We start from the raw sequence: 144,179 nt of genomic DNA, 5'->3' as shown, positions 1-144,179 counted from the left end.
TGTACTCTCGTTTGAAGGCGCAGAGTCATTCATCACCTGTGCCCACCCACCCCGCTACCCTTCTGCTCGTGTTGGATTTCCAATGTAATCACTGCTTTACAGTTTGGCGGACACTTGCCCCTGATATGCAGCCTCGCGACCCTCAAGGTCTCCTCCCCTTCGCTCTATGCGAACCTCACGTCCGACTGTAAGCCCATCGGCACCATGACCAGGTGGTCATTTCGCTAGACATGATCTTTTTCAAGTCAGAGGTCCAGCGACCGTTGAGTGAAGGGATCATCGAGGCCAGCAACAGCCCCTGGAGAGCGCAAGTGGTTGTTGTGTGGACCAGGGTAAAGAATTGCATGGTTGCGGTATACTGCCAGATAATTAACTGGTTCACACAACTGGATGCGTATCCCCTCCCCCGCTACATGGATATGGTCAACCAGATTGCGCAGTAAAGTATGTTCTCAACAGTCGATGTGAAGTCGGCATACCACCAGCTAACCTATCCGCTCGGAAGAGCGCCTCGATAGTGCCTTTGAAGCAGCCGGCTTCAAACTTCCACTTCCTCAGAGGCCCTTCGGCGTCTCAAACGGGGTCTCGGTCTTTCAGAGGACAGTGGACCGAATGGCGGACCAGTATGGTATGCGGGCTACATACCCGTACTTTTACAATGTGACCATATGCGTCCATGCAGGACCATGACACCAACCTTCAGAGTTTCCTCCAGGCCGCCCAATCCATCAACCCGACATACAACAAAGAAAAGTGTGTCTTCCCCACGACCCGACTGACCATCCTCGGCTACATCTTGGAGAGCGGAGTCCTCGGGCCCGATCCCGACCCTGTGTGTTCCTTCATAGAGATTCTCCCTCCCCACAGCCTCTAAGTCATAAAAAGATTCCTGCGGCTGGCACTCATCTGTACTACCGGCGAAGGCTAGGCAAGCTGGTGATTGATAAAACCTAGTGTTGACTCCCTCTCTCGGTGTATTGACGGTACATCAGATAGTCATATAGCATTGCAAATATCCAATTACCACTCTCCCTGTGTTCCCTCATAGCACCCCATGTCACATTCTGTCCTCCCAATGTTCACGCCTTTACAAAATATCGCCTATTTTCTGACACCTCAATCCTCCTTAAAGTCAACAAACGGCACCCTCCTCCGAGTGAACCCATCAATCCCCCCCCCCCCCTCCTTGTCCAAGACAAACTTGACCTTCTGCATCCTTAGGAATACTGCCAGGTCGCTCACCCATACCCTCGCTTGCATTATCTCCGAGTCCCTGAAATTGAGCAGGAACTGTCACCGGACTATCGGGGATGCAAACGCCAAACAACGACTTCTTGGTACTTGGACAGACGGGTCTGCCGATAACACAAATGTTTCAAACTCTGAACTCGAGGTGCATTCACCCCCAGCACCTCGGACCATATTCGCGCAAACATCCGACAGAGCCACTTCAGCTTCGGACATGCCATAAAGATTTGGATGTTATTTGCGCCCCCCACCCCCCGACCGGCCCCGTATTCTCCCCGCATCTTACATCTAACCGCTCAAAAATCCAACACATTCATGTTACCGCCATAGTTGCGCCATGAAATTCTTGAAACAGGAAGAAGCTTAACCTCGCACACAACGAGGGCGAATTAATCCTGCGCAAGGCCTTAGCCCACGCCAATGCTTCCAACTTCCCTCCCAGTTCCTCCGTGAATTCTTAGCGGAGTTAAATCAGTTCGTCAGACCGAATGAAATTTTAACATAACGTCTTTCAAAAGTCATGCATGTGGGAGAGCTAAATTCGGCCGCTGGAACTGCAGGTTCGTCCACGTAGCTCTGCACCGAACAAAGCCCCACGCAATTCTTTGTACCGTTTCGACTCGATACAGAGTGATTGAAAATGATTCAAAATTATATGAGTGATTCAAATTGGACAATGCAATCGATCCTCGGTAGTGGCAATGTAATAGGATTACAGTCGTTCACGATTAGATGACACGGATGTACTATTTTACATACATTGGTCCCTATCGTTCCAGTGGCACATTTTGCCCCCGTGTTTTGTAATAAAAAAGGACCGTTTCTGAACAAACAGTCCGTGCTGGGGTGGTAACTGCTCCATGTCCAAGATATTTGCATGTAGCTAGCAGTACAATGTCTCTCCGAGAAGTGGAATATATGTTATCTGTAGTATACTGGCTTGTACTATGCTAATTTTATTAGATTCCTGGAGACTGGGTTTAATTTTTTCTTGGCAGGGCTTCCTTTGCTACACTAAGTGTACCCCTGAGGCTCCATTTTCCATTGAGCACCCCTGCGTGACGGCTGCTGGTCACACCCAAGATCAGAACAACCAGAATTCATTTGATTTTTCATAACATTCTTAACACTAAGCATTTCTATCTTGTGGTTACCACCGCCATTCCTTGTGGATGCTCTCTTGGTTTATGTTAACTACACGGTACAAGTTCTTACGGGTGGGCGTCCTTCCAGATCACGGCAAGTGTCCGAAACGATCTTGCTGTACTTATCAGCTACTAATTTTGCCCTTTCTCGGGTATGGAGGGGTGCCATTGTAGTGAGTATAGGGGTTTAGCTTTATCCCTTTTTCGTTCCTTTTTTAAAATACATTTATAATGCCCAATTGTTTTTTTCTTAGTAAGGGCGTCGCCAATCCACCCACACAGTCACGGGGAGAATGTGAAAACTGCACACGGACAGTGATCTGGAGCCAGGATCAAAACTGGGACCGTGAGGCAGCAGTGCTAACTACTGCTTCACAGTGCTGATCATCTTTTTCATTTCTGACAGCACATGATAGTTGGCCATGCCAGTACTACACCCATGCCAATGCTCATCCCCATTCGAAACTCCTTTCACTCATTGATCATTCGGTTCCTTGCTCACCCTGGAAAAGTAATGCCCCACCAATGGTGTACTCCGCAGGGTACTACCCAAATGACGGTCTGTATTACGTGGTTTGCCTGGATCCCTTCTTTGCTCGTTTTTTCCTTCGAGCACCTGACATATTTCTGAGTGAGTTATGTTGCCCTGCACATGTTCAGTCCGATTATATAGCCTGGTGTATTGTCGATGTGCAATGAATTATCCGACCAGTCCAGAAATAGGTAACCTGATGTCCTTCCTGTGAGGTGAAACTCTCCAATAGTTAAAGAGTCCGTAATTTGCATACATAAGCTGTGGCTGCGACGACAAACAGGCCCCCTTAGATTATCTCCGTCTCTGGTGTGATAAAACACCACTGAGCCGGGCCTATGTGTATTGCTTTGAAAGCTTCCTTTAATAGCAGAATATTTTATGTAATGGGCTGACTCCGAGGAGCAGTCCGCAGTGCTCATGTATGTTAGGCCTCCTTAGTGGGCTATGTACTCCCCTGTATCAAGTCCTTAAACCCCGCCCACTTGCACTGCTCCCAGTGATTCAAACCTGTAACCATACTTGAAGGTTCCCTTTTAGATCCTGTGGAACTGCTATAATAAATGTTATCCTTCCGTCTACTGGCCCACCACCGGTTCGGGTGACCACAAGATTGTGCCAGTCCCTGTTTATATTTAGGAGTTTATTTTACACAGGAAGGTGAATTAGTGCCAGCAGGATAGTTCCGCAACTCAACTCTGATCTCCAGTGTCACAGGGTCTTTCTTTTTCTTGTGCCAAGGTGGCGTTAATTCTGCCTCCAGATATTTCGTCGAAGGCCGCAGGAGCCCTTGAACTTCTAGGTTAATGGCAGTCAGTGCATAATCACTCCCATAAGTCCCATATTGTAGCCATTTTCCATGTTCCGTGGCTACCCACGTAACTATGTACTTCGACAAATGTACTCATTTCACTACTGAGTTTGGAATGCCAAACCACCTTCCAATATCCCCGAGACTGCTTATTTTAACGTCGTCTGTGAACCTTGGATTCAGGAGTGATCGTATGGCTGCAATAGTCTACGGTCACCTGCAGCCTGGTTTTTGCCCAACGTAAGGCACTGGGATGGTTGTGACATTTAGATTGTAGAACGTCGAATAAACTTGTGAGGTTTTGTGGAATTTATGAAGACACCATGGTGACATAATGTATTGGGGTCTTTGGTTTCCCAATCATTACTAATCCGCCTGGGGGTGCGCAACCGACTGAGGGCACCAGGTAGGCTTTTCATATTGTTATGTGCTAGCGTTTACAGAACCTCAAAGTGTGTCATTGTGTTCATCTGATCAACAACTTTTTATAGAATGTGGTTATGGTCAGCACACGGGCCTACTTTACAGGTGAGTGTAACAGGGAGTTAAAGTACTTTTAAATCAAAACAATGTGTATTTATGAAACCAATTAACACTTTCTAAACCCATAGTTAACATCTTTACAACTACCAACATCAATCATCCCCACAGATACAAATCAAGATGATTTCATTTTTCACCTTGTCACTTTCCTTCAAGGTATATTGAGACTAAATATACGTTTCTTTAAACAAGACAAAACACGCAAACATTTATAGCAACATGATCGATTTTAGTTCTGCTTCCTCTATGTGGAACTCTCTCCATTGACAGTCCCTTTGAACGAGAATGTCTCTGCACGATCCATCAATTTCTCTCCGTCTCGGCATTTCTGATTAAAGTCAGATACTTCAGTTCAATCTGATCAGAGTCCCTTGTAATTCTCCAACACAGGAACTTTGCGTAAAACAGGTTTCATGCAGTCCAATGACTATTGCCAGTCCGCTGTTCACTTAAAGTTTCTACGATTCTTTAGCAAGTCCGTCAGTGGAGCAACCGAACTGCTCAAAGTTGGCACAAATTTCATGTTGAATCTACACATGCCGAGATATTCGTGTCGAGGGCATTGGAAACTCCCCAATAACTTTTGTTTTCACATCCCGTGGGACCATTCGACCATGTCCGTTTGTATGGCCAAGGAAAGTAAGTGACGTGGGTTTTTCTAAATTCGGTGTTTGCTAGAATTACCACCAACCCGCCTCCTGAAGTTGATTGTTTAACTCCTTCAGATGTTTTAAACGTTCTTACCAAGTCTGGCTGAAAATTAGTAGATCATCGATCTGTTCCAAACAATTGGGTAATCCTGCAACGACTTTGTTTGTGAACTGTTGAAATGTAGCTGGGGCGTTTTTTCATGCCAAATGACATAACATTGAATTGGTGTATATCATCTTGAGTCAGAAAAACAGAAATCTCGTTCGCCCTTTCGGATAAAGGTAACCTTGACGCAAATCCAGTTTTGAAATAACAGCTGATTGTTCCACCTTCTCAATGCAATCCTCCAAACGTGCAATAGGATAAGAGTCCGTTCTAACCGTTCTATAGGTCACACACAACCGTTGGGCAACGTTAGGTTTAGGTGTCATCACTGTGAGTGAGCTCCATTGGCTGCAACCCACTTCAATTATTGCATTTTTAAGTATACATCCAATCTCTTTATTAACCTGTGCTAATATTAAAGGGTTAAGCTGTCATGGGTGTTGTTTAATAATTGGAACAGCATTTTCCACATTTACATCATGTGTAGCAATGTTATTACTTCCGAATTTATCATAACAAAATTGCCCAAGTGATATAAATAACTCGTTCAGGTCAGTCCGTTTTTCCTCTGGAAGGTAAAACAACATTTTATCCCATTTTAAGAATACCCTCGTTTACCATTTAAATTTGAGGTATGTCAAATTCAAAGTCATCTGGATTTATTTCGCCAGTTTGAGTTAGAATCATTAACATCTCCTCCAATTGCTCTCCTTCCTTTTCGAAGTACCTTTTAAGCATACTCACATGATACATTCGTTGAGTTTTCCTTCGATCTGACCCTTTCCCCACATAATTCACCTCCCTTCATTTCCGTTCGATCTGATGAGGTCCGCAGAACCTTGTTTGTAAAGTTTCACTTGTCACTTTTAACAATACTAAAACTTATTTGCCACTGGCAAAACTTCGAACCTTGGATTTCTTGTCAGCTACCCGTTTCAGCACGTGTATATGCAATTTTTAAATGCTGGCTAGCCAATTCACCTGCGATATTTAATTGTTCCCCAAAATTTGACACGTAATCCAATTATGTACGTTCCGCTCTTTCAATCACAAATGTTTCCTAACTCAATTTAAGTGGTCCTCATGAAAATTAAAATCGCTTATTGTCACGAGTAGGCTGCAAATGAAGTTACTGTGAAAAGTCGCTAGTCGCCACATTCCGGCGCCTGTTCGGGGAGGCTGTTACAGGAATAAAACCGTGCTGCTGGCCTGCTTGGTCTGCTTTCAAAGCCAGCGATTTAGCCTAGCGTACTAAATTTATACCTCAGACCTCATGCCTCATGAACAAAGATTACTTCAAAAGGACTGAATTTGGTTGCATCATTAGCTGCATCCTTAATTGCAAACATTACGAATGGACTTCTTTTATCCCAATCTTCTCGATAATCTTAATAAAAAGACCTCGACATTGTCTTTACTGTTTGATAGCACCATTCTAACCATCCCTGCGATTGTGGATTGCACGCAGTTGATGTAAATTATTTTATTCCGAAGCCATCCATAACTTCTTTGAAGAATCTTGAGGTTAAATTTAAACCTTGAACCAAATGTATTTCGGTGGGTAGTCCATATCTATTAATGCATTTAAATATCTCCTCCACAATTGTTTTAGCTGTAATATTTCGTACTGGAATGGACTCTGGAAACCAAATAAATACGTCCATTATAGTAAAATATATTGAGTCCCACTTTTTGGCTGAGGAAGTGGTCCAGCGGTTCAGCGCAATGAATTAAGACACTTTTGAAAGGTTCTGCAAATGCTGTAATGGGTATTAAGGCGCTGGTTTTATCACTGCTTGAGGCTTCACTATTGCTTAAATTGTGTGACATGATCGGCAAAGTTTAACTACATCTTTATCCAGGCTAATAAAACTGTTTTGTGAGATTGGCATGAGCTTTCCTTACTCCTAAATGACCTACACTGACACCTCATGTGCTACTCGCAATACCTTTTTTCTATACCATTCCGGCAATACCACTTGATGAACTTCTGCCCACTTTCTATCCGCCTGCATATGTAAAGGTCTCCAATTTCTCATCAAGTCATCGTTTTTCCGGTAATAACGTTCTGCCATAAACTCGGATTCCTCTTCCTTGTATGCTTTCCGATGCATCTGTTTTGTTTCTTTATCTTTCTGTTGCAACTCCCCTTATTTTCCTGAACTAAAAATATTGGCCTCATCCTTCACCTGTCCTAGTTCTTTTCTCATCATTTGATCAAATGTCGTTTCCGATAATTGAACTTCAACTTTATCTTCACGCTCTGATTTCTCCAGTGGTCTTTGCCCGTGAGTTTGCGACATTGTTACTGCACAATCCGAAAAATCCCAAAATACTTATCTGATTTTATACTGGCTTATCAACCACAACAGGCATCACTCCCACCTGCGGTCCAGCTGTATGATTATCCAAGATAATCTGTATTCCTGGACAAGATAGCTTCTCTATTACTCATACTATCACTCTTCACTGGACTTTCCGACCTTACCTTCTATAGTGGAGCGCTACTCTTCTCACCCTGAAATCCACATATTACCACGTTTGCTGGCAATATTCTTCGCAGAGGACGTACTTCCTAATCTCTTACCATTAAATGTTGACCACCTCCCGTATCTCTTAAAAGTGTGACTCGTTCACCTGTTCCTTCTGGAACACGTGAGCAAACTTTACCCACACAACTAAATTATTTAAAGAGATATGGCACCTTCTCATCAATCACCTATTGATGAGGCTGTAGAAGCGTTTACACCTCCATTGCTTCACTTGGCCTTCCCTTGACCACTTTAACATCCCCACTGGCTTAACTTCTTTTACGACATCAGTCTTCCCAGTAGCTTGCTTCAACCACCAGCATTGTGCCTTTACATTGCCTAGTTTAGTACAGTGAAAACTTTGGAAACTTTTCAAGTTTCTACCACCCTCTTGAATATCCTTTTTTATCAGCGGTACACTCTCCTTGTTACCTCCCATCAGATCTCCTTTACCTCTGCCACTTAAGTATTTATCTTTTCTCCAGTTTTTATCCATCAGAGGCTGAAACTGATATCGGAAAGCAAGCTTTGATTGATGAACTAGTTCATATTCATCTGCCATTTCTGCTGCTAAACTCCCATGTTGAAACTGCTGCTCTTCCACATGAGTTCTCACTACATCAGAAATCGAATTTTAACTCCTCCAAAAGTACAATTTCTCTGAGAGCTTCTTGCGTTTGCTCCGTTTTCAATTCCCTTTTCCACGTATCAAAATAATTCTGTTTGATACTTTCAAACTCCATGTATGTTTGACCAAGTTATTTTCTTAAATTTCTAAATCTTTGCCTGTCGGCTTCAGACACTAGTTCATCTGCATCGACGATTAATTTTTTGTCACCTCCTCATGCGTCCCAGATATCTCCTCTGGTAGTGATGCAAAATAGTCCTACCTACAAGCTTTGTTTGAATCAGTAATACACACATGTCCTGCGGCCATTTAATTTGTTTGGCCACCTTCTCAATTTAAATTAAAAAAGGCTTCTACTGACAATCCTGATTCTTTTGCTGCCAGACTTTGCTCAATAAAATTTAAGAAGGATTTGCAGGTATCAATTATTGTTTATTTTAACCAGCTAGCTGGGGTGACTCACTCTGTTGGGAGAGCAGGACACAACCAGTCCCCTGAATCTTCAACAGCCAGAGTGAACAAAGGTGCAAAACATTTCTGTACAGATACATTCAAGTTGCATCAAATTTCACACACATACGACCAAACAAGGCCATGATGTGGATATGCCGGCGTTGGACTGGATTGAGCACAGTAAGAAGTCTTACAACACCACGTTAAAGTCGAACAGGTTTGCTTCAAACACGAGCTTTCGGAGCACTGCTCCTTCCTCAGGTGAGGAAGGAGCAGTGCTCCGAAAGCTCGTTATTGAAACAACATTTTTGGAGTTACACCTGGTGTTGTAAGACTTCATACCAAATAAGGCAACAGTAATAAATATAGAATTCCCATTGGCTATCCCTATACACTTCTTCACCTGGCCATATCTCCTGATTGGCTCATTTCACATTCCTCAGCCCTGGGCTCATTTCACATTCTTCAAGCCTTTGTGGGGCCCCTTGCACTCAGCATTCTCGTCCTAGCAATTACCCATCACCCTATTGAAGCCATGCTTTGCCCAGTTCTTTTGTTCCGGCTCCTATACCCGGGTATCCTCGACATTACCCTAACTAATTATCCAATTTTGTATCACATTCGTTTGTCCAATTCCTCACTACCTCCTGCCCTTCAACCCTTGGCAATACTTGGACATATTTAAATAAATCTCCACCAAGCCTTCGATTATGGCGCTCTTTCTCTTCATCCTCATCACTATCCTCTTTACATGCGCCAATTATAACCGACTTTCGTGTTTCATGACAATTTTCTGAAGTTCACACTCTCGTTTTCCCTTTCCTCCCTTTCTCTTTCTTATTCACTGATCTGCACCTCGCTCCCTATGATTTTCTTCTGCCAGGGTCATTCTTTCTTTTCTACTTTCTGCCCTCTCTTTTTCTTTTAGCTCTCTATCTCTTTCTCTCTCTTTTTCTCTTTCCTCGCTATCGTATTCAAGCTCCTTCAATTCTTTTTCATGTTCAAGATACTTAATTTGCAACTGAACCTTTGCATTTTCAATGAGCCTGACTGAATCTCAGGCATTTTTAAATGCTCAGCTACCGCGGTAAGTCCCTATTCTTTTCGCACGCTGTCTGGAAACGTTAAGTGCAATGTTTTTCCCAAATCTGAAAGCCTTGTTTTAGTCTCTGTTCATAAGGTACTGCATGTGACATCACCCTGTCCAAATATTTGCCAGCCTCTGAAAGGATCCGTTGTGCACAATACACTCCCTACTTAAACTGAAATACCAAACTGAAAATCAACTACAATTATGTTCATTCCTCCGTCCCTTTAAGTTCACTAAGACACCCAGTAGATAGACTTTCATCCCTCTCGAGCCTCCAATTGTTATAAGCCAGGGTTTTGAGAACCCCAAGGTGTTCACCTGGCGAAAAGTTTTAATAGATTGTGGTTATGGGGAGTAGACGGACCATGTTACCGAACAACCGTATTTAGGGTCTTGTGAGAGAAAACTTGGAGGAAGCCCACACAGACAGCGGGAGAACGTACAGATTCCGCATAGACAGTGACCCAAGCCGGGAATCGAACCTGGGTCCCTGGCGTTGTCAATTTTGTTTAGTTATATAGTTTCACTTGAGTATAATGCCTCCACCTCGCCGAGTCAGTGCACAGGTATTTGCTGCAACGATGTACCCATCGGGGCTGCAACCCTGCTCGCACGGGAACTATTTTAACAATTACCTTGTCCCCACTTTGGGGTTCTGAGTTTTGGTGCACATTTTCATTTTCCCAATCTTCAATTCTGCACTAACACTTCCCCTTTTGTTCTCAGCAGCTGTTCGGTTAAGTGTCTGAAAAAAACGAATACTCTTTCCATTGTGTTGCAAACGTCTGCTCCTCCGGTTACTCTATCCACTGGGAGAGCTGTGGCACACCCGGTCATTAATTCGAAGGGTTTCATTCCCGTCCCTCCTGCCCTGCTCGCTCGTATTTCCATGAAGCTGGCTGGTGAATCCTTCGCCCACACCTGTCCGCTTTCCACTAAGGTTTTGGCCAGTTTGTTTTTGAGATACCGGTTTTGTTCTTTCTATCAACCCTGAGCTTTGCAGGTGGGATGGGATGTGAAATTTGTTTGATTGCCGTGAGGGCACGAGCCTTATTTAAAAAATAAATTCAAAGTACCTCATTCATTTCTTCCAATTGCGGGGCAATGTATCATGTGCATTCCACATTGCGTGCACAGCTTTGGGTTGTGGGACAATGTGCAAACTCCACACGGACACTAACCCAGAACCGGGATCAAACTTGGGACCTCCTGCCTTGAGGCAGCAGTGCTAACCACTGTACCACCTTGCTGCCCCCAAAAGGGCACAATCCTGCGTCATTATCGTCACTAAAAATGAGTGCCTGACACTTAATGTAGCTGTAATTGGACACGCCACCGCTGAATAACTTCCTCTGCTCATATACTAGCGGCCGTACCGAATGAGCAATCCCTGCTGGGGAATGCCTCGAACAACCTTGGGCGTCGGTCTGTCATTCCCAGGCCGTACCGTTTTCTCTGAGACTGGGAGAGCGGACCGGTACTATCTGTAACTGTTCCCAAGGCCCCTGCGGTCCGGGTTGATAGACCAGTCTTATCTTGGGAGATTTATCTGGCTTACACTGGGAATAACCTACACACTGCTGGCAATGTCTGGCTACCTCTCTCGCCATGCCGTTTCCCCACCAGCACCTGCTCATCTGCTGTATCATTTTATCTCGTGCAGTATGTGCTACCCAATGATGAACGTTCAATAAGGTCTGCCTTATAAATCGGAGTGTCACTATACACTCATGCTTCCTGCAAACATTGTTCCCATGTTTCATGGAACCGTCTTTCTCCCATTCATTAGCTTCATCCGCTGCTGTGCAGCTGTACTTACTCTGAAATTTCTGGATCCTCCTCATATTCATCGATAGGTATTGCTTCCTCTCTTATTAAACTCAGGATTCGTGCGGTGAGAGGTTTGCCACACTGTATTCGTAACAATTGTTACGTAACTGTTGATCTGGAGTCTGCACCTTTATGTAGGCACTTATTTTGATTTCCGTAACTTCAGCGGGGCCTTTGGCTGCCTCTACTAATTCCGGGACATAATTCACATGCTGTACATGCCCTCCTGAGTAGCTGATGTAAGCCCGCCGAGCCCAAGCTATCAGTTAGCCACGCAATACCCCGAATGCGTACCGGCTGTTGCTAGAAATGTTCGTCCTCTTTCCCATGCTGAGCGCAATACTGCGGTGAGATCTATTAATTCGCCCACTTAAGCGGACTGTATCCCTGGGACATGGCTTCCTCTTAGCACTGCACTGGTTCTGTCCAACACCACGCATTATATCCGTGGGACCGCTCATGGTATTTCGCAGACCAATCAAACCATAATTCTACTGTATCCTTTCCTTGCAACTGTTCTTCTGCTGTCCTGCCACTCTCGCTCTCATCAACTTCCTCTAATCAGCTGTGTTTGTACCGTCTTTAAATATTATGGCTGTCGGGTTAAATGTGGAGTCTTTCACTATCTGTCTTAATTCATAGGCCGGAAGTATCATTCTTTCCCACTTGGCCCGGGCGTGTGTGAAACTGCCAGCAGCTTTCCTGCGTATAATAACTGCACTATGGAATGTGGGAGAGGAGGATAATGTGTTCAAAACGTACGATGTGCTCGGGTACCTCTCTAACTCTGAATCCTGTGCACACCGGCGTAATTCTTCCACGACGAGACTCCATTTTGTGGAATAATATACTATTGGCCGCATCTTAGCCCAGAGTTTCTGACGAACTGCTGCTGTATAATGTCCCCTCCCATGGCCGCAGTAAAAAGGGAACGACTTGGAGAAAATGGCATTCACATTGCTGGGGCTGACGTGAGGGTCTGTTTTATTTGCTCAAATGTGATGTCTTGCTCCGACCCCAATTCGACACGTTCCCGGAACAGTGTACCGCCCCCTAGATAGATCTTGCAATGACACAGCGAGCTCGGAGTAATTTCCACAACGTTCCTTAGCCTTAAGGTCTGCTTATTGAATGGTCGCCAGTGTCCGGATCAGGGCGATTATGTGGTCCCGTTCCGCCGGAGGCTTTTGGTTCTTATATCAATTATTGCCCCTTAATTGTTTCAGAATTTCAAACCCTAAAATGGTTCCCTCAGCAGTTTAAAAGACGCATATTTCAATCTGAATCACAAAATCCTTAACTCAAATTTCCCCCACGAACTCTATCTCCTACTCCCCGTTTCTGGGTTTTGTGTGGGTCAGAGGGAAATCCATCTTGGTTATCGATATTCAGGTTCCAGTCTCTGCTAACATTGTGCACCGCCGGATCTCTAACAAAGCGTCAATAAATTTACTGGAAACCATCTCTGACGGCATGATCGGGCTGAACATTTTTCGCAAGTTGCTCGGCCGAGGCCTATACCACCGCTGCGGCGTCCACCGCATAACCCCCCCCCCCCCCCCCCCCCCCCGCACAATTATTCTTTACTGCTCAGGGTCCCGGAACCTCCTTACCGTCTTCTTTAGCCCAGCAATCACTTTACTCATGCCCTAACCTAGGGCAATTTCGGCATCTCTGGCGACCCGTCATCTATTCACTCACGCCCCTGCATTCTCAGCAAGTGTTCTGTTCTGCCGCAATGTAACTCTACCTATCTTCTGCCAATCACTCCACTTTTAGATCCCTTTCCGTTGTTTGTCTCTGCGTTCATCTCCCAAGATGTGAAGATGCCGGAGTTGGACGTGGTGGAGCATAGTAAGAAATATGACAACAGGAGGTTGAAGTTTAACTGCTTTGTTTCAAATCTCTAGCTTTCGGAACAGTGCTGCTTCCTCAGTGGACCTGGAAAGGAGCAGTGCTCCGAATACTCATGATTTGAAACAAACCTGTTGGACTTCATCACCCAGGTCAGGACCTGATTACAATTATTGCCCACAGGTAGTCCCAGGTCCACTATTCCTGCTTGGTGTGGGCCCATCTCATTGGTTTACTTTTTAGGAAACCAGCCCCAGGTATATTGCTCACCGTATTTGTCGACTATAGTCGCTCGCTTCTCATGATTTCACTGAGGTTTAACTGTTGTTTGAAAAGGAGAGCCTACCACGTGCACGTATTGATTTGAAATGTTGCACACAGTTGTTGCCGTAGGAGCCACTCTGAGAAAAAACGATTTTGCTGCAATTCCTTTAGAACGCACATGCAGCTTCTAACCCTTTATGTAACCCACTCATTTAATGAATTTCCTCCACCCGAAATTTTAACCGCAAAGAACAGAGAGGATTCTTCAAAGGTCTTGCTGGGAATGTTGAACTTGTCCAGCGTTGAGGCAACTAATTATGTCGCATTATATGGGCCTGCACAATTCTCCTCTTGCGAAACACAAACAAGGAAATAATATTGAAAAAGTTACTTGGCTGGTTTGGAAATATTGTTGCACCTGAATCTGGCAAAGCTGCATTTTTCCGTAGTTACGAAGTTCAGCTTGAAATGTATATTTGCTCCTCAGTGAGATTGTTAAGATGTTTTAGAGGAACATAGGGCTTAGGACTCTGGTTCAGGCATACGGAGCGATCATATTGATAACCAGAAGTTGCTTCTGAAACCGGAAGATTAATACGCACCTCTATCTTTAATCCATAATAGTGTAAATGCCCAGCAATTTGTATAACTCATGATCAGAAACATGCATACCGATCTAGACAAAGCAACAATACGATATCACACATTACTCGCAATGTTGTATTGCATTGGGAATATTCTGGCCAATACTCCTCTTTCATTTTCCGTGCCCTCGTTTACTGCAGCGCCAGTGAGAAACAGATTGTTTCCAAAGATTGGATTGCATAATTTCCATACTCAGCAAAAATTCACGAGGCATTCACGCAATGCACAATCAGTTACAATACAAATTACTCAGAATCTATTTCGAAATGCGCAGGGTACAGTTTTCGAAACGGAATTTATCTCAGCCAGTGGTAATGGAACATTTCAATCCGAAGGGGTTGATATAACTGCATGCCTGCCAGATGGTTTCGTGCAAGCATTAACAATGTGTCGCAAAAGTTTAACTAAGCTGAAGTGCAGTGGTTTTTGTCAAGGCCCGTGTGCATTGGATTGCGAGAGCTTAGTGACGTTATTTTGATATTTAATCGTATGCGTGGGTGGGTTGTTCGGTCTAATTGCTGGTTCACTTCACGGTTTTTTCTTTATTTAAACGGATCTGAGGATGTATATCCGGTTTGTTTAGATCGATTGAAATATAATATGTGCTCTTATTTTAATTATTGTTTCTTTTCTTGCACGCTAAATCATATGTGCGTTTCTTCCTTCTTTTTCATTCTTTTACAATTCATTTCCAACATGTTTTGTTTCAGAAAATAAGTTCGCAGCTTGGTCAAATGGTAAATAAAACGTAATTCCATTTTCATTTCCGTGTTTATATGCATACATTTGGCCAGCGACTTCTCCATGACCCATCAAAGTTCAAGTTTTAATCGCTTTCCAAGAGGCAACTAACTCACCTTTGGTAGAATCAAGCCAATGTTCGCAAGATATAGTGTGGTTTCCCAGATGTTCACCTGATGATTTCTATTGAGGCATTTCAACAAGCGCATTTGCGACACTTCTGTGAAGTGCAAAACATTGCAAATTGTTTTTCCCGCTAACGTACGATGGATATTAGTCAAGTCTATCCCCGGGTCCGGGGATTTATTTTAGGGTATTATTGACTGCAAATGCAGCGCTGCCTGAATTACCTCGTCAAAACTGCAGGATGAATCAAGTGTGCAACTGTATGTACCATCGGCGTGGTGCCGCCCAGAAGGAAAAGCTGGCAAGTTAAAATATTTTAAAGCTGTTTGATTAATAATTAAGTGAATAACCCCCTTCCGGCGAACTGCGAGGCGTCTATTATGCTGGCAGTTTGATTTACTCTGAGTGCATATTCGCAACTTTCCAAATAGCTTCTCAGTTCTTTCCAACTCGAAGTAATACAAATTATTTTAAAACATATGATGCTAATCGAATCCAGCGTAAAGTAAAATAAAACATTTAAATTCAAATTGTTGTATCGATTGAATTTCAGAACTTAAAATATGTCAAATTAACCTGAAAATTATGGTTAGAGGTAAGTCAAAATAAGAAGGCGATTATCCGATGGCCTTGAATACATTTTGTAATTTTGTTGAGATCGTTCTGGTTTGTTGTACGTGCAGTTGCAGTGCGCACCATTTTGTGTAATGGAAATGTAAGGAAATCTTAAAGACTTCAATACAGCAAAGCAAAATTCTGGCGATGTTGAAAACTTCAAAATAATTGTCATAAACTTTCAAAAGATCAGCCGTGAAATAGAGTGAGCATATTAAACTTTCCTCAGAACAGCAAACTCTTGTCTATATAATATTTTCAAAGTAAATGAAAGTGTTATAGTAGCTGCATGCAATGTTCAGTATACTGACGTCAGAAAGCAACAAAGATTTATTCAGTAAGACAACATTAGAAATGTAAGATAAAAGGCGCATCTAATTGGAGAGTTGACAGATACAATATGGCCCGGGATGAGAAGAGATCTGTGAAAGAGCGAGTAGCTGACGTACACAAAAAATGAATTTAAGAGGTGGAAATATACAACAGAACCACTCAAATAACGAACCACATCTGGCAATTTACATACCCATCTAACATTTTTATCATTAATGCTGCAAAAAAGCGTCAATAATATACCCGTGCAATAGGTATTTCCCAGTGGCAGTCATTCTGAAAATCAATGTAAACCAAAAGAAAGTAATAGTTTAGCGTCAGAATGCTGCATAATTTCAGAGTAAATTAAGCTTATTTCTGTCCTGGACACAATTAAATTGCTTTGGAAGCATAAATAAAACTAATTGGTTTTCCTGTTTGTTCTGTAGATCAACCAGAGTCATAGAGAATCGGAAATCCAGATTTTCAAATTAACTGGAATTGGCTAAAAGGAACATGAAAAGGAATAAAGAAGAACATCACTATTCAGTGTATAGACAGGGAGATCAGAATTATAACTGACGTAACGGGCAATGCTGCCTGCTGAATTGTCAGTGGAATTTTCGGGAATTTGCATGTTTTATGCAGATTAACGAAGAAGGCAATTGGTCAGGTTCTGAGGAATTTGGGGTTGTAATGTGACAACTTTCATATTCCGCTATTTTATCGGACAGAGAAGGTTGCATCATTTGGGTACTGTCAAGTTTGTAAATGGAAGAGGACCAATGCCAATTAGATGTTTGGTTATGTTATCAGAAGTAAGAATGTAGATTGACCACTTAAATTATAATAAAAGATTGCAACGTAAGTTTGAACTGAATCTGTAGTTATCTTCGATGACGTTGTGCACTGGCAACGCACAATTAAACCACTGAGGGAAATGTCGGGAAATCAAATGCAGATCCCGCCAGCTTAAAAATAAAGCGACAATGAGTAATAGCAAAAGCAGGTAATTGAGCTTATTACTCATGTTCCGTTATGAATTCATTTTAGAAGCAGACTTATTATACACACAGCAGCACTATGCATACAGCATTGGTGCGGACAATTAGCACAACGCAAATATAAACAGCTTAAAATGGCAAATAAATATTAAAAGAAAAGTATAATGAACAGTGGTGTAAGGAGCAAAGTTATATTTAGTGGACATTCATGATAACATTGAGGAATAAGTTGCAGCTGCCCTGAAGAAGGAAACAACAGAGAAAACACAAAGAATACAAATATATTAACATGGGAAGAGGAGCAGTTAATTTAGCCCGCCAGGCCTGCTACCCCAGTTGTGATGATGAAGGTTAACTGGAAACGTCAATGCATTGTACACACGCAATCCCCTTTACAGTTTGTGTTCTTGTCTATCAATATCTGGTTTAAACATAGGGCCAAGAGTACGTCGGGCAGCCGTCTGAACAGTACGATTTTCACGAGCAAAGCTGATGCAGGAGAATCAGAAGATCCATTTTATCAGGACAATGACGTTTATGTTTTTATTTATTTTTATTTTGCATGATGTGGGATTCACTGGCTAGGCCAGCATTTTTCTCCATCCCTAAATGCTGATAAGTAGCTGCTGGTGAGCTGGCTTCTTCAACCCGACTGAAGTCCACTTGGTGTCGGTGCAACAACTGTGTATCTAACAATGGAGTTCAAGGAATTTGAACATACGACAGTGTAATAATACGTTACAGTTCCATGTCAGAATGGTGAGAGACTTGGACCGTGTTGTCCAGCTGATGATTTTCGCATGCAAATTCTGCCCTTTACTGTCAAGATGGTAGTGTTCGCGTTTTATGAAGGTACTACCGACCGTGATTTGTTGAGTTCCTACATTGTGTGTTGCAGATGATTCACACTGTTGCTGCTAAGTCCGGGTGATGGAAGGATAAGTGTTTGTGGAAGGGTTAAAGCAGGTTGCCTTGTTCACAACAGAGTTGAGCGTCTTGAGTGTTGTTGGAGCTGCACTCATCCAGGAAAATGGAGAGCATTTATCACACTCCTGAAGTGTGCATTGTAGGTGTCGCGCAGACTTTGGCGAGTCAGAAGTTGAATTGAACACCGCAGGATTCCTCACATCTGAACTGCTCGCGCAGTGACTGTATTTCTATGAGCAATACAATTAGCTACTTGTCAAATATGACACCCAAGATGCTGTGAATAAGAAATTCAATTATGGTAATTACATTGAATTTCAAGGCACGATGATTTTGTTCTCTGTTTTGGAGATACCCACGCCCCGCACAGTGTAGTGAATGGCACTTGCAAGTTACCATCCCAAACCTAAATATCGTTCTGGTTTCGTTGCATTTGCTTGCTCGTAGACTGCTTGAGCGACGATAGACAGAATTGTTTTTTTAACATATTTGATTCTATACCACAATGTACCTCACATTTTCCGTGTGAATCTTATCATCTTATGCAAAGTAATATGATGGGTTTCAAGTGCTGGAGGTTTTCTAATTTTCCTTTTGAAAAACAATGGGAAATGTTTCCCTCTTGTGTGGGAAGCAAAGAAAATAAGGACAGTGGTCAAAAGCCCACTGGCTGCTGAGACGTTAACCCTTGTCGAGAGGGTGGATATGGCCTTTTTTATATCTCAGATATTGATAGAAAGTGTGGGTTTTGGGATGCATCAGTATAAACGATGAGTTTCAAGTGCCTCAGGTCACAGATACCCGTGAATCTCAAAACAAACTCCTGCATGTTTAGTTTGACCAACGCTGTATTTGCTCTTATATCTTCCACTTTTGGATCATTCATTTTTGCACTAACTCTAAGCTATAAAAACTTACGTTCGGCCTAGTGTTTCTACGTAACCAACTGAGTTGCCCAATTAAGCTTCGCAGTTTCTCTTTCTCCATCTGTGTAACCATTGCTTTTTGTGTAACCCGGCCACGATTACTTACAATTGGGATGACGCTTTGCAATAATATTTGTAAAGTAATGTTGCCACTAACTTAGACTACACTATTTCCATTCCAATATATTAACGAGCAGCGGAAGCTTGACTTCCATCGTTGAATTCTTTCCTCAACGCAGAGATTATGATAGCTTCGAAATCACCATTCCCACTTCACAAAAATATTACCGACACGCATCATAAAGATGCAATAAAGATTTACAGTGCCAGCAAAACACTTCTTTCAACTGAAAATGCCTAACTATAACAATATTTTTTTTTTATAAATGTTTTTATTCAGTTTTCAAACTATAACAATATTGACCTTACCGAAAACTACCAGACTCTTGACGCATCATTAAATACATATACACATTTGTTCAACTTCCAGAGTCCCCCTTCTGTGTTAGCTGTCTCTTCAGAAGGACGGGTAATGTCTCTCTGGAGTTGATGCCCCTTGAAAAAGGAAGCTTTTATATCTATAGATTTGCATTCCTATGCCTTTGTGGCTAATAGAGCAAAGAAGGTATTTAAAATAACCTTTCATGCCGTAGGTGAATCTACCCTTAAATCCAGACTTCTAATTATCTTCAAATCCCCTTGCCACAAGCTTGGCATTTGCCTTATAAGTTCCATACGAAATAATCTTTTCCGTGCATATCCATCTGAGGGAGAGTGCTCTTTATCCACTATCCAGTACCTCCCTACTGGGAGGGCAGCACGGTAGCCTTGTGGATAGCACAATCGCTTCACAGCTCCAGGGTCCCAGGTTCGATTCCGGCTTGGGTCACTGTCTGTGCGGAGTCTGCACATCCTCCTCGTGTGTGCGTGGGTTTCATCCGGGTGCTCCGGTTTCCTCCCACAGTCCAAAGATGTGCAGTTTAGGTGGATTGGCCATGATAAATTGCCCTTAGTGTTGGGCGGGGTTACTGGGTTACGAGGTGGAGGTGTTAACCTTGGGTAGGGTGCTCTTTCCAGGAGCCGGCACAGACTCGATGGGCCGAATGGCCTCCTTCTGCACTGTAACTTCTATGATCTATACCTCAAATTCACTCCAACCGCGCAGTTCTTGCTGTTTGACATCTTTGATAACTTTCTCATCTAATTCATTGGAAGCCACCAAAATCTCACGTGCGTGTGGCCTTCTACTCCTGTTAGTATTTGTAGTCTTACAATGTCTTGATGAACTCCCTTGGATCTATTTCTGTACTGCTACTGCTTGATCTTTCTCTTCCATTGCGGGATGATCTTTCAATAGTTCTCGAACTTTTCCTGCGGACCTGTTCACTATCTGATGTACTATTTGAATTGACACTGCGTTTCTATGCCCATTATTTTTGAACTTCATGTTCTCAATCCATCGTCTTGCTTCCCTCTCCTGAATGCTGTACATTCAACTATTTTTTATACTTTCCTGTGGCAGTCCTTGCTCTACTAACAACAGGTGCATCCCTCCATTGACTAGACACTTCAGGAAAGTATGTCCCGTTGGTACAAACTTTATGCAGTTGTCCGTTCGTAAAAAATGCCTGTTCTAATTCATCAGAAGTTTTGTGATCCTCTACAGAAACCCTGTCTACATCAGTCAACTGATCCTTATTTTTCTGTAACACGTGCGTGCCAGATGACTCTGGTCCTTCGCCATATCTGTCTGCTCTGTCCCAATTTGAAAATTGAGTACTTAACATAAATGAGATAACTAATTGCAATGTCTCTAAACCCATTATTTAACAAACACGACAACATTTAAGTATATGAACAAATGACAGAACATGATATATTGTGAAATGCTAAGAGAGAAATGAGAATACAGGATGATAGATTACAATTCACCGAAGCAGGAACAAGGGATTAACATGAGCAAATAACAAAGAAAAGTATAGCACAAGAACAAACCCTGCGACCCTCCAAGCCTGCGCCGACAATGCTACCCGGCTAAACTTAAATCGTCTACACTTCTGAGTTCCGAATCCCTCTATCCCATCCTATTTATGCATTTGTCAGCAGGTCCCTCAAACGTCTCTATAGTCCCTGCTTCCACCACGTCCTCTGACAGCGAGTTCAATGCACCCATTACCCTATGTGTAAAAAAACTGTCTCGTAAATCTCCTCTAACCCTTACCCCTCGCACCATAAACACCCCCCCCCCAAGAAATTAACCCTTCTCCCTGGAAAAAGTCTCTGACCCTCATAATTTTGTGGCCCAGGTCGCCCATCAACCTCCATCATTCCAGTGAGAACAAACCAACTTTATTCAATATCTCCTCATAGTTTATTCCCTCCACATCACGATACACGCTGGTTAAGGTCTTCTCCACCGTCACTAAAACCTGCACCTGGTGTGGCGTCCAGAATTGAACACAATACGCCAAGTGTGGCCTATATGTTCTATACTAGTGCAACATGACATACCACTTTTTATACTCAATGCCCCGGCCAATGAAGGCAAACATGCCTTCTTGATTACCTTCTCCACCTGCATTGGCCCTTTCTGTGACCTATGGACCTGTACACCTATATATCTCTGACTGTCAAAACTTTTAATGATTCAACCATTCACTGTATATTTCCCACCTGAATTAGAGGTTCCAAACTGCATTACCTCACATTTGTCCGGATTAAACACTATCTGCCACCTATCCGCCAAAGTCTGCAAGTTACATAAATCCTGTTGTGTCCTCTGACGGTCCTCATCGCTATCCACAATTCCGCCAACCTTTGTGTCGTCCGAAAAAGTACTAATCAGACCAGTTTCATTTTTCTTAACATAAATTTAGAACACCCAATTATATTTTTCCAATTGAGGGGCAATTTAGCGTGGACTATCCTCCTGATCTTGACATCTTTGGTTTGTGGAGGTGAAACCCAAGCACACGTGGGGAGAATGCGCAATTTCCACACGGACAGTGATGCAGGACCGGGATTCGAACGCGGGTCCTCAAAGCCGGAATCCCAAATCTAAACACTGTGCCACGCACCCCCTTCCGAATCGTTTATATGTACTACAGACAGCAAAGGTCCCAGGACTGAAAACTGCAGGGCACCGCAAGTCACAGCCCTCCAGTCAGAAATGCACTCTTCAATTGCTACTCTGCCTTTTATGACCCAGCCAGGTCTGTATCCATCTTGCTAGCTCACCTCTGATTCCGTGTGACTTCACCTTTTCTACCAGTCTGCAATGAGCGATTAAGAAGGGGACAAGTCAATATGAAGGTAAGCTAGCGGGACCACTGACTATAAGAAATAAAGGTTTATATAAATGAATGCAGATCACACAACAGTCAGAAACAAGGGAAATCATAACGAGAAGCAACGAAATGGATGAGGATCTAAAAGCGTCCGTCACATCTGACTTCAGGTATGAAGACACAAATAATGTACCAGAGGTTCTGACAATCAAAGGTTAATATTGATGCCAGAGTAGTAAGGCAAGTGGCTCTATAAATAGTCCATCTATTGGTGATCTTCTGGACCAGGGAATAGCTCCAACATATGTAAGCATAGGTAATATTACTCTGCTTTTCAAAAATGGAGGAAGAGAGGAAAGAGGGCTTTCTCGAGCAGTGAAACTGACGTTAGTAGCAGCGAGGTTTCTAGCGTCAATTACTAATTGTTTAACAGCACAGCATTTGAAAAATATTGGTATAAACAGACAATGGCAGAATAAACGTACGAAAAGGAATTGCTTGACAAACTTAACATAATTATTTGCAGATTTAACTAGTAGAGTCGAATAAAACGAACCGCAGAAGTGGTTTATTGAACTTTCCGAACCCTGTCGATGGGATCTCACAGAGCAGATTCATAGCTAAATCGCATAGAATTGTGGGTAGTTTCCTGAAATGCACATAGTTGATGAGCAAACAGGGAACAAGGAGCCGGGGACAATGGATATTTTTCTGAATTGCACGTAGTGCCTAGTGGGATATCACAATGAGCTGTGCGGGGAACGGAAATATTCACATTATACATTGTTGACTTGGAAGAAGGAATTGAATGCAGTATATCCAAATTTCACGAGGACACAAGGTTGTGTTGAATGGATATTTGTGAGGAGCATGCAGAGATTCTTCGACGGGATTTGAACAGGTAGAGTGAATGTACAATTTGACAATAAACCGTGGATAAATGTGAGGCGAACTACTGCAGCTGCAAAAATTGGAGGCAGTATTATAATTTAAATGAGTATAAATGAATAGAGGCAGCAGGGTAGCATGGTGGTTAGCATAAATGCTTCACAGCTCCAGGGTCCCAGGTTCGATTCCCGGCTGGGTCACTGTCTGTGTGGAGTCTGCACGTCCTCCCCCTGTGTGCGTGGGTTTCCTCCGGGTGCTCCGGTTTCCTCCCACAGTCCAAAGGTGTGCGGGTTAGGTGGATTGGCCATGCTAAATTTCCCGTAGTGTCCTAATAAAAGTAAGGTTAAGGGGGGGTTGTTGGGTTACGGGTATAGGGTGGATACGTGGGTTTGAGTAGGGTGATCATGGCTAGGCACAACATTGAGGGCCGAAGGGCCTGTTCTGTGCTGTACTGTTCTATGTTCTATTCAGCTAGATCGTGGTATTAGCCTGAAAGTAACTGTCCATGTAGAGCATGCAGTAACGAAAGCGAATTATATGCTGTGCTTCACAGCGGCATGATTTGACTGGATTTTTATCAGAATTGTGCACGGTAGTGGTTTGGCCGCACCTGCAGTATTGTGTGCAGTTTGTCTATCCTTTTCTGAGGAAAGGAATTATTATTTTTCTATTGAGGGACTCTGGCGAATGGTTCCGACGCTGTTTTTTCGGACTGCGGGACTCCCCGATAAGGAGAGTCAAAGACCGTCACGATTACATTCATTGGAGTATTAAAGTGTGACAGGGTATCACACTGAAAATTGTATAATTTTAAATAGATACGACAGGGTAGATTCAGATAAAATGATCCTGATGGTGTGGCAGTTCAGAACTAAATATGGTAGTTTGTGGATAATGTGTGCACCTTTTAGGACAGAGGTGAGGACTATCTCTTCTGCCAGCGAGTGCCGCATATGTGGCATTCACTAACCGAAAAAATAGTTGAGTACAAAATGTTGTATAATTTTTATAATGCGTCAGATATGCTCTCAGATGCTAAAGGGATAAAAGTGCAAGTAGGTAGGCAGGATAGTAGTACCTAAAGACTTGGGGCAGAATATTATCATGATTATCAGAACATCTGGCACATCATTGTGTCTTCCTACGTGAAGATAGAAGTGATGTACGCATCTCGACGGAACTGTTGATCGGCCATTGGTAATAAATGGCGGAGAAGGCTCTCCGGGCAGAAGTGCCACCTTCCTACTATCTACGTTCCATGTTTTGTTGTTTGTGTGACACAGGCAGCTCGCAAAATCGGCGTGTAAGTATCAGAGCAAAATTAGTTCAGGAAAGTAGTATTTCAGTTAGCACAACGAAAAGAGCCGACTTAAAACAATATGTTTTTGCAAAATAGAGGAACTTATTGTTTCAACTGTGTAGTATACGTGACAGGATAAAGGTTAACTTTGAATAAGGCTGGTGATGTTTGATTCTTAAATAGAAGAGTTACTGACGATGCCAGTTACTTCTCTTCCTGGCTAATCACTCCTCGCCCCAATCTACCTTTAATGAAATGAAAAATAGTTTATTGTCACAAGTAGGCTTCAAATGAGGAACAGTGAAAAGCCCCTAGTCGCCCACTTTCCGGCGCCTGTTGTGGATTGAACCGTGCTGCTGGCCTGCTTGGTCTGCTTTCAAATTAGCGGTTCAGGCCCTGTGCTAACAGACCCAGACCTCATTTTAGACTTCTCACTGAATGTCTTTGCATCGTTCAATAAATGCATCGCTTTTAATTCACAGAAAGAAATGTCATTCATGGTATAACATGATAGAACCTTGCATTTGGACAGTGAAACCGAAGACACAGAGATGACCGGCAGAATTCCCAGGTCCCCAACAGCATATTGCTCAGGGAATGTTCTCTGGACATGGGAGGTGCTGCCGGCGAAAATAGAAATTTTGAACGACTGTAGAATGCCGGCTTCCGCTGTTGCTTTTGAAGCATGCATATATGTGGAGGAACAAACCGGACGTTGAGAGTTTGATCGGAGCCCCTGGCATTATTGGTAATATTTTTTTTTTTCAGATTTCATCAATTTCAGAACAGTGCGGGATGATAACATCGCGCTGTAACAACTATGGTGCTGTTGGCAATTCAGTGTGACGTTTTAAAGGTCAGAAGGTATGGATCAACGTCTGGACTATTCCGGTGGAATGTCACTGACAGGTAAATGCTTTTGCTGGGATTGTGTCGTCGTGTTTCAGCCATGTCGCAATAAATATGTACACGCATGTTCCCTACGGACCTGCTAAACGAAATTGAAGGCCGGGTGGGTCATGGCTGCCACCAGATCTACTTGAAAAGGGGAATAGTACATTGCCATACAAGTAGATGCCAGCACTTACAATGCGATCAAACCCGTGGACCTGGTAATATAAGATGTAACCCTGCTAGTTTGCCCATTTTTGTCGCGATATTGGTGGAAGTCAGTTCTTCGACACATGAAAATAATTTTAAGCCAATAGCCAGAAATGGCGGACCCGACAAATCTTGGTATGCGAAGGAAAAGTCGAGAAATAATTGGCGTTAAAACTGGGAGGTGTGTGGAATACGGAAGCAACTTGCCTCGTGCTTCATGCCAATATCACATTTAAGCATCGATTTTCTGTCGCTACAAACCCACAAATAACATGGATGCAGCAGGTTTAATCTACAAAACAGCTACAAAATCTACAATACTCACGTAAATTAGCTTGAATTTGCACTCTTGCAGATATTTCAGCAACACATTTTTTGAGTGAAAAGACACGACTTGCAGCAGTGAGCACATTTGAAGTTTATGAACACTTCAGAAAGCGTACTGTGGTTTTCATCGTATGACTGAAAACACTTGCTGTGAGAAGGAAGAGAAATTGAATCCAGTCGCCTTGTTGTGTGAAATGCAGATATATGGTTTTATGGATGATAGACCCTATATTTGATGGACGACATTGACTCGCGAAATATATAGATAGATGGCATTGGAAAGTTCAGAAAACAAATCGAATGAAAGTAAGACATGGATGCCATTCTCCAGCAGCACACACGCCGTCCACAGCCAATTCGATTCGCCCCCACGCCAGTCCACAGCCAATTCGATTCGCCCCACGTATTCTCAAGAAAAGGCTCAAGACACTTTGCACGCCAAAGGCTATGCGTCGTGACAATTGTACTGATTATTTGGCTACAGGACGTGCCAGAGGAAATCCCAGAGGTCACCCAGAGAGCAGGCGGAATGCTGGGATTCTGTGGCTAGTGCCACAGCAACAAGGCTTCTGATGGACCCCCCCCCCCCCCGACTTCCCAGGATGAGTCAATCTCCAGTAACTCTCAATAACGTTGACACCATACAGGGCAAAGCAGCCCACTTTATATTTCATAGAATTGACAGTAGAGAAGGAGTCCGTTCGGACCATCGAGTCTGTACCGGCTCCTGGAAAGAGCATCCTACCCAAGATTAACACCTCCACCCTATCCCCATAACCCATTAACCCCACTTAACACTAAGGGAAATTTGGGCACTGAGGGCAATTTAGCATGGCCAATCCACCTAAACTGCACATCTTTGGACTGTGGGGGAAACCGGAGCACCCGGAGGAAACCCACGCACACAAGGGGAGGTTGTGCTGACTCCACACAGACAGTGACCCAAGCCGGAATCGAACCTGGGACCCTGGAGCTGTGAAGCGATTGTGCTATCCACAATGCTACCGTGCTACCACTGGATCATACTATCAGCAGTGTCTAACATCCATAAGATGCATCGCAGGAACATCCAATGCAGCATTGGCAGCACCTTACGCAATCTTGACCGCTACAGTGGATGGATAAGGGGTCAGCACATGGGAACGGCGGTACCTGGAATGTCCATTCAAGTCCTTCACCATCCTGACATGAACGTATTTCGTCATTCCTTCACTATTGCAGGTTCAAAATCCCGGAACTCCGCTCCAGTTGCTCAGTGTGTACCTACGCAACATCGTCTGCAGCATTGCAAGAAGCCACTGACAATCACTTTTTCTTGAATGATTAGGAACTGGCATCAAATGTTGACCTCGGCAGCAATATCGAGATCCCAAAAAGTGATTTCAATAAAAACGACTGAATGCATAATAAATAATAGATAGCTCAACCAATCAAATCATTATCTTCTGTTCTTTATTCGGAGATAAATCACTTTTTTGAAGTTTGTGTCCCTCTGCCACAGAAGGACGGATACAGCAAAGCTGGAAATTGTTTATGCCGCAACATATGTTTTGATGTTACCTCATGGATGCACCCTGAGAAGGATAAAGAGCGAAATACTGCAGCGTTAGTGTTCCGCCGTTGTTCTGTAGAAGTGATTTTGAGGAAGCAATTGCATCGTCATTGTGAAGAACATTTTAAAAATAGTAAAGTTTAATATCGGAAAACAACGTGCAACTTGTCTGGGGGTACCTGAGCGGGTCAGCCTATATTCATAGAGAAAAGCAAATAACGTGAAATGACAGCGCACCGCTGGATATTTAAAAACCAATTGATTAATAAAAGACATGAGGCCATGGGGGTACCGCTGCACGGACAAATGGAGAAACAATTTGACGAAAGTGCCGCCGCAATGTGTACGTGTGTTTTTCTATGTTGGATGTTGATTGTGAGAACTGGCTGACGAACACATGGATTTCGGAGTAGATTAAGAAGAAAAAGGTGACCCTGGTCGTATGTACCTAAGATTCATGTGTATAAGGATAACCGCTATCAGAGTTCATCCGGACTCAAAACGGCGAATCGGCAGACACTGGAAATGCCAGGGAATCGCACAGATACATTGTCTGAGAAGCAATCGCTTAATCGCCTCGACATTCCAAGCATTACGAAACGTCTAACGTTTCATTCTCTGTTTATTAGTTTTGGATCAAGAATTTCTGTTTGCGTCAATTATTGCCAACGGAAACAGAATACAAATGCACACATTCACAAACCAGCACCAACCTCAAAACACACACACACAGACAAATGCAAGCAAACACATCGCAGATATCAAACAGATTTTCTGGGATTCCGATGTTATTATCCATTGCAGGCGGATCTCTCAAAGGTAGATTACATTTCCCCTGGAACTTCCTGCGCAAAGTCCGACTGTCTATCTTTTATTGTACTGTGTTCATGTAATTGTTTGACTTCATCATCCTGTTTCCGTCATTCCGTGTTTCAATGATCGGACTGTGCTAATTATTTTGTTCTGAAGTCATGATTTAATTTGTGTTTTGCAGATCAAACGGAATGCAAACGGAAATTGGACGATACAAGTAAGCAAACATGTCAGACGAGCAAATGCGTCACCCACATTTTTCAATTGAACAATCCGGTTAGAATATGAACAATTATTTGATTGGCTTAGGTTCTTATGATTTTCAGGGCATATTTCAGGCGGACAGGATTCGTGACTTCAGGCGAGTGGTGCTGCTCTTTGATCGAACAGGAACCAAATTAGGTTTACTTTCAAATGCTGCAGGTAAATTGATATAATGTGCATGGCTTTAGATTATTATAATACTCAATGTGCATTTTTATTATATGATTCCAATTAAAACTGGAGAGAATTGAGTTTGAACATGTCACTGTTCATATCTGCAATGGATAGGACATGGCACCTTGAGATTTTCGACAGAAAAAACCTTACTGAGGTTCAATTAAGCACATATGAGGCCGTCATGTTGAATGAGATGATCACATTTGTTATCAGACCTATCATTCGTCCAGCTAGTTTATTGCGAATGACCGTTAAATTTGTATAAGAGTTAAACTTTGGAATGGTATGAGATTACGTCTACTCGTGCAATTCTCTAGATCTTCGTGATTCAACACGATGTATTAACTGGACGTTTAAGAGACTGGTTTGCAATGACACATTGAAAACAGTAACTATTGCTGCAAACTTGTAGAACATAGAGAAATAAAGCACAGAACAGGCCCTTCGGCCCACGATGTCGTGCCGAACTTCTGTCCTAGTTTAATCATAGTGTCCAAAATGCTATGTTAATCTAAGGGCAATTTATCATGGTCAATCCACCCAACCTGCACGTTTTTGGATGTGTACCCACTCTGTATGGCTTTAGGTGCAATTTATATTGTTGCGTTTTATGTTCGTATCTTAGAGTATTGTGTATTAGATATACATTTAAAAAAATATTAAGCCAAATTACTGCATTAGTCATTGTTCTAACGGTACAATAATTCATGCCACACACCAACGTCGAAAGATAAAGGTCCGGCTTCAAAATCAATCATTGATCAGTATTTTAATTCAATGAGGAGCCAGCACTGATTGACCAAGCTATAGACGATTAATTTAAGGCACGATTTAAAAGATTAAGATAGCATGATTTCTCTGCACAAATAATAGGCAAGGAAGGTACCATGAAACCTCCTTTGATCTCAACAGGAGGTGAAAAAACAAACATTAATTGACACGGTAGATGGCCAGTCAGAGGAGTATTCAGAATAATATTAATATATTAACATTTCTGATCATGTATTCCTTAAGTCAGTAGAGAATTTGCCTTGTCTCATTCAAGAAAATCAGTTCACAACAACAGCATTGAAAACGCCGTGGGTTATGGCTATAAATAGTTAACAAACAGCAGATGGCAGTGAGCAAGATGCGCAGTAAACTTACATGTGACGTTTGCAGAAGCTTCTGTCCACAGGGAAGCAGAAGAGACCAAGGCTTTTGGGATACATCTGAAGCCTCGTGTTCCCATGCGTCCACTGCTGAACGGACAGAAACAGCCATCTTACACTCGGAAATTTGCTGTCTTGCGCTGTTCGGTATTAATTAATATCTGAAGTAAAGTTTCCTGAGTTATGTCACCGTCCTTCCTTGTTGAGTTGTTTTACTGAAAGTCTCAAATGAACGAAATGCAAGGTATGTTCAAATAGTGCAATAATTTATGATGCGAAATAAAGTGCGTGCTTTATGAAACTGAATTCAGCCGTAAGATGCACGCTAATGACAGTCAACGTGCAATTTCGCAGATAATGCTGAATGATCGTAAGAATAATCTTTCTTGTCACAAGTAGGCTTACATTAACACTGCAATGAAGTTACTGTGAAAAGCCCCCCAGTCGCCACATTCCACCGCCTGTTCTTGCATACAGAGGGAGAATTCAGAAGGTCCAAATCACCGAACAACAGGGCTTTCATACATGTGCACGTCCATAAAATCCATAACGTCACAACCTGTGATATGCTTTAGTACAATAACATGACGGCAAGAATTCCCATTGCACACTCCCTGATAATTGCCGACATTCTTGCTGGTTTACACACTTGCCCTATATGTTCTTCAATTCAAGGCTATTTATTGAAAGCTTTTCATAGAGCTTGGCCGATGCTACATGCCAATATTATCCAGTAATCTATATCCTAGAAGACCGTCGTTTAACCATCGACGATCAATTAATTATGTTTGTATATGCCCTCCAGTACAGGTTAAGCTCACCTTTACAGTGCAGACACCATGGTTATTTCACTCGTATGGTAATTTGTTGCAACCAACTGAAGGCTACGTTCGTTTTCCTTATTGACCAGATGATTCATCAATATCTCTGTTATTTCAAATACATAGCAATTCAACTAGCCGAAAAAGAGAAAGGTAAATGCGAACATATATGTTACAGTGATGGAGTGTAGTTGCTTGATCGTTCCTCCGTTTGCCTTTTGAAATAATCGAGAGGGATGTATTACAATGGTACGAGGAAACAACTAATATACCTGAGGAAATTCGAGAAATCGAGATTTTTTCTTGCAATAATGAACGAACAGCCAGTTTGGTCAATCCGTGCTCAACCACAACCACCACTCCTCCTCTCCATCCCCTTATTACTACTAAAAATAATAATGATCATGACCGTTATTATTATCACAAGGAGACATCCATTAACACTGCAATGAAGATATTGTGAAAATCTCCTAGTCGCCACCTTCCGCCGCCGATTCAGGGACACAGAGGGAGTATTCGGAATTTCTAATTCACCTAACAAGCATGTATTCCGGGTCTTGTGGCAGGAAACAGGAGCACCTGCAGGAAAAGCACGCAGACACGGGGAGAGCATGCAGACGCCACAGGGACAGTGCGCCAAGCGGGAATCGAACTTGGGAACATTTGCCTTGCAACAGGACAGAAAGAGCAACTTTTTTTCCTGACTTAGACGGAGATCAACATATATCAGACCAACATCGGCAACTGACAATAAAGGACCAGAGTAAATTAAGTTAACAAAGTAAACAACCAAGTGAGTATTTCTGAGCTAAAACAAAGAACTAGAAAGGGTGATAGTCTAGTCAACAGTCTATAATTTTAAAACTTAATCTTAGTGATGAGATGAACCTCACATATGTGCACTGCTTTGCGTGCGGGAGCGGGTGACAAAGATGATGTTTGAATGTGTCCCTCACAGAGATGAAAACAATGCATATATTTGGCCGGTTGCTGGCGCATTGTACGATTCTGAGAATTATGTGCAAGTTACTTTGAACGATTTATGCCAGGGCCCCTTATTCAATTTTACCAATTAATTTTGTTTTTCTATTTCTAACGACTTTACTACACAAGGTCACGTATTTTATTATTGTGTTACGTGCTACCATTTTATCCGCATACATTGTTGAATTGTGGAAGTGGAGGATTACATTTCGAAAATAACAATGATACAATCACAATTATGTCACAACTTATCTACGTCGGGATGTTTACGATAATAGTTTCTCTTTACAACTTTAAAAATGATAAATCAGGCCATTTAAGTCGAGTTGTGATGGACCAAATTAGTGCGAACGTAATTATCTCTCTCACTCTTGCAATCTCCCTCGCTCCCTCACGGCATCCCTATATTTCCGTGTATCTGTTTCTCAAAACGAAATAGTTTTCCGGACATCGATACAAAAGTATTCATTCTTTCAGTTCGAAGAGGGCTGTGATCACTGTTTGAGCAGTCATACAATGATCCATACATTCGAATGCATCCACTACTATACAACATATCCCCCCACCCGCCGCCAGAAGTTATTCCTGAATGATAACAGCCTAATTCCTTCCTTTCGTTGTGCAATGTCATTTTCCTTTGGAAATTACCAAATTGAACGTATTATTGATCTCCATCGAAAAGAAAATGAATATAACAGTGAGCTCATCGCAGCACAGTGAAAAGTATCAATGGTCCGGACAGCGACTCATTGAATATTCACATTATTTTGGTTTTCAGCAACTATACATCTGACATCTCATGCCTGAACACTCATACTTCAGAAAAATAAATATGGTCCATAACAGTTAATGGAAACGGGATGATGGAAGCACGGTAAAAATAATACATTCGTCTGGTAAACTTCAAACTCATTATTCCATGGAGACGACTCAACGACCAAGTTGACATCTTATGGAAATGTGAATGCAAGAAGAGAATCTGAAAGTAAGCGTGTCAAAGGAAAGCATTGCTGTCAGAAAAAACAGTCTGTTCATTCATGCCCTTTATTTGAAGCAATATATATTTTTGTATGGTCAGGCCTGTATCTGACACCAGTACCGTAGAAATGTGCTGGTCTCGCAATCACCCTCCTATTTTAACGGTGAAAGATTCGGGCCTTGCCAAACGTGCAGGCAATCCATCGCAAAATATTTCTGAATCGCCTTTAAATGTCCAACTTGAGGGCAGCACGGTGGTGCCGTGGCAGCACTGCAGTCTCACGGCGCCGAAGTCCCAGGTTCAATCCCGTCTCTGGGTCACTGTCCGTGTGGAGGTTGCACATTTTTCCCGTGTCTACGTGGATTTCGCCCCCAAAATGTAAACTGTTGGTGGACTGAACATGCTAAATTACTGCTTAATTGGTAAAAATGAAATTGGTAATCTAAATTAATAAAAAATGAAAACAATAAGTGTCCAAACTTCCATGAATTTTGAGATATATTGGAAAAGCAAACTCCGTCAAAATGTGCATCTACCATGTGTGAAGGAACCTTGAGTGACACAGTCTCGTAGAGGCATTTAAAATTTTAATGGCGCTTTGATGTGTGCTCAGGGGCAATTATTGTGTTGACATGAATTTATCCGATTGTTGAAAGTGTTTGAAATTTGAATTAAATAACCAGTGTGGGGCTTGTTCGTTCGTGATTTCGCTCAACATGATCAGCAGTTTCTGTTCCTTGCTACAAGAGATAAAATATAATCCGGTTGTTCTGATGTATCGGGAAGCAGTCCAATGCACGGAATATGCAAGCCATTGAGAAAAAAAGTATCGCTCACACCTACCAAGAATTATAATAACTACTGGCACAGGAAAATAAAAATGGCGCATAGCAGACATCTATGATATCATTTTAGCTAATCGATTTAAATATTCACTTTTAGAGGTTGTTCACATGCAACAAAGATTGGAAATATTACGTAAGTCGAAGCTACCTTCGAATACACTGTTTGAAAACTAGGTTAAAACATTCAATGTTGCCAATTTCGGGAATTAGCTGTGGTAGATTCATGCCGAAGCGATTTTCAGTCTGCAATATTTACAGCCTCTCAAATTGTTTCCCATTGGGGTTTTAACTGAATCAGATGCATTTCATGCTCGTTCATGCTGTACCTGATTATGTCCATGGGTTATTTTAGGACGAAGCAGATTCTCTTCTATTTTCCTATCTTTATAATTATATTGACTTCGAGATGAACAGTGAACCAACGGATGAATCATTGTATATGTGTCCCCTATTTTAAAAATAACACATTTTAGATCTGCTGCTATCAATTAGAGTTGATTTAAGGCAGAAGCAAACAGGCCGAAATTGTTGCTTCATTTTCTGTGATCAACTCCCCCAAAACAAATAATCTGCTTCCGCACCATTTCACGAATTAACATAATAATTTTAATTCATAGAATGCGAAAGAAACATTCCCCTCGCGAAGTAAATCTGTAGCTTGAAATTAATAACGTATGATTAGCAAATGGTAAAGTACTGGAACAGGAGTGTTTATTTACGTCATCTGCAATTGTCAGTTATAATATAATTGTTATGTCAGCATATCTGAACGCCCCTCCATCCCCTCCAGACTGACACACACCAGACGGTTTCTTGCTTGTATGCTTTAAATCCATGGCGAAAAACTTCGTTTGGCCATGTAGTTCGTGCAATTTGCTGCAACTTGAACGACTCCAGAGCAAAATGCAGATTGATATATGCACAGGTGTACATAGGCTTCTGGAGTAATTGAATAAACTGTTTATTTTATGCTATATATCCTGAGGCCCAGTACAGCAAAACAACAAACAACCTTTGAAGTTCACTAAGGAGTCCTCTGCTCCGTTAATCTCGCAATAATCCGCATGGAACTGCGTTTTGTCAATTGCGTATTCAACACTATTTTGGGGGTCTTCATCTGCAACGATTACAATTTCTGATTTGTCATCCGTAAATTATCTCAATTTTTTGGTCTCAAAGTCAATTTTAAACACAAAAATGTTACCTCATCTATGTATATTTATTAATAGCGTGGGATGTCAATGCAAGGTGGAATGTTTTAACGCTCTTGAAACTTCGACGATATCATTGAGCTATTGCGTTGTAAGCGCCATTCTGCAATATACAACGGAAAATTTCCTTAAATTACCCACACATGACAACTGGAAGGCGGTACAACATTTTTCGAGCACAAGTATTCATTTGGAGTCACTACTCTCATGATGGAAAAATAGTTTCGAAATTAACAACATCACAGTGATCGTGAAATAATAATCTTTTTCTGTGAAGGTTATTTCAAAGCTCAGCCGCGTAAATGTTATATTCTCTGAAATTACATTAACGCTAGTTTCCACATTTAGGATGTCAGCCGAAATGTCAATGATGCATTTGTACAGGTTTTAGGCAAGACTGAAACTTCGACAAAACGGCACTCAGTTCGTACTGTTTGTGTGACATTTTCGAATTCCACATTAATTACCGTAATACAGTTCCGGACATACGGTTGTCCCTCTATAAATACTGTTTTCTTTTCGTACTTCAGTTACCGCAAAAATGGCCCATCAATGTTTTGTTTTTTTGCTTCTACTGTGTGTGTTTGTATTTCCAGCATTATTTCTATTCTCAAGTCCTGAAATTGATTAGAAAGAGAGGGAGAGAGATTATTTGTAATGTTTTGCTTTTAATTAAATGCTACGAACCTGCAAATTAATGAAATACCTTCCCTGTATCAGAGAGACAACTAAAAGATCTGACCGCAAGTAAGTAATTACATATACTGTAACATTCCATACTTTCACGCGCAAATTATATTTGCACATTTTTAATTTCTGTAGACAGACCTTTTCATAACCAACGATGTAAATAATGACCACCTGTTTCCCATCTTCTTCCAGCGCTGAAAGCAAAATGTGGAGACAAAGGTGATTGTGCTCTTCGGAAGGGAGAAAGTAAATGACCTGCTGCCTTGCAGATTTGTAACTTTAATTCGCTCAGCCATAATTAGTTGGTTTCTAGCATACAGTGTCATGGATACATTCCGTCGTCTTATGTTCGATTCCTTCAAATGTTTGCTGGTATTCACAATGGAATAATTCATAGGGATCATTACTTTCTGTCTTTGCTTTTCTTGCATCAGATCCACGCGCTTCATATTCGGTAATATGAGCCCAGTCAATGGAGAAATGTGTTCCCTCTTAACATTGAGAAATCATCCAAAGTGATCTGCTGCATAACAATCGTGCAAGCTGAGAGAGATTTCGAACAGACTGAGCCACGCGAAACTCGGAATTCAACAGAGGCTGCGGGACTTCAAAACAATCAAAACTGTATTCACGAACAATGCATAACCACATGAAAGGACATATCACCCGCTGTCGCATGAACAACAAGTCAGATGGTCAACTCTCTTTACATTAAGTGTGCATGAGGATATTATAGGAGCAACATCAAGCATACATCAAATATATTGTCAATCTAGTGAGTCGACAACACAGGTGTAACTGCGTGCCAAACAACAAGACCAGTAAGTAACAGAGGCAGGAAATTCACGATCAGCAGATAAAAGCTCTGATTTCCAGTGCAGCCATATCTTTTCGATAATTGAGATGGATACCTACACAACTTACTTTTAGAGAATTTTCAACAAATGTACTAACCGTCAATGGTAGCGGAGACCACCACATCTGTTCAAAATGTCCGCATGAAGCATTCGCAATAACCTTCGGCGAAAAGTACCCAGTGGGTGATTCATCTTGACCTTCTTCGTGTGTTTCAGTACTGGAGATGTGACCGTTAATCAAAATTAATTCACTTCCCTTCATAGTAAACGACGGTTGAATACACTCGAGGCTGCCTGCTTGTGGCACTCAAAATATTCCGACAAACGCACTGAGCACCTGTGCTCAATAGCTGTCTGCGCCTCTGGGAAATTAGTTTCAATACAACGACAATACTGCCTGGTACCAGACAATGTGGAAAAAAACGCTTTTGCACTGTACACAGATATCAGGGGAAAAAACAGGACAGGAATAACCTAAGACCGGACTCTCGAAACTCTGCAAAGTGACGCAAGCTACCATCAACAGAGTTGTCAAGGCACTCTTGTACGCCGCTGAACGTCTCACTTCCACTCAGTTGGGGTTCAACCATATATAAATCATCTCCTGACCTTATCGAAATCTGGGATTTAAAATGAGCAAAACAGATCAAGTCCACGACTGTGGGGAGAATAATTGCGCTTCATATCAAGGCAACATTCGAACCAGTGTGCCGTCAAGGAACACGAGAAAATTGTATTCAAGGTGAGTCAAGGGGAAGACAATCCGATGATCGGAGTCATTCTAGGACTGGCAAGATGGTTTGTGATGCGTGGAAGTCAATAATCTCAAATGGCCTTTGGTCTCGGCACAATTACCTTGAATTACATCATCAATGCCATGCCTTCCATCATGAATTCCGAAGTCGCGATATTCGCTAATGATATCACGATGTCCAGAAAAAAATCAGTGACACCCTCATAAACTGCCGCAATCGATACACAAATGTAGCAATAACCGGACAATATACAGACTGGCTCCGACAGGTGGCAAACAATATTCGAGCTACCCAACTTCCAGGCAATGCCCATCTGCAATGATCGATATATAACCGTCGGCGTTTGATATTTGATAGTTTTCAATCCCGCCCCACTATTTAAATCGTAGGACGACTGTTGACGAGAAACGGGGCTGCAGTTTGCGAGTGAATATGAGGACAGAAGAGTAGGACACAGACGAGGAACCCTGGGGCGAGTAACTCGCATTGTTGCGTTTACACTATCTACAAGTCACTAGTTAGGGACGAGGTGCAATTCTCGCCAATTGGCTGGATGAATGTAGCACCAACAACACTCAATGCATAATTTAAGCCTTTTCAAGAAGCAACTAATCCCTCCACCACTGGCGAAGTATGGCATCAATGTGTCCCATAAACAGCATGCACAGCTGAAATGAACCATTTTGTCTCAGGCAGAAACCTACCAAGCCAGGACCGCCAGTACTACCTACCAAAAGCAACATACACGCGGAACACAAGCAGCTGGAGTTTTAGCATTCAAATAACTCAACATCATTACCATGGAAAATAACGCCATGTTTTCACTGTTGCTGGTTTGAAAAGTTGGAATACCCGCCGAGAACAGCATTATACGTGCAGCTACAACACTAGAACTTCACTGTCGATGAATACAAGACATTCCCAGCTGCTGAAGGACAACTAATAATGGGAAATAACTCCTGACAGTGCCGAAGAGTCCTTCAACCCATTCATGAATTGAAGAAACATGAGCCTTTGCTCCTCTCATCATGACGCGTTTCCATCTCAATGGTCGATAACAGACAGGGTGAACATTGGAATTACAATTTAATGCCGTTTGAGAAAGAGTCGAAAATATTTTAGACTACTTAACGGCCAACACTTTTCGTTGTGTGATGTGCAGTTTCCTGCAGTTGAGCAGTAACAAAAAATAACATCCCAGCAGATAGGTGGTGCATGCAAAAATGCTGTCCATCTTATCATGAAATATTCAGAAAGAACCATTGCTTTGCCAACAGAATTCCGAGCCAGCGGAGGCAAGCGTTAGAAATACTGAGGTGAAAGACACATTTTGCAAAGCACAGGTACTGACTGATATTCTACTCTCTGGTGGGACACTTTTCTCCCGCGGGTCAGCATTAATGAGTTACGTCACGTGACATCCAGCCACCGTATCACGGCACATCACCACAACAGCACGACAATCACAACCCTACCTTATCGACATGTAAGTTCACCTGGTTTTCAAAAGAATTGAGCGACGAAATGGCACGTGGCCGGTTTTTGGAGCTCAGAGCAACATACTGTATTTGAATTATACAGCCCCTGCAGCAACCCATGTTAATTGTTTCTACACATCGTGAAAGTAAAGGAGCCGCATAACATTCCTAAAATATGCACAGCTTTGCATTTAAGACCTGTGTGTGTCGGCACCTCGGACATAATTAATTATCCTCCCCTGAAGTCAGCTGACTCACGGAAGTACCATGGAGGGTGCGCGCGGCTAGGAGGGGTCCTAGCCTGGGGGGGGGCGGTTATCGGGTTGCTGCTAGAATGGCAAGGAAGGAGCTGGTGTGGGCCGGGGGCGTAGAGGAGAGGCGTTATCGCCATGGGGAACGGGTAGGACGGGGCGCGCTGGCCTGGGGCGAGCAGTTGATAAGCTATGGCTAGCCCGCGGGGGAGGGGGGGCGGGTTGCCCTCTGATCCAGCTGATTACCTGGAACGTGAGGGGGCCGACTGGGCCGGTTAAGAGTACTAGGGTATTTTCTCATCTGAAGGGGCTGAAGGCGGACGTGGCTATGCTCCAGGAGACCCACGTGAAGGTGGCGGACCAGGTTCGTCTGAGGAAGGGGTGGGTGGGGCAGGTTTTTCACTCAGGATTGGACGCGAAGAACCGGGGGGTGGCGATTTTGGTGGGGAAGAGGGTGGCGTTCGAGGCAGCTGAGGTGGTGTCGGACAAGGAGGGCCGATATATCATGGTCAAGGGTAGGCTGCAGGGAGAGAAGGTGGTGCTGGTTAATGTATATGCCCCGAGTTGGGATGATGCTGGCTTCATGAGGCGCTTGTTGGGCCGCATTCCGGATCTGGAGGCAGGGGGCCTGATCATGGGGGGAGACTTTAACACAGTGCTGGATCCCCCACTGGACCGGTCCAGTTCAAGGACGGGTAGGAGACCAGCGGCGGCCAAAGTGCTGAGGGGGTTTATGGACCAGATGGGAGGGGTGGATCCCTGGAGGTTTGGGAGGCCGAGAGCGTGGGATTATTCCTTTTTCTCTCATGTCCATAGGGTTTAATCCCGAATAGATTTTTTCATCCTGTGCAGGGGATTGATCCTGAATGTGCAAGATGCCGAGTATTCGGCCATAGCAATTTGAGACCATGCTCCGCACTGTGTTGACCTGGAGATGGGGGAGGCGCGGGACCAGCACCCGCTCTGGCGCCTGGATGTGGGGATGCTGGTTGATGAGGAGGTGTGTAGGCGGGTCCGGGGAAGTATTGAGGGGTATCTTGATACCAACGACACGGGTAAGGTCCGGGTGGGGATGGTCTAGGAGGCTCTGAAAGCAGTGATCTGGGGGAGCTGATCTCCATCCGGGCCCATAGGGAAAGGAGGGAGAGGAAGGAGAGGGAGAGAATGGTGGGGGAGCTCCTGGATGTGGACAGGAGATCCGTGGAGGCACCGTAGGAGGGGTTGCTGGGGGAACGGCGTAATTTGCAGGCCAAATTTGACTTGTTGACAACCAGAAAGGCGGAGACACAGTGGAGGAGTACGCAGGGTGCTGTATATTAGTATGGGGAGAAGGCGAGCAGGTTGTTGGCACATCAGCTCCACAGGCGGGATGCGGCTAGGGAAATTGGTGGAGTGACGGATAAGGGTGGGAATGTAGTGCAGAAGGGGACAGAAGTAAACAGGGTCTTTAGGGACTTTTACGAGGAACTGTACCAGTCGGAACCTCCGATGGGAAGAGGGGGGATGGAGAGCGTCATGAACAGGCTATGTTTCCCAAAGGTTCAAGAGGAGCTGGTACAGGGGCTGGGGGCGCCGATAGAGTTGGAGGAGCTAGTCAGGGGATTGGACAAATGCAGTCAGGTAAGGTGCCTGGACCGGATGGGTTCCCGGTGGAATTTTCTAAAAAGTATGCGGATCTGGTCGGCCCCCTGTTGGTGCGAGCCTTCAATGAGGCATGGGAGGGGGGGGGGCTTCGCCCCCGACGATGCAGCGGGCACTGATCTCTCTGATCCTGAAGCAGGATAAGGACCCCTTGCACTGTGGATCATACAGACCTATCTCGCTCTTCAATGTTGACGCTAAGTTCCTGGCGAAGATCCTGTCCACCAGGAGAGAGGACTGTGTGCCAGGGATGATACACGAGGATCAGACAGGATTTGTCAAGGGACGGCAGCTCAACACGAATGCGCGGATATTGCTAAATGTTATTAGGATGCCGGCAGTGGGGGGGGGGGGGAGGCAGAGATAGTGGAGGCACAGGATGCAGAGAAAGCATTTGGTAGAGTTGAGTGGGGGTACCTGTGGGAGGTGCTGGAGCGGTTCGTATTCGGGGAGGGATTCATCAAATGGGTGAGGCTGCTCTATGCGGCTCTGATGGCGAGTGTAGTTACCAATGGAAGGAGATCGGAGTACTTTAGGCTCTACCCTGCGACATGGCAGGGGTGCCCCCTGTCCCCCTTGCTCTTTGCATTGGCGATTGAACCTTTGGCTATGGCGTTGAGGGAGTCAGGTAGATGGAGGGGTCTGGTGCGGGGTGGGGAGGAACATCGGGTATCGCTGTATGCGGACGACCTGCCGTTGTATGTGGCGGACCCAGAAGTGGTAATTCCGGGGGTGATGGAGCTGTTAGCGGCATTTGGGGGCTTCTCGGGCTATACGTTAAATAAAGGCAAGAGCGAGGTATTTGTAGTGCACACGGGTGATCAGGAGGAGGGAATTGGGAGGCTCCCCTTTAAGAGGGCAGTGAAGAGTTTCAGATACCTAGGGGTGCAGGTGGCCAGGATTTGGGGGACTCTCCATAAGCTTAAATTTACGAGGCTGGTGGAGCAGATGGAGGAGGAATTTAAAAGGTGGGACATGGTGCCGCTATCATAAGAACATAAGAACATAAAACTAGGAGCAGGAGTAGGCCATCTGGCCCCTCGAGCCTGCTCCGCCATTCAATTAGATCATGGCTGATCTTTTGTGGACTCAGCTCCACTTTCCGGCCCGAACACCATAACCCTTAATCCCTTTATTCTTCAAAAAACTATCTATCTTTACCTTAAAAACATGTAATGAAGGAGCTTCAACTGCTTCACTGGGCAAGGAATTCCATAGATTCACCACCCTTTGCGTGAAGAAGTTCCTCCTAAACTCAGTCCTAAATCTACTTCCCCTTATTTTGAGGCTATGCCCCCTAGTTCTGCTGTCACCCGCCAGTGGAAACAACCTGCCCGCATCTATCCTATCTATTCCCTTCATAATTTTAAATGTTTCTATAAGATCCCCCCTCATCCTTCTAAATTCCAACGAGTACAGTCCTAGTCTACTCAACCTCTCCTCATAATCCAACCCCTTCAGCTCTGGAATTAACCTAGTGAATCTCCTCTGCACACCCTCCAGTGCCAGTACGTCCTTTCTCAAGTAAGGAGACCAAAACTGAACACAATACTCCAGGTGTGGCCGCACTAACACCTTATACAGTTGCAACATAACCTCCCTAGTCTTAAACTCCATCCCTCTAGCAATGAAGGACAAAATTCCATTTGCCTTCTTAATCACCTGTTGCACTTGTAAACCAACCTTCTGTGACTCATGCACTAGCACACCCAAGTCTCTCTGAACAGCGGCATGCTTTAATATTTTATCGTTTAAATAATAATCCCGTTTGCTTTTATTCCTACCAAAATGGATAACCTCACATTTGTCAACATTGTATTCCATCTGCCAGACCCGAGCCCATTCACTTAACCTATCCAAATCCCTCTGCAGACTTCCAGTATCCTCTGCATTTTTCGCTTTACCACTCATCTTAGTGTCATCTGCAAACTTGGACACATTGCCCTTGGTCCCCAACTCCAAATCATCAATGTAAATTGTGAACAATTGTGGGCCCAACACGGATCCCTGAGGGACACCACTAGCTACTGATTGCCAACCAGAGAAACACCCATTTATCCCAACTCTTTGCTTTCTATTAATTAACCAATCCTCTATCCATGCTACTACTTTACCCTTAATGCCATGCATCTTTATCTTATGCAGAAACCTTTTGTGTGGCACCTTGTCAAAGGCTTTCTGGAAATCCAGATATACCACATCCATCGGCTCCCCGTTATCTACTGCACTGGTAATGTCCTCAAAAAATTCCACTAAATTAGTTAGGCAGGACCTGCCTTTAACGAACCCATGCTGCGTCTGCCCAATGGGACAATTTCTATCCAGATGCCTCGCAATTTCTTCCTTGATGATAGATTCCAGCATCTTCCCTATTACCGAAGTTAAACTCACTGGCCTATAATTTCCTGCTTTCTGCCTACCTCCTTTTTTAAACAGTGGCGTCACGTTTGCTAATTTCCAATCCACCGGGACCACCCCAGAGTCTAGTGAATTTCGGTAAATTATCACTAGTGCATCTGCAATTTCCCTAGCCATCTCTTTAGCACTCTGGGATGCATTCCATCAGGGCCAGGAGACTTGTCTACCTTTAGCCCCATTAGCTTGCCCATCACTCCCTCCTTGGTGATAACAATCCTCTCAAGGTCCTCACCTGTCATAGCCTCATTTCTATCAGTCGCTGGCATGTTATTTGTGTCTTCCACTGTGAAGACCGACCCAAAAAAACCTGTTCAGTTCCTCAGCCATTTCCTCATTTCCCATTATTAAAACTCCCTTCTCATCCTCTAAAGGACCAATATGTACCTTAGCCACTCTTTTTTGTCTTATATATTTGTAAAAACTTTTACTGTCTGTTTTTATATTCTGAGCAAGTTTACTCTCATACTCTATCTTACTCTTCTTTATAGCTTTTTTAGTAGCTTTCTGTTGCCCCCTAAAGATTTCCCAGTCCTCTAATCTCCCAGCAATCTTTGCCACTTTATATGCTTTTTCCTTCAATTTGATACTCTCCCTTATTTCCTTAGATATCCACGGTCGATTTTCCCTCTTTCTTCCGTCCTTCCTTTTTCTTGGTATAAACCATCGTTGGCGGGTAGAGTGCAGTCCGTCAAAATGACGGTTCTCCCGAGGTTCTTGTTCCTCTTTCAGTGTTTGCCCATCTTTATCCCTAGGTCCTTTTTTAGAAGGTTGACTAGCAGCATCATGAGTTTTGTTTGGGCGCATGGGACCCCGTGGGTGAAGAGGGTCTTCTTGGAGCCGGGTAGAGATGGGGGGGGGGGGGGGTGGGCTGGCGTTGCCCAATCTCTCCTGGCATTATTGGGCGGCCAATGTGTCGATTGTGCGCAAGTGGGAGATGGATGGGGAGGGGGCAGCATGGAAACGGATGGAGAGGGCGTCCTGTGGAGATACAACCCTGGGGGCCCTGGTAACGGCGCCGTGGCCACTCCCTCCCACGAGGTATACCACGAGTCCGTTGGTGGTGGCTACCCTAAAGATTTCGAGGCAGTGGAGGCGACACAGAGGAGAAGTGGGGGGCTCGATGAAGGCTCCGCTAAGGGGGAACCATCGGTTCGTCCCGGGGAACATTGATGGGGGATTTCAGGGTTGGCACAGAGCGGCCATCAGACAGCTGAGGGATCTATTTATTGATGGGAGGTTTGCGAGCCTGGGGGAGTTGGAGGAGAAATTCGGCTCTCCCTGGGGAACATGTTCAGGTATCTGCAGGTAAAGGCGTTTTCTAGATGGCAGGTGGAGGGATTCCCTTCGCTTCCCGCGAGGGGGGTGAGTGACATGGTGCTTTTGGGGGTCTGGGTCGGAGAGGGGAAGATATCTGATATCTACAACGTTATGCATGAGGTGGAGGATGCGTCAGTGGAGGAGCTAAAAGCTAAGTGGGTGGGGGCACTGGGGGAACAGATCGAAGACGGGACATGGGCTGATGCCCTGGAGAGGGTTAATTCTTCCTCCTCATGTGCACGGCTTAGCCTCATCCAATTCAAGGTGCTGAACCGGGCCCACATGTCCTCGTCTAGGATGAGTATGTTCTTTGGGAGCGAAGACAGGTGTGTCAGGTGTTCGGGTAGTCCAGCGAACCATGCCCACATGTTCTGGGCATACCCGGCACTGAGTGAGTTCTGGAAGGGGGTGGCGTGGACGGTGTCGAGGGTGGTGGGATCCAGGGTCAAGCCAGGATAGGGGACTCGCGATGTTTGGGGTTGGGGTGGAGCCGGGAGTGCAGGATGCGAAAGAGACTGGTGTGCTGGCCTTTGCGTCCCTAGTAGCCCGGCGAAGGATCTTGCTACAATGGAGGGATGCGAGGCCCCCAAGCGTGGAGACCTGGATCAACGACATGGCCGGTTTTATCAAGCTAGAGAGGGTCAAATTCGCCCTGAGAGGATCGGTACAAGGGTTCTTTAGGCAGTGGCAACCTTCCCTCGACTTTCTGGCTCAACGATAGGGTACTGGGACAGCAGCAGCAGCAACCCGGGGGGGGAGGGGTGCCTCGCGGGAAGAAAAAGGGGGGGGACGATGACTATGTTTGTTTATTTAATTTTAATTTATTTTTAAGTTCTTTTGTTGTTCATTGGGGTTGGGAGGGGTGGGGGGGGGATGGGATACATGCGTTGATACGGTCTGGGGGGTGTTACAGTTATTATGGGTTATTTTGTTGCATTTTATTGTTTGTTGTTATATTTTCTGTAAAAAATTCCAATAAAAATTATTTCAAAAAAAAAATTATCCTCCCGTGGGAGCCAACATAAATTGCTGGTGAACTTTCGTTTTGGGCCGCTGCAGCCCTTGATCATTGTTTTTTCAGCAGAATTGTTAGAGAGCGAATTCCTGAATTTTGACCCAAGATATAAAGACGTATCATCCCGGCGAATGGATTTCCATTATCGCCTCCAGGCAATTTCTGCCAGACAAAATAACGGTCAGCTGGTTTTTAAGTTGCGGACACGTCAGCAGATGAATGTCCAGTGCAATCACTGCTACAGGTAAAGATGATGGTTGAAACAGAAAATATCTTTCAATCCAAAATAATGACTTGAAGACATCGCGGGTATGCGTAATTATTCAATTTATTGGCCATTATAGGGCGATTAGAATGGCGTGAAGCTGTGTTTGTAAATCACGTATTCCACGACAACATACGAAGCTAAAGGCTCATCCGACATTCGAATTGAAAATTTGTGTCCCTGACACAGGAAACAGCCATTAAATGTATTGCTGCATAATTGCCTTTGAAGATGACACACTGAAAATTAGCAAAAAATATTATCACTATAGTGAGCATCGTTGATGTTGCTGAATTATTTTCGGAATGTAAATCTGAAGTTTGTCTAATTTGAGACGCAATCGACACCGTAAGACACTTGAGTCCTTCAGAAAGGTAGCAATTACAAAACAATGCCGTCTGAGTTGGCTGAAATGCATCGTCCTCTGATGTGTTGTGACTGAACGTCAATCTGTTAATGCTTGCTAATGTACTTTTGTTCTGAAGGGAAACACTGTAGAACAGTGGTTAGCAGAATTGCTTCACAGCCACAAGTTCAATATCCGCTTGGGCCATGGTCTGTGCGGAGTCTGCAAGTTAATATCCTGCGATCATGTGTTTCCTCTAGGAGCTCCGGTTTCTTTCCACAGTCCAATAATGTGCAGGTTAGGTGAATTGGCCATGCTATATTGCAGTTAGTGTCCAAACATTTGACGTGGGGTTACTGGGATAGGGTGCGATAATGCCGGGTGTTCTTTCTGGGAGCTGATGCAGATTCAATTACAGGATGGCCCTTTTCTGCACTGAAAATACTACGGTTTTATTGTTGCAATCATTGCATAGAATATAGAACATTTAGTGCAGAAGGAGGTTATTCGGCCCATCGAGTCTGCACAGACCACTTAAGCCCTCACTACCACCCTCTCCCCGTAACTCAATAACCCCTCATAAATGTTTTGGTCACTAAGGGAAATCTATCATGGCCAAATCACCTGACCTGCACGTCTTTGGACTATGGGAGAAAACCGGAGCACCCAGAGGAAACCCACGCATACAAGAGGAGGACGTGCAGACTCCACACTGACAGTGACCCGGGGGAATCGAACCTGGGACCATGGCGCTGTGAAGCAACCTTACTATCCACCTGTGGTGCCATGCTGCCCTTACATGGATAATGACACAGATGTGTTGCGGCTGGTTGTGATAAAAAAAACAGTGAGCTGCAATATAAAGGCAATACTCTCTGTAAAACACCTTGATCACAACATACAAATCACCTTTTGAATCCTGTATGTTTACCAAACGAACTGCCAAGGCAAACTGTCCCATAGATTTCGTATTGTTAATTTTATAGCATGGCGCACTGTTTTCCTTGTGTTAACAAACATATTATGTATTCTGTAGGACCATTAATGATGTATCTGAGACAGAAAGATGGTATGTGATGAAAATTCAGCCTTGCATTAATAAAATTTTGAACGGAGGTGCAAATAATAAGTCATATATTGGGGACAGTGGAGTAAAATCCGGCTGAGTGCAAAATGTTAAGTAAAGCAAATACATTTTCCAAGAGAGCAGTCTGTGAAAAGAGGGCCTCCGATACTAATATTAGAACATGCCTTTATGTCGTACCTATATTGTACCGGTTCACAACGTCTGTTAGGGTAAAGGCGAAGTTGTACACGCATGCTGCAGTAAGATGGACGTCACCAACATGTGGGTATTTAAAATATTTAGGAAAGAAAACATGGAAACAGGCCGAAAAAAAATACTTTACTATTTAATGCAATAAAATCATTCCAGTGGCAGCACATTGGCACAGTGGTTAGCACTGCTCCCTCCCTCTGGTCACTGTCCGTGTAGAGTTTCCACGTCCTCCACATGTTTGCTTGCCTCCACCATCCCACGATGTGCATGGTCGGTGGATTGGCCACGCTAAATTGGCCCTTAATTGCAAAAAATCAATTGGGCACTCTAATTGCTTTTATTTATTAATTCATTCCAAATATCACTCAGGTATGACGAATAAATTGCAACGTAAGAATTACGGAAAATCATTCAAAATGATGTTGAAGCTGAATGCAAGATTGGCACGCCCTCAATACGATGTGTACCGTGTTAGTGAATTATTATTACAATACCATTCCTTAATAGTTTAATCTAGCCCATAATTAGAAATTAGTTCAGTCAGAAGCAGATTAGGAACCAAGACATTGGCCAGCCAATGGGACGGAGAGCAACGCAAATTGAATAGCAAGGCTAAGCTAATTGCAGCGTGACGCTTTTGAAACTGAGAAATGCCCTTTCAGCATTCTGTGCACCTAAGGAGCAAGAGCACGGAGTCAGGCCGTAAATCTCGGAATGTCTGCTAAAAAAACCTGGAGAGCCGGATTCCTGCCACTGGTTTAATGCTGCAGTGAAGCAAAGTGAGCCGAAATCGGCGCAGTAGGAGAAAAGTGGCCGAAAAGCTTGCGCGCGAGCAGTAACTCTTTTCTGCATTTCGAACCTACTTAACAACAAAATGTTGCAGGCAGAATACGGAGCAATAGTTGAAGCTTCTCTTCAAGGATACATTGCGGGATACAGGGTCGCAGGATTGGCCTCGATAAATTGTGCCTTAATTGGAAAAAATAAATTTGGTGCTCCCTATTTATAAACAGAAAATGGTGCGAACAGCTACCTCGTCCTATCATTTGTGATGCAGTTAATGGATTATATTTAACAACAGATTGCATTTTAAGCAGTGTTTGAATGGCAATTTATAAACGTGTCTGTGTAGGAAATGTATTATTAATTCACTTTATATCATGGCTTTGAAAATCATGGCTTTTGAATTTTGAATTATAAAGGGAACAATTCTTCGAGCATAACAAGATTGGCAGACAAGTTGCATAATTGGAAATATATAAAATTCCCCGTTATTTATATGATAGGAAATCTGACAACACCAGGTTAAAGTCCAACTTTTGTGTTTCAAACACTATCTTTCGGGAAGGAGCAGTTCTCTGTTGGCAATCAGTAGCTAGTGGTGTCCCTCAGGGATCCGTGTTGGGCCCACAATTGTTCACAATTTACATTGATGATTTGGAGTTGGGGACCAAGGGCAATGTGTCCAAGTTTGCAGATGACACTAAGATGAGTGGTAAAGCGAAAAGTGCAGAGGATACTGGAAGTCTGCAGAGGGATTTGGATAGGTTAAGTGAATGGGCTCGGGTCTGGCAGATGGAATACAATGTTGACAAATGTGAGGTTATCCATTTTGGTAGGAATAACAGCAAACGGGATTATTATTTAAACGATAAAATATTAAAGCATGCCGCTGTTCAGAGAGACTTGGGTGTGCTAGTGCATGAGTCACAGAAGGTTGGTTTACAAGTGCAACAGGTGATTAAGAAGGCAAATGGAATTTTGTCCTTCATTGCTAGAGGGATGGAGTTTAAGACTAGGGAGGTTATGTTGCAACTGTATAAGGTGTTAGTGCGGCCACACCTGGAGTATTGTGTTCAGTTTTGGTCTCTTTACTTGAGAAAGGACGTACAGGCACTGGAGGGTGTGCAGAGGAGATTCACTAGGTTAATCCCAGAGCTGAAGGGGTTGGATTATGAGGAGAGGTTGAGTAGACTGGGAGAGGTTGAGTAGACTGGGACTGTACTCGTTGGAATTTAGAAGGATGAGGGGGGATCTTATAGAAACATTTAAAATTATGAAGGGAATAGATAGGATAGATGCGGGCAGGTTGTTTCCACTGGCGGGTGACAGCAGAACTAGGGGGCATAGCCTCAAAATAAGGGGAAGTAGATTTAGGACTGAGTTTAGGAGGAACTTCTTCACGCAAAGGGTGGTGAATCTATGGAATTCCTTGCCCAGTGAAGCAGTTGAGGCTCCTTCATTACATGTTTTTAAGGTAAAGATAGATAGTTTTTTGAAGAATAAAGGGATTAAGGGTTATGGTGTTCGGGCCGGAAAGTGGAGCTGAGTCCACAAAAGATCAGCCATGATCTAATTGAATGGCGGAGCAGGCTCGAGGGGCCAGATGGCCTACTCCTGCTCCTAGTTCTTATGTTCTTATGTTCTTACTCCGAAAACTAGTGTTTGAAACCAACACGCTGGACTTTAACATGGTGTTGTCGGACTTTTTACTGTGCTCACTCCAGTCCGACGGCGGCATCTCCACATCATGTACATGGACTGGGATTCGCAAGGGCTCTGAGAAATTTAGCAAACTCATTGAAAGGGCAATTATTTTCATTTTGTTGAGGGAGTTACGCTACAGTGTTAGTGTTGCAGCATTTTTCCGAAAGTAGACCAGGAAAAACAGACGGTAATCAGAGTCACGGAGAAACGGTCTATTTAATGAAGTAATCAATCGGTTAAAATAAGACAATTGAGGCGGTGCAGGTACATTTTCCCTGTTGGACATAACTGCAAGAGGTACTCAGGGGATTATCTCGATGCCGCTATTTCCACCTGTTTACCAACAACCGTTATTCCATCATTCGGTCAGAAGTTGTGATGTTCGCAGGAGGCGTGACATTGTTTCCACCATTCGTGTCTTCTCACCAGGGGCTGGTTGAGCTCACTGAGCTAAATCGCTGGCTTTTATAGCAGACCAAGCAGGCCAGCAGCACGGTTCGTTTCCCGTACCAGCCTCCCCGGGCAGGCGCCGGAATGGTGCGAATAGGGGCTTTTCACAGTAAATTAATTGAAGCCTACTTGTGACAATAAAGCAATTTTCATTTTATTTTTTCATTTCAGTCCACATCCAAATTCTAATAAAACCTAAACAATTTAAAAGTTGGCTTGAACGTGGGAAGTGATATTCGCACATCAGTGTCAGGCATTGGCCATCGCCAATAAGAGATGATCAAAAAAACAATCCCAACATTTAATGGCATGTGCTTCACTGGATCCACGACTATCAACATCACATGGGTTGCCATTGACCAGAAAGTTCTTAACAACAAAAAATGTGGCATCAAGAGCATATCAGAGGATTGAAATCCTGTAGCGTTTGACTTAACACCCGACCCGCGAAACACTGCCGAGAATCCACAACACCGAATCACGTTGCGTCGGTCTTCATTCCACAAACAATTACCCTTCCAATTACTAACGTTCAGTGGCATCAGTACTCTTTGCAAGACGAATGGTAGTGTCTCCAAAAGAAGCTTTTAACCAAACGACACTAACATCCAGAAAATCCAATGCAACAGACACATTTAATGTGTCTAATTAAAGGGAAATTCAGCATGGCCAATCCAGTTTTCGGCTGTGGGGGTCAGACCCATGCAAACTCCACACGGACAGAGAGATGGCGCGAGGATAGATCCCGAGTCTGAAAGCAATACTAATCACTGCGCCATCGTGCTGCCTCGCCAGTCACCTGACTGAGTGCAAAGTGATTCGCCGTTCCTTGACGTTAAAATCGTTTAAATCCCTCCCCAACAGCCATGTGGTTGTGTCGAAACATCAGCAACTTCAGATCTTAAAAAGAACAAAATGCCACGCGCTTAGGACGGGAAAAAAGCCGTAGCCAATAAACACTGGCAGAGCCAGCAACGGTCGAATTCAAAATCACGTGCAATACAGATATGGTGATTGCGAGGGGTCAGCCATATTTGCACATGGAATTTATTGACAGCAGTTCCAAGACACTAGCTGAGTGTTACAACACGTCAACGCTCACACGAGTAAAGATAGAGCGACAAACGTGATGTTTGGTCCTTCGTCAACGTTATGGAAACAAACAGATTATAAAAATATGAAGGAAAACCATAGAGACTAAGCAATCCGTTACAAGACAAACACGAATTGAAATGAAGTTTAGAATTTAAATGTTATGAGCGGACTGGAATTATTTGAGTCTGCATAATGAATGCAGAATTATCCGAGTTCAGAGGCTGCCGTTTCCAACGAATATCGTTTTCAGTTTACTATTTAAGAGCAGAATTCTCGTATAGGAGACTGTCACATCATTATAAGCAGAGATCAGCAATAATTTAAATAAACTCATTTCAACTCGTGACATTTAACTAGTGCCTGCATTTCGGTTCAGATTTGCGAGCATACATGCCAGCTGCATGATTCCCTTTTGTGAAAGAGCTTTCATGATTTACATTTATGCTCTGATTCCGTGTGACAAAATAAACCAGTGAGGTGAATTCGCTGAGAAGTACTGTCAATGTAACCAACAAAAAACGGTTTCAGGCATTCACAGTCAGGAGGTACATTTAAGTCCCATCTCTGAAAATAACTGGAGTTCGGAAAATTCAAAGAGTCTCCAGAGGTCTCTGGCGTAAACAACGTAGTCAAGGCGAAAATATAGCATTTCGCTTTTTAAATAGATGTTGTTTTTGGGAGTAATACCAATTGCGAAGCAGGAATAATTGCTAATAACAGTTTAAAATGCGTGTCGATTACAATTATGTTTAGCGCGAGAACGATTTTCATAAGCTTAAGAAAACATTTTTAGCCTTCTTTCGAACATATAATGTATTGGTTTCATTCGAAATATTTTAGTCCATGCCTGGTTCAACTTGTACAATCCATTTTCAGGGGTCGATTATATGCCTCTTTAATGTACGCATGTTTGGATGTGAACTTGATACAGTGGCGTATGAGCAGGACGTTCTAGCTTAGTTGCGCGCATCAGTGGCATGCATCACATCCCAGATATGGATGAAATTGTGCTAATCATTTGGAGTGCCTCTTATCCTTTATTTTGTATTTGGTAAAAGGCGATAAAAGTCAGAACGAAACCATAATGTCGAAATGAATGAATAGAACATGCACCGCAACCAACGGACATACTTACATTACATTCTAGACCTGGACAGAATGCACCGAAAATTGAAACAACAAGGTAATAGCGATTTTAATCGACACGTCGAATTGACATGCACGATTTCTGCTTTTTCAAACGAACAATGATTGTCAGAAAGTTACAATACTATATCCATATCTCCTGGAGAAAACGGAATAGAGGCGAGTAGACGTAAAAGCAACTATCGTGATCAGTCTTTACGGTGCCGATGTTAAGAGGATATTTCCTCGACTGCGAGAAAACAACATCGTGACCCCCTCACGATTTAAAAATCAGGAATCTGCAATTCATGACATAAATCGCACAACTTGTCTCTCGTAGGCATTTTGGAGCGTTGGGTCTCTCCCCGTCAACGGTTATTGAAAAAATAACATTGAGACATTGCTAGGTGCATAAGGAATGAGGAGAATATATATCAGTTTTGATAGTTTTCAATTGTGAAGCAAACTCAAGAGAGCGTGCGGCCTAGTCCTTCAAGCATTTGGTGCGATCCCGTTCATGAACTGTGCAAGGCTTGCAGCAGATATGTGGGGCATCTTTTGTGCAGAGGCCGAGGATGCACATGCCAGATTGTATACGGGGAGAATGCTGAGAAAATGTAAATACATGGCTGTTTCAGTAAAGAATGGATGGCGGTACGTTTAAATCAATGAACATTCAGCAACCTGGCTTGAAACAGTTGATAAATTCTGCCAATATGGCATGCACAGATATATTATAGCACCGGATGAGCCGATCGGGATGGCAGTAAAAAATTGAAGAATGGATTCCAAAAGGAAGTGTGTCCCAAAAACCTCAGAGCGAAGAAGAAACCGAACCACTTTTTAATAAGTTTGGTTCTTTTTCAAATTGCAGGCCAACTGACTCTCGGCAGAATGACACTATTTTGCATTGTATGGTTTTTTTTTTCCTTTTCCATATTATTATAATTATTCGAATTGCTCACTGCGAAGTAGAATAAAAACATATAATGCACATTGTATTGTTGGCTCGGATAAGACAATGGCCGGCCTCCTTTCCTGAAAACTCAAGTGGCGCCGTAGTGACTTCTCTCGTACATTTATTAAAGCCGTTGTAGCCATTTGCATCTCCAAAGTGGTTGATTCTTAAACAAAAAACACAGCTAAACATGCTACGTTGAACTTAATTACTTATTATAAATACTAAGGCATTCGAGCACGCTCAAGCGTTGACTGCAGAAAAGGTTGGTTTTATACTCCCAATTATACACTGCTCCTTCTCCTCCTCTAAGGGCCTCCTGCGACCGGTCCACACCGGGGCAGGGTTGTTTTACATTCCAACTGTCCGAGAAAAGTGCGGAGGTCCCACTCCCCCTGATGAGCGTAAATCGTATTCATTTGACGCCACAAGGACTCTGATGCTACAGATCGCCTTCTCCTGTCAGATTATAACGCCCCTCGCACTCCAACCCCGAAATGTCATACATTTGAGAAAACACTTCACCCTTAGACAACAACTAATTATACAGCGGCTGCCATTTTAGTCTGAGAGGGTAGCAGAACACCTGGGACCATCGCATCCTGATCGAATGTCTGGGCGGTTCATTAGCCTTTTTGTCCTAGGTAACCACCAGACGTGCCTAGATTTACATTGGCAAAAAACTTGATCGCCGACACCTGCTTGGAACGGCCGAACGTCCGCATTGCCCCAGTCTACTCATGCTGGTCACAATCCTTTCTCCTATGCACATCAATATGAGGCTCAATTGCGTGTACAAGTGATGACCCATCAATCACTCCATAGGCGTCGCTGGGTGGTACAATGCTGCGTGGACCTATTGTTGAACAGAATAACGAATGTCAGTGCTTGAATCCTGTGTGGCTGTCCCCCTCTCGAACAGGTACACCGTTTTTGATACTGTTGCGAGGATAGCCTATCAGGGTTAACAACTGCAGCTAGAAAAGTGGCACCACTAAGGGCTCTGTCGTGCAGCAGGTGAGGGCAAAGTGCAGGAGACCGGTAATTATGTGACCCTACAGTGAGGGGCACACACACGCGCTACTGTGGACGTGAAATATACTCCAAAATTATATGTTGCCTCCCTGAAACCAGGGTCAATATTGTCCCAGAACAAATATGGATTTCCTGAAGAGGGAAGATGAACAGTCAGACGTCGCACTCGTCATAGACAAGAAATGTGGCGACGTCCTGCAGAAGGAATTCAAGGTGTTACGTGATGACCTTAATAGCAGAACCTCCCGGGTTGTAATTTCAGGATTACTCCCTGTTCCTCGTGCCAGTGAGGCTAGAAATAGGAGTACAGTGCAGCTAAACACGTGGATAAACTGGTGTTGTAGGAAGTAAGGTTTCAGATTTCAAGAGCATTGCGACCACGTCCTGGATATGCGGGACCTCTACAAGAAGAAGGGGTTGCTTCTAAACAGGAGGAGATCAAATAGCCATGCTGGAAGGTTGTCTAGATTCACTTGGGAGGATTTAAACTATTGAGGCTTGGGGTTGGGAAGCAGAACGTGAGGCTAGAAGTTGCCATAACTGATGGGAAAATAGAGAACAAACATATGAGAACAACATCACAATCAGGCAGGTCAACAAAGGTGACAAGTATGATGAGGGAGGAGGCCAATGCAGGACTGTGGGTGATGTAGCTCAATGTGCGCAGTATATGGAACAAGGTAAATGGGATTGTTATGCACATTGAAATTGGCCGGAACGATGCAGTAGGCATCACAGAGAAATGGATGCAAGGGGATAAGGGCTGTGATCTAAATAAACAAGCATATATGTCCTATCGAAACGACAGGCAGATAGGCGAAAGGGGAGGGCTTTCGGTGATCTTAAGGAATGAAGTTAAATCGGTCGCAAGGAACGGTAAATGATCAGAACGCATAGAATCGCTGTGAATAGAGTTGAAGAATCGCAAATGTAAAAAGGTACTGACGGGGTTATATGCAGGCCCCTTGGCAGTAGTCAGCATGTGGGCAGAAAATTAATCAGGGGATAGAAAATGCATGTAAAAAAGACAATATTACATTAATAAAAGGGAACATCAATATCCCAGTGCACTGAGAAAATCAGGTTGATAGTGTAAGCCAAGAAAAGTGTTACGTGCAAGGGTTTCGAAACTACAACGTTTATTATGACGTTCATCTGACCAATAGCCTCTGTGTTAAATTTGGCGAGGATTTGCACAAAAGCCGACTATAGGTGTGATTCATGAGACATTCTAGGCTCTTTAATCAAAACAAGGTTTATTGTAGAATATAGTTAACATGTAGAAAACACAGCTCGATTTTTTAATCACAAATTGCAAACATAAAAGCAACATCACAGTTCCAGTAATCTATGTATATAACACTTAATGATTCCTCTTTAACTCTTCCAGTTGATAACAATGCCCAAAGAACCAATACCCTTTCAATAGTGTGGCCGACAACTGTATTCTCACTTGAATGAAACTGATGGTATCACTGAAATTCTGAGACAGTACCAACCAGAAGATTCAAAACTCCTTCCGGAATGCACCTGTATCTTTAAAGTTACCGAGGCAGTTTTCCACAGGCAATGTGCCTTTGCACTGAAACAGCTTTTAAAATGAAAACAACAAAAAAAACAGGTAAGCACGTACTTTTCCATCTGCAGTCCAAAGCAAAAAACAGAAACTCAAACCCAAAAAAATCTTCTCAACTGAGAGCGCAGACGCTCCACCCACAAATTACATCACTGAAGCCGTGCAACAAATCGCATGGCAACAGACCAAACCTTTCTGAAACGGACGCTCACGTGACACCTCCCTCAAGAAAAAATAATAAACCATCAACTTCAAAGATTATTTCATTTTTCAACTTTACTCTTGTCCATTCCTAACATTTGATAATAATCACACATAGAACATAGAGTATACAGTGCCGAAAGAGACGATTTGACCCATCGAGTCTGCACTGACCAACTTAAGCCCGCACTTCCATCCTTTCCTCTTTCGCAAATAACCCCTCCTAACCTTTTTTGGACGCGAAGGAAAATTTATCATGGCCAATCCACCTAACCTTCATATTTTTGGACAGTGAAAAGAAACCGGAGCACCCTGGGGAATCCCACGCAGACAAGGGGAAAATATGCATATTCTGGACAGAGAGTGATCCAGCAGGGAACCGAACCTACGACATGTATTCGCCTACGGGAATGTGAAGCCACAATGCTGACCACTATCCTCCTGTGTTGCACAACATTTTTAAAAATTAATTTTAAAAATTAAAGCAGTCAAAACATTACAATAACATTGTCCATTTTAGTTATTTGTCTTCCATCATCGAACCTGCTTCTCTTCTTCACATTCGTGACAAAGCATCGGTTATCACGTGTTCACGTCCTGCCACATGTAGTTTTACGTTAAATGGCAATCATAGTAAACTGCATCGAAACATTTTGGAACTTTTATTCATCAATTTCTCAAAAATCGAAAATGCATTATGATCAGTATGTATAATTGATTCAGATCAATTGCTGGTAACATCAAAGTTAAAATGTTATAAAGCCAGCACCGATCTCAAACTCTCATTTTTAGTTACCGAATATTGTCGCAGATGATCATGTATGTTTTTGGAAAAACGCCCAATGGACCACCTCTTTTCCTTCAACAGCTTCTTGCAGGAGCACGGCATCTCTGCCCACGTTACTCACATCGATAGCCACCGTAAAACATGTGTGTAATTTATGTTGGCCAAGACAGCAGCTGTAGTTATCTCAGCCTTCAGGCCATCAAATGCCTGTTGAAACTTTGCCCTCCACTGAACTTTGCTCCGCTTCTTCAGCAAGTCCGTCAGTGGAGCAACCACGCTGCTACAATACGTCCCAAATTTACGGTAAAAACACTTATGTCTAGAAATTCCATTATTTCCCATCGTGTCGAGCATATTGGGAACTCCCCAATAACAGTTGTTTACACACCCCATGAAACCATTTGACCATGTCCAATTGTATAGCCAAGCGACGTGACTTGAGATTTTCATAGCTCACCTTTGGCTAGCTTAACCCAAAAAAACCCGCATCCTGAAGTCTACGGAATAACTCCACGAGATGCTTCAAAATGTTCCTTCCATGTCTGACGAAAAATCACCAGATCGTCTATGTATACCGCATTGAAATGACTTTGTTAGTTAACGATTCAAATGTGGCTGAACGTTTATCATGCCAGATGGCATAACTTTGAATCAGTCTCAGTCATTCGGAGTCACAAAAGCTGAAATATCCTTCGTCCTTTCGGATAAAGCAACCTGCCAGTAACCTTTGAATAATTCCAGTTTGGAGATAAATGGTGATTGTCCCACATTATAAATGCAGACCTCGCACCGTGGAATAGAACACGAGTCTGTTTTGTGACTGCATTAAGCTTTCCATAGTTCACACACAATCGTAGGGTAGCGTCCTTCTTTAGTACTACCGCTGTGGGTGAGCTCTACTCGCTGTAACCCACTTCAATAGTGCCATTCTCAAGAATATTTTCAATTTAATTTTCAGCCTGTGTCTATTTAAGAGGATTAAGTCTATATGCAAGTTGTTTAGTTAGAGCAGCATTTCACAGATCTACATCATGTATCACTATTTCAGAACTTCGAGATTTCTTTGCACAAAACTGTCCATGTGGTATTAATAAATCTTTCAGGTCAGTCGTTCTTTTCCTCCGGAGAATCAATCAACCATTCATCTCAATTTCTACGAACATCCTCGTTATCCAATTTAACTTGAAGAATGTCAAATTTAGCGTCATCTGGATTCGGCACTTCACTTTGAGTTAGAATGACTAAAACCTCCACCTTTTGGTCTCCTGCCCTTTCAAAATTGCTTTTAAGCATATGCACATGACGCACTCGGCGAGCTTTCCTTCTCTCTGGCGTTCTGACCAAATAATTCGCCTCAATCAACTGCCTTTCAATCTGATCAGGTCCACAAAACCTTGCTTTCAAAGGTTCAACTACCATTGATGACAATATTAATACTTTATCGCCAATAGGAAAACTACGAACATTGGCTTTCTTGACCGCTTCCTCTTTCACATTATGTGGTGCTTTATATAAATTTATTCCGCCAATTAAATTGCTTTATGCAATACTTCCCTAACATTTGAAACGCAATACAATAATGTTCTTTCAGAACGCTCACTCACCAATTTCTCCACTATCAATTTAATTGGTCCTCTTACCTCATTGTCACAGATGAGTTCAAAGGGAGTTAACTTCATTGACTCATTAGGTGCATCCCTAATTGCAAACAGTGCGAATGGAATTACTTCATCCCAATCCTCTTAATAAACCTGACCATACGTCCTCAACATTGTCTTTAACGTTAGTGCCACCGTTCAAACTGTGTTCCTCGTGGACACCCAGTTGATTTCAATTGTTTTAGTCCTGAGCTATACATACCCTCCTTGAATAACCTCGAGGTAAAAGGTGATCCTTGATCGAATTATTTTTCTGCGGGTAGTCCATATCCAGGAAAATGTTCAAGTAACTACGCCGTAAACTTTTTAGCTGTAATTTTGCGTAATGGAATAGCCTCTTGAAGCCTCATGGTCCATTATTGTCAAAATAAATTGATTCACACTTTTCCTGTTAGGGAACGGCCTTACGAAATCAATTAAGACGCTTGTAAAAGGTTCCTCAAATGCTGGAAAGAGTATTAAGGGTGCTGATTTTATCACCGCTTGAGATTTCCCTATCACTCGACATGTGTGACATGATCGACAAAATTTAGCTCCATCTTTATGTAGTCCAGGCCATAAAAAATGTTTTTGTATTTTAGCTTGAGTCTTCCGTACTCCCAACTGCCCTCCCACAGATACCTCATGTGTTACTCACACTTACTTTCAATATCCTACCGGCAATACCACTTGATGAACGTTTTGCCCACTTTTCATCCACCTGCATATGTAACGCTCTCCATTTTATCATTAAGTCATCATTTGTATGATAGTACCTTCTTGTATCCATTCCGATTCCTCTTCCGTGACTGCTTTCTGATGCAACCGGTTTATTTCTACATATTTGTGTTGTAACTCTGCCAACTTTCCTGATCTAAACGTACCCACCTCAATCTCGAAGTTTTCGTGTTCTTTGCCAATGATTCGATCAAAAATCGTTTCTCACAATTGAACATCAACTTTATCTTCAACCTTTGATTTCTCCTCTTGGTCTAACCTGTTACTTTGCGACATTGTTAGTACAAAATCAGAAAAAGTCCCAGGATATTCGCTGTTTATTCTACCACTGCCTTATCAACCAGAGTTGGCATCACTTCCACCTGCGATCCAGCAATAACCTTACCCAAGATAAACTGTATTCCTGCACAAGATAGTTTCTCTATTCCTCCCAATACCACTTTCCAATCTTCACTGGACGCTCTAACCTCAGCTAAAATAACGGAACACTGCTCTTCTCACCCTGATTTCCTCATATTACCACCTTTCCTCGCAATATTCCTCCAAAACTACATCCTTCCTCATCTCTTACCATCAAACATCAACGAGCTCCAATATGTCTTAAAATTCTGACTTCTGTACCTCTGTCTCCTGGTACACAAGAGTAACCTTTACCCACACAAGTACATTATTTAAAGAGATCAGGCACCTTTTTATCACCGCAATATCAAGCTGTGCCTTCTTTTGCACCTCCTTTCCTTTAATTGTGTTTTTCTTACCAATTTAACAAACCCCACTCACGTATCCTCTTTTACCACACCAACCTTCCCAGTTCTTGACTTAAATCCCCAACACTGACTTCACATGGCCTTGTCTATTCCAGTAAAGACATCTGAAACTTTCCGTTTCTCTTCCACCCTCCTGGATGGCTATTTCTAATCAGAGGTACACTATTCCTATTATCTCCCATCATATTTGCTTTACGTTCAGTTTCTATCCCTCACAAGCTGAAAAAGATGTGGGAAACCAAACTCATGAACTCGTTCATTATCTGTCATTTCTGCTGCTAATCTCGAAGTTTTAACCTCGACGTTATGCGCTTCCACATACGTTCCGTCTTCATTAGGAATTTAATATTTCACTCTTCCGAAATTATCTCCAAGAGCTCAATACGTTCCGTCTATTTTCAAAGCCCTTATCCACCTATTAAAGTTACTCTGTTTATTCCTTTCAAACTTTCAAACTGTATGTTTAACAGGCTCTTGCCTTACATTCGTTAACTTTTGTCTGTAGGATTCAGACACTACTTCATATGCACCCAATATGCATTATTTCAGCTCATCATACCTCACGGAAAGATCCTCTAATAGTCACGCAATCATTTCACTAGCTCTATCAACTTTGTCTGAATCAATAATACCCACAAGTCATGTGGCCATTTCATTTGTTCAGCCACCTTCTCTAATTAAATGAAAAAGGCTTCTAACTATGGTAATGCTTGGGCATAATTAAATAGATGCCCACGTAGCCATCTCCCTCTAAAACTGCAGGATAAATTCTATCATAATGTGGTCACTGTTCCCGAAGGGTTGCGTCACTTTAAATTCTCGAACAATGTCTCTCTCATTGCACATCACCAAATCCACATTGTCTGTTCCATAGTAGCTCTGTATCAACCTGCTCCAAAAAACATATCGTAGGCATTCCATAAATTGCTTTTCTCGTGTGGGTTCCTCCTTAAGAAGTGTTGGTCTCTTACCATGTGACTTGCGTACGGCTTCAGTAATGTAATTTGTGGGTGGAGCTGTGTTGTCGCTGTCAGGTGAGAGGTATGTTTGGGCTGGTCAGTTTCGGGTTGTTGCTTTGGACTGCAGAAGGACATTAAGTGTTCAGCTGTTTTTCTGTTTTAATTTTAAAAGCTTTCCGAGCGTAAAAGCACATTGGATATGGCAAACTGCCTTGACAACTTTAAAGATAGTGCCGAATTCCGCAAGGATTTTTGAATCTGCAGGTTGGAATTGGATCAGTATTTCAGGGAAAGGATCGAATTCCATGGTTGTATGCACCAGTGTGATGTCAGAGATCCCTCAGAATGAAGGGAGAAATGAGTGTCGTGGCTATCTCTAAGGAAAATGTTCTGGTAAAATTGAAAGGTCTGAAGGTGGATAAATCACATGGCCTGGATGGACTACACCCTATGGTTCCAGAATGATAGCTGATTAAATTTTCGAGGCGTTGGTGGTGATCCTTCAGAGATAATCGAACAGGGAGTATCCCAGAGGACTGAAAAATGGCTCATATAGCCCCGGTGTTTAAGAAGGGAGGGCAGCAGAAGACGGACAATTATAGGCCGGTTAGCCTGACTTCGGCATTGGTAAGTCGATTTAGAGTCCATTATTAATGATGAGATCGCAGCGTACTTGGAAGTGCATTGGAAAGCAGGACTGAGTCAGCACAGCATTGTCAAGGGGAGCCCGTGCCAGACAGATGTGTCGGGTTCCTTTGAGGATGTCACAAGAACGTTAAACAAAGAAGAACGCAATGGCGTCGTGGTGTACAACGGAGGACGGCTGAGGCACAGATCTTTCGGCCCACCAAGCCTGTACCGATCCAGAATTCTAATGTTGACCTACTATATGTGAAGCAAACGGTATATATCACTCATACAACTCCCTTTCATGTGTCTTTCAAGATACATATTACACGCTGCTATCGTGCCTGACTCCACCACGTCCACTTGCATCGCATTGTGGCAAACACCGCACGCTGCATTAAAAACCGTCCCTGCACATACCCCTTGAACATTCCCCCTCTCACCTTGAACCCCCACAACTTTTTAACTGAGCTGTAATTTCTCGAAAAATGTGCCGACTATCCTCCTGTCGCCACCTTTCATAATTTTGTAGACCTCTGTCAGATCTCTCCTCAGTCTCCGGCATTCCAACGAAAACAGTCCGAGTTCGTTCAATCATTTCTCATAACCAATACATTCCAGACCAGACAATATCTTGGCAAAACTTCTTTGCACTCACTTCAAAGGATTCACGTCCTTTTGGTAGATTGTTGACGGGAAATGCTGGCATTATTCCAAATATCGCCGAGCTAATGTTTTCTACAACTGTAATAAGACCTGCCAACTCTTGTACTCAATGTTCCGGCCAATTAAGAGAAGTATGCCGTCAACTTTCTTGACTTCCTTATTCAACTGAATTGCCACTTTGAAGGAACCATGGACCAGAACGCCAAGATCCACCTGCATGTCAATTCTCCGAAGCATTTTGCCATGCGCTGTATCATTCAAACCTGAACTTGATCTTCCAAAATGTATTCGCTCGCATTTGGCCTGATTAAACCCCATCTCTCATGTCTGTCCAACTCTCCAATGTATCTGTATTCTAATATATCATCCTACAGTCCCCTTCACTACTAAAACTCATCTTTCTTTGTGTCATCTGAAAACTTGATGGCAAGAACATCTATATTTGCCTGCAAATAATTGATATGTATTAGAAACAAGTTTGGTCCCAGCATTGATCCCTTCGGAAAACAACACGTTTCATATCAGCATTGGCAAAATAGTCCCTTCCACTCTTAGTCTCTGCGTCCAAGTTAGTGTTTTACCCATCTAACTAGCACGCCCCGATTTTCATATGGCATCACCTTATGTTGCAGTCTGTCATGAGGGGGCTTGTGAAACGCCTTACTAAAGTCTATGAAGATGACATGCACAAACTTCCCCTCATCAATTAATGTTGTCACCTCCTCAGAATGCTCTATCAAGTTGGAAACGCGAGGCCGCCCGGAACAAAGCCTTGTTGCCTCTTACTGCCAAGTTCATTCGCTGCCAAATGTCAATAAATCCTGTTCTTCAGAATCTTCTCCAATTTTTTCCCCACCACTGACGACAGACTTATCGGCCTGTAGTCACCTGAATTATCTGCACTTCCTTTCGCAAACAAAGGGACAACATTGGTTATTCTTCAGTCCTCTGGAACCTCGCCTGGGTCAAAGATGATGCAAATATGCCGATTACGGCCCAAGCTATTTCCTCTCTTGCGTTCCACAATGACCTGGTGTATGTCTGATCCAGCCCAAGAGACATGTCTACTTTAATGCATTTTAAGGTATCCAACACTTTCACCTTTATTGTGCTGACATGTCCGAGAGTATTCACACACCCATCCCTAACCTCACCATCCGCCATGTCCCTCTCATTGATCAATACCGATGCTATTTTTTCATTACTGATCTGATCCATTTCCTTTATCTCCACACATAATTTACCTTCTTTGTCCTTGAGTGGGCCTACCCTTTCCCCAGCTACCCTGTTGCTCCTTATATATGTATAAACGGCCTTTGGGGTTTTCTTGCCCCTGCTTCACAGTGATTTACATGGCCTATTACAGTACTACTAACTCCCAGTTTGTGTATCTTCCAACTTTCCCCATATTATTCGTAAGTATCACCTGTTTTAGTTGCGTAGATCTCAAGTGTGCATCTTTTTTTTGTTTTTGACTAGTCTCACAATTTCCCTTTGGTTCCCTTAGACTGCCATTTATGTAATTCGTTTGACCAGGTACATGCCTCTCCTGCAGTCTAATCAACTGCTTTCTAAAATATTTCCACATACCAAATGCGGATTTACCCTATACGAGCCGCTCATAATCCACTTTCTTCACCTCTTGCCGAATTATGTTGCAGTTGGCTTTCCCAAAATTTAGCACACTCTCTCGAGGACCACTCTTGTCCTTGTCAATGGAAACTTACAGAATAATGATCACGATTCCCAAAACATTCACCTATTGAAACATGGGTCAGTTGTCCGGGATCATTCCAAACAGAATGTCAAGTGACAATGCCTCCTTTCATATTTGGATGTAATTTAATTCCGTTGTTTTCAATGTGCGCGAAGCGAACACAGTGGGTCACTCGTTATTATCATCCAATCTGTGTATCAGGACCGGCCCAACTCGTTCGAGCAAGGTTTCTCATGTGAGCAGCAATGCATTTGCAGGGTAGAAGCGAGTGACCAAGTTGGAGGATGAGAGTCATCGCTTTACTTCGTCAAACACTCTCTGCTGTTGTTAATCTGTCCGTATCCGTCTATTTCCTTCAGATAATGGGGCGATTGGAACTGCACATAATGTTCCAAATGCGCCTTAATGAATGTTTTCTCGAGGTCAAATATGATTTCCCAACTCCTGAACTCACTGCCACGCCTAATGAAGGCCAACATGTTATCTGTCTTCTTAATCACCTGTGCTCCCTATTTTAAATCACCGTGGATCTGCACAGGTAGATTCATCTGTATGTTAAAGTTTCTATGAGTCCTGCCATTCACAGTATAATTCATAATTACATGTGATGTTTCAAAATTGCATCACCTCGCATTTATTCGGATAAAACTAAAACTGCCATTTAAGTGCCCAAGTATCCAAGTATCTTTCCTCCAAACTACTGCAAATAACGGATGTCCCAACACTGATCTATATGGAACACCACTATCTATAGATCTCCATTCTGAAAACACCCTTCTAACGCTGCTCCTATCTTCAGTAACTACGTCACTGTTGCATCCATTTTTCCAGCCCACCACGAAACCCATATGATATCAGTTTTTGCACCGGTCTGCCATGTGCGACGAGGTCAAAGGCCTCAATGAAATCCATTTAAATTACTTCCTTAAACCTTCCCTCATCAATATTCTATATCACATTTTCCAAAAATTCAATCGAGCTGTTGAGACATGACGTTCCCCTGAAAAAACAATGCTGCCTCCCATTTACTAGACAATTTCCCGCCAAGTGTGGATATATTTTGTCCCTCAGTATATATTTAGAATATAGAACATAGAACAGTACAGCACAGAACAGGCCCTTCGGCCCTAAATGTTGTGCCGAGCCATGATCACCTCACTCAACCCACGTATCCACCCTATACCCGTAACCCAACAACCCCCCTCCCCCCCTAACCTTACTTTTATTAGGACACTACGGGCAATTTATCATGGCCAATCCACCTAACCCGCACATATTTGGACTGTGGGAGGAAACCGGAGCACCCGGAGGAAACCCACGCACACAGGGGGAGGACGTGCAGACTCCACACAGACAGTGACCCAGCCGGGAATCGAACCTGGGACCCTGGAGCTGTGAAGCAATTATGCTAACCACCATGCTACCCTGCTTCAAAGCATCCACACCAGTGATATCAGGCTCTTGGTTCTATAATTTGCGGGGTTAGCCCTGTCTCCTTTCTTAGACAAGGGAACAACATTGACTATTCTCCACTCCTCCAGAACCTCGCCTGTGGTCAAAGCGAATGTGGATATACATGACAAGGCCCCATGTATTTCTCCCCTTGCTTCTCACAGTAACTTAGGATCGATTTCATCCAACGCCGCCGATTTGTCTAACTTGATGAATCTACAACATTTAACATTTGCTCCTTTTATATGTTAATGCTCCCAAGAAGGTTTTCACGCATATCCCTGACCTCATCATCCGTCAGTTCCTTCCCCCTGGTGATTACTGTGATAAAGATCTCATTAATAATTTCACCCACTTCTTGTGGTTACACTGATAACTTCCTCCCATTGTCCTTTCTCTTGGTACCCTCTTGCTATTAATAAATGCATACAATACCTTGGAATTCTCCATGCCCATGAATGCTAAAAGAAACTCATGGCCTCTTTCAGGCCTCACTTCCTCCAGGTCTTTTAGATGTGGCTGGTCGAAGGAACCGATATTCCTCATCCAGGTGAACTGCCACCTGTGGAAACCCGCTGTGATATATATTATCATGCTTTGGAATATGAGACAGGCCGAAGATATAATAAATGGCAGTCTGGTGTATTCATATAGCTCCCTTTGCGTTTTGAAGATCACATATTTTCGTCCGGATGAGACTAAATCAACTAAAGAAAGAATTGGCTGATGCCCAGCCGGGTAAACGCTAGCCCTCTGCTGAGTCTCGTCGAAATGTCGTCAATCTTAGGTTCTGGGCAATGATCCGCACGGAACGCTCAGTTAATTTTCATTTTGTGATCCTCACATAGGCGTCCAGACCCATCGGGCATCACTACCAGCACGACCAGCGCAGTCGAATCCGCAAATTGCTCCGGCGGATGATGTCCACCTGCTCCAAAAAATCCAGTTTGCATTAACCTTCGGCTTCAAAGCGTAAGGAACAGGACGGGCTCCAAAATACCGTTTTTGGCCCTATGGGTACACTAATAACCTGACGAAGGATGGTACCCTAGACCATTTGAAACACCCTGGGGAACTTGCTAATACTGAGGTTGGCCCGTCAGGTCACATTCAACACACCTCGCTGCCAGTGAAACCAAAGGCGTTTTAACCAGTTGCGCCTCAGCAAATGTGGGTCTGAACCTTACAACACCACACGTTGTAGGTTCAACGACTGAGCCCCGTAGTCCAAGGGGTTTCTGTGATGCTCAATACCTCCACTGGTTCACCTATATACGGCACCAGCGACGCACGTGCACCTCTCAACGCTAAGACTCGTACCATTGATGGAATTCGGTTGAAGTGCAGCGGTTGATCTCCAGGACTGGAGCTCCGCATCAATTTCCATCCAAGTTGGGAACCCATTACTGCGGAACATAACATGTAGAGACGCCACCAATGGTCCAATAATGCTGTACAAATGGTGGCCTCCCTAGTTCGGAGTCGACAAAATGCCTCCTTTCTCGGGGGTGTTAATTGGAGCGTCGGAGGTGCAAGCGTTGGGGTTTCCTGCTGGCGTCTGTCCAGTTGCCCCCCTTCATTCATCTCCACTGTAATCACTGGTGTGTGGTATGCATAGTTTCCATTGATGCGGAAATTGTTCCATCGCTCCTAGGTCCCTGGAGAGTGCTCCCGATGGTGACCGAGGTTCAGGACAGCCATCCATCGGAACTTCGGGACACCGTGTTCTGCACACTCCTAGGAGAAATATATATCAGTCGTTTATTGCCCGTCCATTTTAGGTTAACAGAACAAACACTTTTGGGTCGCCCCACCTCTGATCGTGTAAACCACCAAGCTTGAAAGGGCCGATGATCACACTAGCCCAAACTCATAGATGACATAATTTTGATCAGTGTCCAAAGAAGGCTTACATTAGCACTGCAAGGAAGTTAATGTAAAAATCCCCTTGTCGCCACATTCCAGCGTCTGTTCACATGCACGGAGGGAGAATTTCCAATCAGCCAAACCAGGAGCACATGCGGGAGGAATCAGGAGCACTCGGACGAACCCCACGCAGCCACAGGGAGAACTTGTAAACTTCGCACAGACAGTGACCTAAACTTGGAATCGAACCTGGGGCCCTGGTACAGCCAAGGAACAGTGTTAACAAATAGGCTTTCGTGCCTCCTACAGAGCTTCGCTGGTTTTCGCATACAACTTAGGAATTCCACTCGTCTGCCGTCCAGGTGTTGAGAAGCCGTGTGGAAATAAAAACGACGCACAATTCGTTGCAGTTTCGGGTGGAAATGGGTGCCATCTAGTAACTAGCGATTTCTGGATGAGTTGGAAACAGTTGAACTTCTCTGAATGCTTAATTCTTCGCAGCACACATCGTGCGGCGGGCCACCGCGCTTCATCCGTTTTCGGCAATGCTGTTTAGACAAAAGATAGTTGATTGTCTCTTTATCCTGCGTCCAGACCTCACCCTCGGTGTCCACCGCCTCAAGCTTACCGAGTGGCATATTTTCTGCCTGAGTTGAGGACTCCTAGGCCCAATTGGCTTTGACCTACTTCGGAGGACCGGGCACATCCGGCAACTTTACTTAACGCCCACCCCCAGTGTAAAGTTTCAGGAAAGCTGCAATTCGAAAACTATGGCTACACGAGTCTGAGTGATTTACCTCGCAGCAGTCCAAGCAAACTGGTTGGGTGCGTGGGGGGGGGGGGGGGGGGGGTGGGGGGGGGGGGGTGGGGGGGGGGGTGGGGGGGGGTAACAGCGCCTCTTCATCTTGGTAATTTTTGTTCAAGTGAGGCCACATAGAATTGATGTTGCGTATCCCTAGGTGTCCTGTCATGTTATACCACATATGGGTCTGGAGATTCTTCAACTTCCGTTCACCGAGTCAAATGACTCAGTCCGACCTGACTTAGAGGGAGGTTATCCGCAGATCGGACTTCAAAATGGAAATGGAAGAGATCCGGTCCATGGGCTCATTCTGGCATGAAGAAGGAACCTGAAGTGCGGGGTACAAGATTCAGAATGGAACCATGTGACCCAGCTCGAAGCTATATGGAAAATTCCTCTCAGCATTCGTACCTGACCAATCTGATCGAGAAGGAGAAGACAGCAAATTAATAAGCGCGACTCGGGCTCCGACGCGACACTGAATCTGAGACTATTGGAGTGGCCGTCGAGTCTGGATCCAGTCACCCAGCCCAGCCCGACCGGATGCAGAAGCATAAGAGGACCAATGAGTAGGAAGCAGCAGCAATCGACTCAGTGAAGTAGGAAAACAGGCTGGTTTGCAGCTTAAAACAACGGGGTTCCATGCCTCCTCTCCCGAGTATACTTCATACAGACGTCGAAACAATTGAAAACAAGCTGACCAATCTCAATATTTATTTTAAGAGGGAAGTAAGAGGCTTATCTGTGCTCAGTTTAAGAGAGATATGGCTGGCACAGTAGCACGGTGGTTAGCACTGTTGCTTCGCAGCGCCAGGGTCCCAGTTCCGAATCCTGACTTGGGTCACTCTATGTGCTGAGTGTGCAAGTTATCCTTGTGTCTGTTAGGGTTTTCTCCGGGTGCTCTGGTTTTCTCCTACAAGTCCCGAAAGTTGGACTGTTAATTAACTTGGACAGTAAGAAGTCTTACAACACCAGGTTAAAGTCCAACAGGTTTGTTTCAAACACGAGCTTTCGGAGCACGGCTCCTTCTTCAGGTGAATGGAAAGGCTTGTTCCAGAAATGTTTATATAGACACAGTCAGAGATGCCCCGGAATGCGAGCACCTGCAGGCAATCAAATCATCAAAGATGCAGAGAGAGAGGTAACTCCAGGTTAAAGAGGTGTGAATTGTCCCAAGCCAGTTCAGTCGGTAGGCCTCTGCAAGTCCAGGCTTGTTGGTGGGGGCCGAATGTAATGCGACATGAATCCCAGATCCCGGTTGAGTCCGCATTCATGCGTGCGGAACTTAGCTATAAGTTTTTGCTCAGCAATTTTGCGTTGTCGCGTCTCCTGAAGGCCTCCTTGTAGAATGCTGACCCGGAGATCAGAGGCTGAATGTCCTTGACTGCTGAAGTGTTCCCCAACTGGAAGGGAACAGTCCTGCCTTCCTTTCAGTTGGGGAACACTTCAGCAGTCAAGGACATTCAGCCTCTGATCTCCGGGTCAGCATTCTACAAGGAGGCCTTCAGGAGACGCGACAACGCAAAATTGCTGAGCAAAAACTTATAGCTAAGTTCCGCACGCATGAATGCGGACTCAACCGGGATCTGGGATTCATGTCGCATTACATTCGGCCCCCACCAACAAGCCTGGACTTGCAGAGGCCTACCGACTGAACTGGCTTGAGACAATTCACACCTCTTTAACCTGGAGTTACCTCTCTCTCTGCATCTTTGATGATTTGATTGCCTGCAGGTGCTCGCATTCCGGGGCATCTCTGACTGTGTCTATATAAACATTTCTGGAACAAGCCTTTCCATTCACCTGAAGAAGGAGCCGTGCTCCGAAAGCTCGTGTTTGAAACAAACCTGTTGGACTTTAACCTGGTGTTGTAAGACTTCTTACTGTGCTCACCCCAGTCCAACGCCGGCATCTCCACATCATAATTAACTTGGAAACTCTGAATTCTCCCTCCGTGTAGGCGAAGAAGCGCCGTATTGAGGCTGTTTGTCATTTTTATAAATGACCTGGAGGAGGGCGTAGAAAGATGGGTGAGTAAATTTGCAGATGACACTAAAGTCGGTGGAGTTGTGGACAGTGCAAAAGGATGTTACAATTTTCAGAGGGACATAGATAAGCTGCAGAGCGGGGCTGACAGGTGGCAAATGGAGTTTAATGCAGAAAAGTGTGAAGTGATTCGTTTTGGAATGAATAACAGAAAGGCAGCGTACTGGGCTAAAGGTAAGATTATTGGTAGTGTGGACGAGCAGAGAGATCTAGGTGTCCATGTCCATAGATCCCTGGAAGTTGCCACCCAGTTTGAGAAGGTTGTCAAGAAGGCGTACGTTGTGTTAGCTTTTATTGGTAGAGTAATTGCGTTTCGGAGCCATGAGGTCATGTTGCAGTTGTACAAAACTCTGGTGCGGCCGCATTTGGTGTATTGTGTGCAGTTCTGGTCGCCACATTATCGGAAGGATGTGGAAGAATTGGAAAGGGCACATAGGAGATTAAAAGAATGTTACCAGGTATGGAGGGAAGATGATATGAGGAAAGGCTGAAGGACTTGAGGCTGTTTTCGTTAGAGAGAAGAAGGTTCGGAGGGGACTTAATTGAGGCGTACAAGATGATCAGAGGATTAGATAGGGTGGATATCGAGAGCCTTTTTCCTCGGATGGTGATTTCCAGCACGAGGGGACATAGCTTAAAATCGAGGGGAGATAGATATAGGACAGATGTCAGAGGTAAGTTCTTTACTCAGAGAGTAGTAAGGGCGTGGAATGCCCTGCCTGCAACAGTAGTGGACTCGCCAACACTAAGCGCATTCAAATGGTCATTGGATAGTCATATGAACGTTAAGGGAATAGTGTAGAGGGACTTTAGAATGGTTTCACAGGACGGTGCAACATCGTGGGCCGAAGGGCCTGTACTGGGCTGTAATGTTCTATGTTCTATGAAGGGATTTTCGCAGTAACTTCAGTGCAGTGTTAATGTAAGCGACTTGTGGCAATAAAGATTATTATTATATATGGCTTATTCATGACTTACCTAACTCATTTTCAACCTGAGGAGATTACCCTTCACCAGCTGGGCGGCATGACACCCGCGGACAAGAGAACCAACACATCCTGGCACTCAGATGTAGCGGCCCTGAGGTGATACTTCTCCTCTGCACTTTTGCAATTGTTAAAGCAGTGAATATGGCACCGCAAGCAGAACTGAAGAAGGCGCTTGATGTGTATTATCCTTCTACTGTTTTGTTGACTGTTTGTTTACAGAATTGTCTTCCTGTTACACATAGCAGCAGTGGGCAGCACGGTAGCATTGTGGATAGCACAATTGCTTCACAGCTCCAGGGTCCCAGGTTCGATTCCGGCTTGGATCACTGTCTGTGCGGAGTCTGCACATCCTCCCCGTTTGTGCGTGGGTTTTCTCCGGGTGCTCTGGTTTCCTCACACAGTCCAAAGATCTGCAGATTAGGTCTATCGGCCATGATAAATTGCCCTTAGTGTCCAAAATTGCACTTAGTGTTGGGTGTGGTTACAGGGTTATGGCGATAGGGTGGAGGTGTTGACCTCGGGTAGGGTGCTCTTTCCAAGAGCCGGTGCACACACGATGGGCCGAGTGGCCTCCTTCTGCACTGTAAATTATATGACAATCCATGACAAACATTGAACCAAATTACCCAGAGGCCTTGTTCACCTTGGCCGGCGATTGAAACGAGCCCAATCTCAAGCGTGTATTTCCAGAATTTGACCAACATATTTGCCGTCTCACCAGATGCCCTACCATCCTTCATCAATGTTACAGAAACATAAATCGTACTTATCGCTCTATACGACGACTACACATTGGGAAAACTAACCACAGGTTGGTGCTCAATCTCCCAGCATACAAGCAGCAACCGAAGCAAAAGGACACGGTTAAGAAAAGTCTGCAATGCGGGTGTGAGCCAACGGAAGTGCTTTTATTCGACAGTTTCGTGTTTGTGGATTGCTCCACATTCACTAATGCAGCGGCCAACCTAAGGAATATGCTACTACCGTCACACGCGTCATCAGTAAATGCGTTGAGGACTGCGTGCCAAAGAATTGAATATGAGCATTTCGAGATCAGAAACCATGTTCAACAAGGGGACACATTCCCGACTGAAGACCGTTCTGAGGCCTTTTATATGGGACACCTTGACCGAAACAGGGAATCTGCCGACAACGCCCGCAAGGCCACAGTTAGGACAAGCGACACCGCCAGAGCTTTGGACTAATGTTACGGATCCTCGTCGATTGCGGAAAGGCTTGCACGATATAACAGTCTCTTAAGCAACGGTTGTTTTAATCGTAAATGTTTTTTATTGGCTATAAATGGACGTTGATTAGAATCACTGCTAACAGAGCATCGCTCCCTGATGAGCGTAATGCATTTTATCTTCGCATTGAACAGGAAACTAATCAGTTAATGCAATCCGCTCCAATAGTCCTGGATATACTCACATCTACAGTTACAGCCTCAGAGTTCAGATTGGACTGCTACAAAGTAAATCAACGAAACTCAATAAACCTGAAGCATTCCCGAGCCATGCACTTAGATCCTGCCTGGACCAATTAATTGGTTTGTTCTAATACATCTGTGAGCTCTGCAAAAACTCCGTTTTCAGCTTCCCACCGGCTTGAGGAAAGCCACTGTGATACCGGTACCAAATAAAAATCAAGCAGTGTCCCTCAGCGACTATCACCCGGTTGCCCAGACATACATTTTTATTCTGAAGTTGTTTCGAAGATCAATCATGTGATACATCAACTCCAGCCGTCCACGTTGCCTTGATCCACTGTAAATCCATTATTGCTTTAACCCGTCCACAGCAGATGCTATCTTCCTGGTCTAAGTCTCATTTACTGAACATTTCGACAACACGGACGCCTCTGTCAGGCTGTTGTTTATTGACCATAGTTCTGTTTTTAATACTATAATTGCAATCCAGCTGATATATACATTTCAACACCTGGTACTTCACTCTTCGCTTTGCAATTGGATTCATGATTTCCTGGCCCACAGCGTGCAATCTTTAATGATATGCTACGTGATCTCCACACACGATAATGCTTAACATAGGGCCCCTACAAACCGGCGTACTGAGCCTATATTCCGTAGACACAAATTATTGTGTGGTTAAATGTGGCCCTAAATCCTTCTGCAAGTTTGTTGAAGATCCAACCATTATTTGTCGGATTTCAACCAACCACGATTCATAACAGAGGGGAGAGATACAGAACAATGGGTGAGATTGCGGGGCTGGTTTAGCATAGATGACGGAACAGCTGGGTTGTAATGCAAAATCAAACATTGTGGAAGAGTCCCTTTCACCCCATCAAGACTGCACCGACAAAAAACTGCTCTCATCTTTATTAATCCCACTTCCCAGCACTTTTGCTAACATCCACTCTTGTCGAATTCCAGTTTTCCAGTAGTGCAGTGACCATTAGTAATCAAAGTCCTCCAATTATGGGCAATCACAATTCCTGTTAGATTGTAGATGATATTTTGTCATTCGAGGGCAATCAGCAACATCGAAGGAGGGTGCCCATGAAAAGGGTGGTTATGTGGTTTTAATTTATATCAGTCACTTTTTGGAGGAGTAAAAATCTCCAATAAAGGGAGAATATAGAGTGGCCAATCCACGTAGCCTGTACATATGTGGGTTGTGCGGCATACGCTGAGTGCAAACTCGACACCGTCAGTGACCAAAGGGCAGGAGTCTCGACGCTGTGTGGCAGTAGTTCAACATCTGGGCCACAGTGCTGCCCGATTCAAATGAGTCGAACTCATTCTTTTAATTCCGGCAAACGTGCTTGAAATTTTTGCCGTTTATTTATAGAGGACCAGCTGCAGAAGAAAGGAAAAGGTAACCGATGTCCAGACTTGAACATCATAAACGAATGTTATGATTAATGCTGTTCGGAAGCAAAACGCAAACTACATATAATGAAAATTAAATTTCTCATCTTTAATTCTAAACTATGTTGTGAAATAACAACAGTTGGATTTGTCCCCAAATTATTTGCTGAGACCATGTAACAACTGGTAAATGATGTTTTGTCCAGCACCGTATCTTTCCAAGTAAACACATTATAAACAAATTAACCGTTCTTTAAAAAAATAGAAATTCTACCCAATGTACAATAAACATTGATGCATTAAATTATACTGGTAGATTGCCAAAAATCGTTTATATAAATGTTTACGTACATTACCGTGCAATTAATTCTTTGACTGAACATTCTGCTTTTGTTTTTCGCACGATGTATGACTCCAACAGCGTAATACTAAAGTGTCACGATGTCATTCCATTGTTTGGCTCAGATTTAAATCTATCTGAAATATGTAGATGCGATTTTCATTTGAAGTGTCAACTGATACGAGCCCAATATTATATGGACGATTTCTACTTTCTCAGAGAGGAAAATGTAGTTGTGACAATTTAACTGTTGGTGATCATATAGAAAATACATTTGTCCTCAGATATCCGAACTCATGATCCATCCTAAAGTTTTAGTAGAGGTAATTGGTTAACGACCATGCCATGCAATTTTCCCATGGGCAATGCATCTGTGAACGCGGATTCCACGTGCGGTGGTAAAAAATTCGAAATTCCAATGACATGCGGTTGGTAGATAGAATCAGGCGCAGCAGAGACACACGCGGCTGGCAGACGGGGAAGTCCCAGCAAATGTATTCTGTTGCATCATTCGTTAGCCATTGCACTTCTGCACATATCATACGGGGCAAAAATAACACTGGTGTTTTTGGGCAGGAAGGTTCTGGAATATCAAATTAAACGTTACGTTCAAGAATGGACGAAGCTAACAAATTGTCGTTGAAAATGAAAAAAAATAAATGTTTTATTCAGGAACAATTTTGAATTATGTGTGCTTTCTCACACATGCTGCTATCATTCACTTTGGACGCCGAAGTCGACATTAACTGGCGGTATTGTTAACTTTCCTTGTTCCAGTTACTGTGGCTGTGCTTTGACTGTGATTATCTTTTTTCCTCTGGTAACGCCCGACTTTCCGGGGAGGCCTGGCGAAGGGAAATGGAACTTACATGCGGCAAGAACAGAGAATTCCACCGTCAGCGAACGGGTGCCGGCGAGAAACATGAGGCAGGTCAACTGGATAGCCAATTTAATATGGTTGTGCCTTGTATGAATATTCACAGGAGGTGATTGTCCCAGTCGTCTTCAATCATTAGTCTTTTACATGTCAAATATCTTGTTCTTGACACATGTTATTGACTGCGACGATCTTACTTGATGTGACTGCTAAATGATAAGAAATGCTGTCGCTGTGGATTGATGGTAGCAAACAATATTCAAGCAGGAGTCCCTCTGCAATTCAAATTAGCTGTTTTGTCCACGTAGTTGTTAATCTTCACCAGTGTTAAATGGAGTCAGTTATCTAGGGACTTGACAATCGTTTCATGATATTCCTGTCGTCTGCCCTGCAGTTTTGATCGAGTTCCCTGCCATCATGTATGCATTCAACAATACTCCGTGCGTACTGCATTAAAGGCAAGGGCAGCCGCGTTCAAGTCATGACTTCATTACAGTGCATAATTCCATGTTTGAACATGGCTATAACATTGTCAGGAAACACGAAGTTGAGGGACAATCTAAACGAGTCTCCCCAATCAGGGTGTTGTTCACGAATATGTACCGTTTCTTAAAGGTGCTGCACACATCTTAAGCATGTTCAGTTCCACGGTTATTCCTAACATTGTTTTCTTTATCACAGCATGTGTAGTGAAAAGGGGAGCATGTGAAGCCCCACTTTTTCCCGCTTGACCTGAGTGTCTTTCCGAGTCTTGTTAAAGGGCAATTTAGAGGTATTTTGCTGACTGCTGTATTCACATCAGCCCCAAGCCAATTATTGGTGAAATATTTCAATTTGTAATTGCCTTTGTTAATCAGATGTGTTTCTACAACAATTTGTAACACGTTCACAGTCATGACAACAACATTAATTTCCGGACTTCTTCTAAAACAAATGAACGTAATAATTGAATTCCATGCTCATCAGTTTCCCACGCTGCTTATCTTTTCGTCCTGGCCTTAGGTTTACTATTCCCATGCCATTACCACTACATATCTATCACTGCTAATTGCTGCAGTTTCACCAATTGTAATTGACCAGCAACATTCATGTTTGATGTGGTTAACTACAGAGCCGTAAAGGCAACTGCTGTTATTAGCTTCAGACAAATCTCTCTATGAAAAGCTTCCATTGATGAACATGCATATTTAACAGCTTGGGAACTTCATGGCTGCACTGTTCATTTCTCCATGAAAGGTGCTCTAATTCATTATTCAGAGAATCATTATCGAACTCTCAACTTCATAGTATGGCAGAAATAGTGCTTTTCCGTGCTAAAAGCTTGAAAGTCTGTTTGAAGGACATTATGGCTGGCTGGCCAGAACCCGTTTCCCGAGTTTCTGGGGTTGAGCTGGTGGAGCTGTCCTGAAGCCATTCTATTTCCAAAATAGTACTACAGAAGAAATAGTATGTTCTATGTGAATTAAATACTTCAGCAGCACAATGGTTGTAAAGTGGCAGGGTCTGCGTGTCATGTACAGGTCTGCGAAATTGCGTTTGGACGGGGAACAGTCGAGATATATTTGAAGGAGGTTTTGACCATGGTTGTTGACATATTGCAGCATGAAAATTTCCGGTGCCCTTGACATCCTCAGTCTATTTTGAACTTAACGTTCAAGATTGAGGACTATTTAATCAGTGCAAGTTCGAGTCGAAATCAACAAATGTTGTTTTGGAGTGTGCTGTGAGACTTCATGATTTCGAGATGAAATGTGGAAGTTTGCACCATTAGCCATCTCTAAATTGTCTGTCTTGCAATCCCTTGCTTCGACTGGCGCTGACGGAAAGCCTAATTAAACAGTTCCACAGGTCACTGAAAGGAGAAACACAGGTGGAGCAGGTGGTCAAGAAGGCATACGGAATGCTTGCCTTCATTGGATGGGGCATTGAGGATTAGAAAATGGCAAGTAATGTTGCAGTTGCATAGAACATCAGTTCGGAAACACTTGGAGTATAGTGTTCAATTCTGGTCGCCACACTACCGAAAGGATGTGGATGCTTTCGAGAGGGTGCAGAAGAGATTTTCCAGGATGTTGTCTGGTATGGAGGGAATTATCAATGAGACGAGGTTGAATAACTCGATTTGTTCTCACTGGAACGACGGAGGTTGAGGGGCGACCTGGTAGAGGTCTACAAAATTCTGAGGGACATCGACAGAGTGGATAGTCAAATGCTTTTTCCCATGGTAAACTGGTCAATTACTATGGGGCATAGGTTTAAGGTGCAAGGGGCAAGGATGAGAGATGTCCGAGGCAAGTCTTTTTACGCAGAGGGTATTGGGTCTTGGAACTCGCTGCAGAAGGTTGCTGGAAGCAGGGACGTTAGTGACATTTAACGGGCACCTTGACAAATACATGAATATGATAGGAATAGAGGGATATGGAGCCCGGAAGTGCAGAACATTTTAGTGTAGATGGGAAGGATGGTCGGCAGAGGCGTTGAGGGCTGGACGGCCTGTGCCTGATCTGAGCTTTGCTTTGTTCTTTGTTCTTTGTAAATGTATTATTTTTTAGATGCCAGCATTGCCACCGATGTCAACGTAAATGGATATAATAGCAGAATCAAATATTAAACCACATTTTCTGATGCCAAAATTAACAATTACGAATAGTCTTAATCTCACATTTGTTTGTATTCAGGACGACAAACCAATTCATTGCTCTGCATAATGCGTAACGACATGGAGTTAGCAGCAAGGTTGCTTGATCCGTTGTTCAGCACCTTCGTCGTTCCGAAGTTGGACAATTGAATTTGTCAATGGAAGGGTCACTTCTCTTTGTTCCAAATTAGTCGTCTGCCTGCTCGCGAGAACAATTTGTTTACTTCAAATTGACTTGAAGCAGTCCACGAAGTGTTCCGCACTGCTCAATCTAACGTCTGCATCTCGATTAAAAGCCACTTTGAATTATTTTCAAAAAGAGAAAATTCGTTCCAGCAGCTGGACAAAATTTTTCAGAGATCCAACGGAGGTAATTTCCAGTACTTGGTTGAGGAAAATGAAAATCAGTATAAGGTGAGTCTCTTTGACAGCCTACTGGCTATAGCACTCATTGGGCAACATTGGGACCTTTACTCTGCTAAAATAATGATGCATTTGACCCGCTATTTCAAATGAGAAAACAATGCCCGGTTTCGTTCCCGGTTTTGACCATGACTAAACTATTTTGAAAGTCAACATGAAATTTAATCATTTGATCTTTGTAATAGCAGTTTATTGTTCAATTATCAAGACCTCCGAGACTGCTTGTGGAACGTCAAGCAACGAGGTGAGCACATTTAATTTTATGGATAGAACACATATGCAACGTGTCATTTTTTCCGTCTCATCAATTCTCATTTATCCTATCACGCAAACATATACTTCAGCATATAGCCTAATTAATGAATGTTTAATGAAAAATAAAGACTGAAAGATAGTATCGCTAGAGGCAAGACTAAAATTGATTTTAAATGTTTTACCCAATCTTACCATTGGTGCTATTCATAATTGTTTAGTACGGAGCATTTTTTCTGCCATATCATCAGGCAAAAAGCTAAACATCAACAGTCAGTGCACCCTCTCCAGAGGAGGTCACCTGCTTGAACGAATTGGTGGGAAAAACAGACTCGTCATTCAATAGCACTTGCTGCGCCATTCGGGCAACGGTCTTAACTCTTTCATGAATCACATCAGGGAAGCAGTGAGTGGTAAGAGAGAGACTATTTTTGGATGTAGGTGAATGAGTGGGTGCAGTGGTTGATGTATTAGAGTCATAGAATCACGTTGCTACTAAATGGACCTTAAGCCCATTATGTCTCTGCCAACCATCAATACGTTTCCGTACTAATTCTGGTAAAGCTCACTTGATTCAGAACCCCATATGCATTTGCGTTGTGTGTACTCGTCCAAATGGTTCTTCTATATTGGTACCGTGCTCGCCTCCACTATGCTTAAAGAAATGTAGTACATATTTGCCGTACCCTCGACGTAAATACAATGTTTTCTCGGTTCCTGTCACAACCAATTACTTCCGGCTTAATGATATGCATTCTGGACTTCGACACTTCTTCTACAGAGAAAATATTCCGACGAGCTACACCACCTATTCCTCTCAATGGTGTCTACCGCTATCGGACCATGCTCAGCCTCCAGTGCTCCAGGTCTACCACATCTAAATTATCTAGTCTATCATTCTTGTAGAAACTTTGCGATCTCAGGAAATATCCTGGTGAATCACCACTTAACCGCCTCCAGTTCAGTGATATTTTGCCTAATTTGCCTGTTCGAGCCTTTTGTCCTGCCTTGTTTCTTCTCCTTGCATCATCCTGGTTCGTCAAGGCCTCGCGTCATTCTCATTTCAGGCATGTCGTTCGTTTGCTGCGCCATGCTGTGGAGGACGCAGCAGGCTAGCACAATATTGAAGACTCTCCTAACACTACACAGGAGGGACCCTCCAGAGAGGTAAATCCAGCTATTTCGCATCTTGTGGATGTCGGAAACCCGTATAGAGAAGTCTAAATCGCGATATGGACGTTGTTGCAGCGGCTTTCCGTACCGTTCTGTCGCCTCTGGATAGACGTCAACAGCCCTGGCCGCGGCTGTGACCTGGGACAGGACGCCTCAGCTGGTGGTGCGCCTCACAGACTTCGAGGACAGTCAAGTGTGCCAGGATGAAGCCACACTGCCCGGGTATCAGACTCCAACATCAGGAGCTGTCGTCGACACAAGACCTCATGCGTGTCGGAATCCAATCTGCTCCTTGGAAGTTGGCAGTGTGCTCTCCGCACCCAGTAGCTTCGTCTGTTCCTCTGGGATAAGCTCCACTGCTGCCGGGTCCTAGTCGAGTTGCACCAGATCGTTCAGCCTCAGTCATCATCTGGGGTTGCAGCAATAGAGTGAAGGCCAGCATTCCTGATTGCATTGAGAAATCCATGCACTGGACGGACTGACAGTGAGACTTGTTACCACCGTCCGCACCCGCGTGTGCAAACTCGTCCAATGAGTTACCCGCTGGCCCTAGTCTGAACTGCAGATCCTGCTCACCCATGTCCAACTCCTTCCCAGCCCCGCACCCAATTTCGGCTGTACTTCCAGACACTCTGTTCTCAATTTCCAGGCTCACTAGATGCAGGGTACTGCTGGCTTTTCGGGACTTCCTGCCGGTTCCTGCCGCCGGTGCAACCGATGGCTGGCACGACCCAAGTCAGCGCTAAGCACCCTGGCTCCATCCGGATCCCTCCTCCAGGGGCTACTGCGGCCGTTTCACTTAGGTGGATCACATGATACTCCATCGGCAGAAGAGGGCCGGTTGGCCGGTGGGGGGGAGGGGGGGGAGGGTGTGCGGAGTTGGTAGATCAGAGTGTGTGGACCGGAGTGAGGGATCGGTGGGATGAAGTGTGGTTACTGGAGTGCGATGTGACGATGCGCTGGATTTGGGTATGGAGTGCAGGGTTGGAGTGGTGGACGGTGGAGGCACGGTTACATATTATTGGCGTGGACAGTGGGGTTGTAGTGCGAGGATGGGGCACCTATGTCACGTTGCATAAACTAGGGCCGCGCTAGTAGGTCAGCAGTGTAGACAGCAGGATGACTTCCTTGCTGGCGGCTGTAAGCGGTCCATGCTTGGACAACGTGTTCCCTTGGGAACGCACCACGAAATACGCCCCACCGCTGGTCATCCTACCTACTCCGCTGCCCACTCCACGCTTGACTTTGACTCACTTCCAACCAGCCCTTCTTGGGGAACGATTGGCAGCCCACAATCGCGTCCCTCTGTGTCCTTCCTCCTCGGTACTTCAGTATGATGCGGAGGTGCCGGCGTTGGACAGGGTGAGCACAGTGAGCACAGTAAAAAGTCTTACAAAAGCAATTTAAAGTCCAACAGGTTTGTTTCAAACACGAGCTTTCGGAGCACTGCTACATTCACCTGAGGAAGGAGCAGTGCTCCGAAAGCTCGTGTTTGAAACAAACCTGTTGGACTTTCATAGAACATAGAACAGTACAGCACAGAACAGGCCCTTCGGCCCTCGATGTTGTGCCGAGCCATGATCACCCTACTCAAACCCACGTATCCACCCTATACCCGTAACCCAACAACCCCCCACCCCTTAACCTTACTTTTTAGGACACTACGGGCAATTTAGCATGGCCAATCCACCTAATCCGCACATCTTTGGATGATGCAATTCAACGTGAGAAAATGTGAGGTCTTGCACTTTGGAAAAAAGAATCCAAGCATAGACTACTTTCTAAACGGTGAGAAAATTCATAATGCCAAAGTACAAAGGAATCTGGGAGTGCTAGTCGAGGATTCCCTAAAGGTAAACATGCAGGTTCAATCTGTGATTAAGAAAGCGAATGCAATGTTGTCATTTATCTCAAGCGGGTTGGAATATAAAAGCAGCGATGTGCTACTGAGCCTTTATAAGGCTCTGGTTAGGCCCCATTTGGAGTACTGTGTCCAGTTTTGTGCCAAACATCTCAGGAAGGACATACTGGCACTGGAGCGTGTCCAGCGGAGATTCACACAGATGATCCCTGGAATGGCGGGTCTAACATATGATGAACGGCTGAGGATCCTGGGATTGTATTCATTGGAGTTTAGAAGGTTAAGGGGAGATCTAATAGAAACTTACAAGATAATGCATGGCTTAGAAAGGGTGGATGCAAAGAAACTGTTTCCGTTAGGCGAGGAGACGAGGACCCGTGGGCACAGCCTTAGAATTAGAGGGGGTAAATTCAGAACAGAAATGCGGAGACATTTCTTCAGCCAGAGAGTGGTGGGCCTGTGGAATTCATTGCCGCGGAGTGCAGTGGAGGCCGGGACGCTAAATGGCTTCAAGGCAGAGATATATAAATTCTTGATGTCGCGAGGAATTAAGGGCTACGGGGAGAATGCTGGTAGGTGGAGTTGAAATGCCCATCAGCCATGATTGAATGGCGGAGTGGACTCGATGGGCCGAATGGCCTTACTTCCACTCCTAAGTCTTATGGTCTTATGGTCTTATGGTCTTTAATTCTGGGTCAGAGTTGTTGAATGACGTCCCTGGTCCCTGGCAACCAGTCTAATTTTCTCAAAGCATTTCAATATGTATCCCTGCAAAGGATGTCCACGGGAATATTGATGTCTATCGACTATATTGTATCCCATCTATTCTAATTCCGATATAATATTAGCAAAGTGAATCATGATTTGGACTGCAATCAGGGCCAAAATTATTCTAATTACTATTAGATGTGGAGCCAAGATGAATGGCTGTTCTAACTTATTTTCCTAATCAGCAATGTAAGTTTAATATATTACTAATCAAATCATGGAAACATTCCCTCCGAATAACGCCTACCGTCTCGCCAATTTACGACTGCAAAAATACCACTTGCTTTACATATCTCCTCAATTGAATATTTTCGTTTTACTGCGCTACCACAGCGATTTTCTTCACTTGATACATTGAAGTGAGGCACTGTAAATGAAATAGTCTGCTCAGGTAGTGACGTAAATTGGGTGCTATCAGATGGCATTTATGTTAGAGACTACAGCAGGATTTAAATCGTTTGGAGACTTGGTCAGAGAGATGGCAGCTGGAGTTTAGTCCGGTCAACTGTGAGCTTATACATTTTGGAAGGTCTAATGCAGGTAGGGAATATACAGTAGAACCCTCAAGAGTATTGAAAGTCAGAGATATCTAGGTGTACAGGTCCAAAGGTCACTGAAAGGAGCAACACAGGTGGTGAAAGTAGTCAAGAAGGCATAAGGCACCCTTTCCTTCTTTAGCCAGGGCATTGAGTATAAGAATTGGCAAGAATGTGGCAGTTGTATAGAACCCTGGTTACGACACATAGTGTTCAATTCTGGTCGCCACTCTACTAGAAGGATGTGGAGACTTTAGAGAAGGTGCAGAATAGATTTTCCAGGATGTAGCCTGGTATGGAGGGCCTTAGCTACGAGGAGCGGTTGAATAAACTCAGTTTATTCTCGCAAGGACGACGGAGGTTGAGTGGCGACCTGATCGAGGTCTACAAATTATGAGGGGCATAGACAGAATGGATAGTCAGAGGCTGTTCCCAGTGTAGAGTGGTCCATTACTGGGGGCATAGGGTCAAGGTGCGAAGGGCAAGATTTAGAGTAGATGTACAAGGCAAGTTTATAACACAGAGGGCAGTGGTGCCTGGAAATTGCTGCTGGAGGAGGTGGTGGAAGCAGGAACGATGGTGACATTTAAGAGGCATCTTGACAATTAAAAGTAATAGTATAGGAATAGAGGGATACGGACCTGGGAAGTGTAGAAGATTGTAGTTTAGTCGGGCAGCATGGTCGGCACGGGCTTGGAGGGCCGAAGGGCCTGTACCTGTGATGTACTTTTCTTTGTTCTTTGTTCAATAGGTGTAATTCAATTATACCTGAGGTTAGTGTCGTGAATTGAAATCCCATGCAAGACACCATCGACTGAGAATCAGTTCTGAGCTTTATCATATAACGATGCGCTCTTGTTCAGAAAATAATTGCAATTATCTACTCTAACCTTCGATTTCTAATCATGATGCTCAAATACTCTCAAATCATTTTGCAGCAGCAGTCTGCTTGTCTCCAACAGGATTATTCTTGAACATCAAGAATATTGCGGTCGTTCGGAATCCCCTGGCTATAATTTGCGGCGACTGATCACAAAATCGCAGAAAATATGTAACCTGAATATCGGTCAGACCATGAGTTTAGTTATTTCGGAGAAAGGCGAAGTTTGAATGCAACTTCATTGTTCAACGGTTCCTTTCAAATGCCATCACAGGCAAAAACTGCATCACGCGTGAATTGGTTGTGTTTAATTATTAATATTCTACTTCGTCCAATAACAGAACATGCATTGGCTACCAAAGATTCAGGTAGCAAATAAACTGAAATATTAAATTATGCAATAATTTCATAACCACGGGAAACGGTTTAACTTTTCGCCCCGTAAAAATGTTAGAACGGAAGAAGTTTACATGTAACAATATTGTTAGCCAGTTGTATAGTGAACAATTCACCAACTGAAATATTCGTTTAAATCTGTAGTCATTGAACTGCGTTGTCACTTGCCAATCTCGCCATTGAATAGATCGGCCAGTGTGCCGTCACTGACACTCTCCTTTACTGATATAACTCCAAGTGAATTATTAAACCTGGAAACGGTTGTGTTCTCCATTCAAACTATGAAATGTTAGTGGTAAAGACTAGATTGGGAAACCACATCAATTACATTCCTTCAGTTAACTTTTTCCTTTGGAAAAGGGAAATCAGTTCTGGGAAGCATAACCTTGAGTTGTGAAAGATCTGTTTCAGCTCTGGATTCTGAGATGTCATGTTTCAGAGTTTGCCAAATATTATTTACGGAGAAGGAGTGAGAATAAGAAAATGATATAGAGACTCAGACTTTGAAATCCTTAGTTCCTACATTTCGAATATCGGAACACCGTTGAAAATTATTAACTCTGAGGCAGTAAGATAATAATTGCAAATATTTGAAGCTGCAGGTAATGTCAACATAATGATAGCGCGATAATTCGCCTCTGGCTCGAGACAGGTACACAGATGAAAGGTATCGGCGGCCGGCAATTGGAATCAGGCTCCTGAACGTGACTGGACAGATGCGATCAGGGTAGTCACCCACCAGTGTTCTTGAGCAGTGTTGGAACTGAATTGTTGCAGGACACTTTTCTTGAAAACAAGTTACATTTTAATAAGATGCATAAAGCATGGACTCTATTGTGTAATAGAAAACAATTCAGCAGATAAAAACCATTTAGGATCAGTCTAATTAACACCACGATAGATATAGACTCGGCTTTAAAAAATAATACATGGAAATGCACCATGTTTCATACATTTGCAAGAAATGTAATGACAATAAACTAATGGCTTCAAATTATGATGAATCTACACGTCACAGAGTCATATTCAATCGGTTATAAATGCGAAGGGAGGGTAAACATATGTAATGGAAAAATATATTAAGCAATATATCGTCACTTTCATAACATGACAAATTCCCGTTTATGCACAGGCAGACTATATCATGCATTATGAATTCCGTCACCGTCAAAATCCTGGCAGATTAGTGTATCGGGGGTGCAATTGGCATGGGACTAACCGAGTGTAGCTATATTAATAGTGTAGCTGAAAGAGCTCTTAAAAGTCTCGAAATCCTCCATAGATAAGGCGTACGCCGACGCCCCGAAACGTTTTCATCATATTTCAAAGCGCAAATCCGTAGATTGGTGGAATAATCTTTCACAAATGGTCATCTGGACTTGAAACAATATTTCTTTTATTCTCAAAGATGCAGCCAGACAAGCTGAGATTTTCCTGCATTACCCCTTTTGGTTTCAGATTGCAACATCCACAGTAATTTGCTTGTATTTATTATGATGGAATAATCTATTTCCTGAAATGCGTATCTCCAACAACACTCATGAATCTTAGCACCATTCAGAAAAAACAATCCCGCTTTAATTGCACTCTTTCCGCAAACTACTTTGCAAATCTACTCAGGGCAGCTCGGTAACACAGTGGTTAGCATAGTTGCTTCACAGATCTGGGATCCCAGGTTCGATTCCTGGCTTGGGTGATTGTCTCTGGAATCTGCACTTTCTTTCCATGCCTGCGTGAGTTTGCGCTCGAAGCTCCGGTTTCCTTCCACACCCCAAAGATGTGAAACGTTGGTGGATTGTGCATTATACTTTGCTCTTAGTGTTCAGAAAGGTTAGGTGGGGTTACTGGGTCCCGGGGATGGTGTGGAGGGTGGAATTAAGTAGGGTGATCTTTTCGAGGACCGGAGTAGACTCAATGAGACGAATGGCCTGCGTCTGCACTGTAATGTCTATCATTCTATGAAACAGTGACTCGATAAACTAGCAATATATACATAAAAGTTTGCATCATTTACATGGTAAAATATGGGTGTCAGCCAAGATTTTGAGGCATCTCACTCGATCACTACGGTAGTGATGTTCTATAGGTGCAAGGAGACACATGGACACACGGACACCTAAGCGATTGAGCTCTATTTCACTCCCGATCCTCACTGTGAAACGTATCACTCAAATCACATTTGCACAAAGGTCTGGGAGATCATCATGAACCAAACTGTTTGTGTGCCTGCAGCGGTTCAAGAGGCAGGACATCCCCACTTTTTCAAGAGCCAGCCAGAAAGGACAATACATAATGGACGTACTATATGCCTTAAGGGAATAAAAGTTAATATATTGTATAATGTTTGTTAACATCATGGGTGTTATGAGACATTTGTTTCTTCTGAGCACAGACCACAATTTTTACAGCAAATATTTTTAAGTGGAGCACGTAGACAATAGTTGCAAGGTCGGATATTTTGATCATGGATTCATGATGGGTAAATCATGCTTGACAAATCTACTCGAAATCTTCGAGTATGTTACTAGTAGGGTTGAGGTAGGGGAGCCATTGGTTTTGTATTTTTGGACTTTCAAGAGGCTTTTGATCAAGTCCCACATAAGAGATGAGGATTGAAAATTAAAGCACATGGGATCAATGGTAGTGTATTAAGATGGATCGAAAACTATTTGGTAGGGACGAAATAAATTGCATGACAAGAGGATTTTTTATTTTTAATTGGCAGCCAGTGACTAGTAGGGTGACGCAGAGATCGGCGCTCGGAGCCGTTATTCACAGTATAGATATCAATTCAGATGAGAAGAAATTGTAATATCTCGACATTTTCAGATACCACCAAATTGGGGAGGTAGGTCAGATATGAGGAGGCAGCAGAGATCCTTCAGTGTGATTTGGACACGTTTAGAGTGTGGTCAAATGAATCACAGAATCACTATAATTTGCAGGAATACGAGGTTATCTTAATTGCTAGCAGAAACGGGAATGCAGCCTTTTATCTGCATAGCCACACATTACGAGAGGGGAACGTGCAACGAGACCTGGTTGTCCCTGTACATCGAACAGTGAAGGTAAGCATGCAGGCACAGCAGCGAGTAAATACGGTAAAAAGGATGTGTTGTGTTATGTAATTTGGAATAACACAAGCAGCCAATAGATACAGTTTTGAGTAAGGTATGCTGAAGACTTTGAAGTGAGCACAGTCAAAATGAACCAGCATCGGGCTAAGCTACATGCTGGTGTGTGATACCGAGGATACACCCTTTCTCAATCTGTAGATGTGTGTCTGTGGAAAGAGGCGGGATGTGAGTGTCTCATTCAATTTATAGTGAAATACCACCCCTGAGTATCCTGACTGATTATTGGTCGTGTCCTATTCTATGTGTACATCAGCTGCATGTTTGAATATCATGACATCTCCCTTTTTTACATTTTGTTGGCGTATGTGAATGTGTTTACACGTGAATGAGTCTGTCTAACGTGGTTGCCGGAGAACAACAGCACAGAGCAGCAAAACGAAAGTTCACAAGTCCAGTCACTGAGGCTTGCATCTGATCCTGGTCGACTGGTAGAATAGTGGCGGAGGGGACGACGGCGTCTTGACAGGCGGGATGGAAGCCTGACTGGTGGTCTCGTGGTGCGAGGTATCAGGAGGTAATAATTCTACACAGAGAAATGGAAGGAAAAGTGGTTGCGGGCAGGCACGTTTGCGCAGCTCCCGTCGATTCCTTCGCACGATGGAGCCATCAGCCATACATACAATATACATACAAGAGCGGGGAGTGGCCTATCGAACAACGACAGCAGGGGCAGACCACGGACAGGATCAACTTGATCCTGACAGTGCCTGCCGTGGATAGCACGGCCAGATCGGGGGCATGGGCATAATAACCCTGCTTTGGACGGTCTCTGAGCTGCTGCATTTTAGGCAACACCGGGAGGTGATTCATGTTAGGCAGGTGTATGGCTGTTAGCGTCGTCCGCAGGTGCCTATTCATGAGGCGTTGAGTCAGCGATATGTCAATGGAGAATGGAGTTGCCTAGTATGCGAGCAGTGCAAGATGTATGTCGGAAGCAGAGACCATGGCCTTGCACATGAGCTGTTTCACAATGTGCACCCCTTTATCGACATTTCCATTGGATTGTGGGTAGTGCGGACTGGAGGTGTCTTGCTGGAAATTGTATGACATGGAAAACGTGGACCATTCTCGACTGTTTAAGCACGGACCACTGTCGGTCATTTAAAACTTTTTTTTAGAGTACCCAATTATTTTTTCCAATTAAGGTGCAATTTAACGTGGCCAATCCACCTAACCTGCACATCTTTGGGTTTTGGGGGCGAAACTCACGCAGACACGGGGATAATGTGCAAACTCCTCACAGACAGTGACCCAGTGCCGGGATTCGAACTCAGGTCCTCAGCGCCGTAGGAAGCAATGCTAACCACTGTGCCACCATGCTGCCCTACCATTGTCCGTCATGACGGTAATTGGGATACCATGCCCTGAAAACGTGTCCTTACAGGCTTTCATGACGGTTCGAGAGGTGAGGTGTGGGAGCTTCAGCGCCTCAGGGTAGTTTGAGAATACGCTGTCGCGACCATTCGCATGAAAGTGGTGGATGCCAACATTGGACCATGAAGAGGTAACTATGCCATGCTGCTGGAGCGTCTCCTTACTCTGCGCTGGATGGAATGGCTGACAGTTAGCACAGTTCAGGACCATGTTCGTGATGTCCTGGCTGATGTCAGCCAGTAGACTGTTTGACGGGCTCTGCGTCTGCACTACTCAACGCCCTGGTGTCCCTCATGAATCTGGTGCAGCACAAAGCTCTGGCGACTGAGCTGAATTACAATCCTGTCCAGCTTGAGGAGGATACCATCAATCACCATCAGGTCAACCTTCACATTGTAAAATAGTCGGCTTTGCTCTTTCTGCCAGCCATTGGTGAGATTGTCGATGAAGCTTGGCAAGAGGGGGTCTTTGGGTGTCTCATCACGGATGAGAACTACCTTCTCATCTGTCGCTGGGAGAGTGCCAGCACACAGCTGCACCTGCGAGTCGATGTGCAAAATGATCTGTGGCTGCTCTCTGGGCGAGTGTGATGGAGCGGGGCAATGCATCAGTGATGATGAGCTCCTTGCCAGGTGTGTACACCAAGTTGAAGTCACATCTCCTAAGTTTAAGTAGGGTTCTCTGCAACCGTAGCGTCATGCCGTTCATGTCATTGTGGATGATGTGGTCAAGAGGCCTATGATCCGTCTCGACAGTGAATGTCGGCAATTCGTAAACATAATCATAAAATTCGAAGATGCCGCTGAGAAGACCGAAGCACTCCTTCGCAATCTGAGCATATCTGGTTTCAGTGGGCGTCATCGCCCTTAATGCGTAGGCTACTTGTACCAGGGATGATGTTTCATCTCGTTGGAACAACACCGCACCGCTGCCATCCCTACACACATCTGTGTCTATCTTTGTCGCCCGGTCCTGCTCGAAGAATGACAGGACTGGTGCAGTGGTGAACTTGGCTTTCAGCTCCACCCACTCTGTCTGGTGTGCCGCCTTCCAATCAAAGGCAGTTGACTTTTTCACCAGGTTGCATAGGGCCGTGGTATGTGTGGTCATGTTTTGAATGAACATGTCCAGAAAACAGAACAGAACTAAGTCGTGCAGCAGCGACGTTTTGTCCTCAGGGCCTTCATCGCCTCGATGGCCTTCATTTGGTCCGTGTCCAGGCTCCCATCATGCTGTGAGGTCTGGACGCCTCGAAAGTTAAGTGTGGATGTGCCAAAGCAACATTTGGATCTGTTTAACTTCAGGCCGTTGGCATGTACACGGCGGAATACCTTCTGGAGACGGGACACATGGTCTTCAGGGGTCGCGGACCATAAGGTTATGTCATCCACGTACACACGAACACCTTCAATGCCTTCTATAATGCGATGAAATGTCTCCGTTGCCGGTATGATTCAAAATGGCATGCGATTGTAGCAATATCTGCCAAAAGGCGTGCAGGGCCTTCTGCTGGTCTCTTCAAACTGAATTTTCCAAAATCCCTGCTATGCATCCAATTTGGTGAAGACGCGCGCGTGTGCCACCTTACTCATGTGTGCCTACTGGTTCGGGATGGCATAGTGTTCCCGCTTGATATTGTTACTGATATCTGTGGGATCACTGCAGATGCGCAGGTCCCCCAAAGGCTTCTTTACGTAAAGCAACGAGCTGACTCAGTCAGTCAGTTCGGTGACCTTGGCTATGATGCCTTTTTGCTGAAGTGCATTGAGCTGTGCCTTCTGGCGCTCTCTCAGTGCAGCAGGGACCCGTCATTGTTTGTGGACCACTGGGTTGGCATCAGGTCGTAACAGAATCTTGTATCGATATGGCAGCGTGCCCATCCCATTGAACGCATATGGATACTGGATTAATATGTCGTCGATGTCGTCCTGAAGATCCACATTGGAGGACGTCGTGGTGTAAACACTTTGAATGTGGTTCAGCCGCTTGCAGTTGGAAGGCCCAGTCCAGAATAACAATTTCAAAGCGTAACCGTGTTTGTATGTGTCGGTTAGAAACGTGCAGATGTTAGGATCCCAGTGACGTGATGGTGTTCCCGTTTTAATCCAGGAGCTTGCAGGCAGCTGGAAGGACGTGGGGGGGGGGGGGGGGGGTGGGTGGGTTCTTAATGCGTTTGACGTCTGCCTGTGAGAAGAGGTTAGCAGAGGAACCTGTGTCCAGCTTGATCTGGATGGGCAGTGGTTCACTTCATCACTGGTCGCCATTCGTCCTCGTAATCCACAGCTCGGATTGACTGGAATTGCAATGAGTCTTGTGTGGCATATTCACACGTTTTAATAATGCCCACACGGTAGGCGTTGTCCAGGCATTCATCATATGGATCTGTTGCACTGCCGGGATCAGCATCCTGCAGGCGTCGTTGCACAACCCGGATGCGCTGTCGTCGGAATTGGGCGCGCTGGCTTCTGACTGGTGGTGCAGATCTGCACAGGGCTGCACAGTGGCCTGTCTTCCCGCAGTTTCAACAGCGTGTGCCTCTTGCAGGCCAGTGTTTCTTGAAATTATGTGGAGATGCCGGCTTTGGACTGGGGTGAGCACAGCAAGAAGTCTTACAACACCAGGTTCAAGTCCTACAGGTTTCTTTCAAACATTAGCTTTCGGAGCACTACTTCTATCTCAGGTGAATGAGGAAGTATGCTCCAGGAACATAAATATAGACAAATTCAAAGATGCCAGACTATGCTCAGAATGCGAGCATTTGCAGGTAATTAAAACTTTGCAGATCCAAAGACAGAGGTAACACCAGATTAAAGAGGTGTGAATTGCCTCAAACGACGACAGTTGGTAGGAATTCGCAAGCCCAGACCAGATGGTGGATGATGAATGTAATGTGGAGGGTAAGGACCTGTTTGGGGATTATCAAGCACTAGGAAGGAAATTGAAGAACAGGTCCTGAACATAGAACATAGATCAGTACAGCACAGAACAGGCTCTTCTGCCCTCGATGTTGTTCCGAGCAATGATAGCCCTACTCAAACCCACATATCCACCCTATACCCGCAACCCAACCCTTAACCTTACATTTTAGGACACTACGGGCAATTTAGCATGGCCAATCCACCTAACCTGCACATCTTTGGACTGTGGGAGGAAACCGGAGCACCCGGAGGAAACCCACGCACACACGGGGAGGACGTGCAGACTCCGCACAGACAGTGACCCAGCCAGGAATCGAACCTGGGACCCTGGAGCTGTGAAGCATTTATGCTAACCACCATGCTACCGTGCTGCCCCTCAAGGTCCCCGTTGTCCTCGAGGGCCATAATCTCCGGATTACTGCCCGAGCCACGTGCTAACTGGCACAGGGATAACAATGTTAGGGAAGTAAACACGTGGCTAAGGGATTGGTGTGGGAAAGAGGGATTCCATTTCATGGGGCATTGACACCAGTTTAGGAAGGGGGGGGGGGTTCTGTACCGTTGGAACGGTCTCCACCTGAACGGATCTGGAACCAGTGTTCTAGCGAGAAGGATAAATAGGGTGGTCAGTAGGACTTTAAACTCCTGAGTCGGGGGAAGGAAAAGCGACAGCGAGTAGGGAGTTAAACGGAAGGATAAGCAGCAGGTTAGCATGTGTGCACGTGGGTTTAAGTTCAAGGCAGACAAGGAATTAAGCAAAAAGGAAGGATAACTTAGGACATCTGATGATGTCCAATTTCTCCAATATTGATAAGAAAGTCAGCATTAAGGCACTTTACCTGAATGCTCGTAGCATTTGTAACAAAGTTGAAGAATTAACGGCACAAATCATCGCGAATTAATATGACTTGATAGCCATTACGGAGACATTGTTGCAGGATGGTCACGACTGGGAGTTAAATATCCAGGGTACCAGACGTTTCGGAGGGATAGACAGGTATATAAGGGAGGTGGAGTAACACTAATAATCAAGGACGACATCAGGGTGGCATTGAGGGATGATATAGGTTCTATGGAGAATGAGGTTGAATCCATTTGTGTAGAAATTAGAAATTCTAAGAAGAAAAAGACACTGATAGGCCACCAAATAATAACATCACACTGGGACGGGCAGTAAATGAAGAGATAACTAATGCCTGTGAAAAGGGTACGGCCGTTATCATGGGAGATTTTAATCTGCATATAGATTGCTAAAATCAGCTCGGTCAGGTTATTCTTGAAGAGGCGTTCGTTGAATTCATCCGGGATAGTTTTCTGGAACAATATGTAATGGAACCGACGAGAGAACAAGCTATCCTATAGCTGATCATGTGTAATGAGGCAGGAATAATTAATGACCTCATCGTTTGGGATCCTCTTGGGAGGAGTGATCACAGCATGGTTGAATTTAGTATACAGATGGAGAGTGTGATGATATAATCCAATACCAGGGTCCTGTGCTTGAACAAAGAGGACTACGATAGAATGAGGAAGGACCTCGCTAAAGTAGACGGGAAACAAATATTTTATGGTACGACATTTGAGGAGCAGTGGAGTACTTTCAAAGAAATCTTTCATAGTGTTCAACAAAAGTATATTCCAATGAGAAGGAAGAATTTGTAAGAAAAGAGGTAATCTACCATGGGTGTCTCAGGAGATACATGAGGCTGTCAAATTGAAAGAAAGGCTTACAGAGTGGCCAAGATCAGCAGGAAACTAGAAGATTGGGAAAACTTTAAAGGTCAGCAGAACGCCACGAAAAGAGCCATAAAAAAAATTAAGATAAGCACGAAAAATACTGGCACAGAATATAAGGACAGACATCAAAAGTTTTTATAATTATATAAAACTAAAAAGAGTGGCTAAAGTAAACATTGGTCCGTTAGAGGATGAGAGTGGTCAATTAGTTATGGGATTTTATGAAATGGCGGAGGCATTGAACAAATACTTTGCATCGGTCTTCACAGTGGAGGACACTAACAACATGCCAGCAATTGACCTAGAGAAGAAGGTAGGCGAGGACCTGGAAACCATTACTATCACGAAAGAGCAAGTGTTGGGCAAGCTAATAGAGCTCAGGATAGATAAGTCTCCTGGCCCTGATGGAATGCATCCCAGCGTACTGAAAGAGATGGCTGGAGTAATAGCAGATGCACTGGCGGTAATTTTCCAATATCGCTGAACACTGGAGCAGTCCCAGAGGATTGCAAAACAGCAAATGTGACGCGACTGTTTAAAAAGGGAAGTAGACAAAAGATGGGGAATTATAGACCGGCTAGTTTAACCTCTGTCGTGGGGAAGATGCTTGAGTCTATTATCAAGGAAGAGATAGGAGTGAACCTCGATAGAAAATTGTCCCATTGAACGGACGCAGCATGGATTCAATGAAGGGCAGGTCATGCTTGACGAATCTCTTGGAATTCTATGAAGACATTTCGAGCATGGTAGACAAAGGGGACCCAGTGGATGCTGTGTACCTAGATATCCAAAAGGCCTTTGACAAGGTACCGCAGAAGTGGCTGCCGCATAAGATAAGGGCGCATGGTGTTAAGGGTAGAGTACTAGCATGGATAGAGGATTGGTTGTCTAACAGGAAACAAAGAGTGGGAATAAATGAGCGCTATTCTGGCTAGCAATCAGTGACGAGTGGTGTGCCTCAGGTATCGGTGTTGGGACCACAATTATTTACAATTTATAATGACGATTTGGAATTGGGAACAACGTGTAAGGTATCCAAGTTTGCAGATGAAACGAAGGTGTGTGGCAGAGCAAAGTGTACTAAGGACTGTAAAACCTTACAGAGGAACATTGACACATTGAGTGAGTGGGCAAAGGTCTCGCAGATGGAGTATAATGTCAATAAGTGTGAAGTCGTGCATTTTGGTAGGAGTAACAATAGAACGGATTATAACTTAAATGGTAAAAAGCTGCAGCATGCTGCTTTGCAGAGGGACCTGGGTGTACTTGTGCATGAGTCACAGAAGGTCGGCCTGCACGTGCAACAAGTAATTAAAAAGGCAAATGGAATTTTGTCCTTCGTTGCGAAGGGGATTGAGTTTAAAAGTAGAGACGTAATATTGCAGTTGTACAAGGTGCTGGTGAGGCCACACCTGGAGTACTGTGTGCAGTTTTGGGATCCACAGTGTTGAAAGGATGTGCTTGCACTAGAGGGGGTGCAGATGAGGTTCACTAGGCTGATTCGGAGTTGAGGGGGTTATCGTATGAGGAGAGGCTGAGTTGAATGGGATTATATTCACTGGAATTCAGAAGGTAGAGGGAAGATCTAACAGAAACATAAAATTTTGAAGGGAATGGATAAGATAGAAGCAGAAAGGATGTTTCCACTGGTAGGTGAAAGTAGGACAAGAGGGCTTATCCTCAAGATTAGGGGGAGCAGATTTAGGACTGAATCAAGGAGGAGCTTCTTCACTCAGAGGGTGGTTAAAGTATGGAATTCCCTACCGAAAGGAGTAGTAGACGCTACTTCATTGAATATATTTAAAGATAGGGTAGATGTTTTTTTGAAAAATAAAGGCATTACGGGATATGGCGAGAATGCGGGTAAGTGGTTCTGAGACCACGAATATATCAGCCATGATCTCATAGAATGGCGGAGCAGGCTCGAAGGACCGGACGGTCTACTTCTGCTCCTAGTTCTTATGTTATTTTGTGACATGAATCCAAGGTCCCTGTTGAGGCCGCACACACGGCCTCAACACGGTGTGGGAAACTTGGCTGTATGTTTCTGCTCAGGGATTCTGCGTTGTCGTGCGTCCTGAAGGCCGACTTGGAGAATGCTTACCAGGAGAAACAGGCTGAATGCCCTTGACTGCTGAAGTGTTTTCTGACTGGAAGTGAACATTCCTCCCAGGTGATTATCGCGCGACGCCTGTTCATTCGTTGTGGCAGAGTCTTCAATGTCTCGCCAACGTACCACGCTTCGGGACATCCTTTCCTACACTGTATCAGGTAGACAACATTGGCCAAGTCGCACGAGTATGTACCGCGTACCTGGTGGGTGGTGTTCTCATGTGTAATGGTGGTATCCATGTCGATGATCCGGCACGTCTTGCAGAGTTTGCCATCGCAGGGTTTTGTGCCGTCGTGGTCTCTTGTTCTGAAGTCTGGGTAGTTTTCTGTAAACAATGGTTTGTTTGAGGTTGTGCGGTTGTTTAAAGGTAAGTAGTGGGGATGTGGAAATGACCTCAGCAAGATGTTTATTTTCATCGATGATGTGTTGAAGGATGCGAAGAAGATGTCGTAGTTTATCTGCTCCGGTAATGCACTGGACGACGAAGGGTACTCTGCCAGTAGTATCCCGTTTTTGTTTTCTGAGCGGGTCGGTACTGTATTTTGCTTTGGCGCATTGGAACTGTTGATCAATGAGTCGAGCGCCATATCCCATGCGTAGAAGGGCATCTTTCAGCGTCTGTAGATGTCTGATACGCTGCTCCTCGTCTGAGAAGGTTCTTTGTATACGGACGGCTTGTCCATAGGGGATGGCTTCTTTAATGTGTTTCGGGTGGAAGCTGGAGAAGTGGAGCATCGTGATGTTATGCGTGGGATTGTTGTAAAGTGAAGTGCTGGGGTCACCGTCCGCGATGGAGATGAGTGTGTCCAAGAATGCAACTGATTTTGGAGAGTAGTCCATAGTGAGTCTGATGGTGGGATGGAACTTATGGACGTCATGGTGTAGTCGTGTCAGTGATTCTTCGCTGTGGGCCCAAAGGAAAAAAATGTCATCGATGTATCTGGTGTATGACGTCGGTTGAAGGTCCAATATGGTGAGGAGTCTTGCTCAAACTTGTGCATGAAGATGTTGGCATGCTGAGGTGCGCAATTGGTCCCCATGGCTGCTCCGTGGGTATGGATGAAGAAGTTGTGGTGAGGAAAGCAGCAATCGTCCGTCCATCAGACGCACCATTGAGGTCTGATGCTTCGACGTAAAGCTGAAATGTCTGCTTCAACGTCCGCCAGTTGGCACTAAGATTGCTGGAGGTCCTGAGCTGGTGAGGAGCCGGAATCGTTCCAAGTACGCCGGTATACATTAGCTGGTCGTCAGGGATCTTGCTGACTTGAATTTACTAGATTGAGCATACTCCATGTGGTGCTATATAATTTGGAATAATACTAACTGCCACTAGATGCAGTTTTGAGTAAAAGATTCTCCAGACTTTGAATTGAGTTCAATGTGTTTTATTGAACAATTGGCGCAAATCTCAATGAGTACGACTGCCTGCTAACTCAGTCCAACTGAACCAGTCTTGCACTTAGCCATGTGCAGGGATGTGATGCTGAGGATGCACCCTGTCTCACTCTGTAAATGTTGGTCTGTAGAAAGAGGCGGGGTGTGAGTGCCTCATCACGTTTATAGTGAGATACCACCCCTGAGTGTCCTGACTTCTCGTTGGTCGTGTCCTATTAGATGTGTTAATTAGCTGCATGTTTGTATACCATGACAGTATGTTGACATTCGTAGCGGGAGGATACGAGTACAGTAACAGTTATCCAAGTATGAGTACAGTTATCCAAAGCTGGAATTTGTCTGCAGGTTTGGTATCCTTTTCTGAGGCAGGTTATTCTTGTTTTGGAGGATTGGCAGCGAAAGTTTACGATACTGATTCATGGGTTCGTCGCACTGGCGGAGGAGGGGATATTAAATCGGTTGGGGTTGTTTTCGCTCGATTTCAGACGAATGAATGTGGGAGAACCATTTAAAATTCTAACAGTAATAGACAGAGTCGCTGATGAAAGGCTGTTCTCGATTGCGGTTGTGTACAGAACCAGATGTCACATTCTGAAGACGCTGGGGCACCGATTATGGCAAATGTATTCACCCAGAGAGGCGTCAACCAGTGGAATGCGTTACCACAGGAAGTGGTTGAAGCCAATACATTGTATGATTTCTAGAAGCAGCTAGGTATAGTATTTAATTCGAAAGGGATAAACGATTGTGGGGGACAGTCGGATTACCCTATTGTGCTGGTTGAGCAACCATGATCATAATGATTGGCGGGTCATGCTCGAATGGCCGAATGATCACCTCCTGTCTATATTTTCCATATTTTAATGTTTTTTTTCTGTAACATTATTGAATAACAGAAGGAAGTTGAAAATGTGACTATGTCAGTTGGCTGGATCGCAATGTGCTTCGGTGAAGTACAGACACATGGTGGCTGTAATTTACTGCAGGGAATATCCTGATTAGCACGAAGCAAACGCCAACGTTACTGAGATAAGGTCCTGTGATGTTGTCGTCATTTTTAACGTTTTGTTTGAGTTTATTTAACAATTAAATTCAGTTCTTGACTATCATCCAGAAGTTTTACAGCGTGTACTTGACATCCACCTGTTCGTCTGTGAATTGAGCATTCTTATGTCATATCACTGTGAGCGAAGTCGACAATAACATAATAATACAATAAAGCGGACATGATGCAAAACGTGAGATGATTTGGACCTTACTACTTTCCCATCTGCACAGACACTCCAATGATGGAATTTTAATAACTGAGCCTCATCTTTCACGAGGACGGTGGAAGCACACATATTCAATCTGTAAGAAGGGAAACTGTGATAGTCATTTTCGAGTAAACATGCACGGCTACCGTGATAGAGAGCGAATATTAGAACTGCAAAATATTTGGACGAATGCAGAGAAAATTCACAACGCGTCCTGACCACACAGGCACTTCCACGAATAGGAAACCGTTTCTTTATAACCCCCATCGCTGTATGCTCCATCACACTCTGCAGTTATTTTGCTGTATAAGTTGCAAAAACTACAAATGGTAAGTGACAAGTGCGTGCACCAGTTGTACTGTAAGAACAGATGCCATTGTTAATAGCTTCGATCGTTCTTTTTCCGTTTTCAGACCTCAAGGATTCTGCAGCGGCACTGAAGAAAATAAGTACGTCTTGAAGAGAACGAAAGTCATGTCTATAAAGATTAAACTGTGATACTGCTTGCTAGTTTTCAGTTGACCGAAGACTGAAAATGTCTTTGAAATATATTGTGAGATTGTCTGAATGGCGTGAGTGCTATATTTCGGATGCGTTACGTACTAACACTAGAAATCGGATTTAAAATATCAGTGCTTCATTTATTTAACGATTTTGACGTTTGATCTGTCCATAATGCACAATTCGCTGGTTTTCACACTTAAGTTTAATGAATGGTCATGAAAACACTTATACGCAAACTGAATTGTTCTCGAGGGTCGTGCTGAGATGCTATCTGAAACTCAGCCGTCAATGCTGTGCAGGTGCACTCATGAAGAATTTGCGCTACTAGTTTGGGAGAGTATCACAGCTCTACTGCGGGAGGACACCTCAGAGAGTAGCTTGGCTATGTGCTTAGATATCAGGAATTTGAAGGGTGTAGTCATAATGTTACGGGTTTACTGCAGGCCTCCCAACAGCCAGCGGCAGACAGAGGAGCAGACAGGTAGACAGATTTTGGAAAGGAGTAAAAGCAACATGGTTGTTGTGATGGGAGACTTTAACTTCCCCAATATTGACTGGGATTCACTTTGTGTTCTGGGCTTGGACGGGGCAGAGTTTGTAAGTAGCATCCGGGAGAGCATCTTAAAATAATATGTAGAAGCGCAACTAGGGAAGAGGGCTGTACTGTATCTGGGGAATGAGAACGACCAGCTGGCCGACGTTTCAGTAGGGGAGCATTTCGAGAAGAGTGACCACAATTTAGTAAGGTTTAAAGTGCTGGTGGACATGATAAGAGTGGTCGGAGTGTGAATGTGCTTATTTGGGGGAAGGCTACTTACAACTATATTTGGCGGGAACAGAATAACATAGATTGGGAGCGGATGAAATCAATATCTGACATGTGGGTGTTTTCAAATGTCAAGTGAAAGGAATTTAGGACCGACACGTTCCTGTGCGAAAGAAGGACAAAAATGGAAAGTATCGTGATCCGTGGATACCGAGTGATATTGTTGGCCTGGTCAAAGTGTAAAAGGGGGCATATGTCAGAGCTAGAAAGCAGGGAACAGAAGAAGCCTGTGTGAAGATGAGATAGGTTGGATGGAACTTAATCAAGGAGTTAAGAGGGCTAAACGGGGTCTTTTGCAAACAGGGTTAAGAGAAATCCCAAGGCTTTTTACTAGTGCATAAAAAGAAAAAGGGTAGCCAGGGAAAGAGTTGATCAACTGGTGGGCAGGGGAGGGAATCTCTGTGTGGAGCCAGAGGAAACGGATGAGGTACTAAATTAATATTTTGCATCAATATTCACCAAAGAGATCGAATTGGTGGATGTTGAGTCTGGAGAAGGCTGCGTAGATAGCCTGAGACACATTGAGATTCAAAAAGACGAGGTGTTAAACGGCTTATAAAATATTAAGGTGGATAAGTCCCCAGGGCCTGAAGGGATCTACGCCAGAATACTGAAGGAGGCAAGAGAGTAAATTGCTCAGACCTTGACAGAAACCTTTGGATCCTCACTGTCTTCAGGTGATTTCCCGGTGGACTGGGAAATAGCCAAAGCTTTTCCTATGTTTAAGAAGTCTAGCAAGGATAATCCAAATAACTACAGGCCGGTGAGCCTTACGGCAGTGGTTGGGAAATTAATGGAGGACATTCTTCGAGATTGGATCTTCTCCCATTTGGAAGCAAGTGGTCGTATTGGCGAGAGGCAGCATGGTTTCGTGAAGGAGAGGTCATATCTCAGTAAATTGATGGAGTTTTTCGAGGAGGTCACAAAGATGATTGATGTAGGTAGGGCAGTGGACGTTGTCTATATGGACTATAGTAAGGCATTTGACAAAGTCCCACATGGCAGAATTGTACTAAAGGGTAAGGCCCACGGGGACACAGGTGAGCTGGCAAGATGGATACAGAACTGTCTAGGTCACAGAAGGCAGAGGGCATCAATGGAAGGATGTCTTTTTTCTGATTGTAGGGCTCAGACAAGTGTTGTTTCGCAGGGATCAGTGCTGGGACCTTTGCTGCTCGTAGTATATCTAAATGATTTAGAGGAAAATGTAACTGGTCTGATGAGTAAGTTTGTGGGCGACACAGAGGTTGGTCGATTTGCCGATATGCATGACGACTGGCATAACATACAGCAGGATTAAGATCCTTTGGAGAAATGGGCAGCGAGATGACAGATGGTGTTTAATTCGAGCAAATGTGAGGTAATGCATGTTGCAAGGTCTAATACAGGTAGGGAAAATACAGTGAACAGTAGAAACTTCAATAGTATTGACAGTCAGAGAGATCTTGGTTTGCAGATCTACCGGTCCCTGAAAGCTGCAGCACAGGTGGCGAAGGTAGTCAAGAAGTCATACGGCGGACAGTAGTGTGGCGCGGTGGTACCACTGCAGTCTAACGTCGCCGAGGCCCGAGGTTCGATACTGGCTCTGGGTCACTGTCCCTGTGGAGTTTGCACATTCTCCCCGTGTTTAGAACATAGAATATAGAACGATACAGCACAGTACAGGCCCTTCGGCCCTCGATGTTGCACCGACATGAAAAAAAAAACTAAAGGCCATCTAACCTACACTATGCCCTTATCATCCATATGCTTATCCAATAAACTTTTAAATGCTCTCAATGTTGGCGAGTTCACTACTGTTGCAGGTTGGGCATTCCACGGCCTCACCACTCTTTGCGTAAAAAACCCACCTCTGACCTCTGTCCTATATCTATTACCCCTCAATTTAAGGCAATGTCCCCTCGTGCTAGCCACCCCCATCCGCGGGAGAAGGCTCTCGCTGTCCACCCTATCTAACCCTCTGATCATTTTGTATGCCTCTATTAAGTCACCTCTTAACCTTCTTCTCTCTAACGAAAACAACCTGAAGTCCATCAGCCTTTCCTCATAAGATTTTCCCTCCGTACCAGGCAACATCCTGGTAAATCTCCTCTGCACCCGTTCCAAAGCTTCCACGTCCTTCCGATAATGAGGCGACCAGAACTGTACGCAATACTCCAAATGCGGCCGTACTAGAGTTTTGTACAACTGCAACATGACCTCATGGCTCCGGAACTCAATCCCTCTACCAATAAAGGCCAACACACCATAGGCCTTCTTCACAACCCTATCAACCTGGGTGGAAACTTTCAGGGGTCTATGTACATGGACACCGAGATCCCTCTGCTCATCCACACTACCAAGAATTTTACCATTAGCCAAATATTCTGCATTCCTGTTATTCTTTCCAAAGTGAATCACCTCACACTTCTCCACATTAAACTCCATTTGCCACCTCTCAGCCCAGCTCTGCAGCTTATCTATGTCCCTCTGTAACCTGCAACATCCTTCCGCACTGTCTACAACTCCACCGACTTTAGTGTCGTCTGCAAATTTACTCACCCATCCTTCTGCTCCCTCCTCTAGGTGATTTATAAAAATGACAAACAGCAACGGCCCCAGAACAGATCCTTGTGGTACGCCACTCGTAACTGAACTCCATTCTGAACATTTCCCATCAACTACCACTCTCTGTCTTCTTTCAACTAGCCAATTTCTGATCCACATCTCTAAATCACCCTCAATCCCCAGCCTCCGTATTTTCTGCAATAGCCGACCGTGGGGAACCTTATCAAACGCTTTACTGAAATCCATATACACCACATCAACTGCTCTACCCTCGTCTACCTTTTCAGTCACCTTCTCAAAGAACTCGATAAGGTTTGTGAGGCATGACCTACCCTTCACAAAACCATGCTGACTATCCCTAATCATATTATTCCTATCTAGATGATTATAAATCGTATCTTTTATAATCCTCTCCAAGACCTTACCCACCACAGACGTTAGGCTCACCGGCCTATAGTTACCGGGGTTATCTCTACTCCCCTTCTTGAACAAAGGGACCACATTTGCTATCCTCCAGTCCTCTGGCACTATTCCTGTAGCCAATGATGACCTAAAAATCAAAGCCAAAGGCTCAGCAATCTCTTCCCTGGCTTCCCAGAGAATCCTAGGATAAATCCCATCCGGCCCCGGGGACTTATCTATTTTCACCTTGTCCAGAATTGCCAACACTTCTTCCCTACGCCCCTCAATGCCATCTATTCTAATAGCCTGGGTCTCAGCATTCTCCTCCACAATATTATCTTTTTCTTGAATGAATACTGACGAAAAGTATTCATTTAGTATCTCGCTTATCTTCTCAGCCTCCACACACAACTTCCCACCACTGTCCTTGACTGGCCCTACTCTTACCCTAGTCATTCTTTTATTCCTGACATACCTATAGAAAGCTTTTGGGTTTTCCTTGATCCTACCTACCAAAGACTTCTCATGTCCCCTCCTTGCTCGTCTCAACTCTCTCTTTAGATCCTTCCTCGCTTCCTTGTAACTATCAAGCGCCCCAACTGAAACTTCATGCCTCATCATCACATAGGCCTCCTTCTTCCTCTTAACAAGAGATTCCACTTCTTTGGTAAACCACGGTTCCCTCGCTCGACCCCTTCCTCCCTGCCTGACTGGTACGTACTTATCAAGAACATGCAATAGCTGTTCCTTGAACAAGCTCCACATATCCAGTGTGCCCAACCCTTGCAGCCTACTTCACCAACCAACACATCCTAAGTCATGTCTAATGGCATCATAATTGCCCTTCCCCCAGCTATAACTCTTGCCCTGCGGGGTATACTTATCCCTTTCCATCACTAACGTAAAGGTCACCGAATTGTGGTCACTGTTTCCAAAGTGCTCACCTACCTCCAGATCTAACACCTGGCCTGGTTCATTACCCAAAACCAAATCCAATGTGGCCTCGCCTCTTGTTGGCCTGTCAACATATTGTGTCAGGAAACCCTCCTGCACACATTGTACAAAGAACGACCCATCTAATGTTCTCGAACTATATCTTTTCCAGTCAATATTTGGAAAGTTAAAGTCTCCCATAACAACTACCCTGTTACTTTCGCTCTTTTCCAGAATCATCTTCGCCATCCTTTCCTCTACATCCCTAGAACTATTAGGTGGCCTATAGAAAACTCCCAACAGGGTGTCCTCTCCTTTCCTGTTTCTAACCTCAGCCCATACTACCTCAGAAGAAGAGTCCCCATCTAGCATCCTTTCCGCCACCGTAATACTGTCCTTGACTAGCAGCGCCACACCTCCCCCTCTTTTGCCCCCTTCTCTGAGCTTACAAAAACACCTAAACCCCGGAACCTGCAACAACCAATCCTGTCCCTGCTCTATCCATGTCTCTGAAATGGCTACAACGTCGAAGTCCCAGGTACCCACCCATGCTGCCAGTTCCCCTACCTTATTTCGTATACTCCTGACATTGAAGTAGACACACTTCAAACCACCTACCTGAACACTGGCACCCTCCTGCGAAGTCAAATCTGTGCTCCTGACCTCTATGTTCTCAATCTCCCGTACCCCAAAACTACAATCCAGGTTACCATGCCCCTGCTGAATTAGTTTAAACCCCCCCAAAGAGCACTAACAAATCTCCCCCCCCAGGATATTGGTGCCCCTCAGGTTCAGATTTAGACCATCCTGTCTATAGAGGTCCCACCTTCCCCAGAAAGAGCCCCAGTTATACAGAAATCTGAATCCCTCCCGCCTGCACCATCCCTGTAGCCACGTGTTTAATTGCTCTCTCTCCCTATTCCTCGTCTCACTATCACGTGGCACGGGCAACAACCCAGAGATAACAACTCTGTTTGTTCTCGCTCTGAGCTTCCACCCTAGTTCCCTAAAGGCCTACCTGACATCCTTGTCCCCTTTCCTACCTATGTCATTAGGGCCAATGTGGACTACGACTTGGGGCTGCTCCCCCTCCCCCTTAAGGACCCGGAAAACACGATCCGTGACATGACTTACCCTTGCACCTGGGAGGCAACATACCAAACGTGAGTCTCTCTCGCTCCCACAAAATCTCCTATCTGTGCCCCTGACTATTGAGTCCCCAATTACTAATGTTCTACTCCTTTGCCCCCTTCCCTTCTGAACAACAGGGACAGACTCCGTGCCAGAGGCCCGTACCCTATGGCTTACCCCTGGTAAGTCCCCCCCCCCACAAGTATCCAAAACGGTATACTTGTTACTCAGGGGAACGACCGCAGGGGGTCCCTGCACTGACTGCTTCTTCCCAGTCCCTCTTACAGTTACCCATCTATCTCCAGTCTTTGGTGTAACTACTTCCCTGAAGCTCCTATCTATGACCCCCTCTGCCTCCCGAATGATCCTAAGTTCATCCAGCTCAAGCTCCAGGTCCCTAACACGGTTTTTGAGGAGCTGGAGTTGGGTGCACTTCCCACAGATGAAATCAGCAGCGACACTGACGGCGTCCCTCACCTCAAACATTCTGCAGGAGGAGCATTGTACTGCCTTCACTGACATCACCTCTAGATTTGAAAAAAAAAAAGAAAAAGAAAAAGAAAGGAAGAGCTTACCTGATATTACCTCAAACCCTGCTCCCACTGAAATTTAAGCAAATTTAAAGGCACTCACTCACCTTCACGACAGGCCCCTGCTCCCGCTTCCCAACCACCGTGGTGTGGGGGGGGGGGGTTGGTTAGAGGAGGAGGTAGGGTCGGAAACACTCACGAAGTGTTTCGGGTTTAAGTGTCACTTGCCAACAGCCCTTCCACAAACCACCTTCAACTTAGGCTGACCGCACTGCACGTATGCAAATTCCCCCGGAACAGCTGATTAGTAGCTTTGCTCTGCTGCCCTCGGCTGGATGCTTGCTTTCACTCAAACACCTTGGGTCTCCTTCGCCGGTTCACCTTCAACTTAGGCTGACCGCACTGCACGTATGCAAATTCCCCCGGAACAGCTGATCAGTAGCTTTGCTCTGCTGCCCTCGGCTGGATGCTTGCTTTCACTCAAACACCTTGGGTCTCCTTCGCCGGTTCACCTTCAACTTAGGCTGACCGCACTGCACGTATGCAAATTCCCCCGGAACAGCTGATCAGTAGCTTTGCTCTGCTGCCCTCGGCTGGATGCTTGCTTTCACTCAAACACCTTGGGTCTCCTTCGCCGGTTCACCTTCAACTTAGGCTGACCGCACTGCACGTATGCAAATTCCCCCGGAACAGCTGATCAGTAGCTTTGCTCTGCTGCCCTCGGCTGGATGCTTGCTTTCACTCAAACACCTTGGGTCTCCTTCGCCGGTTCACCTTCAACTTAGGCTGACCGCACTGCACGTATGCAAATTCCCCTGGAACAGCTGATCAGTAGCTTTGCTCTGCTGCCCTCGGCTGGATGCTTGCTTTCACTCAAACACCTTGGGTCTCCTTCGCCGGTTCACCTTCAACTTAGGCTGACCGCACTGCACGTATGCAAATTCCCCTGGAACAGCTGATCAGTAGCTTTGCTCTGCTGCCCTCGGCTGGATGCTTGCTTTCACTCAAACACCTTGGGTCTCCTTCGCCGGTTCACCTTCAACTTACGCTGACCGCACTGCACGTATGCAAATTCCCCCGGAACAGCTGATCAGTGGCTTTGCTCTGCTGCCCTCGGCTGGATGCTTGCTTTCACTCAAACACCTTGGGTCTCCTTCGCCGGTTCACCTTCAACTTAGGCTGACCGCACTGCACGTATGCAAATTCCCCCGGAACAGCTGATCAGTAGCTTTGCTCTGCTGCCCTCGGCTGGATGCTTGCTTTTACTCAAACACCTTGGGTCTCCTTCGCCGGTTCACCTTCAACTTAGGCTGACCGCACTGCACGTATGCAAATTCCCCTGGAACAGCTGATCAGTAGCTTTGCTCTGCTGCCCTCGGCTGGATGCTTGCTTTCACTCAAACACCTTGGGTCTCCTTCGCCGGTTCACCTTCAACTTACGCTGACCGCACTGCACGTATGCAAATTCCCCCGGAACAGCTGATCAGTAGCTTTGCTCTGCTGCCCTCGGCTGGATGCTTGCTTTCACTCAAACACCTTGGGTCTCCTTCGCCGCTCCACCTTCAACTTAGGCTGACCGCACTGCACGTATGCAAATTCCCCCGGAACAGCTGATCAGTAGCTTTGCTCTGCTGCCCTCGGCTGGATGCTTGCTTTCACTCAAACACCTTGGGTCTCCTTCGCCGGTTCACCTTCAACTTAGGCTGACCGCACTGCACGTATGCAAATTCCCCCGGAACAGCTGATCAGTAGCTTTGCTCTGCTGCCCTCGGCTGGATGCTTGCTTTCACTCAAACACCTTGGGTCTCCTTCGCCGGTTCACCTTCAACTTAGGCTGACCGCACTGCACGTATGCAAATTCCCCTGGAACAGCTGATCAGTAGCTTTGCTCTGCTGCCCTCGGCTGGATGCTTGCTTTCACTCAAACACCTTGGGTCTCCGTCGCCGGTTCACCTTCAACTTAGGCTGACCGCACTGCACGTATGCAAATTCCCCCGGAACAGCTGATCAGTAGCTTTGCTCTGCTGCCCTCGGCTGGATGCTTGCTTTCACTCAAACACCTTGGGTCTCCTTCGCCGGTTCACCTTCAACTTAGGCTGACCGCACTGCACGTATGCAAATTCCCCCGGAACAGCTGATCAGTAGCTTTGCTCTGCTGCCCTCGGCTGGATGCTTGCTTTCACTCAAATACCTTGGGTCTCCTTCGCCGGTTCACCTTCAACTTAGACTGACCGCACTGCACGTATGCAAATTCCCCCGGAACAGCTGATCAGTAGCTTTGCTCTGCTGCCCTCTGCTGGATGCTTGCTTTCACTCAAACTCCTTGGGTCTCCTTCGCCGGTTCACCTTCACCTTATGCTGACCGCACTGCACGTATGCAAATTCCCCTGGAACAGCTGATCAGTAGCTTTGCTCTGCTGCCCTCGGCTGGATGCATGCTTTCACTCAAACACCTTGGGTCTCCTTCGCCGGTTCACCTTCAACTTAGGCTGACCGCACTGCACGTATGCAAATTCCCCCGGAACAGCTGATCAGTAGCTTTGCTCTGCTGCCCTCTGCTGGATGCTTGCTTTCACTCAAACTCCTTGGGTCTCCTTCGCCGTTTCACCTTCAACTTAGGCTGACAGCACTGCACGTATGCAAATTCCCCCGGAACAGCTGATCAGTAGCTTTGCTCTGCTGCCCTCGGCTGGATGCTTGCTTTCACTCAAACACCTTGGGTCTCCTTCGCCGGTTCACCTTCAACTTAGGCTGACCGCACTGCACGTAGGCAAATTCCCCCGGAACAGCTGATCAGTAGATTTGCTATTCTGCCCTCTGCTGGATGCTTGCTTTCACTCAAACTCCTTGGGTCTCCTTCGCCGGTTCACCTTCAGCTTAGGCTGACCGCACTGCACGTATGCAAATTCCCCCGGAACAGCTGATCAGTAGCTTTGCTCTGCTGCCCTCGGCTGGATGCTTGCTTTCACTCAAACACCTTGGGTCTCCTTCGCCGGTTCACCTTCAACTAAGGCTGACCGCACTGCACGTATGCAAATTCCCCCGGAACAGCTGATCAGTAGCTTTGCTCTGCTGCCCTCTGCTGGATGCTAGCTTTCACTCAAACTCCTTGGGTCTCCTTCGCCGGTTCACCTTCAACTTAGGCTGACCGCACTGCACGTATGCAAATTCCCCTGGAACAGCTGATCAGTAGCTTTGCTCTGCTGCCCTCGGCTGGATGCTTGCTTTCACTCAAACACCTTGGGTCTCCTTCGCCGTTTCACCTTCAACTTAGGCTGACAGCACTGCACGTATGCAAATTCCCCCGGAACAGCTGATCAGTAGCTTTGCTCTGCTGCCCTCGGCTGGATGCTTGCTTTCACTCAAACACCTTGGGTCTCCTTCGCCGGTTCACCTTCAACTTAGGCTGACCGCACTGCACGTATGCAAATTCACCCGGAACAGCTGATCAGTAGCTTTGCTCTGCTGCCCTCTGCTGGATGCTTGCTTTCACTCAAACTCCTTAGGTCTCCTTCGCCGGTTCACCTTCAACTTAGGCTGACCGCACTGCACGTATGCAAATTCCCCCAGAACAGCTGATCCGTAGCTTTGCTCTGCTGCCCTCTGCTGGATGCTTGCTTTCACTCAAACTCCTTGGGTCTCCTTCGCCGGTTGACCTTCAACTTAGGCTGACCGCACTGCACGTATGCAAATTCCCCCGGAACAGCTGATCAGTAGATTTGCTCTTCTGCCCTCTGCTGGATGCTTGCTTTCACTCAAACTACTTGGGTCTCCTTTGCCGGTTCACCTTCAACTTAGGCTGACCGCACTGCACGTATGCAAATTTCCCCGGAACAGCTGATCAGTAGCTTTGTTCTGCTGCCCTCGGCTGGATGCTTGCTTTCACTCAAACACCTTGGGTCTCCTCCGCCGGTTCACCTTCAACTTAGGCTGACCGCACTGCGCGTATGCAAATTCCCCCGGAACAGCTGATCAGTAGCTTTGCTCTGCTGCCCTCTGCTGGATGCTTGCTTTCACTCAAACACCTTGGGTCTCCTTCGCCGGTTCACCTTCAACTTCGGCTGACCGCACTGCACGTATGCAAATTCCCCCGGAACAGCTGAACAGTAGCTTTGCTCTGCTGCCCTCTGCTGGATGCTTGCTTTCACTCAAACTCCTTGGGTCTCCTTCGCCGGTTGACCTTCAACTTCGGCTGACCGCACTGCACGTATGCAAATTGCCCCGGAACAGCTGATCAGTAGCTTTGCTCTGCTGCCCTCTGCTGGATGCTTGCTTTCACTCAAACTCCTTGGGTCTCCTTCGCCGGTTCACCTTCAACTTAGACTGACCGCACTGCACGTATGCAAATTCCCCCGGAACAGCTGGTCAGTAGCTTTGCTCTGCTGCCCTCGGCTGGATGCTTGCTTTCACTCAAACACCTTGGGTCTCCTTCGCCGGTTCACCTTCAACTAAGGCTGACCGCACTGCACGTATGCAAATTCCCCCGGAACAGCTGATCAGTAGCTTTGCTCTGCTGCCCTCTGCTGGATGCTAGCTTTCACTCAAACTCCTTGGGTCTCCTTCGCCGGTTCACCTTCAACTTAGGCTGACCGCACTGCACGTATGCAAATTCCCCCGGAACAGCTGATCAGTAGCTTTGCTCTGCTGCCCTCTGCTGGATGCTTGCTTTCACTCAAACTCCTTAGGTCTCCTTCGCCGGTTCACCTTCAACTTAGGCTGACCGCACTGCACGTATGCAAATTCCCCCGGAACAGCTGATCCGTAGCTTTGCTCTGCTGCCCTCTGCTGGATGCTTGCTTTCACTCAAACTCCTTTGGTCTCCTTCGCCGGTTGACCTTCAACTTAGGCTGACCGCACTGCACGTATGCAAATTCCCCCGGAACAGCTGATCAGTAGATTTGCTCTTCTGCCCTCTGCTGGATGCTTGCTTTCACTCAAACTACTTGGGTCTCCTTCGCCGGTTCACCTTCAACTTAGGCTGACCGCACTGCACGTATGCAAATTTCCCCGGAACAGCTGATCAGTAGCTTTGCTCTGCTGCCCTCGGCTGGATGCTTGCTTTCACTCAAACACCTTGGGTCTCCTTCGCCGGTTCACCTTCAACTTAGGCTGACCGCACTGCGCGTATGCAAATTCCCCCGGAACAGCTGATCAGTAGCTTTGCTCTGCTGCCCTCTGCTGGATGCTTGCTTTCACTCAAACTCCTTGGGTCTCCTTCGCCGGTTGACCTTCAACTTCGGCTGACCGCACTGCACGTATGCAAATTGCCCCGGAACAGCTGATCAGTAGCTTTGCTCTGCTGCCCTCTGCTGGATGCTTGCTTTCACTCAAACTCCTTGGGTCTCCTTCGCCGGTTCACCTTCAACTTAGACTGACCGCACTGCACGTATGCAAATTCCCCTGGAACAGCTGATCAGTAGCTTTGCTCTGCTGCCCTCTGCTGGATGCTTGCTTTCACTTAAACTACTTGGGTCTCCTTCGCCGGTTCTCCTTCAACTTAGGCTGACCGCACTGCACGTATGCAAATTCCCCCGGAACAGCTGATCAGTAGCTTTGCACTGCTGCCCTCTGCTGGATGCTTGCTTTCACTCAAACTCCATGGGTCTCCTTCGCCGGTTCACCTTCAACTTAGGCTGACCGCACTGCTTTATGCAAATTCCCCCGGAACAGCTGATCAGTAGCTTTGCTCTGCTGCCCTCTGCTGGATGCTTGCTTTCACTCAAACACCTTGGGTCTCCTTCGCCGGTTCACCTTCAACTTCGGCTGACCGCACTGCACGTATGCAAATTCCCCCGGAACAGCTGATCAGTAGCTTTGCTCTGCTGCCCTCTGCTGGATGCTTGCTTTCACTCAAACTCCTTGGGTCTCCTTCGCCGGTTGACCTTCAACTTCGGCTGACCGCACTGCACGTATGCAAATTCCCCCGGAACAGCTGATCAGTAGCTTTGCTCTGCTGCCCTCTGCTGGATGCTTGCTTTCACTCAAACTCCTTTGGTCTCCTTCGCCGGTTGACCTTCAACTCAGGCTGACCGCACTGCACGTATGCAAATTCCCCCGGAACAGCTGATCAGTAGCTTTGCTCTGCAGCCCTCAGCTGGATGCTTGCTTTCACTCAAACTCCTTGGGTCTCCTTCGCCGGTTCACCTTCAGCTTAGGCTGACCGCACTGCACGTATGCCAATTCTCCCGGAACTGTTGATCAGTATCTTTGCTCTGCTGCCCTCTGCTGGATGCTTGCATTCACTCAAACTCCTTGGGTCGCCTTCGCCGGTTCACCTTCAACTTAGGCTGACCGCACAGCACGTAGGCAAATTCCCCCGGAACAGCTGATCAGTAGATTTGCTATTCTGCCCTCTGCTGGATGCTTGCTTTCACTCAAACTCCTTGGGTCTCCTTCGCCGGTTCACCTTAGGCTGACCGCACTGCACGTATGCAAATTTTCCCGGAACAGCTGATCAGTAGCTTTGCCCTGCTGGATGCTTGCTTTCACTCAAACTCATTGGGTCTCCTTCGCCGGTTCACCTTCAACTTAGGCTGACCGCACTGCACGTATGCAAATTCCCCCGGAACAGCTGATCTGTAGCTTTGCTCTGCTGCCCTCTGCTGGATGCTAGCTTTCACTCAAACTCCTTGGGTCTCCTTCGCCGGTTCACCTTCAACTTAGGCTGACCGCACTGCATGTATGCAAATTCCCCCGGAACAGCTGATCAGTAGCTTTGCTCTGCTGCCCTCTGCTGGATGCTTGCTTTCACTCAAACTCCTTGGGTCTCCTTCGCCGGTTCACCTTCAACTCAGGCTGACCGCACTGCACGTATGCAAATTCCCCCGGAACAGCTGATCAGTAGCTTTGCTCTGCTGCCCTCTGCTGGATGCTTGCTTTCACTCAAACTCCTTGGGTCTCCTTCGCCGGTTGACCTTCAACTTCGGCTGACCGCACTGCACGTATGCAAATTCCACCGGAACAGCTGATCAGTAGCTTTGCTCTGCTGCCCTCTGCTGGATGCTTGCTTTCCCTCAAACTCCTTGGGTCTCCTTCGCCGGTTGACCTTCAACTTAGGCTGACTGCACTGCACGTATGCAAATTCCCCCGGAACAGCTGATCAGTAGATTTGCTCTTCTGCCCTCTGCTGGATGCTTGCTTTCACTCAAACTCCTTGGGTCTCCTTCGCCGGTTCACCTTCAACTTAGGCTGACCGCACTGCAAGTATGCAAATTTCCCCGGAACAGCTGATCAGTAGCTTTGCTCTGCTGCCCTCTGCTGGATGCTTGCTTTCACTCAAACTCCTTGGGTCTCCTTCGCCGGTTCACCTTCAACTTAGGCTGACCGCACTGCACGTATGCAAATTCCCCGGAACAGCTGATCACTAGCTTCGCTCTGCTGCCCTCTGCTGGATGCTTGCTTTCACTCAAACTCCTTGGGTCTCCTTCGCCGGTTCACCTTCAACTTCGGCTGACCGCACTGCACGTATGCAAATTCCCCCGGAACAGCTGATCAGTAGCTTTGCTCTGCTGCCCTCTGCTGGATGCTTGCTTTCACTCAAACTCCTTGGGTCTCCTTCGCCGGTTGACCTTCAACTTAGGCTGACCGCACTGCACGTATGCAAATTCCCCCGGAACAGCTGATCAGTAGCTTTGCTCTGCTGCCCTCTGCTGGATGATTGCTTTCTCTCAAACTCCTTGGGTCTCCTTCGCCGGTTCACCTTCAACTTAGGCTGACCGCACTGCACGTATGCAAATTCCCAAGGAACAGCTGATCAGTAAATTTGCTCTGCTGCCCTCTGCTGGATGCTTGCTTTCACTCAAACTCCTTGGGTCTCCTTCGCCGGTTCACCTTCAACTTAGGCTGACCGCACTGCACGTATGCAAATTCCCCCGGAACAGCTGATCACTAGCTTCGCTCTGCTGCCCTCTGCTGGATGCTTGCTTTCACTCAAACTCCTTGGGTCTCCTTCGCCGGTTCACCTTCAACTTCGGCTGACCGCACTGCACGTATGCAAATTCCCCCGGAACAGCTGATCAGTAGCTTTGCTCTGCTGCCCTCTGCTGGATGCTTGCTTTCACTCAAACTCCTTGGGTCTCCTTCGCCGGTTGACCTTCAACTTAGGCTGACCGCACTGCACGTATGCAAATTCCCCCGGAACAGCTGATCAGTAGCTTTGCTCTGCTGCCCTCTGCTGGATGATTGCTTTCACTCAAACTCCTTGGGTCTCCTTCGCCGGTTCACCTTCAACTTAGGCTGACCGCACTGCACGTATGCAAATTTCCCCGGAACAGCTGATCAGTAGCTTTGCTCTGCTGGATGCTTGCTTTCACTCAAACTCATTGGGTCTCCTTCGCCGGTTCACTTTCAACTTAGGCTGACCGCACGGCACGTATGCAAATTCCCCCTGAACAGCTGATCAGTAGCTTTTCTCTGCTGCCCTCTGCTGGATGCTTGCTTTCACTCAAACTCCTTGGGTCTCCTTCGCCGGTTCACCTTCAACTTAGGCTGACCGCACTGCACGTATGCAAATTCCCAAGGAACAGCTGATCAGTAAATTTGCTCTGCTGCCCTCTGCTGGATGCTTGCTTTCACTCAAACTCCTTGGGTCTCCTTCGCCGGTTGACCTTCAACTTAGGCTGACCGCACTGCACGTATGCAAATTCCCCCGGAACAGCTGATCAGTAGCTTTGCTCTGCTGGATGCTCGCTTTCACTCAAACTCCTTGGGTCTCCTTCGCCGGTTCACCTTCAACTTAGGCTGACCGCACTGCACGTATGCAAATTCCCCCGGAACAGCTGATCAGTAGCTTTGCTCTGCTGGATGCTTGCTTTCACTCAAACTCCTTGGGTCTTCTTCGCCGGTTCACATTCAACTTAGGCTGACCGCACTGCACGTATGCAAATTCCCCCGGAACAACTGATCAGTAGCTTTGCTCTGCTGCCCTCAGCTGGATGCTTGCTTTCACTCAAACTCCTTGGGTCTCCTTCGCCGGTTCACCTTCAACTTAGGCTGACCGCACTGCACGTATGCCAATTCTCCCGGAACTGTTGATCAGTAGCTTTGCTCTGCTGCCCTCTGCTGGATGCTTGCATTCACTCAAACTCCTTGGGTCTCCTTCGCCGGTTCACCTTCAACTTAGGCTGACCGCACTGCACGTAGGCAAATTCCCCCGGATCAGCAGATTTGCTATTCTGCCCTCTGCTGGATGCTTGCTTTCACTCAAACTCCTTGGGTCTCCTTCGCCGGTTCACCTTAGGCTGACCGCACTGCACGTATGCAAATTTCCCCGGAACAACTGATCAGTAGCTTTGCCCTGCTGGTTGCTTGCTTTCACTCAAACTCATTGGGTCTCCTTCGCCGGTTCACCTTCAACTTAGGCTGACCGCACTGCACGTATGCAAATTCCCCCGGAACAGCTGATCAGTAGCTTTGCTCTGCTGCCCTCTGCTGGATGCTTGCTTTCACTCAAACTCCTTGGGTCTCCTTCGCCGGTTCACCTTCAACTTTGGCTGACCGCACTGCACGTATGCAAATTCCCCCGGAACAGCTGATCAGTAGCTTTGCTCTGCTGCCCTCTGCTGGATGCTTGCTTTCACTCAAACTCCTTGGGTCTCCTTCGCCGGTGGACCTTCAACTTAGGCTGACCGCACTGCACGTATGCAAATTCCCCCGGAACAGCTGATCAGTAGCTTTGCTCTGCTGCCCTCTGCTGGATGCTTGCTTTCACTCAAACTCCTTGGGTCTCCTTCGCCGGTTCACCTTCAACTTAGGCTGACCGCACTGCACGTATGCCAATTCTCCCGGAACAGTTGATCAGCAGCTTTGCCCTGCTGGATGCTTGCTTTCACTCAAACTCATTGGGTCTCCTTCGCCGGTTCACCTTCAACTTAGGCTGACCGCACTGCACGTATGCAAATTCCCCCGGAACAGCTGATCAGTAGCTTTGCTCTGCTGCCCTCTGCTGGATGCTTGCTTTCACTCAAACTCCTTGGGTCTCCTTCGCCGGTTCACCTTCAACTTAGGCTGACCGCACTGCACGTATGCAAATTCCCCCGGAACAGCTGATCAGTAGCTTTGCTCTGCTGCCCTCTGCTGGATGCTTGCTTTCACTCAAACTCCTTGGGTCTCCTTCGCCGGTTCACCTTCAACTTAGGCTGACCGCACTGCACGTATGCAAATTCCCCCGGAACAGCTGATCAGTAGCTTTGCTCTGCTGCCCTCTGCTGGATGCTTGCTTTCACTCAAACACCTTGGGTCTCCTTCGCCGGTTCACCTTCAACTTCGGCTGACCGCACTGCACGTATGCAAATTCCCCCGGAACAGCTGATCAGTAGCTTTGCTCTGCTGGATGCTTGCTTTCACTCAAACTCATTGGGTCTCCTTCGCCGGTTCACCTTCAACTTAGGCTGACCGCACTGCACGTATGCAAATTCCCCCGGAACAGCTGATCAGTAGCTTTGCTCTGCTGCCCTCTGCTGGATGCTTGCTTTCACTCAAACTCCTTGGGTCTCCTTCGCCGGTTCACCTTCAACTTAGGCTGACCGCACTGCACGTATGCAAATTCCCAAGGAACAGCTGATCAGTAAATTTGCTCTGCTGCCCTCTGCTGGATGCTTGCTTTCACTCAAACTCCTTGGGTCTCCTTCGCCGGTTAACCTTCAACTTAGGCTGACCGCACTGCACGTATGCAAATTCCCCCGGAACAGCTGATCAGTAGCTTTGCTCTGCTGGATGCTCGCTTCACTCAAACTCCTTGGGTCTCCTTCGCCGGTTCACCTTCAACTTAGGCTGACCGCACTGCACGTATGCAAATTCCCCCGGAACAGCTGATCAGTAGCTTTGCTCTGCTGCCCTCTGCTGGATGCTTGCTTTCACTCAAACTCCTTGGGTCTCCTTCGCCGGTTCACCTTCAACTTAGGCTGACCGCACTGCACGTATGCAAATTCCCCCGGAACAGCTGATCAGTAGCTTTGCTCTGCTGCCCTCTGCTGGATGCTTGCTTTCACTCAAACTCCTTGGGTCTCCTTCGCCGGTTCACCTTCAACTTAGGCTGACCGCACTGCACGTATGCAAATTCCCCCGGAACAGCTGATCAGTAGCTTTGCTCTGCTGCCCTCTGCTGGATGCTTGCTTTCACTCAAACACCTTGGGTCTCCTTCGCCGGTTCACCTTCAACTTCGGCTGACCGCACTGCACGTATGCAAATTCCCCCGGAACAGCTGATCAGTAGCTTTGCTCTGCTGGATGCTTGCTTTCACTCAAACTCATTGGGTCTCCTTCGCCGGTTCACCTTCAACTTAGGCTGACCGCACTGCACGTATGCAAATTCCCCCGGAACAGCTGATCAGTAGCTTTGCTCTGCTGCCCTCTGCTGGATGCTTGCTTTCACTCAAACTCCTTGGGTCTCCTTCGCCGGTTCACCTTCAACTTAGGCTCACCGCACTGCACGTATGCAAATTCCCAAGGAACAGCTGATCAGTAAATTTGCTCTGCTGCCCTCTGCTGGATGCTTGCTTTCACTCAAACTCCTTGGGTCTCCTTCGCCGGTTAACCTTCAACTTAGGCTGACCGCACTGCACGTATGCAAATTCCCCCAGAACAGCTGATCAGTAGCTTTGCTCTGCTGGATGCTCGCTTTCACTCAAACTCCTTGGGTCTCCTTCGCCGGTTCACCTTCAACTTAGGCTGACCGCACTGCAAGTATGCAAATTCCCCCGGAACAGCTGATCAGTAGCTTTGCTCTGCTGGATGCTTGCTTTCACTCAATCTCCTTGGGTCTTCTTCGCCGGTTCACCTTCAACTTAGGCTGACCGCACTGCACGTATGCAAATTCCCCCGGAACAGCTGATCAGTAGCTTTGCTCTGCTGTCCTCAGCTGGATGCTTGCTTTCACTCAAACTCCTTGGGTCTCCTTCGCCGGTTCACCTTCAACTTAGGCTGACCGCACTGCACGTATGCCAATTCTCCCGGAACTGTTGATCAGTAGCTTTGCTCTGCTGCCCTCTGCTGGATGCTTGCATTCACTCAAACTCCTTGGGTCTCCTTCGCCGGTTCACCTTCAACTTAGGCTGACCGCACTGCACGTAGGCAAATTCCCCCGGATCAGCTGATCAGTAGATTTGCTATTCTGCCCTCTGCTGGATGCTTGCTTTCACTCAAACTCCTTGGGTCTCCTTCGCCGGTTCACCTTAGGCTGACCGCACTGCACGTATGCAAATTTCCCCGGAACAGCTGATCAGTAGCTTTGCCCTGCTGGTTGCTTGCTTTCACTCAAACTCATTGGGTCTCCTTCGCCGGTTCACTTTCAACTTAGGCTGACCGCACTGCACGTATGCAACTTCCCCCGGAACAGCTGATCAGTAGCTTTGCTCTGCTGCCCTCTGCTGGATGCGTGCTTTCACTCAAACTCCTTGGGTCTCCTTCGCCGGTTCACCTTCAACTTAGGCTGACCGCACTGCACGTATGCAAATTCCCCCGGAACAGCTGATCAGTAGCTTTGCTCTGCTGCCCTCTGTTGGATGCTTGCTTTCACTCAAGCTCCTTGGGTCTCCTTCGCCGGTGGACCTTCAACTTAGGCTGACCGCACTGCACGTATGCAAATTCCCCCGGAACAGCTGATCAGTAGCTTTGCTCTGCTGCCCTCTGCTGGATGCTTGCTTTCACTCAAACTCCTTGGGTCTCCTTCGCCGGTTGACCTTCAACTTAGGCTGACCGCACTGCACGTATGCAAATTCACCCGGAACAGCTGATCAGTAGCTTTGCTCTGCTGGATGGTTGTTTTCACTCAAACTCCTTGGGTCTGCTTCGCCGGTTCACCTTCAACTTAGGCTGACCGCACTGCACGTATGCAAATTCCCCCGGAACAGCTGATCAGTAGCTTTGCTCTGCTGCCCTCTGCTGGATGCTTGCTTTCACTCAAACTCCTTGGGTCTCCTTCGCCGGTTCACCTTCAACTTAGGCTGACCGCACTGCACGTATGCCAATTCTCCCGGGACAGTTGATCAGTAGCTTTGCCCTGCTGGATGCTTGCTTTCACTCAAACTCATTGGGTCTCCTTCGCCGGTTCACCTTCAACTTAGGGTGACCGCACTGCACGAATGCAAATTCCCCCGGAACAGCTGATCAGTAGCTTTGCTCTGCTGCCCTCTGCTGGATGCTTGCTTTCACTCAAACTCATTGGGTCTCCTTCGCCGGTTCACCTTCAACTTAGGCTGACCGCACTGCACGTATGCAAATTCCCCCGGAACAGCTGATCAGTAGCTTTGCTCTGCTGCCCTCTGCTGGATGCTTGCTTTCACTCAAACTCCTTGGGTCTCCTTCGCCGGTTCACCTTCAACTTAGGCTAAACGCACTGCACGTATGCAAATTCCCCCGGAACAGCTGATCAGTAGCTTTGCTCTGCTGCCCTCTGCTGGATGCTTGCTTTCACTCAAACTCCTTGGGTCTCCTTCGCCGGTTCACATTCAACTTAGGCTGACCGCACTGCACGTATGCAAATTCCCCCGGAACAGCTGATCAGTAGCTTTGCTCTGCTGCCCTCTGCTGGATGCTTGCTTTCACTCAAACTCCTTGGGTCTCCTTCGCCGGTTCACCTTCAACTTAGGCTGACCGCACTGCACGTATGCAAATTCCCCCGGAACAGCTGATCAGTAGCTTTGCTCTGCTGCCCTCTGCTGGATGCTTGCTTTCACTCAAACTCCTTGGGTCTCCTTCGCCGGTTCACATTCAACTTAGGCTGACCGCACTTCACGTATGCAAATTCCCCCGGAACAGCTGATCAGTAGCTTTGCTCAGCTGGATGCTCGCTTTCACTCAAACTCCTTGGGTCTCCTTCGCCGGTTCACCTTTAAACTTAGGCTGACCGCACTGCACGTATGCAAATTCCCCCGGAACAGCTGATCAGTAGCTTTGCTCTGCTGCCCTCTGCTGGATGCTTGCTTTCACTCAAACTCCTTGGGTCTTCTTCGCCGGTTCACCTTCAACTTAGGCTGACCGCACTGCACGTATGCAAATTCCCCCGGAACAGCTGATCAGTAGCTTTGCTCTGCTGCCCTTTGCTGGATGCTTGCTTTCACTCAAACTCCTTGGGTCTCCTTCGCCGGTTCACCTTCAACTTAGGCTGACCGTACTGCACGTATGCAAATTCCCCCGGAACAGCTGATCAGTAGCTTTGCTCTGCTGCCCTCTGCTGGATGCTTGCTTTCACTCAAACTCCTTGGGTCTCCTTCGCCGGTTTACCTTCAATTTTGGCTGACCGCACTGAACGTATGCAAATTCCCCCGGAACAGCTGATCAGTAGCTTTGCTCTGCTGCCCTCTGCTGGATGCTTGCTTTCACTCAAACTCCTTGGGTCTCCTTCGCCGGTTCACCTTCAACTTAGGCTGACCGCACTGCACGTATGCAAATTCCCCCGGAACAGCTGATCAGTAGCTTTGCTCTGCTGCCCTCTGCTGGATGCTTGCTTTCACTCAAACTCCTTGGGTCTCCTTCGCCGGTTCACCTTCAACTTAGGCTGACCGCACTGCACGTATGCAAATTCCCCCGGAACAGCTGATCAGTAGCTTTGCTCTGCTGCCCTCTGCTGGATGCTTGCTTTCACTCAAACTCCTTGGGTCTCCTTCGCCGGTTCACCTTCAACTTAGGCTGACCGCACTGCACGTATGCAAATTCCCCCGGAACAGCTGATCAGTAGCTTTGCTCTGCTGCCCTCTGCTGGATGCTTGCTTTCACTCAAACTCCTTGGGTCTCCTTCGCCGGTTGACCTTCAACTTAGGCTGACCGCACTGCACGTATGCAAATTCCCCCGGAACAGCTGATCAGTAGCTTTGCTCTGCTGCCCTCTGCTGGATGCTTGCTTTCACTCAAACTCCTTGGGTCTCCTTCGCCGGTTCACCTTCAACTTAGGCTGACCGCACTGCACGTATGCAAATTCCCCCGGAACAGCTGATCAGTAGCTTTGCTCTGCTGCCCTCTGCTGGATGCTTGCTTTCACTCAAACTCCTTGGGTCTCCTTCGCCGGTTCACCTTCAACTTAGGCTGACCGCACTGCACGTATGCAAATTCCCCCGGAACAGCTGATCAGTAGCTTTGCTCTGCTGCCCTCTGCTGGATGCTTGCTTTCACTCAAACTCCTTGGGTCTCCTTCGCCGGTTCACCTTCAACTTAGGCTGACCGCACTGCACGTATGCAAATTCCCCCGGAACAGCTGATCAGTAGCTTTGCTCTGCTGCCCTCTGCTGGATGCTTGCTTTCACTCAAACTCCTTGGGTCTCCTTCGCCGGTTCACCTTCAACTTAGGCTGACCGCACTGCACGTATGCAAATTCCCCCGGAACAGCTGATCAGTAGCTTTGCTCTGCTGCCCTCTGCTGGATGCTTGCTTTCACTCAAACTCCTTGGGTCTCCTTCGCCGGTTCACCTTCAACTTAGGCTGACCGCACTGCACGTATGCAAATTCCCCCGGAACAGCTGATCAGTAGCTTTGCTCTGCTGCCCTCTGCTGGATGCTTGCTTTCACTCAAACTCCTTGGGTCTCCTTCGCCGGTTCACCTTCAACTTAGGCTGACCGCACTGCACGTATGCAAATTCCCCCGGAACAGCTGATCAGTAGCTTTGCTCTGCTGCCCTCTGCTGGATGCTTGCTTTCACTCAAACTCCTTGGGTCTCCTTCGCCGGTTCACCTTCAACTTAGGCTGACCGCACTGCACGTATGCAAATTCCCCCGGAACAGCTGATCAGTAGCTTTGCTCTGCTGCCCTCTGCTGGATGCTTGCTTTCACTCAAACTCCTTGGGTCTCCTTCGCCGGTTCACCTTCAACTTAGGCTGACCGCACTGCACGTATGCAAATTCCCCCGGAACAGCTGATCAGTAGCTTTGCTCTGCTGCCCTCTGCTGGATGCTTGCTTTCACTCAAACTCCTTGGGTCTCCTTCGCCGGTTACCTTCAACTTAGGCTGACCGCACTGCACGTATGCAAATTCCCCCGGAACAGCTGATCAGTAGCTTTGCTCTGCTGCCCTCTGCTGGATGCTTGCTTTCACTCAAACTCCTTGGGTCTCCTTCGCCGGTTCACCTTCAACTTAGGCTGACCGCACTGCACGTATGCAAATTCCCCCGGAACAGCTGATCAGTAGCTTTGCTCTGCTGCCCTCTGCTGGATGCTTGCTTTCACTCAAACTCCTTGGGTCTCCTTCGCCGGTTCACCTTCAACTTAGGCTGACCGCACTGCACGTATGCAAATTCCCCCGGAACAGCTGATCAGTAGCTTTGCTCTGCTGCCCTCTGCTGGATGCTTGCTTTCACTCAAACACCTTGGGTCTCCTTCGCCGGTTCACCTTCAACTTCGGCTGACCGCACTGCACGTATGCAAATTCCCCCGGAACAGCTGATCAGTAGCTTTGCTCTGCTGCCCTCTGCTGGATGCTTGCTTTCACTCAAACTCCTTGGTCTCCTTCGCCGGTTGACCTTCAACTTAGGCTGACCGCACTGCACGTATGCAAATTCCCCGGAACAGCTGATCAGTAGCTTTGCTCTGCTGGATGCTTGCTTTCACTCAAACTCCTTGGGTCTCCTTCGCCGGTTCACCTTCAACTTAGGCTGACCGCACTGCACGTATGCAAATTCCCCCGGAACAGCTGATCAGTAGCTTTGCTCTGCTGCCCTCTGCTGGATGCTTGCTTTCACTCAAACTCCTTGGGTCTCCTTCGCCGGTTCACCTTCAACTTAGGCTGACCGCACTGCACGTATGCAAATTCCCCCGGAACAGCTGATCAGTAGCTTTGCTCTGCTGCCCTCTGCTGGATGCTTGCTTTCACTCAAACTCCTTGGGTCTCCTTCGCCGGTTCACCTTCAACTTAGGCTGACCGCACTGCACGTATGCAAATTCCCCCGGAACAGCTGATCAGTAGCTTTGCTGTGCTGCCCTCTGCTGGATGCTTGCTTTCACTCAAACTCCTTGGGTCTCCTTCGCCGGTTCACCTTCAACTTAGGCTGACCGCACTGCACGTATGCAAATTCCCCCGGAACAGCTGATCAGTAGCTTTGCTCTGCTGCCCTCTGCTGGATGATTGCTTTCACTCAAACTCCTTGGGTCTCCTTCGCCGGTTCACCTTCAACTTAGGCTGACCGCACTGCACGTATGCAAATTCCCCCGGAACAGCTGATCAGTAGCTTTGCTCTGCTGCCCTCTGCTGGATGCTTGCTTTCACTCAAACTCCTTGGGTCTCCTTCGCCGGTTCACCTTCAACTTAGGCTGACCGCACTGCACGTATGCAAATTCCCCCGGAACAGCTGATCAGTAGCTTTGCTCTGCTGCCCTCTGCTGGATGCTTGCTTTCACTCAAACTCCTTGGGTCTCCTTCGCCGGTTCACCTTCAACTTAGGCTGACCGCACTGCACGTATGCAAATTCCCCCGGAACAGCTGATCAGTAGCTTTGCTCTGCTGCCCTCTGCTGGATGCTTGCTTTCACTCAAACTCCTTGGGTCTCCTTCGCCGGTTCACCTTCAACTTAGGCTGACCGCACTGCACGTATGCAAATTCCCCCGGAACAGCTGATCAGTAGCTTTGCTCTGCTGCCCTCTGCTGGATGCTTGCTTTCACTCAAACTCCTTGGGTCTCCTTCGCCGGTTCACCTTCAACTTAGGCTGACCGCACTGCACGTATGCAAATTCCCCCGGAACAGCTGATCAGTAGCTTTGCTCTGCTGCCCTCTGCTGGATGCTTGCTTTCACTCAAACTCCTTGGGTCTCCTTCGCCGGTTCACCTTCAACTTAGGCTGACCGCACTGCACGTATGCAAATTCCCCCGGAACAGCTGATCAGTAGCTTTGCTCTGCTGCCCTCTGCTGGATGCTTGCTTTCACTCAAACTCCTTGGGTCTCCTTCGCCGGTTCACCTTCAACTTAGGCTGACCGCACTGCACGTATGCAAATTCCCCCGGAACAGCTGATCAGTAGCTTTGCTCTGCTGCCCTCTGCTGGATGCTTGCTTTCACTCAAACTCCTTGGGTCTCCTTCGCCGGTTCACCTTCAACTTAGGCTGACCGCACTGCACGTATGCAAATTCCCCCGGAACAGCTGATCAGTAGCTTTGCTCTGCTGCCCTCTGCTGGATGCTTGCTTTCACTCAAACTCCTTGGGTCTCCTTCGCCGGTTCACCTTCAACTTAGGCTGACCGCACTGCACGTATGCAAATTCCCCCGGAACAGCTGATCAGTAGCTTTGCTCTGCTGCCCTCTGCTGGATGCTTGCTTTCACTCAAACTCCTTGGGTCTCCTTCGCCGGTTCACCTTCAACTTAGGCTGACCGCACTGCACGTATGCAAATTCCCCCGGAACAGCTGATCAGTAGCTTTGCTCTGCTGCCCTCTGCTGGATGCTTGCTTTCACTCAAACTCCTTGGGTCTCCTTCGCCGGTTCACCTTCAACTTAGGCTGACCGCACTGCACGTATGCAAATTCCCCCGGAACAGCTGATCAGTAGCTTTGCTCTGCTGCCCTCTGCTGGATGCTTGCTTTCACTCAAACTCCTTGGGTCTCCTTCGCCGGTTCACCTTCAACTTAGGCTGACCGCACTGCACGTATGCAAATTCCCCCGGAACAGCTGATCAGTAGCTTTGCTCTGCTGCCCTCTGCTGGATGCTTGCTTTCACTCAAACTCCTTGGGTCTCCTTCGCCGGTTCACCTTCAACTTAGGCTGACCGCACTGCACGTATGCAAATTCCCCCGGAACAGCTGATCAGTAGCTTTGCTCTGCTGCCCTCTGCTGGATGCTTGCTTTCACTCAAACTCCTTGGGTCTCCTTCGCCGGTTCACCTTCAACTTAGGCTGACCGCACTGCACGTATGCAAATTCCCCCGGAACAGCTGATCAGTAGCTTTGCTCTGCTGCCCTCTGCTGGATGCTTGCTTTCACTCAAACTCCTTGGGTCTCCTTCGCCGGTTCACCTTCAACTTAGGCTGACCGCACTGCACGTATGCAAATTCCCCCGGAACAGCTGATCAGTAGCTTTGCTCTGCTGCCCTCTGCTGGATGCTTGCTTTCACTCAAACTCCTTGGGTCTCCTTCGCCGGTTCACCTTCAACTTAGGCTGACCGCACTGCACGTATGCAAATTCCCCCGGAACAGCTGATCAGTAGCTTTGCTCTGCTGCCCTCTGCTGGATGCTTGCTTTCACTCAAACTCCTTGGGTCTCCTTCGCCGGTTCACCTTCAACTTAGGCTGACCGCACTGCACGTATGCAAATTCCCCCGGAACAGCTGATCAGTAGCTTTGCTCTGCTGCCCTCTGCTGGATGCTTGCTTTCACTCAAACTCCTTGGGTCTCCTTCGCCGGTTCACCTTCAACTTAGGCTGACCGCACTGCACGTATGCAAATTCCCCCGGAACAGCTGATCAGTAGCTTTGCTCTGCTGCCCTCTGCTGGATGCTTGCTTTCACTCAAACTCCTTGGGTCTCCTTCGCCGGTTCACCTTCAACTTAGGCTGACCGCACTGCACGTATGCAAATTCCCCCGGAACAGCTGATCAGTAGCTTTGCTCTGCTGCCCTCTGCTGGATGCTTGCTTTCACTCAAACTCCTTGGGTCTCCTTCGCCGGTTCACCTTCAACTTAGGCTGACCGCACTGCACGTATGCAAATTCCCCCGGAACAGCTGATCAGTAGCTTTGCTCTGCTGCCCTCTGCTGGATGCTTGCTTTCACTCAAACTCCTTGGGTCTCCTTCGCCGGTTCACCTTCAACTTAGGCTGACCGCACTGCACGTATGCAAATTCCCCCGGAACAGCTGATCAGTAGCTTTGCTCTGCTGCCCTCTGCTGGATGCTTGCTTTCACTCAAACTCCTTGGGTCTCCTTCGCCGGTTCACCTTCAACTTAGGCTGACCGCACTGCACGTATGCAAATTCCCCCGGAACAGCTGATCAGTAGCTTTGCTCTGCTGCCCTCTGCTGGATGCTTGCTTTCACTCAAACTCCTTGGGTCTCCTTCGCCGGTTCACCTTCAACTTAGGCTGACCGCACTGCACGTATGCAAATTCCCCCGGAACAGCTGATCAGTAGCTTTGCTCTGCTGCCCTCTGCTGGATGCTTGCTTTCACTCAAACTCCTTGGGTCTCCTTCGCCGGTTGACCTTCAACTTAGGCTGACCGCACTGCACGTATGCAAATTCCCCCGGAACAGCTGATCAGTAGCTTTGCTCTGCTGCCCTCTGCTGGATGCTTGCTTTCACTCAAACTCCTTGGGTCTCCTTCGCCGGTTGACCTTCAACTTAGGCTGACCGCACTGCACGTATGCAAATTCCCCCGGAACAGCTGATCAGTAGCTTTGCTCTGCTGCCCTCTGCTGGATGCTTGCTTTCACTCAAACTCCTTGGGTCTCCTTCGCCGGTTCACCTTCAACTTAGGCTGACCGCACTGCACGTATGCAAATTCCCCCGGAACAGCTGATCAGTAGCTTTGCTCTGCTGCCCTCTGCTGGATGCTTGCTTTCACTCAAACTCCTTGGGTCTCCTTCGCCGGTTCACCTTCAACTTAGGCTGACCGCACTGCACGTATGCAAATTCCCCCGGAACAGCTGATCAGTAGCTTTGCTCTGCTGCCCTCTGCTGGATGCTTGCTTTCACTCAAACTCCTTGGGTCTCCTTCGCCGGTTCACCTTCAACTTAGGCTGACCGCACTGCACGTATGCAAATTCCCCCGGAACAGCTGATCAGTAGCTTTGCTCTGCTGCCCTCTGCTGGATGCTTGCTTTCACTCAAACTCCTTGGGTCTCCTTCGCCGGTTCACCTTCAACTTAGGCTGACCGCACTGCACGTATGCAAATTCCCCCGGAACAGCTGATCAGTAGCTTTGCTCTGCTGCCCTCTGCTGGATGCTTGCTTTCACTCAAACTCCTTGGGTCTCCTTCGCCGGTTCACCTTCAACTTAGGCTGACCGCACTGCACGTATGCAAATTCCCCCGGAACAGCTGATCAGTAGCTTTGCTCTGCTGCCCTCTGCTGGATGCTTGCTTTCACTCAAACTCCTTGGGTCTCCTTCGCCGGTTCACCTTCAACTTAGGCTGACCGCACTGCACGTATGCAAATTCCCCCGGAACAGCTGATCAGTAGCTTTGCTCTGCTGCCCTCTGCTGGATGCTTGCTTTCACTCAAACTCCTTGGGTCTCCTTCGCCGGTTCACCTTCAACTTAGGCTGACCGCACTGCACGTATGCAAATTCCCCCGGAACAGCTGATCAGTAGCTTTGCTCTGCCCTCTGCTGGATGCTTGCTTTCACTCAAACTCCTTGGGTCTCCTTCGCCGGTTCACCTTCAACTTAGGCTGACCGCACTGCACGTATGCAAATTCCCCCGGAACAGCTGATCAGTAGCTTTGCTCTGCTGCCCTCTGCTGGATGCTTGCTTTCACTCAAACTCCTTGGGTCTCCTTCGCCGGTTCACCTTCAGCTTATGCTGACCGCACTGCACGTATGCAAATTTCCCGGTACAGCTGATCAGTAGCTTTGCTCTGCTGCCCTCTGCTGGATGCTTGCTTTCACTCAAACTCCTTGGGTCTCCTTCGCCGGTTCACCTTCAACTTAGGCTGACCGCACTGCACGTATGCAAATTCCCCCGGAACAGCTGATCAGTAGCTTTGCTCTGCTGCCCTCTGCTGGATGCTTGCTTTCACTCAAACTCCTTGGGTCTCCTTCGCCGGTTGACCTTCAACTTAGGCTGACCGCACTGCACGTATGCAAATTCCCCCGGAACAGCTGATCAGTAGCTTTGCTCTGCTGCCCTCTGCTGGATGCTTGCTTTCACTCAAACTCCTTGGGTCTCCTTCGCCGGTTCACCTTCAACTTAGGCTGACCGCACTGCACGTATGCAAATTCCCCCGGAACAGCTGATCAGTAGCTTTGCTCTGCTGCCCTCTGCTGGATGCTTGCTTTCACTCAAACTCCTTGGGTCTCCTTCGCCGGTTCACCTTCAACTTAGGCTGACCGCACTGCACGTATGCAAATTCCCCCGGAACAGCTGATCAGTAGCTTTGCTCTGCTGCCCTCTGCTGGATGCTTGCTTTCACTCAAACTCCTTGGGTCTCCTTCGCCGGTTCACCTTCAACTTAGGCTGACCGCACTGCACGTATGCAAATTCCCCCGGAACAGCTGATCAGTAGCTTTGCTCTGCTGCCCTCTGCTGGATGCTTGCTTTCACTCAAACTCCTTGGGTCTCCTTCGCCGGTTCACCTTCAACTTAGGCTGACCGCACTGCACGTATGCAAATTCCCCCGGAACAGCTGATCAGTAGCTTTGCTCTGCTGCCCTCTGCTGGATGCTTGCTTTCACTCAAACTCCTTGGGTCTCCTTCGCCGGTTCACCTTCAACTTAGGCTGACCGCACTGCACGTATGCAAATTCCCCCGGAACAGCTGATCAGTAGCTTTGCTCTGCTGCCCTCTGCTGGATGCTTGCTTTCACTCAAACTCCTTGGGTCTCCTTCGCCGGTTCACCTTCAACTTAGGCTGACCGCACTGCACGTATGCAAATTCCCCCGGAACAGCTGATCAGTAGCTTTGCTCTGCTGCCCTCTGCTGGATGCTTGCTTTCACTCAAACTCCTTGGGTCTCCTTCGCCGGTTCACCTTCAACTTAGGCTGACCGCACTGCACGTATGCAAATTCCCCCGGAACAGCTGATCAGTAGCTTTGCTCTGCTGCCCTCTGCTGGATGCTTGCTTTCACTCAAACTCCTTGGGTCTCCTTCGCCGGTTCACCTTCAACTTAGGCTGACCGCACTGCACGTATGCAAATTCCCCCGGAACAGCTGATCAGTAGCTTTGCTCTGCTGCCCTCTGCTGGATGCTTGCTTTCACTCAAACTCCTTGGGTCTCCTTCGCCGGTTCACCTTCAACTTAGGCTGACCGCACTGCACGTATGCAAATTCCCCCGGAACAGCTGATCAGTAGCTTTGCTCTGCTGCCCTCTGCTGGATGCTTGCTTTCACTCAAACTCCTTGGGTCTCCTTCGCCGGTTCACCTTCAACTTAGGCTGACCGCACTGCACGTATGCAAATTCCCCCGGAACAGCTGATCAGTAGCTTTGCTCTGCTGCCCTCTGCTGGATGCTTGCTTTCACTCAAACTCCTTGGGTCTCCTTCGCCGGTTCACCTTCAACTTAGGCTGACCGCACTGCACGTATGCAAATTCCCCCGGAACAGCTGATCAGTAGCTTTGCTCTGCTGCCCTCTGCTGGATGCTTGCTTTCACTCAAACTCCTTGGGTCTCCTTCGCCGGTTCACCTTCAACTTAGGCTGACCGCACTGCACGTATGCAAATTCCCCCGGAACAGCTGATCAGTAGCTTTGCTCTGCTGCCCTCTGCTGGGTGCTTGCTTTCACTCAAACTCCTTGGGTCTCCTTCGCCGGTTGACCTTCAACTTAGGCTGACCGCACTGCACGTATGCAAATTCCCCGGAACAGCTGATCAGTAGCTTTGCTCTGCTGCCCTCTGCTGGATGCTTGCTTTCACTCAAACTCCTTGGGTCTCCTTCGCCGGTTGACCTTCAACTTAGGCTGACCGCGCTGCACGTATGCAAATTCCCCCGGAACAGCTGATCAGTAGCTTGCTCTTCTGCCCTCTGCTGGAAGCTTGCTTTCACTCAAACTACTTGGGTCTCCTTCGCCGGTTCACCTTCAACTTAGGCTGACCGCACTGCACGTATGCAAATTCCCCCGAACAGCTGATCAGTAGCTTTGCTCTGCTGCCTTCTGCTGGATGCTTGCTTTCACTCAAACTCCTTGGGTCTCCTCTCGCCGGTTCACCTTCAACTTAGGCTGACCGCACTGCACGTATGCAAATTCCCCCGGAACAGCTGATCAGTAGCTTTGCTCTGCTGCCCTCTGCTGGATGCTTGCTTTCACTCAAACTCCTTGGGTCTCCTTCGCCGGTTCACCTTCAACTTAGGCTGACCGCACTGCACGTATGCAAATTCCCCCGGAACAGCTGATCAGTAGCTTTGCTCTGCTGCCCTCTGCTGGATGCTTGCTTTCACTCAAACTCCTTGGGTCTCCTTCGCCGGTTCACCTTCAACTTAGGCTGACCGCACTGCACGTATGCAAATTCCCCCGGAACAGCTGATCAGTAGCTTTGCTCTTCTGCCCTCTGCTGGATGCTTGCTTTCACTCAAACTCCTTGGGTCTCCTTCGCCGGTTCACCTTCAACTTAGGCTGACCGCACTGCACGTATGCAAATTCCCCCGGAACAGCTGATCAGTAGCTTTGCTCTGCTGCCCTCTGCTGGATGCTTGCTTTCACTCAAACTCCTTGGGTCTCCTTCGCCGGTTCACCTTCAACTTAGGCTGACCGCACTGCACGTATGCAAATTCCCCCGGAACAGCTGATCAGTAGCTTTGCTGTGCTGCCCTCTGCTGGATGCTTGCTTTCACTCAAACTCCTTGGGTCTCCTTCGCCGGTTCACCTTCAACTTAGGCTGACCGCACTGCACGTATGCAAATTCCCCCGGAACAGCTGATCAGTAGCTTTGCTCTGCTGCCCTCTGCTGGATGCTTGCTTTCACTCAAACTCCTTGGGTCTCCTTCGCCGGTTCACCTTCAACTTAGGCTGACCGCACTGCACGTATGCAAATTCCCCCGGAACAGCTGATCAGTAGCTTTGCTCTGCTGCCCTCTGCTGGATGCTTGCTTTCACTCAAACTCCTTGGGTCTCCTTCGCCGGTTCACCTTCAACTTAGGCTGACCGCACTGCACGTATGCAAATTCCCCCGGAACAGCTGATCAGTAGCTTTGCTCTGCTGCCCTCTGCTGGATGCTTGCTTTCACTCAAACTCCTTGGGTCTCCTTCGCCGGTTCACCTTCAACTTAGGCTGACCGCACTGCACGTATGCAAATTCCCCCGGAACAGCTGATCAGTAGCTTTGCTCTGCTGCCCTCTGCAGGATGCTTGCTTTCACTCAAACTCCTTGGGTCTCCTTCGCCGGTTGACCTTCAACTTAGGCTGACTGCACTGCACGTATGCAAATTCCCCCGGAACAGCTGATCAGTAGCTTTGCTCTGCTGCCCTCTGCTGGATGCTTGCTTTCACTCAAACTCCTTGGGTCTCCTTCGCCGGTTCACCTTCAACTTAGGCTGACCGCACTGCACGTATGCAAATTCCCCCGGAACAGCTGATCAGTAGCTTTGCTCTGCTGCCCTCTGCTGGATGCTTGCTTTCACTCAAACTCCTTGGGTCTCCTTCGCCGGTTCACCTTCAACTAAGGCTGACCGCACTGCACGTATGCAAATTCCCCCGGAACAGCTGATCAGTAGCTTTGCTCTGCTGCCCTCTGCTGGATGCTTGCTTTCACTCAAACTCCTTGGGTCTCCTTCGCCGGTTCACCTTCAACTTAAGCTGACCGCACTGCACGTATGCAAATTCCCCCGGAACAGCTGATCAGTAGCTTTGCTCTGCTGCCCTCTGCTGGATGCTTGCTTTCACTCAAACTCCTTGGGTCTCCTTCGCCGGTTCACCTTCAACTTAGGCTGACCGCACTGCACGTATGCAAATTCCCCCGGAACAGCTGATCAGTAGCTTTGCTCTGCTGCCCTCTGCTGGATGCTTGCTTTCACTCAAACTCCTTGGGTCTCCTTCGCCGGTTCACCTTCAACTTAGGCTGACCGCACTGCACGTATGCAAATTCCCCCGGAACAGCTGATCAGTAGCTTTGCTCTGCTGCCCTCTGCTGGATGCTTGCTTTCACTCAAACTCCTTGGGTCTCCTTCGCCGGTTGACCTTCAACTTAGGCTGACCGCACTGCACGTATGCAAATTCCCCCGGAACAGCTGATCAGTAGCTTTGCTCTGCTGCCCTCTGCTGGATGCTTGCTTTCACTCAAACTCCTTGGGTCTCCTTCGCCGGTTCACCTTCAGCTTAGGCTGACCGCACTGCACGTATGCAAATTTCCCGGTACAGCTGATCAGTAGCTTTGCTCTGCTGCCCTCTGCTGGATGCTTGCTTTCACTCAAACTCCTTGGGTCTCCTTCGCGGGTTCACCTTCAACTTAGGCTGACCGCACTGCACGTATGCAAATTCCCCCGGAACAGCTGATCAGTAGCTTTGCTCTGCTGCCCTCTGCTGGATGCTTGCTTTCACTCAAACTCCTTGGGTCCCCTTCGCCGGTTCACCTTCAACTTAGGCTGACCGCACTGCACGTATGCAAATTCCCCCGGAACAGCTGATCAGTAGCTTTGCTCTGCTGCCCTCTGCTGGATGCTTGCTTTCACTCAAACTCCTTGGGTCTCCTTCGCCGGTTCACCTTCAACTTAGGCTGACCGCACTGCACGTATGCAAATTCCCCCGGAACAGCTGATCAATAGCTTTGCTCTGCTGCCCTCTGCTGGATGCTTGCTTTCACTCAAACTCCTTGGGTCTCCTTCGCCGGTTCACCTTCAACTTAGGCTGACCGCACTGCACGTATGCAAATTCCCCCGGAACAGCTGATCAGTAGCTTTGCTCTGCTGCCCTCTGCTGGATGCTTGCTTTCACTCAAACTCCTTGGGTCTCCTTCGCCGGTTCACCTTCAACTTAGGCTGACCGCACTGCACGTATGCCAATTCTCCTGGAACAGCTGATCAGTAGCTTTGCTCTGCTGCCCTCTGCTGGATGCTTGCTTTCACTCAAACTCCTTGGGTCTCCTTCGCCGGTTCACCTTCAACTTAGGCTGACCGCACTGCACGTATGCAAATTCCCCCGGAACAGCTGATCAGTAGCTTTGCTCTGCTGCCCTCTGCTGGATGCTTGCTTTCACTCAAACTCCTTGGGTCTCCTTCGCCGGTTCACCTTCAACTTAGGCTGACCGCACTGCACGTATGCAAATTCCCCCGGAACAGCTGATCAGTAGCTTTGCTCTGCTGCCCTCTGCTGGATGCTTGCTTTCACTCAAACTCCTTGGGTCTCCTTCGCCGGTTCACCTTCAACTTAGGCTGACCGCACTGCACGTATGCAAATTCCCCCGGAACAGCTGATCAGTAGCTTTGCTCTGCTGCCCTCTGCTGGATGCTTGCTTTCACTCAAACTCCTTGGGTCTCCTTCGCCGGTTCACCTTCAACTTAGGCTGACCGCACTGCACGTATGCAAATTCCCCCGGAACAGCTGATCAGTAGCTTTGCTCTGCTGCCCTCTGCTGGATGCTTGCTTTCACTCAAACTCCTTGGGTCTCCTTCGCCGGTTCACCTTCAACTTAGGCTGACCGCACTGCACGTATGCAAATTCCCCCGGAACAGCTGATCAGTAGCTTTGCTCTGCTGCCCTCTGCTGGATGCTTGCTTTCACTCAAACTCCTTGGGTCTCCTTCGCCGGTTCACCTTCAACTTAGGCTGACCGCACTGCACGTATGCAAATTCCCCCGGAACAGCTGATCAGTAGCTTTGCTCTGCTGCCCTCTGCTGGATGCTTGCTTTCACTCAAACTCCTTGGGTCTCCTTCGCCGGTTCACCTTCAACTTAGGCTGACCGCACTGCACGTATGCAAATTCCCCCGGAACAGCTGATCAGTAGCTTTGCTCTGCTGCCCTCTGCTGGATGCTTGCTTTCACTCAAACTCCTTGGGTCTCCTTCGCTGGTTCACCTTCAACTTAGGCTGACCGCACTGCACGTATGCAAATTCCCCCGGAACAGCTGATCAGTAGCTTTGCTCTGCTGCCCTCTGCTGGATGCTTGCTTTCACTCAAACTCCTTGGGTCTCCTTCGCCGGTTGACCTTCAACTTAGGCTGACCGCACTGCACGTATGCAAATTCCCCGGTACAGCTGATCAGTAGCTTTGCTCTGCTGCCCTCTGCTGGATGCTTGCTTTCACTCAAACTCCTTGGGTCTCCTTCGCCGGTTCACCTTCAACTTAGGCTGACCGCACTGCACGTATGCAAATTCCCCCGGAACAGCTGATCAGTAGCTTTGCTCTGCTGCCCTCTGCTGGATGCTTGCTTTCACTCAAACTCCTTGGGTCTCCTTCGCCGGTTCACCTTCAACTTAGGCTGACCGCACTGCACGTATGCAAATTCCCCCGGAACAGCTGATCAGTAGCTTTGCTCTGCTGCCTCTGCTGGATGCTTGCTTTCACTCAAACTCCTTGGGTCTCCTTCGCCGGTTCACCTTCAACTTAGGCTGACCGCACTGCACGTATGCAAATTCCCCCGGAACAGCTGATCAGTAGCTTTGCTCTGCTGCCCTCTGCTGGATGCTTGCTTTCACTCAAACTCCTTGGGTCTCCTTCGCCGGTTCACCTTCAACTTAGGCTGACTGCACTGCACGTATGCAAATTCCCCCGGAACAGCTGATCAGTAGCTTTGCTCTGCTGCCCTCTGCTGGATGCTTGCTTTCACTCAAACTCCTTGGGTCTCCTTCGCCGGTTCACCTTCAACTTAGGCTGACCGCACTGCACGTATGCAAATTCCCCCGGAACAGCTGATCAGTAGCTTTGCTCTGCTGCCCTCTGCTGGATGCTTGCTTTCACTCAAACTCCTTGGGTCTCCTTCGCCGGTTCACCTTCAACTTAGGCTGACCGCACTGCACGTATGCAAATTCCCCCGGAACAGCTGATCAGTAGCTTTGCTCTGCTGCCCTCTGCTGGATGCTTGCTTTCACTCAAACTCCTTGGGTCTCCTTCGCCGGTTCACCTTCAACTTAGGCTGACCGCACTGCACGTATGCAAATTCCCCCGGAACAGCTGATCAGTAGCTTTGCTCTGCTGCCCTCTGCTGGATGCTTGCTTTCACTCAAACTCCTTGGGTCTCCTTCGCCGGTTCACCTTCAACTTAGGCTGACCGCACTGCACGTATGCAAATTCCCCCGGAACAGCTGATCAGTAGCTTTGCTCTGCTGCCCTCTGCTGGATGCTTGCTTTCACTCAAACTCCTTGGGTCTCCTTCGCCGGTTGATATTCAACTTAGGCTGACCGCACTGCACGTATGCAAATTCCCCCGGAACAGCTGATCAGTAGCTTTGCTCTGCTGCCCTCTGCTGGATGCTTGCTTTCACTCAAACTCCTTGGGTCTCCTTCGCCGGTTCACCTTCAACTTAGGCTGACCGCACTGCACGTATGCAAATTCCCCCGGAACAGCTGATCAGTAGCTTTGCTCTGCTGCCCTCTGCTGGATGCTTGCTTTCACTCAAACTCCTTGGGTCTCCTTCGCCGGTTCACCTTCAACTTAGGCTGACCGCACTGCACGTATGCAAATTCCCCCGGAACAGCTGATCAGTAGCTTTGCTCTGCTGCCCTCTGCTGGATGCTTGCTTTCACTCAAACTCCTTGGGTCTCCTTCGCCGGTTCACCTTCAACTTAGGCTGACTGCACTGCACGTATGCAAATTCCCCCGGAACAGCTGATCAGTTGCTTTGCTCTGCTGCCCTCTGCAGGATGCTTGCTTTCACTCAAACTCCTTGGGTCTCCTTCGCCGGTTGACCTTCAACTTAGGCTGACTGCACTGCACGTATGCAAATTCCCCCGGAACAGCTGATCAGTAGCTTTGTTCTTGTGCCCTCTGCTGGAAGCTTGCTTTCACTCAAACTCCTTGGGTCTCCTTCGCCGGTTCACCTTCAACTTAGGCTGACCGCACTGCACGTATGCAAATTCCCCCGGAACAACTGATCAGTAGCTATGCTCTGCTGCCCTCTGCTGGATGCTTGCTTTCACTCAAACTCCTTGGGTCTCCTTCGCCGGTTCACCTTCAACTAAGGCTGACCGCACTGCACGTATGCAAATTCCCCCGGAACAGCTGATCAGTAGCTTTGCTCTGCTTCCCTCTGCTGGATGCTTGCTTTCACTCAAACTCCTTGGGTCTCATTCGCCGGTTCACCTTCAACTTAGGCTGACCGCACTGCACGTATGCAAATTCCCCCGGAACAGCTGATCAGTAGCTTTGCTCTGCTGCCCTCTGCTGGATGCTTGCCTTCACTCAAACTCCTTGGGTCTCCTTCGCCGGTTCACCTTCAACTTAGGCTGACCGCACTGCACGTATGCAAATTCCCCGGAACAGCTGATCAGTAGCTTTGCACTGCTGTATGCTTGCTTTCACTCAAACTCCTTGGGTCTCCTTCGCCGGTTCACCTTCAACTTAGGCTGACTGCACTGCACGTATGCAAATTCCCCCGGAACAGCTGATCAGTAGCTTTGCTCTGCTGGATGCTCGCTTTCACTCAAACTCCTTGGGTCTCCTTCGCCGGTTCACCTTTAACTTAGGCTGACCGCACTGCACGTATGCAAATTCCCCCGGAACAGCTGATCAGTAGCTTTGCTCTGCTGCCCTCTGCTGGATGCTTGCTTTCACTCAAACTCCTTGGGTCTCCTTCGCCGGTTCACCTTCAACTTAGGCTGACCGCACTGCACGTATGCAAATTTCCCGGTACAGCTGATCAGTAGCTTTGCTCTGCTGCCCTCTGCTGGATGCTTGCTTTCACTCAAACTCCTTGGGTCTCCTTCGCCGGTTCACCTTCAACTTAGGCTGACCGCACTGCACGTATGCAAATTCCCCCGGAACAGCTGATCAGTAGCTTTGCTCTGCTGCCCTCTGCTGGATGCTTGCTTTCACTCAAACTCCTTGGGTCTCCTTCGCCGGTTCACCTTCAACTTAGGCTGACCGCACTGCACGTATGCAAATTCCCCCGGAACAGCTGATCAGTAGCTTTGCTCTGCTGCCCTCTGCTGGATGCTTGCTTTCACTCAAACTCCTTGGGTCTCCTTCGCCGGTTCACCTTCAACTTAGGCTGACCGCACTGCACGTATGCAAATTCCCCCGGAACAGCTGATCAGTAGCTTTGCTCTGCTGCCCTCTGCTGGATGCTTGCTTTCACTCAAACTCCTTGGGTCTCCTTCGCCGGTTCACCTTCAACTTAGGCTGACCGCACTGCACGTATGCAAATTCCCCCGGAACAGCTGATCAGTAGCTTTGCTCTGCTACCCTCTGCTGGATGCTTGCTTTCACTCAAACTCCTTGGGTCTCCTTCGCCGGTTCACCTTCAACTTAGGCTGACCGCACTGCACGTATGCAAATTCCCCCGGAACAGCTGATCAGTAGCTTTGCTCTGCTGCCCTCTGCTGGATGCTTGCTTTCACTCAAACTCCTTGGGTCTCCTTCGCCGGTTCACCTTCAAGTTAGGCTGACCGCACTGCACGTATGCAAATTCCCCCGGAACAGGTGATCAGTAGCTTTGCTCTGCTGCACTCTGCTGGATGCTTGCTTTCACTCAAACTCCTTGGGTCTCCTTCGCCGGTTGACCTTCAACTTAGGCTGACCGCACTGCACGTATGCAAATTCCCCCGGAACAGCTGATCAGTAGCTTTGCTCTGCTGCCCTCTGCTGGATGCTTGCTTTCACTCAAACTCCTTGGGTCTCCTTCGCCAGTTCACCTTCAACTTAGGCTGACCGCACTGCACGTATGCAAATTCCCCCGGAACAGCTGATCAGTAGCTTTGCTCTGCTGCCCTCTGCTGGATGCTTGCTTTCACTCAAACTCCTTGGGTCTCCTTCGCCGGTTCACCTTCAACTTAGGCTGACCGCACTGCACGTATGCAAATTCCCCCGGAACAGCTGATCAGTAGCTTTGCTCTGCTGCCCTCTGCTGGATGCTTGCTTTCACTCAAACTCCTTGGGTCTCCTTCGCCGGTTCACCTTCAACTTAGGCTGACCGCACTGCACGTATGCAAATTCCCCCGGAACAGCTGATCAGTAGATTTGCTCTGCTGCCCTCTGCTGGATGCTTGCTTTCACTCAAACTCCTTGGGTCTCCTTCGCCGGTTCACCTTCAACTTAGGCTGACCGCACTGCACGTATGCAAATTCCCCCGGAACAGCTGATCAGTAGCTTTGCTCTGCTGCCCTCTGCAGGATGCTTGCTTTCACTCAAACTCCTTGGGTCTCCTTCGCCGGTTCACCTTCAACTTAGGCTGACCGCACTGCACGTATGCAAATTCCCCCGGAACAGCTGATCAGTAGCTTTGCTCTGCTGCCCTCTGCTGGATGCTTGCTTTCACTCAAACTCCTTGGGTCTCCTTCGCCGGTTCACCTTCAACTTAGGCTGACCGCACTGCATGTATGCAAATTCCCCCGGAACAGCTGATCAGTAGCTTTGCTCTGCTGCCCTCTGCTGGATGCGTGTTTTCACTCAAACTCCTTGGGTCTCCTCCGCCGGTTCACCTTCAACTTAGGCTGACCGCACTGCACGTATGCAAATTCCCCCGGAACAGCTGATCAGTAGCTTTGCTCTGCTGCCCTCTGATGGATGCGTGTTTTCACTCAAACTCCTTGGGTCTCCTCCGCCGGTTCACCTTCAACTTAGGCTGACCGCACTGCACGTATGCAAATTCCCCCGGAACAGCTGATCAGTAGCTTTGCTCTGCTGCCCTCTGCTGGATGCTTGCTTTCACTCAAACTCCTTGGGTCTCCTTCGCCGGTTCACCTTCAACTTAGGCTGACCGCACTGCACGTATGCAAATTCCCCCGGAACAGCTGATCAGTAGCTTTGCTCTGCTGCCCTCTGCTGGATGCTTGCTTTCACTCAAACTCCTTGGGTCTCCTTCGCCGGTTCACCTTCAACTTAGGCTGACCGCACTGCACGTATGCAAATTCCCCCGGAACAGCTGATCAGTAGCTTTGCTCTGCTGCCCTCTGCTGGATGCTTGCTTTCACTCAAACTCCTTGGGTCTCCTTCGCCGGTTCACCTTCAACTTAGGCTGACCGCACTGCACGTATGCAAATTCCCCCGGAACAGCTGATCAGTAGCTTTGCTCTGCTGCCCTCTGCTGGATGCTTGCTTTCACTCAAACTCCTTGGGTCTCCTTCGCCGGTTCACCTTCAACTTAGGCTGACCGCACTGCACGTATGCAAATTCCCCCGGAACAGCTGATCAGTAGCTTTGCTCTGCTGCCCTCTGCTGGATGCTTGCTTTCACTCAAACTCCTTGGGTCTCCTTCGCCGGTTCACCTTCAACTTAGGCTGACCGCACTGCACGTATGCAAATTCCCCCGGAACAGCTGATCAGTAGCTTTGCTCTGCTGCCCTCTGCTGGATGCTTGCTTTCACTCAAACTCCTTGGGTCTCCTTCGCCGGTTCACCTTCAACTTAGGCTGACCGCACTGCACGTATGCAAATTCCCCCGGAACAGCTGATCAGTAGCTTTGCTCTGCTGCCCTCTGCTGGATGCTTGCTTTCACTCAAACTCCTTGGGTCTCCTTCGCCGGTTCACCTTCAACTTAGGCTGACCGCACTGCACGTATGCAAATTCCCCCGGAACAGCTGATCAGTAGCTTTGCTCTGCTGCCCTCTGCTGGATGCTTGCTTTCACTCAAACTCCTTGGGTCTCCTTCGCCGGTTCACCTTCAACTTAGGCTGACCGCACTGCACGTATGCAAATTCCCCCGGAACAGCTGATCAGTAGCTTTGCTCTGCTGCCCTCTGCTGGATGCTTGCTTTCACTCAAACTCCTTGGGTCTCCTTCGCCGGTAGACCTTCAACTTAGGCTGACCGCACTGCACGTATGCAAATTTCCCCGGAACAGCTGATCAGTAGCTTGCTCTGCTGCCTCTGCTGGATGCTTGCTTTCACTCAAACTCCTTGGGTCTCCTTCGCCAGTTTCACCTTCAACTTAGGCTGACCGCACTGCACGTATGCAAATTCCCCCGGAACAGCTGATCAGTAGCTTTGCTCTGCTGCCCTCTGCTGGATGCTTGCTTTCACTCAAACTCCTTGGGTCTCCTTCGCCGGTTCACCTTCAACTTAGGCTGACCGCACTGCACGTATGCAAATTCCCCCGGAACAGCTGATCAGTAGCTTTGCTCTGCTGCCCTCTGCTGGATGCTTGCTTTCACTCAAACTCCTTGGGTCTCCATCGCCGGTTCACCTTCAACTTAGGCTGACCGCACTGCACGTATGCAAATTCCCCCGGAACAGCTGATCAGTAGCTTTGCTCTGCTGCCCTCTGCTGGATGCTTGCTTTCACTCAAACTCCTTGGGTCTCCTTCGCCGGTTCACCTTCAATTTAGGCTGACCGCACTGCACGTATGCAAATTCCCCCGGAACAGCTGATCAGTAGCTTTGCTCTGCTGCCCTCTGCTGGATGCTTGCTTTCACTCAAACTCCTTGGGTCTCCTTCGCCGGTTCACCTTCAACTTAGGCTGACCGCACTGCACGTATGCAAATTCCCCCGGAACAGCTGATCAGTAGCTTTGCTCTGCTGCCCTCTGCTGGATGCTTGCTTTCACTCAAACTCCTTGGGTCTCCTTCGCCGGTTTACCTTCAACTTAGGCTGACCGCACTGCACGTATGCAAATTCCCCCGGAACAGCTGATCAGTAGCTTTGCTCTGCTGCCCTCTGCTGGATGCTTGCTTTCACTCAAACTCCTTGGGTCTCCTTCGCCGGTTCACCTTCAACTTAGGCTGACCGCACTGCACGTATGCAAATTCCCCCGGAACAGCTGATCAGTAGCTTTGCTCTGCTGCCCTCTGCTGGATGCTTGCTTTCACTCAAACTCCTTGGGACTCCTTCGCCGGTTCACCTTCAACTTAGGCTGACCGCACTGCACGTATGCAAATTCCCCCGGAACAGCTGATCAGTAGCTTTGCTCTGCTGCCCTCTGCTGGATGCTTGCTTTCACTCAAACTCCTTGGGTCTCCTTCGCCGGTTCACCTTCAACTTAGGCTGACCGCACTGCACGTATGCAAATTCCCCCGGAACAGCTGATCAGTAGCTTTGCTCTGCTGCCCTTTGCTGGATGCTTGCTTTCACTCAAACTCCTTGGGACTCCTTCGCCGGTTCACCTTCAACTTAGGCTGACCGTACTGCACGTATGCAAATTCCCCCGGAACAGCTGATCAGTAGCTTTGCTCTGCTGCCCTCTGCTGGATGCTTGCTTTCACTCAAACTCCTTGGGTCTCCTTCGCCGGTTTCACCTTCAACTTAGGCTGACCGCACTGCACGTATGCAAATTCCCCCGGAACAGCTGATCAGTAGCTTTGCTACTGCCTGCTGGATGCTTGCTTTCACTCAAACTCCTTGGGTCTCCTTCGCCGGTTGACCTTCAACTTAGGCTGACCTGCACTGCACGTATGCAAATTCCCCCGGAACAGCTGATCAGTAGCTTTGCTCTGCTGCCCTCTGCTGGATGCTTGCTTTCACTAAAACTCCTTGGGTCTCCTTCGCCGGTTCACGGTTCAACTTAGGCTGACCGCACTGCACGTATGCAAATTCCCCCGGAACAGCTGATCAGTAGCTTTGCTCTGCTGCCCTCTGCTGGATGCTTGCTTTCACTCAAACTCCTTGGGTCTCCTTCGCAGGTTCACCTTCAACTTAGGCTGACCGCACTGCACGTATGCAAATTCCCCCGGAACAGCTGATCAGTAGCTTTGCTCTGCTGCCCTCTGCTGGATGCTTGCTTTCACTCAAACTCCTTGGGTCTCCTTCGCCGGTTTACCTTCACTTTAGGCTGACCGCACTGCACGTATGCAAATTCCCCCGGAACAGTTGATCAGTAGCTTTGCTCTGCTGCCCTCTGCTGGATGCTTGCTTTCACTCAAACTCCTTGGGTACTCCTTCGCCGGTTCACCTTCAACTTAGTCTGACCGCTACTGCACGTATGCAAATTCCGCCGGAACAGCTGATCAGTAGCTTTGCTCTGCTGCCCTCTGCTGGATGCTTGCTTTCACTCAAACTCCTTGGGTCTCCTTCGCCGGTTCACCTTCAACTTAGGCTGACCGCACTGCACGTATGCAAATTCCCCCGGAACAGCTGATCAGTAGCTTTGCTCTGCTGCCCTCTGCTGGATGCTTGCTTTCACTCAAACTCCTTGGGTCTCCTTCGCCGGTTCACCTTCAACTTAGGCTGACCGCACTGCACGTATGCAAATTCCCCCGGAACAGCTGATCAGTAGCTTTGCTCTGCTGCCCTCTGCTGGATGCTTGCTTTCACTCAAACTCCTTGGGTCTCCTTCGCCGGTTGACCTTCAACTTAGGCTGACCGCACTGCACGTATGCAAATTCCCCGGAACAGCTGATCAGTAGCTTTGCTCTGCTGCCCTCTGCTGGATGCTTGCTTTCACTCAAACTCCTTGGGTCTCCTTCGCCGGTTGACCTTCAACTTAGGCTGACCGCACTGCACGTATGCAAATTCCCCCGGAACAGCTGATCAGTAGCTTTGCTCTTCTGCCCTCTGCTGGATGCTTGCTTTCACTCAAACTCCTTGGGTCTCCTTCGCCGGTTCACCTTCAACTTAGGCTGACCGCACTGCACGTATGCAAATTCCCCCTGAACAGCTGATCAGTAGCTTTGCTCTGCTGCCCTCTGCTGGATGCTTGCTTTCACTCAAACTCCTTGGGTCTCCTTCGCCGGTTCACCTTCAACTTAGGCTGTCCGCACTGCACGTATGCAAATTCCCCCGGAACAGCTGATCAGTAGCTTTGCTCTGCTGCCCTCTGCTGGATGCTTGCTTTCACTCAAACACCTTGGGTCTCCTTCGCCGGTTCACCTTCAACTTCGGCTGACCGTACTGCACGTATGCAAATTCCCCCGGAACAGCTGATCTGTAGCTTTGCTCTGCTGGATGCTTGCTTTCACTCAAACTCCTTGGGTCTCCTTCGCCGGTTCACCTTCAACTTAGGCTGACCGCACTGCACGTATGCAAATTCCCCCCGAACAGCTGATCCGTAGCTTTGCTCTGCTTCCCTCTGCTGGATGCTTGCTTTCACTCAAACTCCTTGGGTCTCCTTCGCTGGTTCACCTTCAACTTAGGCTGACCGCACTGCACGTATGCAAATTCCCCCGGATCAGTTGATCAGTAGCTTTGCTCTGCTGCCCTCTGCTCTGCTCTTCTGCCCTCTGCCCTCTGTTTGTGTGGTTTCGCCCCACAACGCAAAGATGTGAAAGGGATTTAACATGCTAAATTGCCCTGTAATTTGAAAAAAATGAATTGTGTACTCTTAATTAAAAGAAAACAAAAAAAAAATGAAGGCATATGGCATGCTTGCCTTCATTGGTCGGGGCATTGAGTATTCAAATTTGCAAGTCAAGTTGCAGCTGTATAGAACCTTAGATAGGCCACACCTGGGGTACAGTGTTCAATTCTGGTCGCCACACTGCCAGAAGGATGTGGAGACTTTGGAAAGGGTTCAGAAGAGATTTACCAGGATGTAACCTGGTAAGGAGTGCAGTAACTATGAGGATAGGTTGAATAAACTTGATCTGTTCTCACTGGAACGATGAATGTTGAAGGGCGACCCGATAGAGGTCAACACAATTATGAGGCCCATAGACAGAGTAGATAGTCTGTGACTTTTTTCCCAGGGCAGAGGTGTCAATTATTGGATTTGGGGGGGTGGTTACGTTTATGTTGTGAGGGGCAAGGTTTGGCGGAGATATACGAGGTAGTTTTTTGACACAGAGTGTAGTGCATGACTGGAACTCGCTGCTGCAGGATACCGTGGAAGCAGGTACGGTGGTGACTTTTACGGGGCATCGTCACAAATCCATGAATTGTATGGGAATGGAGGAGTACGGAGACTGGAAGTGCAGAAGATTTTGGTTAAGACGGGCAGCATGGTCGGCGCTGGTTTGGAGGGCAGAAGGGCCTGTTCCTGTGTTTTACATTTCTTTCTTCTGTGTTCTTTGGCACAGACACGAATGGAGTCCAGATATTGACACGGAGACATTGAAGGAGCGGCGCACAGTTCCAAGTGAGGATGGGGCAGACGTGGGGATTGGGTGTTGAGAGCGATTGCAGTGGCAATTGCCGGAAAAGCTACGCAGTGCAAACAATTATATTGTCATTCAAGGCTCGAGTGTTTGCGGGAATGGAAAGTACTTAATGGCGAGGCTTTCATAGTTACAGTATTCAATCTTGTTAATAGGAATTAATGTACCCCCTGTGCACATTTCCGTGACGCTGAATACCCTGATAGATGTGGCAATCAAGCTGATGATTACGCGCTTAATGGTGCTCAGCTAACTGAGTGACTGTGAAAGCTGCAGTCATCCTGGCCAGTTGATGTTATTATGTCACCGTTCTCGCTTCGTTGTACCGATGGCTGACATACATTGTTGTATCTGCAGCTGTCACACTTCGCATAATTCCCCTCCTTGACCTGTTATTGTAGCCACGGTGTTCATGTGTTAGTATTGCTCGTTAGCTACTGATTTGTAGTTCCCTGGTTTGGTGGATAGTAATGTGATTGGATTTCAGTGGGAAAGCTGTGACGCTCTCTTGTGCATGACATTGAATGTCTGGCAGTTGAGTGCCACATATGTCATTTGCCACATTTATCAAGCCCAGACTTTTTGTTGTCTTCGTTTGCTCCATCTGTGCTATTCCTTATGCGAGTACGTTAAAACAGAAATATGTATTGCAATTATTGAATTCCATTTTTGAACGTTGGATCCCATGGCGATGGATATTCATGGTATGCTATTCATCTACACCGACGTTCAGTTAGATGCCCATTGCGTAGTTTGGAAATTACTGAATGGGCAAATATGTGGCCTCAAAAGTAAAATAGCATTATGGCACATTTCACTGACATACATAAACTATTGCGGATTTCGTTGTTTTTCTTGCTGGATGCTTGTTCAATGAAGAGCATATATACACGTGCGGGTTTTTTAATGTAAAGTTTCGATGACCTGTCAAGCTGCCTTATTCACTCGCCGCTAAACCTTAAATTTTAAAATGACGTCTTGAGTTTAGCGTCTTACCTTCTTCCATTTCAACAACAAAATCAATGGCAATGTGAATTTCATGAACGGAGTACGTTTTATCAGATGATGATCCGGATGAAGCGTTCAACGTTCTTTCTTCCGGCAGTTAGTCATTTGTCAGGGGTTGGTTTAGCACAGTGGGATAAACAGGTGGCGTGCAATGCAGAGTAGTTCCAGCAGCGCGGATTCAATGCCTCTGTTTTCCTGCATCCAAACAGCCGCCGGAATGTGGCAACTAGGGCCCTTTGACACTAACTTATTTGATGCCAACGTGTGACATAAGCTGTTCTTCTTAAATAAGTCCATGTCGTCAAATGAGTTGAGATCGAAATATGCATTGAGCAAATTAAACAGTTGTATTTCCTGCGTCTGTTCCTATGTGCACATGCGTCCCATTAATGGGACATTAGGGGCAGCACGATAGCATGGTGGTTAGCATAAATGCTTCACAGCTCCAGGGTCCCAGGTTTGGTTCCCGGCTGGGTCACTGTCTGTGCAGAGTCTGCACGTCCTCCCCGTGTGTGCGTGGGTTTCCTCCAGGTGCTCCGGTTTGCTCCCACAGTCCAAAGATGTGCGGGTTAGGTGGATTGGCCAGGTAAATTGTCCGTAGTGTCCTAAAAAGTAAGGTTAGGGGGGGTTGTTGGGTTACGGGTATATGGTGGATACGTGGGTTTGAGTAGGGTGATCATTGCTCGGCACAACATCGAGGGCCGAAGGGCCTGTTCTGTGCTGTACTGTTCTATGTTCTATGTTCTAATGG

This window comes from Scyliorhinus canicula, chromosome 12 (genome assembly GCF_902713615.1).
Source record: "Scyliorhinus canicula chromosome 12, sScyCan1.1, whole genome shotgun sequence".
In the NCBI taxonomy this organism is placed as follows: Eukaryota; Metazoa; Chordata; class Chondrichthyes; order Carcharhiniformes; family Scyliorhinidae; genus Scyliorhinus; species Scyliorhinus canicula.
Note: the sequence above shows the minus strand (reverse complement) of the source record.